Source organism: Vulpes lagopus, chromosome 11 (genome assembly GCF_018345385.1).
Source record: "Vulpes lagopus strain Blue_001 chromosome 11, ASM1834538v1, whole genome shotgun sequence".
NCBI lineage: Eukaryota > Metazoa > Chordata > Mammalia > Carnivora > Canidae > Vulpes > Vulpes lagopus.
In genome coordinates, this window is record NC_054834.1 from 95756734 (window position 1) to 95900366 (window position 143633).

The window sequence follows — 143633 nt, forward strand, 5'->3', positions numbered from 1 at the left end:
TTCCATTGTATGGGTATACTATGAGTTACTTTACCAATCCCCTATGATTTAGGTTGTTTCCAATATTTTCCATTACAAACGGTACTGCAATGCATATTCCTACACATGTGCTATACATACATGTGCAAGTATATCCACACATCGGAGCCCTAGAAATCACATACTTTATTCTGATCTCATTCTTCTAGTGACTATTACATTTACAACAAATTAACATGAACTAACGTTACAGAAGCTTGATACTGTACCAATGTGGAATAAATTATGCAGATAGGAGCATATTGGACTAATCCAACCATCCTCATTCGCAGCTAGAAATATGAATTATCTTAAAGTCAAAATGATTTGAATGCTTAGGCATATGTACCTGACTTTTTGTTTATTCCTTTAGTCTTGCTGAGCTCTTCTCAAACCTTATAATCCAGAAGAACTGCTGTATAGCAGGGTTTCTCAACCTCAGCACTACTGACATTTTGGGCCAGATCATTCTTTGTTGTGTGGGGCTGACCTATGTACTGTGAGCTGGTTAACAGCATCCCTGGCTTCTATCCACTAGATGCCATTAGCACTGCCCTCATCTCCAGTTGTAACAACCAAAAGTGTTTAGACATTGCTATGGGTCCTCTGGGGGACAAAATCACCGTTGGTTGAGAACCACTGCTACATGGGATTGAATGCTCATCCGTGTTAAGCACTATTTTTTATTATGTAACTAACATAGACATTGTACAAAAGTCAAAAATGAATAAGAGTATTTGATGAGAAGCTGCCCTCCCTTCCACTCAGTCACCCAATTCACTTCTCCAAAGGCAAGTACTTTTTTTACCAGTCTCTCTTGTGTCCCTCATAGTCTGCAAATATCTGTAATTTTTTGTTTCATCACAAATGCTGATATACCATATGTAGTACTCAGAATGTTTTCCAGTCAAATTTAGCTCAATTGGGGGCATGTGGATGGCTAAGTCGGTTAAGTGTCTGCCTTTGGTTCAGGCCATGATTTCACAGTTGTGGGGTCAAGCCCTGCAAGGGGCTCCCTGCTCAGCAGGGAGTCTTTGTCTCCCTCTCCCTGCTTGCATTCTCTCTCTCACTCTCTTTCAAATGAATAAAATCTTTTAAAAAATTTAACTCATTTTTATTAGTATATATTAGAATGCATCAGTTTTAAATTTTTAAAAAGATTTTATTTATTTATTTGATAGAGGGGAAGAGAGCACAAGCAGGGGGAGCTGCAGAGGAAAAGGGAGAAGCAGACTCCCTGCTGAACAAGGAGCCCAATGTGGGCTGGGATCATGACCTGAGCTGCAAGGCAGCTGCTTAACTGACTGAGCCACCCAGGTGCCCCAGAACACTTCAATTCTAAACACTGTGATTAAACAGCTGTTTGAGGGACGTCTGGGAGGCTCAGTGGTTGAGCGTCTGCCTTCAGCCCAGGGCCTGATCCTGGAGTCCTAGGATGGAGTCCAGTCAGGCTCCCTGCAGGGAGCCTGCTTCTCCCTCTGCCTGTGTCTCTGCCTCTGTGTCTCTCACAAATAAATAAATAAAATTTCTTAAAAAAAAAAAAAACAACAGCTGTTTGATATTCCATAGTTTGATTTCAATGTGTTTAACCCAATCCTATATTAACAGACATTTAGGTTGTTTCCCAGCCTCTGCTCTTACAGGCAGTGCTGCAGGGAATATTCTTGTGTATACCCCAATTGTACATGTGGGAGTGTGTATACATGATGGTGATGGAATCAGTGAGCAAAAGGGTATAGACATTTTACATCTTGGTAGGTTTATTTTATTTTTTAATTAATTAATTAATTAATTAATTAATTTATTTAATGAGAGAGAGAGAGAGAGAGGCAGAGACATAGGCAGAGGGAGAAGCAGGCTCCATGCACCGGGAGCCCAACGTGGGATTCGATCCCGGGTCTTCTTGGTAGGTTTAATACACAGTTGAGACAACAAAGAAATGTGAATATGGACTCTGTTTTAGGTGATACGGGATTTTGCATTTTTGTGATAATATTGTGATTATGTAGAAAATGTCATTATTCCTACGAGTTACATGCTGAAGTAGGTTTTAAAGATTTTTTTTTTTTTTTGGTTTTAAAGATTTAAAGATTTAAAGATTTACTTATTTGAGAGAGTATGAGAGAGAGAGAGACCGCGCGCAGAGGAAGAGAGAGAAGTAGGCTCCCTGTTGAGCAGGGAGCCTGATGTAGGGCTTAATCCCAAGATCCTGGGATCACCATCTGAGGGGAAGGCAGAAGCTTGACTCACTGAACCACCAGGTGCCCCTAATGTTGAAGTATTTAGGAACAGTCATAGTGTCTGCAACTTACATACACACATGCATACATAGACAAATATGTATATAAACAGAAACAGAAAGCAAATGTGCCAAAAAATTTTAAATTATTGAATCTCGATAGAGGTATATCCTCTAGATGTTACCATATATATATAGTTATATAGAAGTTTACCGTATGATTCTTCAACCTTTCTGTATTAGGTTTTCAAAATAAAAATTGGAAAGGAAAACTTATTGCATTCATGTAAAAAAAAAAAAAAACCCAATACCATGAGAAAGGAACAAATAGTAAGAAGAGCTCTCGGAAATTTAAAATAAATATTCTAATTCAAGCAGCAGAAATGTGGGGCATAAAGTTGAAGAAATTTCCTAGAACACTGAAAAGAGAAAACATGAGAGAAAAGATAAATCAATGTGGGAAATCTGATAGCTTATTTTCATTCCAGAGAGGAAAAGAAAGCAGAACATTATCAAAGAAAGAGGACAGTTCCTAAGAAGCTAAAGAACTGAATCTTCAAATTAGCAGCTCACTGAAGGTTGAATAGGCTTAAACCATCATCACTAACATTTACTGAGCACTTACTATCTGCTAAGCACTCGAATGGGTCCTGTCAGTTCTCACAACAACCCTCAGAGACACATGGTACTCTCCTCAGGTGAGGCCTGGGGAGAGGTATGTTGTCTGAGGTCACACAGAAAGAGGCAGAGCTAGGACTTCAGTGCAGGCAGTCTAATTTACTCAGGTTTTTAACCACTACACCACTTACCTAAAAAGACCCATATAGACTAAATTATTAAATTTCAAAACACTGAGCATAAAAATAAAAATCCTAAATGCTTTTAGAGGGCAAAACAGAGGTCACGTGGGGGAGGTGGGAGCATTTAAATAGCATCAGACTTCTCATCAAGCATACTCCATGCTAAAAAGACAACGGAACAATGTCTTCAAAGCATAGAATCCTATATCCAAACTATCAGTCAAATGATGCTTTTGGAACTCTAAGCAACGAGAAAACTTATGTCACACACTTTCTGATGAAGTTCCTTGTAGGTCTATTTCAGCAGTATGAAAGTGAAATCAAAGAGCATGTTAAGACATGGAATATAAGAAATGGTAAAACTAATCTGATTCCAATAAAAGGAAATCTGAGCATAGCAACTGAATAACATACCTAAGAAAGTGGTCCAAATTATAATAGGAAATTATGAACTCAAGAAAAAAAAAAAAACAATGTATAAGAAAGTCAGAGTCCAAACATCATAAACTGTAGTTGGCATGGCTTTGAGCAGTAACTAGAAACAAATTGCTTGAGTTCAGTTGGATTGGGAAAGGGTAGGATGGGAGACTATCCCTTTTCAGTGTAAACCCTTGTTATAACTGCATGTTTTTAAAAACTATGCGTCATGCTGATAACAAAATTTTATTTAAATACCATCACTATATTGTTCAGCATCTAATGTTGAATGTATATAATTGTCAAATAAACTATAACTGTAAAACATGTAAATTTTATTTTTTTAAAGATTTTATTTATTCAAGATAGAGAATAAGAGCACGAGCTGGGGTGGGGGGCAAAGGGCAAGGGAGAAGCAGGCTCCCCACTGAGCAAGGAATCCAACATAGGGGATTCGATCCCAGGATCCTGGGATCATGACTCGAGCCAAAGGCAGATGCTTAATCAACTGAACCACCCAGGTCCCCCCAAAACATGTAAATTTTAAAAATAAGTTTACGTGAAGCAGACAAATGGCATCTTTAAACAGTGAGACTGTGCTCAGCCTGACTTCCACAACAGGACTTGCCAAAAAAAAAAAAAAGATAACCCCCTTTAGCCTCCTAAAGAGCTTTCTTTAATAAAAAAACAAACAAACAAACAAACAGAAACTACTAAAAAACACAATATGCAATCCTTTTCTTTGGAAACTGATTCTCAAAGGGACCACAGTACTAAAAGCAACTGTCCCTATCCCTGACACCCTGGTGCTATGAATCAACAGACACTACATAGAAAACCAAAGCTTTGAAATTTTTTGTGTCATAATTTGGGGGGTCTTTCCATTAACCCTGTGGAGAAATATAATGCAATAAAAGTGTAATGCCATCTCATGAATATCTGAAGAGTGTAAGATGCTTATTAATATCTTGTAAAAAATATTTTTTTAAGATCTCCCGTGTTATAAAGGACACAGGCTGGAAAAGGGTTGCATCTTCTCTCCTACGACCTCTCTGGGCCTCACTCTCTTGATCTCCAAATTGGAAGGGGTAGAGTTAGAGCTGTTTCAGGTGGTCTTTGCAGCCCTTTCCAGTTCTTCAACTGTATTCTCTCTCTTCAAACTTAATAAAAGGCCAGTTGGAAAGTGTGCTTTGGCTAGACGCTCATGTGGTTCACCTGGACAGTTCTTTAGATTTTTAATTAATAATTTTGGCAGGTGAATCTGTGTGGAAGTCTTGGGCTGTACAGTTTGTTTGCCTGCTCTCTGAATCCCCCTTTGTGCAGGCCGTGGGGCCACCACAGTGAGGCTTGTTTGCTGTCTGTTCCTACAGCAGCTGCTGCTTTTCTTTCTTTATCCTTTATCAAGCAAAAGAAAATGCAGTGATGTTTGTGTGTGCTTCAGAGGAGGGAAATGCTCTCCAGACAGGTTATTCTCTGGGTTAAAGTGGATGGGGTGAGCACAGAGGAGCTAGCTCAATGGGAAGAGAGGTCGAGGCAGCATCTGCCCTCCTGTTTGTTTCGACAGTTTCAGTCTTGTGTATAGAATGTGTTGAGTGAGAGACGAGCAGAAGTTAAGAAATGCACTACTGCTTCGTTCGTCAGCCAGTTTGGGGAGTGGAGGCGGGGAGTAGGAGGGGAGAAGGGGACATACAGCCAGTCTTCTTTTTCTATTATTAAACCCCTTGCAATTCCATCATCTCCACTTCGCAGCTTCTTACTGCTGTGTACCCTGCATAACCGTTAACTGACCAAGAAGTACTGTTTCCCGCTTCTGGTAGGAAACATCAAAATTCCAAATACTTTCCAGCCGTGACATTGATGGTCAAACCGCTCTATGAATTGGTTTCACACAATCCTACAGGACCATATAATTTTTGCTCAAGCACACTAAGCATGAAACAGCAAACAGAACCATAAAGCCAGTAAAAGAATATACAAAGATGGAAAGATCTGAGAAGGTAACCAGGAGTGAACCATCACTTTGGGAGGGAAAGGGAACAAAACAGTAAGTAATCTTAGAGAAGGGTGGAAACAGTGAAAGGGGAACAAGTGTGTGTGTGGGGGTGGGGTGGGGAGCAAAAGGTAGAGAGAATGCACAGTAGACTGCAATAAAGCCACAGGTACCATGTGCGTTCCTGGGCTTCTGCATATGATTTGCCAGGTCTGCTGCCTTGGGCTCCATATAGATGTGTGACTGGTCACGGTAACAAGAGGTTCCTTCCCTCAGAAAGCCCAATGGTACGTGCATAGAAACAACATCTGGATGAATATATATCCACCTGTTAATACTGATCACCTAGAGCGAGTTTTTCTGGGTGACTCCTGCTTTCTATATTATACATCTGAGTCATTCATTCATTCATTCTTTTTTTTTTTTTTAAGATTTATTTATTCACGAAAGACATAGAGAGAGAGGCAGAGCCGCAGGCAGAGGGAGAAGCAGGTTCCCTGCGGGGAGCCTGATCTCAGGAGCCGGGGACCATGACCTGAGCTAAAGGCAGATGATCAACCGCTGAGCCACTCAGGGGCCCCCAACATCTTGGTGTTTCTAAGCATTTTTAAAAAGCACGTATTACATTCTTGTGTAAACAGAAAAGACAAACCAAAACACAGACTTTTAAAAAAGTTCCAACGAGGAGATCAAGAGTGTTTTCCTTTCTCTTTCTTCTTTTACAAGCGTGGATTAGAGATGCTCAAGGAAGAATTATATCCCTCTCTCTCACCTTCATCTTTGCAGTAAGTGAAAGAGATTAAATAGGTTCTAATTTCCTGGAGACTTGTATAATTAGAGGTCAGCGATTTTCTCAGGTCTGGGCAGCCAGGGATAGCCAGAATCTGTAACCCCTTATACCTGGAGTTGTTCTACGGGGCTTATCCTCTTAAAAGTATTTGCTCCTTCTTTATGTGAGCATGTTAGTCTCAGCTTTCTGATTCGTGTTTTTTTATTTTTTTATTTTTTTAAGATTCTAAGTAATCTCCACACCCAATATGGGGCTCGAACTCACAATCCCGAGATCAAGAGTTGCACACGCTACCAACTGAGCTGGCCACACACTCCTCCAATTAGTTTCCTTTTTTTTTTTTTTTTTTTTTTAAGGTCCAATTAGTTTCTTAAGAACAGTAATATTTCATCTCTTTGGAGCCTAGAGTAGGCATTTAAGTATTTCTTCGTTGGCTGGTTGATTGCTAAATTTGAGTGTAAACTTTTTGCCTTTCTTCCTTACTCTGATGGAAATTCTTCATTCTCCCGAAGCATATTTTTCAGGTGCTACTTTTCCAGGGATTACTAATAAGGAATAGATGGCAGTCACTGATGGTACACATTTCTTTTTATTTGGATTTCATGCGGACAAATGCACACTTCTGCTTTTTTTTTTTTTTTCACACTTCTGCTTTAACCCAACTTCCCTCAGAGCCAATTCCAAGACATGAGGTCAAGGATGCCTTCTTTCCTCAAACCTGCACAGGCCCAAAGCCAAATCTGACCAAAAGAAGTATTGTCAGAAAACTCAGATGCATCAGTGACTGAGGTCTCTGACTATCCTCCTCCTCTTCCCTATAGCCTTCCCATGCCCTCCTTCCCTTGGCTCTTGCCACCACTCCATGCTCCAACAATGAATAGGCTATTATGCTGAGGCATTATTTCTGCTTACAATCTTCCATAATATCTTTCAAGCCAAGAGGGTGAACCAACATGAAATTAATACTGGCTAGACTGAGCCTGAAAGCAACAACTCCCTTGGGGCCTTGTTTCAGTCCTACCCTCCAGCTAAGTGAGCCCTGTCAGATTCCATTTTACTCTGCTTATCTTGACAGACTGTTCAGGAAGGTGCAGCAAGCTACTTGCTGAGCCCATCTGGATCAGGCTTATAAATGATATAGATTCCTGAAATGTTCTGAATGTCAGTGTAGGAGGGGCTCAGGTAAGACAATAGCGTTCTTAGAAGATGGTGGACTTAAAGTTTCACTTACATAGTGTCATTAGACAAATAAAAAATGAGAAGGATGGGAGGGTCACATACAACTAAAGCCCCACTCTCTTGTTCCCTGGTTCCTTCTTAGTTGGTACTGCTAGATATATAAAAAAAAAAAAAAAAAAAAAAACAAACAAACAAACAAACAGGGCACAAGTAGCAAGGAGAAATCCTCTTGATTTCTCACAACTGCCTTAGATATGGTATTACTTTTCCTCAAAGCATCTGCACATTTTCTCAAAGGATACCCATAGATAACTCAGTAACATGTCCATTGTCTCAAATGTTGAGATAGGAAATGACCTTCTGCCAGCAAGAGTGCCTTAGAAATTTTCTCCCTGGGAGTGCCCGGTGGCTCAGTCAAATGAGAGTCTGGCTTGAGCTCAGGTCATCATCTCAGGGTCCTGGGTCCTGGGATGGAGCTGCCTCGGGCTCCCTACTCTCCTCCCTCTCCCTCTGTTTGCTCCCCCTGCTTGTGCTCTCTTGCTATCTCTCTGTCAAATAAATAAATAAAACCTTTAAAAAAAAAAAAAAAGGAAAAGAAAGAAATTTTCCGCTTGAATGTATAATCATCTGAAGCTGGACCCTAACTTCACAGGGGTCCAATGAGCTGCTGAGACAGGTCCCTGTTGTATGTGCAGATATGCTTATGCAGGACTCCTAATTCCTGGAAAGAATGTTCATTTGACTTAAAAAAATGTGAGTAAATAAAAGTATTTTCTCATACTAAAATCAGATAAGTCAGAGTGCAAGACTAGAAATACTCTTCTCAAGCCATGGAGTAAAATGCTAAGAAATGATCCTGATATCAAATCAAAGGGCAAATTTTTCTGATTAATATGGCAAAATTGAGAAGCAAGGTCAAGAAGGGTAAACGAATGTGTCACAGGCTAGAAGATGGTCCTGGTGAAGCTGTGCAGGCTATTGGGCACCAGTTTCCCTTGGCAGGCCATAGACTCTGCTTTGTGCCCACTAGGAAATACTGCACTATTTCAGTTAGTTTTACAATGTGTTTGTATATTCTATAGATATGTAAGCATCTTAGCATAGTTTATATTTTTAAGTATCTTGCATTATAGGTAATCCTAATAAGTATTTATAAATCTAAACTCGTAAAACAAGTTTCAGGATGATGGTTTACAAAGCAAAATTTATTTTTAAAGAGATTTACTTCACGTTGCATAATCCCCTAGAGCATTTAAAAAATGTGAATTTGAATTAGGGATTCAAGACATACATTACAGAAACCAATATAATTTAAATTTTATTACAAACTATATGCAACTTTTGAAAAAGTTATATGGTATAAATCTATAATAAAATTTCGTTAAGTAGAAGAAGGAAAAACTGACTTCAAAAATATGAATATCAGAATTTATTTCTGATTTATTTCTTTTACAAAAGAAGATAAAAAGATTTTAAAAAATAGGACATGAACTTAGGTAAAATGTAAAAACCGATGTAAAAGACCTATAAAACAATAATTAATCACAATTAATAAAAATATTTAACCTTAAAGAGTGAATTTTTGGACACAGAAACTGAAGGTATTAAGAACTTATCCTTTATTTCTTGAACCCTGGTTTTGAAAAACTACTCAAACTTTTTATTCAAGAATCCCAAGTACAAAATCTGAACATTGGTGGGAGTTCAAAATAGTAAAGTACCACAATATATAATTAACCTCTATTTCACAGGTGGGAAGATGGGAGTAGAAAAGTGAGTCAGTAGTGGTTACTCATCTAAACAGAAGCATTCTAATGCCCTGACTGTTCAGGATCAGAAAATGTTAGAATTTTAAGAAATCTCAGATGTTGGTGGTCTAGCCTTTTATCTTGTTGGTCAGTATGCATTTATCTCATAAATTGATTTTTTGGAGAACACATACTGTCAACTTTTAATTCTTCTAATGTCAGAGGGATATAGTACGACATAAACCAAATCAGAGGTCAGGATGAGCTACATAACCTGTGCAAGTTCTTATCTTTCTTATCATTTCTAGCTTATCCTAGATAACCACATTCTATGCCAAACTTATTGGGCATTTCCTCACTGGAGTCCACTATGGCAGTGCCACCTGAGTCCACATAGTGTTTCCTTTTCCTTCTAGTTGCAGGGGAACAGAACAGATTTACCAAATTCAAAAACCCTCTACCTGGAACTGATCTGAGTCTGAAAAAGGTGGAGCTTGAAGTAACCTGTGGGGGTTCTCTTCATTCTCATCCTTGCACATCTTCCTTACCTCGTGGAAAACAGTATTTCTCTTTATCTTTCAAGGTGACCCAAAAGCATCCCAAACTGGGCCTCCAAGAAGTATAGCATGTGTCCTCTAATGAACTGCCACAATTCATTCTTTGAAAGTAAAAATACCAAAACTATGTAGTCATTAAAAAGCATGAGTTTGAACTAAGATTTGAGGTTTATAATGAGTGTAAAAAGCGAGTCCTAACAGTAAGTATGTGAGTCCACTTAAAATATTTCCGCATATTTGCCTGTAAAAGGCACGGAGTGATGCACACAGTGGTTGACTGAAGAGTGGGATTACAGTGTGCAGAGAAGGTTAGGAAGGGGATTTGGGCTCTTCCCTTTATTCACTTCTGAACTGTCTGGATGTTTCACCACGTGTGTTCTTAAATGCTTACAAATTGATTAGGAAACGCCCACATCCACCAAGAATCCTTATCAATCTTTACTGCATTAAAAGTCTGGGAAACCGTTAAATTCTTGCTTTGAACCGGGTTCCATGGAGAGTTCAACTCCTTCACCAGACATTCCTAAAATACCTGGTTCTTTGGCACCAGGCTACCGAGATCAATAACACCTGCTCTATTTCGGGATGCAAACCTGCTCCAAAATGCAGCTAAGAGGAAAAGTGAATTTGGTTAAGAATGGGCACCGTCATCACCTGGAATGCAACAGCACCCTCACCGGCTCCTACTTGGCCTTCCCCGGGCTTCATCCCTCGGCAGCGCCACCGGCCGACGTCACCATTTCATTCTTAAAAGTCGAATTTAGGATTAAGACTCCGGTTCACACCGCTGAGCGGGAAGTGTCCTTGGGGGAAAGACAAGCCCCCCCCCCCCAGAACCCCGGGTGGGGGGTGGGGGGTGGGGGGGTGTATCCTCAATGGATTTTGCAGCTGTACACAGATTCCTGGAGTCTCTGCTGAGTAATGTAATTTCTGGGACAGCAAAGGGGCAGCTGATGACTTTGAACCGAATTTTACCTTTCAACTCAATCCAGGGAAATTGCAACAGAGTGGCCGACGACGCAAAGTGCTAGATTGTGCTTTATTTATTTATTTATTTATTTTTAATTTTTTTCCTCCCAACTTCACGTTTCCATGCACCAGAATGTTGATGCTACAAATACGGGACGCCACGCTTACCTGACAGGCTTCTTCCATCCCACCTGGGAGCGGGGGCTCTGGGCGAGCGCGCGAACGGTGGCCGGAGCCCGCCTCTCGCGGCCGGAGCGGGCTCGGCGGGCCGCGCTTCCCCTGCTGGCCCCCGGCGCCGGAGCCGCTACGCTGCCGGGGCTCCCGCAGTCAGCCCCCCGCGCGCACGCGCGCTCCCCCGGGGCGGCCCCGGCGCCTCCAGGTTCCCGCAGGGCTGCGACTGGACAGTTCCAGCGGGCAGGGCGGGGCGGGGCGGGGCGGGGCGGCGGGGGAGGGCTCGGCGGCCACGTGACCCGCGCCAACATGGCGGCGCCCAGCGGCGTCCACCTGCTCGTCCGCAGAGGTAAGCGCCTGGAGAACGGCCCCCGCGGGGCTTTGCACCGTGGCTCCCTCGCTCGCTGAGCGCCCGGGTTCAGAAGGGTTGCACACCCGCGCTCAAACACTTCGGCGCACACACGAATGTACTTTCAGTTCCACCGACACGTGCAGACCCACAGGCTGACAACACTTAGACACGCCGCAGGAAGAGACCCGTTATTCACTCGTCATTCACTCGTCACTGCGGGGCATCTGTTCTCAGTCACTCCTTGCGATGTATGGGACATTGTCTGAGGTTTTTCTTTTTTTGTAAGATTTTATTTATGCATGAGAGACAGAGAGAGAGAGAGAGAGAGGCAGAGACACAGGCAGAGGGAGAAGCAGGCTCCATGCAGGAAGCCCGACGTGGGGCTCGATCCCGGGTCCCCGGGGTCACGCCCTGGGCTAAAGGCGGGCGCTCAACCGCCGAGCCTCGCCCCCCCCCCCCCCCCCCCCGGGCTGCCCTGAGGTTTTTCTTACCCCTGGTCAGTTGTATGATTAGTGTAGCAAACTTGATTATTTTGGCTGCGGAGCGGTGAACCGACGGTAACTCTGAAAGGCGCCCGGATGCCCGGTTGCCTCAGAGAAAGCAGTTGGCGTCGATTGTATGATCGGCTTGAGAATCCCACGTCTTTTGGGAAACTTGCAACATGTGATTATTCTGTTACCGTGACTTGAGAAGGGGAGAAATCATGCCTGGGTAGCCCTCTGTAGGTGTTACACCCTTGCGTGAGGGGTGAGATTTTTAGGAAATGTGCAAACACTTGTGCTGGTAAATTAGGGAAACCGTTCTTGGATTTGAACTAGTTTCTGAATCTTGGTTAGAACGAACTAGGAAGTTATTTCAAGGGTTGGGAAAGAGGGGACTGATAGGTATACATTGGGGGACTGCTTAGGTATCAGGCATGTAGGAACAGCAGTCCTGTGGGGTATATAGTTCATAGTAAACATAGCTACCGTTTATGAAGTGCTTTTTAAGCCCATGATACTGTCAGCACCTTTTCTATGCTAGCTACCTTTTATTTTTTATTTATTTTTAAATTAATTAATTAATTAATTTTGCTAGCTACCTTTAAAAACCCAATGAGTCAATGCCTCCTTGGGCAGCACCTATACTATAATTGGAACTGTACAGAGGTTAGCATGGCTCCTGTGCAAGGATGATATGCAAATCTGTACAGTATTCCATATTTTTTGGAGTTAAATTTTTTAAACTATAAATAAATAAAGGAGCACTGTACTGTGAAGAGTAAATTAAAGAAAGCCAATGAGTTAGGCATTACTCCCTGTTTGCAGACCAGAAAAGTGAGACAGAGAGGTGAAATAATATGATTAAGACCGCACAGATTGTAAGAGGAAGGTGATGTAAGCAGTATTTTGGACTGGTTGGATGTTAGAGTGTAAGTCAACATGAGACTGCAGCCTTGTGAAAAGAGCCCCAATTTACATCTCTTAAGGTCTGGGCTCCAGGCCAAGCTCTGTTTACTAATCAAGTTACTTTTCTGTTTCCTCTTTTGGCAAGAAATAATGGTGTTTAGACTTCTTTGTGTACAGGTAATGGTGAAGAGGATCTGGGGAGATAGTCAAAGTGGAGGAGGAACCAAAACACACATGCGTATTTTGTGTATATACACACACACACATAATCCCCACAGGTTACAAAAATAACATTGATTTTTTTATTTTTTTGGTCACTTAACATTTTGACAAATGTTGATTCAGTCTTCATCTTGGGAAGGACTGCTGTAGGGAAGCCGGATTGGGTTATGGGTTCCTATAACCCTTTCCACTATATCCCACAGTGCTACAACAACCAAAAGAGGAGTTTTCTGATTAGGAAAGGGAGAGAAGGGATCCCTGGGTGGCGCAGCGGTTTGGCGCCTGCCTTTGGCCCATGGCGCGATCCTGGAGACACCGGATGGAGTCCCATGTCGGGCTCCCAGTGCATGGAGCCTGCTTCTCCCTCTGCCTGTGTCTCTGCCTCTCTCTCTCTGTGTGTGTGACTATCATAAATAAATAAAAAAAAAATTTTTAAAAAAGGGAAAGGGAGAGAAAAATGTGAAGATATTTTTTAACCTCCTAAGAAGGGCATGAGGTTTTTCTCATGATTCTCCAGCTTACTGTAGCTTTGGTCACTGTATACCCTACATACAGTAGTTACAAACCTTCTCTTTTTTTAAAAAGAAAGATTTTATTTATTTATTCATTCATGAGACACACACACACAGAGAGAGAGAGAGAGAGAGAGAGAGGCAGAGACACAGGCAGAGGGAGAAGCAGGCTCCATGCAGGGAGCCCGACGTGGAACTCCATCCTGGGACTCCAGGATCACGCCCTGGGCCAAAGGCAGGTGCTAAACCCCTGAGCCACCCAGGTGTCCCACAAACCTTCTCTTAATGTTCCCACTCCTAACTGTTAATTCTTTTTTTTTTTTAATTTTTTAAAAAATTTTTATTTATTTATGATAGTCACACACAGAGAGAGAGAGAGAGAGAGAGGCAGAGACATAGGCAGAGGGAGAAGCAGGCTCCATGCACTGGGAGCCCGACGTGGGATTCGATCCCGGGTCTCCAGGATCGCGCCCTGGGCCAAAGGCAGGCGCCAAACCGCTGCGCCACCCAGGGATTCCCTAACTGTTAATTCTTATTCAGCAGGAACTGTATCTTATCTGTCTGGTTTAACAAGCAAGTAACTGGCTCAAAGTTACACTTATTAAACATACTGAATTGAGAAGCTATGAAGACTTGTTCTCTCCCATCATGGGCTAAGGAATAGGTAGAAACTGTGAGTAGTGACATTGGAAAGGAGAAAGGACAGATCAGTCTCTTGGAAGCAAGAGATAAGGTAACAAGAGTCTTTTAGGGGTGAAAGTATTCCCTGGTATTAGCACTAGCAGGAAATCCCAGATGAAGACACATAATGCCTACTCCCAGGGCCCAGGAAGTCTTTCTTGCTTAGTCTCTCACTACCAACCCAACTTTTTTTTTTTTTTAAGATTTTATTTATTTATTCATGAGAGAAAGAGGCAGAGACACAGGCAGAGGGAGAAGCAGGCTCCATGCAGGGAGCCCGATGTGGGACTCGATCCTGGGTCTCCAGGATCATGCCCTCGGCTGAAGGCAGACGCTAAACCCCTGAGCCACCCAGGGATCCCCACTACCAACCCAACTTAACAGGAATCCTTGTTCCAGCTCCCGAAGCCACCCCACAAGATCCTTTGTATAGGAAGGAATGGGGAAGGCAAGTAAGTGTGGCATACTTTGTCCTTGACATTCTGGCTTTTATGAGCCAATCCCTCATGTCTTCTTGTCTTCTATCTCTCTAATTTTCCCAGACTTTCATTAGGCTTTACTGTTAGGTTTCCAAATATTATTGTTCCCCTAACATTCTGTTCTAAACTCTCATCCCTTGCTTTCTCTCTTTGTTGTCACAAATTAAATTTATCTACCTCAATGACTGTCAAATCTAGATGATTTTTAAAAAAATGAACAAAGTATCTGCTGGTACTGGGTACCAGGCCTCAATGCCAGCTCTCTATTAGGTATCTTTTCCTAGATGTCAGAGGCCCCTTGAACTCAGCAGGTCCAACATGGAAATGAATATTTTTCTCCACATCGTCTTCTGGCCTATAGGCTTTACCTTCATCAATTATATTACCATCCAGTCAGTATCTAAGTGAAAGCATTTGAGTTCTCTTGGTCTTCACCATTTCTTTTAATTTTTCTGTCCAGTGAGTCCGTAAATCCCCCAAGCTATTTACTTACTTTTTTTTTTTTTTTAAGATTTTATTTATTTATTCATGAGAGACAAAGACTGAGAGAGACAGAGGCAGAGACACAGACAGAGGGAGAAGCAGGCTCCATGCAGGGAGCCCGATGTGGAACTCGATCCCGGGACTCCAGGATCATGCCCTGGGCCTAAGGCAAGTGCCAAACCGCTGAGCCACCCAGGGATCCCCTTTACTTAACTTATTTTTAATTCAAGTATGATTAACATGCAGTGTTATGTTACTCTCAGGTATATAAAAAAAATTAGTGTACCTCTGTCTCCCCGCTAGAATGGGAGCTTCTTACAGGCATGTCTGACCTTCTTCATCTGTCTCCCCAAAGCCTGGAGCACAGTGTCTGCACGTGGTAAGGACTTAGTTTTATAACTGAGTGAAAACCGTTTCAAATTGTAGCTTCCTGTAGAAATATTTGTGCACAGAAGTTGTATGGTAGGCCTAAAGAATAATTATCTCAAAATGTCAGTTTTCACATATCAGGCCTAGGCAGTGAATTTTTTTTCCTTCCTCCCTCCCTCCCCTCACCTTCGTTCGTTCCTTCCTTCCCTTCATTCCTTTCTTTCTTTTTCACTTTCTTTTTTATATTCCATCTCTCTCCAAGAATAATTTAAGGCAGTTTTACTTCTGTGTATCTTTTTTGGCAACTATGAGAATTTCACTCCAAGTTATTTTAATTATGAATCAGACTTATAATTAGAAAAAAGAGAGGTTGAAATGGGGGATGGGAAGAAATTCGAAAAAGAAGGGCTTGAAGTTTAAGCAGTGTGGCCATGGGAGAGGTGAAGGAAGCTGAATGGAAGTAAACCCAGCACCTGAGCACTATCCCGCTGTACTTCCACAAGCTATGTGGAAGGAGTTGGAGCTGTGAGAAGAGAGGAGGCTGACTGTTGGCAAGTCTGGCAGAAATTCTAAGAAAGGCGCAGCTCGTGGGTGTGTGAAATAGTCTGGCCTTTGCAGAGAGCTGTGTGGCAATGTCTGTCAAGATGTAAGATATACGTGCTTTTTACCTAGCAATTCTGCTTTTGGGAATTTATCCTAAGAGAACAATAGGATGAGTACCAAAGGTGTTTGAATAAGGTTGTATGTTGGTTATATTGGACAGAAACTGAAATGTCCATTGGTACGAGACATTGGCTACGTAAATTGTGCTTCATCCATGCACTGGAGTGCTATGCAGCCATTAGAAAAAATGATGTCGAGGGGCACCTGGGTGGTGCAGTCCATTAAGCATCTGGCTCTTGGTTTCAGCTCAGGTTGTGATCTCAGGGTCATGAGATTGAGCCCTGTGTAGGGCTCCGTGCTCAGCGCAGAGTCTGCTTGAGATTCTTCCCCTCTCTGTCCCTCCTGCTAGTGCTCTCTTGCTCTCTAATAAATAAATAAATCTTTAAAAAAAATAGATGATGTCGATGTACTGTAGACTTAAATAGTCATTGACACATATTGAGGCAAAAAAGTCAGGGTATAGAACAGTATATCCCCATTTGTGTAAAAGCAAGTATCTTTGTTTCCTTATTTGTATATATGCACAAAGAGGTATCTAGAATGATGTTCACCCAAATGTTCATAGTTATTTCTAGATGGTGAGATTGGACTTATTTTTGTTTTTTTGTACTTTATATGTTTGAATTTTATATATTAAGTATTTTTATTCTCCAAATATTATGTAATATAGCCAAATAGAATATTTGTATTATTATTCATTACTATACTATAAGATATAGTGCTATTGCTATTTCATCATTATTGATTTTTTTAGTTTAACAAATGTAAAAAATATTTACAAGTGCCTCTGTTCATTTGTGACTCGATGGCCATTGATTCTTTCACTGAGAATTCTCTTACCGTAGTGGTTTTTCAAAAAGTTAACCTTGGGACACCTGGGTGGTTCAGAGTTGAGCGTCAGGTCAGGTCGTGATCCCAGCGTCCTGGGATCGAGTTCTGCATTCCCACCAGAGCCTGCTTCTCCCTCTGCCTATGTCTCTGCCTCTCTCTGTGTGTCTTTCATGAATAAATAAATAAAATCATGGAAAAAAATTTAATCTCCAGGTAGGGGAGGGGTTGTTATATATCATGAATTAAGTACTTGAAACTTTTGTCTCCTGACTTGAGATCCTTACTATTCATATGCTTCTGTAGGAAAATGTGTCCTCAATTTTGCCAAACCAAGTTAAAATTAAGTTTTGGGATATGGTCTATGTACAATTTGGAAAATACTAATGTAATAAGGAGCTTCCCGTGACTTAAACTCTATTCATGTTGATAGCCAGTGATGAAATGGATTTTTGCTATCTGATATTTCCTTTTTATTTCTCTTTTTTAAGATTTTATTTATTTGAGAGAGAGGAAGAGAGAGAGAGCACGGATGAGCAGGGTGAGGAGAGAGGGAGAAGCAGGCTCCGTGTTGAGCAGGGACCCTGATGTGGAGCTTGATTCCAGGACCCCGGGACCATGACCCAAGCCAAAGGCAGATGCCTAAACGACTGACACACCCAGGCACCCCACTATCTGATATTTCTTAACAAATACCATTCAACCCTATCGTAATATAGCTTTTTACACATAGATTAAGACATGCTTAATAATCAAATCATGAAAAAAAATAATCAAACCATGGCCCTAAATTCTCTAAAGTCAGACATGTCCCTAAAGCCATATATGTTTTCCTCTGCTTGAAAAAACTTTGTATAACACAGATAGCTCCTGTCTCCCATTGAAATTATAAAATCTCAGTGCACAGTGTAGGACATGTAGACCCTCAGTGATGAATAACAAGTCATTAAAAAAAAAAAAAAACATGATGTTGACCTGTGTTTGTTGACATGGAATGATGTCCACAAAGTATATTGTTTGGAAAAAGCAAGTTATACAACAGTTTAATATAATCCCATTTTGTAAAAGCAAGTACCAGTATCTTCATGTGTGTTTAAGTGTATAACATACAGAGAAAGAAAATATTCTAAATAATCAATTTCTATGAAATGCCCACTTTTCCCAAGCACCGGAAATCTTTGAAGATGTAGAGTGGATGCTGTATATCTCAGGGAATTTGACAAAAATGGAAGGAGATTAATATGTGTGCAGGACTTCACTTGAACATCTTATTTTATAGTTAAAAAAAGCTTTTTCTTGTGGAAGCTGGATTTTCTTTTTTAGCTTTTGAACATGGGGAGTTTCTTTTCTTTTCTTTTCTTTTTTAAGATTTTATTTATTTGAGAGAGAGAGAGCACAGGTGAGGGGAGGGTCAGACTTCCTGCTTCCCACACCCAACCCCAGGACCCTGGGATCATGACCTGAGCTGAAGGCAGACATTTAACCGACTGAGCCACCCAGATGCCCCAGGGAGATATGAATGATTTCAAACATACACAAAATTAGAGTAGTAAAATAAGGTCCCAAATACCTATCACCTAGTTATAATAATCACCAATTTATGGCCTCTCTAGTTTTATCTTTACCCCTGGTCACTCTCTCCCTGAAACTGGATTATTTTGAAGCACACCCCAGATATCATGTAATTTCACCTGTAGATTTTTCATTATGTGTCTCTGAAAGACAGGGAGCCCTTTTTATTTTCTTCATATGCTGTACTTACCAGTTCTAGAATTTTCGATTGGTTTCTTTCTTTCTTTCTTTCTTTCTTTCTTTCTTTCTTTCTTTCTTTCTTTCCTTCTTTCTTTTCTTTTCTTTTTTTCTCTTTTCTTTTCTTTTCTTTTCTTTTCTTTTCTTTTCTTTTCTTTTCTTTTCTTTTCTTTTCTTTTCTTTTCTTTTCTTTCTTTTCTTTTCTTTTCCCAATTTTATTTATTTACTCATGAGAGATACAGAGCTAGGCAGAGGGAGAAGCAGAGAAGCAGGCCCTACGCAGGGAAGCCACTGTGGGACTCCATCCCGGGACTCCAGGATCACATCCTGAGCCAAAGGCAGATGCTTAACCGTTGAGCCACCCAGGTGTCTCATGATTGGTTCTTTTCTTATGGTTTCCATTTCTCTGTTGAGATTTCCCAGCTGTTCACTCATTATGTCTATCTTTTCCTTTTAGTACTTGATCATACATATTTTTACGAGCCATTTAAAAGTCTTCATCAGTTAATTCTGTCATCTGGGTGATTTCAGGGTCTGTTCCTGTTTTACTGACGGCATAGTTTTCTGTTCTCTCAACCATTTTTTTTCCTTTACAGTTTGTGTTCAATACAGATCAGTTCTATAACATGAGAAGTTACTATGAAAGCATAAATACACAAAAGCAATATACAATCTGAAATAGATATACGGCATTCAGATATGAAACAAAAGGGAATGTTCATTCATATACACAGTAGTTTGATATCTGTTGGATATGGTTATTCCAGTCTAGATTCCTCAATATGGGAAAAAATGGCTTTGGTTATCAAGACTACTGTGGTCATATCAGATATCGGAACATCTAAGCATCAAAAGACCTTAGGGCCTATTTTTAAAAAGCTTTCTGTGCATTGAGGCAGTTGTAAAAAGATTTACTTTCCACATGAAGCTTAGGATTAGGTTCTATCTAAAAATATTGACTGAGAACAGAAAGTATTCCAAATATGAGTATTCTGATTAAGATTTTTTTTAAAGATTTATTTATTTATTTTAGAAAGAGAGTGAGCACCCAAAAGCACATGAGCAGGGAGAAGCAGAGAACGAGAGTCCTTGCTGAGCACAGAGCCCAGTGTGGGGCTGAATCCCCCAAACCTAAGGTCATGACCTGAGCTGATGTCAAGAGTCTGATGCTTAACTGACTGAGCCACCTAGTCGCCTGAGTTTTTTTTTTTTTTTTTTAAGATTTTATTTATTTATCCATGAGAGACACAGAGAAGCAGAGACATAGACAGAGGGAGAGGGAGAAGCAGGCTCCCTAGTGGGAGCCCGATGCGGGACTTGATCCCAGGACTCCAGGAGCATGACCTGAGCCAAAGGCAGATGTTCAACCACTGAGCCACCCAAGTACCCCCCTCTCTGAGTTTTTTTTTTTTTAAGTATATTCAGAAAAAGTATAAAAGTCTTTCTGAATTTAAGTAAGTAAGCTTCCAGTTTTCACTTCCAAATACTTGATTTACCATGTTGGCTCTTGCACACATTTGCCTTTTTAATTTCAAAATTTGACAGTTTTACCTTCAAAACATACATTTTTAAATTATAAAAAGTAGTGGCACCTGAGTGGCTCAGTTGATTGAGCATCTGCCTTTAGCCCAGGTCATGATCCGAGGGTCCTGGAATTGAGCCCCGAGTTGGGCTTCCTGCTCAGCAGGGTCTGCTTCTCTCTCTCCCTCTGTCCCTCCACTCTAGTTGTGTGTGCTCTCTCTCTTTCAAATAAATAAATAAAATCTTAAAAAATAATAAAGAGTAAAAAGTATTCAACATATGCAGAAATAAAAAGCATTTTGAAATTAATTGAGGTTAATGTACTTCGACTCTTTGGAATCAGCTAAATGAACCTGGTGCTCTTGTTGAATAGGAATAGGTGATAAGTATATAAACAAAACTCACTCATTATGCTTTCATTTGGGGTAGATTCCAATCCAAATCCAAATCTGCCAGGGCAGATTCATTGCCCTGGCACATGTCAGTTACTGTATAAAAAGTCAAATGTAGTGTCAAACCCAAGACCTCAGAGGGGGAAGAATTCAGTTCTCAAAGAGAACAGTGATAGCTTGACAATATAAAACTTTATCCATAGTACATAAGCGTTACTTTAGTACTGCTGAAACAGTGCATTGAGGATTTGTAGTAATGCCTAGAAGTTTCTTCTAAAGAACTTTCCAAAACTAATGGAAAGTTTTTTGTATTACCTGTTTTATGACTTTAAAGATTTAATGAACCAAATGAAAGTCGAATCTCTGTTCCACATTCTATTCTTTATCTCTAGGTAAGAAAAATTTTATTTTCATTTTCTTTTATTTCTTTTGGAGGGGTAAGGGAGGCAGAGGGAGAGAGAGAGAGTCTTAAGCAGTGTCCACGACCAGCACATGGGTCTGATCTCACAACCCTAAGATCATGACCTGGGCTGAAATCAAGAGTCAGACACTTAACCGACTGAGCCACCCAGGTGCCTGTATTCTCATTTTCAAAGTAGAGTCTCACCTGTCCATATTTCTTATGCCACATTAAAGCAATCATCTCTTAACTAATTTTGGATGTTGTCTCTTCATCTTGTATGTTAAACTCCAGTAGGTTTAATATTGACATTCATCATCTAGTCAAAACTTTCACATGCTCTTCAAACCAATGAAATTTGGGATCCTCAGCAAATATTTTCTGTGTCAAAAAGGTGTGGGGGACACCTGGGTGGCTCAGCGGTTGAGCGTCTGCCTTTAGCTCAGGGCATGATCTCGGAATCCGGGATCCAGTCCCACATCGGGCTCCTTGCATGGAGCCTGCTTCTCCCTCTGCCTGTGTCTCTGTCTCTCTCTCATTGTCTCTCATGAATAAATAAATAAAATCTTTAAAAAAAAAAAAAGGTGTGGAATTGGCAGATTTGATGAAGATCTGTTTTTTCATTGTCGCACTGGATGTCTAAATGCCATTTGAATTGGGTTTAGAAGATGGGGTAGTAGAAGTGTTTCTTGACCTGAATTTCTAAACAGAACAGACATAGATGGGAGAACGAGATTATGAAGAGACTTGGCAGAGCACTGCCAGTTGCCTTGGTGGTGGCATTAGTTAGATTTGGGGCAGCCGAAGTATTCTGGAAGGAGTTACTTGAAAGTGTTTGAATAAATCTGGCCCAGCGCCAGAAATATTAGCCCCAGTCTGAGCCTGGCCACCATCACTTGCCCTTGTCCACTGCATTGTCATCAGTGCGTGGTGCGTCTCTCTGAATCCTGAGAATGTGGGCAACCTCTGGCTTGGGGTGGACACAGGTGAGGTCTACTTTTTTTCCCCTTGACTGGGTCACATTTTTCTGCTTCTTTATGTGTTTTCTAATATGTAATTGTATATGTGACATAAAGAGTAATACTTGTATGGATTATGTTGTTTTTCTTTAAAACATGTTGAGTTTTGTTCTGACAGAAAGGTATATGACTGGCAAATCTTTCTTATTCTACCAACCTTGGTTTTATTCTTTGTTAGAGTGGATCTGTTTTGCCCTAGACCTAAAATGTAGCCCTTACTGTAATGCAGAGATCAGCAAACTTTTTCTTTTCTTTTTTTTAATATAGTATAACCCAATTTTATTTTTTTTAATTTAAATTCAGTTTCTTTTTTTAAAAGATTTTTTTAAGATTTATTTATTTATTTATTTATTTATTTATTTATGATAGGCACACACACAGAGAGAGAGAAGCAGAGACACAGGCAGAGGGAGAAGCAGCCTCCATGCAAGGAGCCCGATGTGGGTCTTGATCCCTGGTCTCCAGGATCACGCCCTGGACAGAAGGCGGGCGCTAAACCGCTGAGCCACCCAGAGATCCCCTAAATTCAGTTTCTTCACACATAATGTATTATTGGTTTCAGAGGTAGAGATCAGTGATACATCAGTCTTCTATAACACTCAGTGTTCATTACATCACCTGCCCTCGTTAATGCCCATTATCCAGTTACCCTACACCCCCCTCCTCTCCAGCAGTTTGTTTCCTATGATTAAGAATCTCTTATGGTTTGTCTCCCTCTCTGATTTTGTCTTGTTTTGTTTTTTCCTCTCTTCCCCTATGATCTTCTGTTTTGTTTTCTTAAATTCCACATATGAGTGAGATCATATAATTGTCTTTCTCTGATTGATTTATTTCGCTTAGCATAATATCCTCTAGTTCCATCCATGTTATTGCAAGTGACAAATTTCTTTCTTTCTTTTTTTAATGGCTGAGTAATATTCCAGCAAACATGTTCTATAGAGGCCCAGGTAGTAAATATCTTAGGCTTTTATGGACCTTATGGTGTCTTTTGCAACTATTCATCTCTGCCAAGGTAATGCAAAAGCTGCATAGAGAGTATCAAACAAATGAGCATACGTGTATTCCAATAAAATTTAATTTATGAAAGCCAGGTCTTAATTTGCCTACCCTTGCTCTGCTAATGCATGGTTCTTACTCCTAAGGTATGGTCTTTCTGAGCTCTTAGTTGAATGACTTTTCAGCTCAATGACGTCCTTCTACTCGGTTTGAGCTGGGACTCCAACATCTCTCAGCCCTGACACCTCTAGAACCTCTGTTCACACTCAGCCTACAGCAGCTACTGTCTGGTAGACCTTGTTGCCTCTTCGTGTGACACACACATTCCAGCTGCTTCAGCAACCAGATCTCTGCTCTCTGCATCCCTAACTAAGCAACGAGGGGCTGTGTGTGGCTCAGATACCACCTCCAAATACCACAGTGGGAATGGTCCCCCCAAGCAGAACACTGGGGACAGCCTGGGTTCACTGTGTGTTTGTTTACCCTCAAAGTTCACCATTTGCATTGTTCAATATCCAGTGCTGGGAAATAGCCCCTTCATGTTTTGTCTAGTTAATTTAGTTGGTTAGGACAAGAAGGAATTCTTTTTTAAAAAAATATTTTATTTATTCATGAGAGACACACACAGAGAGAGAGAGAGAGAGAGAGACAGTGACACAGGCAGAGGGAGAAGCAGGCTCCATGCAGGGAGCCCAATGTGGGACTCGATCCCAGGACTCCAAGATCATGCCCTGGGCCGAAGGTGGCGCTAAACCACTGAGCCATCCAGGGATCCCCGAGAAGGAATTCTAATAACAGTTATGTAAACATGGCCAGAAGAGAAAGTCAAAACAGTTTTTTCAATCTATAGGTAAACTTATATATTGCCTTCCCACTTTTTGGGCTTTTTCTTCTTGAATTTTATTTGTTGAAGCAAGTGGTTAGTATGTGTGCCCTGTGGAGCTTTCCACATTCTGGATTTTGCTGATTGTGTATCTAATGTGGTCATTTAAAGTGTTTCTTTATAAACTCACCATTAGATCTAAGGCCTGACTGATTTAGGTTAGACTTTTTTGGAGCGGGAAGTGGGGGCAAGAATACTTCATAGAGTATTGCTTTTTGCGATGTTATTGGCCACTGGTGATCATTACTTTGCTCCATTAATTCATTGCAGTTTGCAAAATGGGAGTATTTTAATTCAACCATTCCTTCTTGATTTATTGTTGAAAATGTCTATGGAGAGAAACTTTCTCATCAAGTATTTAATTACCCTGATAGACCTCATCCTATAAAGTTAAATGCTTGATTTGTTCTCTTTATTTACCAGTTTTTAAATAACCTTATCCTCCAAAAGTGGAGGATAGTCAGTTGTTGTTTAGAGTAATGTGGATTTATTTCTAATTATGTATCCACTTCTTTAATTTTATGAAAGTATATGAAAGGAATCCAAGATTCAAGGTAGAAGATCAAAAGCTAGGGGATCCCTGGGTGGCCCAGCGGTTTAGCGCCTGCCTTTGGCCCAGGGCAGGATCCTGGAGTCCCAGGATCGAGTCCCGCGTCGGGCTCCCAGCCTGGAGCCTGTTTCTCCCTCTGCCTGGGTCTCTGCCTCTCTCTCTCTCTCTCTTTCTCTCTCTCTGTCTCTCATGAATAAACAAATAAAAATCTTTAAAAAAAAGATCAAGGGCAGCCCGGTGGCTCAGCGGTTTAGCGCCGCCTTCAGCCCAGGGTGTGATCCTGGAGACCCAGGATCAAGTCCCACGTCCGGCTCCCAGCATGGAACCTGCTTCTCCCTCTGCCTGTGTCTCTGCCTCTCTCTCTCTCTGTGTCTAATAAATAAATAAAATCTTTAAAGAATAATAAAAAATAAAAAAGATCAAAAACTATTAACAGAAGTAGCATTTTTAAAAAATGAATTTAGGGGCACCTGGGTGGCTCAGTTAAGCATCTGACTTAAGCTTGGGTCATGATCTCAGGGTCCTGGGATGGAGTTCCACGTCAGGCTCCCTGCTCAGTGTAGAGCCTGTTTTGCCCTCTCCCGCTAGTGCTCTTTCTTTCTTTTCTTTCTTTCTTGATTTTATTTATTTATTCAGAGAGCGAGAGAGGCAGAGGGAGAAGCAAGCTCCATGCAGGGAGCCCAATGTGGGACTTGATCAGCCTGATGTGAGACTTGATCCCGGGTCTCCAGGACCACACCCCAGGCTGCAGGCGGCGCTAAACCACTGCGCCACCGGAGCTGCCCTTTTTTTTTTTCCTTTTTAAGATTTCATTTATTTATTCAGTGTACTTCCTTTCAAATAAATTAATAAAATCTTTAAAAAATGAATTTAAGGGATCCCTGGGTGGTGCAGCGGTTTAGCGCCTGCCTTTGGCCCAGGGCGCGATCCTGGAGACCGGGGATCGAATCCCACGTCGGGCTCCCGGTGCATGGAGCCTGCTTCTCCCTCTGTCTGTGTCTCTGCCTCTCTCTCTCTCTCTGTGACTATCATAAATAAATAAAGAAAAAAATATTTTAAAAAAATGAATTTAGGAAATTCTTACTATAACTTAATATTAGAGTAGAAGATTATACAGTAAGAAAGCATTGAATGTCCCCCAGAGCTTGTTGCAAGTTGAGTGTCCTAGTATTAGTCATTCACATGTTAGGCCCTCACTTTTGTATCTACTGAAATGTCAGATCTTATGCTTATAATAAATATGCTTCTTACTATCCAAAGGGTCATTGTATATAAGATGAAAAGGAGACTGGGTAAAGATATGATTTTGGATCCTGTCTCTACAGCTTATCACATGAATGAAAAAAAATAACTTAATTTTCCACTCAATTTTGCTGTGAATCTAAAACTGCTCTAAAAACTGAGTTTATTAAAAAAATAACTTGAACTTTCTAAATTTCACTTTCTTCATCTGTTAAAAAAAGAGGGGTATAAAGTTTTCTAAGTCAAATGAAAATTAAGTGAGAGAACCTGTGACAACACCTAGCACAAGATCGTCCCCACTGGTTGAAGCAATCACAGAAGGCAGCCCAGAATCAGGGGAGTGGACATAGGCGTCCTTCTTTAATGGAATAGGTGTCCGTTATGATACCCTAAGGCTATCTCCTTGAATGCAATGGGGAGAGAAGGAATGAACTTCTCAGATATCTGCAAAATTTTGTCTAGATGAGAACATTTCTGAAAGAAAATATGCATGGCTTTCATTAATTTCCTAAAATAAGATGTGATTTGGGGGGGGGGGAAGCATTTCCCCTAGATTATCAAAAGTCTTTGATACTCTTCCCGTGAAGAAGTGGGGTCTGTGTCCCCTCCCCTTGAATCCACACTGTCTTGTGACTGCTTCGATCAACAGAGAATGGGGGAGATGATGCTGTGTGACTTTCAAGGCTGTCATAAAAGGGGATGAAAAGGGATGCTTCCTCTCCCTGGTTCACTGGAGCAGTCATGCTTAGAGCCTGAATTGTCTTGTAAGAAACCCAGCTTCCCTGGGGCGGCCGTGCTGTGAGAAAGCCAAGCCACTCAGAGAGGCTACTTGAAGGTGGTCTGGTCAGGAGACCTAGCTTTTGAGTCATCACGTCACAGGCACCAGACATGTGAGTGAGTGAGCCTTCTACAAGGGTTCCAGCCTTGACCATTGAGTCATCCTCAGCCTTCAAGTCTTCTTGACTAAGGGCCTTAGACCACAGGCAACCTCAGACACTCATTTTTGAGTTCCTGACCCAAATAATCCATGAGCATAATAAAATTATTAGAGTGTTTTTTTTTTACACTGTCAAGTTTTTTTTTTTTTAAGATTTTATTTATTTATTCATGAGAGACACAGAGAGAGGCAGAGACATAGGCAGAGGCACAAGTGGGCTCCCTGTGGGGAGCCTGATGTGGCACTTGATCCCAGGACCCCGAGATCACCACTTGAACCGAAGGCAGATGCTGAACCATTGAGCCACCCAGGTGCCCCTACACTATCAAGTTTTGACTAATTTGTCACACAGCAGTGGTAACTGGAACAGTTTATAATATTTGATAGCTAGCAATAACTGATTTTTGGTAGAAAGCCTACAAAGAGCCACTTGGGAGCACATGCAGGCATGTACATGTACATATCTCCTGCAAATCTTAGAGTCACTACACACAGCACAGTATAGGTTCTCCAGATATTTATAATTTATTCATAGCCTTGATGAAGTTTATCAATCTGGAGTAATTTTTTATCATAAGTTATATTACTTAATATAATGGCTGACATTCCATCTTTACCAGGTTTCCAGGAAAACTGAGCTAGAAAATTAACCCAAGATCAAATTTGTCAGTAGAGAAATATTCATTGAGAAAAAGCAAAGTAGTAGTATTACTGTTGGGCAGAATAGAATTTAGGGCAAAAAAGATCAAACAGAACAAAGAGGTTCAAGCACCTTTTCTGTCTGTACACTTACCATTCCCTTAATGATCTCATAAGTCCCATGATCCATTAAGCTGTCAACTCCCATAATTATGCCTTTAGTCAAGACCTTTCTCCTAAATTCTAGGTTCATACATCTATCTGCCTAACTGAACATTTCCACTTGGATGTCTAATAGACATTGCAAAATCAACACATCCAAAACTCCACAACTGGACTTGTGATCTCTTCCCTAAAACTTGCTCCATTCCGAAAAATTCCCTACCTTAGTTGATGGTAATTTTGTCCATCAATTTCTCAGACCATAAACCTTTGAATCACCCCCATTTCCTTTCTTTCTCTCATTCTCTAATCTGCCAAGAAATCCTGTTTAATCTACTTTAAGATAGACCCAGAAAACAAACACTTTTGTCACCCCCACTGTCACTACCCTGAGTTGAATCACTGTTGTATCTTACCAGGATTACTGTAATAATCCACTGTTGGTCTCCCCTCTTCAACTTAATCCTCAACACAATAACAAAAATGAACTTTTAAAAATGTAGTCAGATCATGTCACCCTTCTTTTCAAAACCTGTTTCAGGGCAGCCTGGGTAGCTCAGCGGTTTAGCGCTGCATTCGACCCAGGGTGTCATCCTGGAGACCCGGGATCGAGTCCCACATCGGGCTTCCTGCATGGAGCCTGCTTCTCCCTCTGCCTGTGTCTCTGCCAATCTCTCTCTCTCTTTCTCTCTGTCTCTCATGAATAAATAAATAAAATCTTTAAAAAAAACAAACCTGTTTCAGAGTAAAAGCCAGAGTCCTTAAAATATCCTATAAGACTCTACTCATAGCACTTAACACTTTCTAACACATTGTATGATTTACTTATTGTCATTTTTGTTGCTGTTGCCCATCTCCCCCACCAGAATGCAAGTTCCATAAGGAGAAAGAGTTTTGTTTGTTTTGTTCCTAATGTATCCCAAGTACCTACAACAGTGCCTGACACATAATAAGCATTTCATAAAGATTTTTTGATTGAGTGAATGAATGAAAAGTGGCTAGTTAATACTGTTACAATATGGTTATCAATGAATATGAATCAAATAACATGTGAAAATACATAAAGCAAGAGCTGTTAAAAGCAAAAGGATAAAACCACAATCATAATGGGAAACTTCAGCATGCTTCTAATTTGGCAATTTAAGTAGGTTACTGAAGCTCAGAATGTTATAATTAATCAATGATTTAATATTAAATTTGATACCTTGGATCAAAGATTGTTTTTACAAATACACATGACATTGGGATAAAATTTGATGTTACACCCACTAAAAACCTCAAAAAGTTCTGGAAAAAAAATTGTATGAACCACATTCTCTGATCACAAAGCAGTAGTGTACAAATTAACAGGGAGAGAGAAGAGATTTGATTCACATGTTGTGGAAACACAAAAGGAACCTAGGTAATGAGGAAATGTGACACTAACACTGTAATGGACTTGGAAACCACATTCCTTGTCCTCTAGGAGTTCACAGTCTTTTAGGGGGATCAGACATGTAAGTCAGTTACTGCAATAGAGTAAGATAGATGCACAGATATAGGTAAGTAAATGGTGCAATGGGATCATCCAGTCTAAACTGAGGTGTGTTCAGCTTCATAGAGGAGAAGACTGGGTTGAGTCCTGCTATGCAAGGAGACCTGGTCAGATGAAGGAGTCTAGAGATAGAGAGGGTGTCGAAAGGCACCCTCTTATCCAAAGGCAGAGGGAGAGGTGAGAACCTCTTTAACCTCTGGGAGCTTTGCCAGTTTTAATATGGTAGGCAAGAAGGGTGAGAGCTAAGGAGCAGCCAGAGGGGAGGCTGGAGCCAGCTACTTATAGCAGTAAATATGCAGGAGATGGGGGCCACCTGAATGGGACAGCTGAGGCATATGTGTGAGAAGGGGTAAAGATACTAGACTTCTCCCTTAGGGTTGGAGGAAATGATAGGTATGCATGTAGACAGTTCTTCAAATGGAAGAACAGAAAATTGAAGAAGCTCCTCATTCCACCAGTGACTTCTATTTCGTTCTGTACATTTTTGCAGAGATCGGAGATGAAATGAGGTAGGGGATTGGGAAATAGGAGAAGAAACTTGATAAGGGATAATAGAAGGATTGCCCAGTGATGTTGAGGTCCAAGTGAAATTAGAGATAGCGTATTTGTAATGGCCCCACTCGTTGCCACTGTGTGATTTTCTCCAAATGGGCATCATCTTGTGTGTATGAAAGAGTGAAGGTAGATAGTAGAGTTGGCTGGAGTTTTCCATTTGGATGCCCTGGAAAAACCAGGGAGTAAGAAGAGTGGGTGGGTTGGCAAGAGTGGGATTGATTAAATGAATTCTAGGGTCTAACCCAGGCTGTCAAGTTTCCTAAGGACCTGGACCCTGTCTATTTCATTTATTTCTGGGTCCATTATTATTATTATAATGAATAATATAGAATGTAGAAATAAAAAGAGAAGAGGCTGGTACTTTGCGGGATTGAGGAGTTGTTCTAAGATGAGAATTATTTTTTTTCTTTTTTAAAAATTTTTATTTATTTATGATAGTCACAGAGAGAGAGAGAGAGAGAGAGAGAGAGAGAGAGAGAGGCAGAGACATAGGCAGATGGAGAAGTAGGCTCCATGCACTGGGAGCCCGACATGGGATTCGATCCCGGGTCTCCAGGATCGCGCCCTCGGCCAAAGACAGGTGCTAAACCGCTGTGCCACCCAGGGATCCCTCTAAGATGAGAATTATTAGCAAGGTCAAAGAACAGGTATAGTGGGAATGAAGAGAGAGAACTGGAAAGTTTGGGGATGTCGACAGTTTCATGATAGAGGTGACTTCTGAATGGGTTCATATAGCTCTTAATTTAATTGGAGGAAGCAGCCTAATACATATAACAATGCAAAACATATAATGGGGCTCTGGGAATAAGAGGAAGGAAAGCTTATTTGGAGGGAGAGTGCTCGCTTCACAGAAGAAATGACGGTTGCATTGGGCCTTGACAGAGGAGTCAGGCAGTCAGCAGGGAGCCTGAGGGTGGAGGCATTCCTAACAGGATGAGGCAGGGCAGTGGTGGGAAACCATGGGGCTACAGGAAAAATCAAGACATGGTTAGAAGGCTCTGGAATGGAGTGTTTGGCTAGAGCTTGAGCATTTGTGTAGGGGAGTTATAGGAGATGATTAATAATACAGGTTAGGGCCAGGCTGGGGAGAGCCTGAGGGCCAGCTTAGGGTCTATCTTATGAACAGCAGAGTTTTTTTGACAAATAAGTGAAGTAGGGTCTCTCTTAAATGTGCTGCTGTTGGTGTTCTGGATGTATTCGAGAGGAAAAACCATTGCAGGTCAGTTGGGAGGTAGTAGCAGAAATAGAGAAATGGGGTCCTGAACTAATGCAGTGATTACAGGAAGGAAGGAGAGAGATGGATGCAGGAGGAATGATGAGGGGAGAAATCCCAGGCTCTGGTGGTTGGAAGGGGACTTATGGAACGAGAGGAGTTGCCAAAGCAGAACAGGAATTGGCAGAAACCAAGAGCATAGTCAGGAAAAGAGATTCAGGAGAAAGTTTCTGGGTGGCAGAGTAAAGGTCAGTGATTTGGCCACTAGGAAGTCATGGTGACTTAGACCAAAATTTTTTAGCAATGGAAGGAACCGATGAAAAGTGATGGTGATAGCTGTAGAGAAATATGGAGGTTTTTCGTTCTTTAAAAAAAAAAAAAATCGAAATACAATTCACAAACCAGTTCACCTAAAGTGCACAATTAGGGGCACCAGGGTGGCTCAGTCAGTTAAGCCTCTGGCTGTTGGTTTTGGCTCAGGTCACAATCTCAGAGTCATGAGATCCAGGTCTGTGTCGGGCTCCGAGCTCAGTGCAGAGTCTGCTTAAGATTTTCTCTCCCGGGACACCTGGGTGGCTGAGCGGTTGAGCGTCTGCCTTCAGCTCAGGGTGTGATCCCGTGGTCCCAGGATCGAGTCCCACATCGGGCTCCCTGCAGGGAGCCTGCTTCTCCCTCTGCCTCTGTCTCTGCCTTGCTCTCTCATGAGAGACACATGAATAAATAAATGAAATATTAAAAAAAAAGATTCTCCCTCTCCTTCTGCCCCTCCTGCTCATATTCTCTCTCTCTCTCTCTCTCTCTCTCTCTCTTTCTCTTTCTTTCTTTCTCTCTCTCTCTCAAATAAATAGATAAATCTTTAGGGGGGAAAAAGAATTGGAGGAGACAAAGTTCTGTCCACTGAGAAGGCCCACTCTCATTAATGTTAGAATACTAACAGCAGTGAGTTCACCTGCTCACCTAGCAGATCTTGGCTTTGAAATGCCATTTTCCTCTTAAAACAAAAAACAAAAATAAAAGCAGGGCTCCTTGGAGAGACGACTGATTCCACAGCTGTGGCAGAGATAACACATGGGCCTGGAATATCCTGTTCCAGAAAGTAATCAAAAGATGAAGTAATCAAATAAAGGAGGAGGACATGTAAAAAAGACACAGAAGCCAGCATGAACTGGGCTCCTACTGGCCAAATCAGGTACACTGGAAGGACTAAAATAAGTGATACTAACAGATTATAATCCATTAAATAAAATAGGAACTAAGTGAAAGAATTGGAAGTTTGAGGAAAAACTGACAGGGGCTATGAGATCCGCACGTCACTCCTGTGATACCCCTACCAAAGATCTGTAACTTGAAATAACCCTGAGCAAACATCAGATAAACCCAAACTAAGGGACATTCTACAAAGTAACTGGTCTGCAATCTTCAAAGGTGTCAAGGTCATGAAAGTCAAGAAGAGACTGACAACTGTTCCAGTCTGAAGGGGCCAAAAGAAACAGGCAACCAAATGTAAGCCGTGATCCTAATCAAACGAGATCCCTTTGCTCTAAAGGGCATGTGCGGACAAGTGGGGCAACTTAGAGGCTGAGAATTAAATGGTGATAATGTATTGATATTAGCTTTCTAATTTTGATGATTATATTCTGGCTATGGATAATGATGCTCTCTTCACAGTAAATACACGTTAATAATACACATTAAAGTTATGGGATGACTGTATCTCCAGTCATCCCATAATGTGTGGGGTGTGGTGATGGTTCATCAAGTCAGCAATTTCTTCTCAAATAGTTTAGGGATAAAAGGTCTTTGTATTTATACTTCCAACTTTTCTGTAAGTTTGCAGTTGTTTCAAAGACAAAACAAACAAAGAGGCACGTAAACCACCAGATCTGTTGCATGTCTCAATCTCCCCAAAATTGGGTTTTAAATTCAAACACCCAAAAAGCAGCTATTTTGGGGGGGGGAATCTCCCTCGAACCTCACTGAATCATATACTTAGTGTTTCATTGTTCATGAAGTGGGTATCACTTTTTAAAGAGCAAAAATAAAGTCATCTAACTTTATCCTGTGTTTTTGTCTAGCTGCCCATTGCTCAACTTCACTTTTGAGCAAGATTCTTCATAAACAGCCTATACTCCACTTCTAATTTCTCTCTTCTTGATTTCTCTTAAATTAGTATAAAAAAGTAGATCCTAGGACTCCATCACTTCTCTTGTTTAAGAAAAAGAATCATCAAATCACTAAATCCCCAGAGTCCTTATGTTTTAAGAACTACCAGCAACATTTGACATAGTTGATTACTTCTTCTTCCTTCAAACACTTTTATCATTTGGCTTCTAGACACTTCATCCTCCCAAGCTATCCTCTGTCACAATGGCTTCCTTAATATTCCGTGAACACATCCAGTACATTCTGCACAGGCCATTCTTCTGCATGTTAACAACCTTTGAGATATCTATGCTGCTCACAAATTCTTTTCTTTTTTTAATCTATTCAAATGTCACCTTAGCAGTAGGACCTAATTACCCTGTATTTTCTCCATAATACAGATCACCATTTTTCATGTATTTCTGTTTCTCATAACCAGAATATAAGCTCCATGAAGACAGGGTGGGGAGGGCAGAGGACAAGGAAGAGAGAATCTCAAGCAAACTCCCCACTAAGCACAGGGCTGCCCTGGGGGCTTGATCCCATGACCCTGAGATCATGACCCCAGCCAATACCAAGAGGTGGCCACTCAGCCGACTGAGCCACCCAGGTGTTTCCATCCTTTTTCTTTTTCTTCTAAAGATTTTATTCATTTATTGATAAGAGACACAGAGAGAGGGGCAGAGACACAAGCAGAGGGAGAAGCAGGCTTCCTGCGGGGAGCCTAGTGTGGGACTTGATCCCAGGACCCTGGGATCACACCCTGAGCCAAAGGCAGATGCTCAACCACTGAGCTACTTAGGTGTCCCTCCAGTTCCTTCATTTTTAAAATCAGGATGAGACAAGTAGCAACCTGGGCTGTTGTGAGGATTTAAGAAATAATACCTGCAGAAAACAAAAAGAAAAAAAGAATGCACAGTGGTATTAGTCACCTATTGCTGTGTTAACAAATTAGCTAACAACAAATACCTATGTCACAGTTTCTGAAGGCCAAGAACCTGGATGTGGCTTATTTGGCTGCCCTTGGCTCAGGACCTCTCAGGAGCTTGCAGATGAGCTATTGGCTGGAGATACAGTCATCCCATAACTTGACTGGGGCTGCTGTTTCCAATCTCATTCACATGGCTCATAGCAGGCTTCGGTTACTTGTGGAGACTTCACTTTTTTGCCACCTGTCTTTACACATAGCAGTGCTTACAACATGGCAGCCTGCTTCTTCTAGAACTGGTGATCTAAGAGAGAGAATCGGAGTGCCCATTACAGAATCCAAGTCTTTTATAACCCAACCTTGAAAATGACTTGCATCACTCCTGCTATATGCTATCGGTCACACACAACAGCGTTGTGTGGCAGACCAGGGTATGAATGTCAGGAGGCTGGGTCATTGGGGACCATCTACCATTGGCTCTTAGCACAGTGCGCGACACATAATAAAGCCTAACTACTTGGATAGTGGTAGTGTTAAGATATTATGACGATGGGAAACCTGGGTAGCTCAGTGGTTGAGCATCTGCCTTTAGCTCAGGTCGTGATCACAAGGTCCTAGGATTGAGTCTTGCATCAGGCTCCCTGCATGGAGCCGGCTTCTCCCTCTGCCTCTGCCTCTCTCTCTCTCTCTGCCTCTCATGAATAAATAAATTAAATCTCTAAAAAAAAATTACGAAAATATATAAAGAAGAAAGTGAAAGTCACTTATAATCCTATCATTTTGATAGAGTAGGCATTCCTAAAATGATTTTTTTCCCTAAGAAGGACTACTAGGAATGCAACCATGATTTTTAAAAAATTTCTACCACATCCACAGAAAAAGCTTATAAATTACTGAAATACTAACTTAGGAAAATAAACCTTGAGATCCGTTTATCTTTTCTCTTTGGAGTCTCTATAGCACACCCTTGTGTAGCCTTTCTTGTTTATCCTTCCCTTAGGCACTGTGGCAGTTCTGAATTTGGGGCATCATATACCCTGTCTCTGTCATCAGTAAGTTTATGATTTCCCTATAAGATCAAATAAAAATAGGTCAGGGATGAAAAGAACACTCTTACCATACTCAACTGCCAACTGGCTGATGCTGCTGAAAACCAGCCCCTCCAGGAATTGATATTTCAAAAGACAGCTCCTCTGTCGTCTTATGTCATTTCTCCCCTACTTTATGCTCTGAATAGCAGCTGTTCAGGGCATTGCTGAGCAATCAGAAAAGTGAGTGAGCCACACAGCAGGAGAAGGCTGGGGCGTAGGGAGGTGCCTTTCTCTGCTGATACCGTCAGTAAGTGGGCGACACGACAAACAGCTCTATGATGGCCTGTTGGGAGGCGTGTGAAAGATTATCAATTACCTAGATTTAAAAAAGGAAAGCAGAAAGCCCTTGAACATCTCTTTCAGCAGTCACTTTTCAGCAAAGCCTCTAGCTCAGGGGACGAGGAGACAGGACATGTTTAAAGAAAAATCACAGCTGCCAAGGGGTCTTAGAAAGTCGGCTTAGGTGGATGGGTACTTTGTGCTAGCTTCTTTTATAAGGGTCAGATTAATTTTCTATTACTCTTTTCTACTTTAATGTTATTGCTTTAATCATTAGTCTACCACCAGTTCCTTCAGGCAATAGGAAGCGATTGAAGATTTAATGAGATTCATATTGCTTATGCTTAAACGTTGATGACTTCCTGCATGCATATTAATCACTCCTGACCTTGATCTTAAATTTCTTCCCAGTCCAAATTCTCATCAAACATACCCACTAGATCCCTCAGTGTTCACCAAATACCTGGTTTGTTTCCAAAAGTACATTAACTCTAATGTTCAGTGTGTGTCAGGTTTTTCAGTACACTGGCTTGATTGGTCTTTCAGTCCTTTCTAGGACTGTAAATCTGGAAAATTTATGGGGAGAAAAATCAGCAACTCTTAACAGGGGAGTTAGCCTAGTTTAAAACACTGTTCTGTTCAGCAGACCTTGAACATGCCTTAATTGGTTGTCTAGGTCAGTATGGCCAACTGGCAGCTCTCAGACCCCATCCAGGCAGCAGAGCGTTTCTAGGCTGCTTCTGTGTATGCACTCCGGCTGTCGAGCAGCAGGACTCGGCCTCTGTCTCCTGCTTTGGTGGCCCCATCTTTTAGTTCAGGCCTACCCCCTCCTGCCACAGAGGCCTGGGAAACCCTAGCTGGCCACCTGGTCCCCTCATGCCCAGCATCCACGCATCTGCACCCCGACCCTTGCCCCAATTATTCCCTCAGCCACTTCGGCAGATATTTCCTGACCAACAGTCCTTCCCTGAAGAGGACCCGGGGCAGGAGTTATTCCAGTGTGTGAGAGGAGAGGTGAGAGGGCCAAGGAATCCAAGGGAAGCTGAAAGTGAGGGTGAAGGGATGTGGGAGAAAAAGAGGGAAAGATTCACATCCCAGAAGAGAAAATAAATATGTAAGAACTTGAAGGTGAGGAGGTATGTGTGCTAGAGACAGTGGGAAGAAGGTAAAAAGATGAAAGGAGTCGGTGTTTGGTGATGCCACTTGCTCAGATGAGATTCAAGAGGTAAATTTGCTTGTGAAAGAGGCCACGTGTGAAAGAATAGAAGAGAAAGTGGGGGAGAGCAAAACAACAGCTCTGTTTGGCAGAAGCAGGACCACACATGTCATGGGGAAACATGGTCTGACAAAGCATTTCTTTCAGATTTGTGAGTATATTTTTTAAGAACACCAAAAACCTGTGTTGTTATAAAAAAGTAAAACCACAAATAGATAAACCCTTGGAAGATCACATTACATCCAGACTATTTTAGGATGTCCCAAATATATAGTCATTTGATTCCGAAGCACAGCCTGCTTGCTGTCAGGTTGGTTTTTTAAAATGTGGCTTATCCCAAGCAAGAAGTTGGAAAGTATTGATTTTGATGATGTAAGTGCTTACCATTTTTAAGAAACAAGTAGGTGGGGTATTTTTTACATATAAGTACAAGTTTTTCATCTCTTATTCTTCTGTTGATATCATTAACCTAATAGGTGGAGAGATACCCATTTTGTGAAGTATAGTCTTCTTTTTTTTTTTTTTTTAAGATTTTATTTATTCATGAGAGACACGGAGGGAGAGAGACAGAGAGAGAGAGGCAGAGACACACCCAGAGGGAGAAGCAGGCTCCATGCAGGGAGCCAGACGTGGGACTCCATCCCGGGTCTCCAGGATCACGCCCTGGGCCAAAGGTGGTGCTAAACCGCTGAGCCACCCAGGCTGTCCAATTCTTCATTTTTAATAATCAAAATCTTTATTTTCAAAAAACAATTTTAAAAAATAGCCAGAAAATGTCATGACTTTTAACTCAATTATTTAATTATACTTCTAGAAATCTGTATTCAGAAAAATAACCAGAGATGTTGGCAAAAATTTAGTTTCAAGGATGTCTTTTACAGTATTGCTTATATTAGCAAAGAACTGAAAATACTCTAAATGTCCAATAAAATAGAGGAATGATTAAGAAAATTATGATACATCCATAAAATGAGAGGAACTGTGATAGTCATTCAACTACTTCCACACTGCAGTCAAGGGGCCTGTTACAAAGCACTCCCGGGGTCTCCTGGCCGGCTCAGTTGGTGGAGCATGTGCCTCTTAATTGGGGTTGTAAATTCGAGCCCCACATTGGGTATAGAGATTACTTAAACTGAAAATCTTTAAAAAATAAACACATAAACACACTGGATCATTTCACTCCCCCTTAGAACCTCTTGTTGGCTTCCCATTTCACTACCATGAAAATCCTGACCTCTAATGCCCACTGGCCGGCCCTATCTTATCATCCCAGCTCTCTAGTCCCTCCATTCCTGTCTACTGGCCTGCTTTTCATGTGTTCTAATTTCCTAAACCTAAACCGTTACCTCCTTAGGATCTCTGCATATGCTGTTCACTGCTGAGCTGTTCTTTCCCCACTCTTATCTGGCTAATGCCTGCTCATTCTTGAGGTCTTAGCTTCATCAGAGGGATTTCCTGACCCTCTCTACCACCCCCACACTCTACCCTCTAGTATATTCTCTCAGTGTGGTGGTCCAGGCTTCTCCTTTATAACTTATATCACATTTTAAAATCATATGTTCGTTTGTGCGGTGATTCTTTTAATGCCCAGCTCCTATCTGGACTTTGGCCTTCCAGGAGAGTTGCTGAGGTATATTCTCTGCCCCTTCAACTGAGGTTTTATGGGTTTTGTTGTACTATTTTTAATCTCTAAGAGTCTGTGTGCCTGAGAATTTTTTAAATAGTATTCTAGTATTTTAAAAAAATTATTATTATTATTTTAAAGATTTTCTTTATTATTCATGAGAGAGACACAGAGAGAGAGAGAGGCAGAGACACAGGCAGAGGGAGAAGCAGGCTCCACTCAGGGAGCCCGATGTGGGACTCGATCCTGGGTTTCTAGAATTACACCCTGGGCCGAAGGCAGGCACCAAACCACCCAGCTGCCCAGTATTCTAGTATTTTAAATAGTATTTAAATAGTATTCTGTTCTTGTTTCATGGTTGCCGTATTTTTCTTGAGCATGTTATTAATATTGTTTTCTAGGGGCGCATAGGTGGTTCTGTTGGTTAAGTGTTTGCCTTGGCCATGATCCCAGAGTCCTGGGATCAAGCCCTGCCTCAGGCTCCCTGCTTAGTTGGGGAATCTGCTTCTCCCTCTCCCTTTGCTGCTCCCCCTGCTTGTGCTCTCTCTCTCTCTCATAAATAAAATCTTTTAAAGAAAGAGTTTTCTAGAAATTTTCTTCTCTGTGTATCCTGTTTCCTTTGTTTTTTTCCTTCCTTCCTTCCTTCCTTGTTTCTTTTTGTTTTTGTGGTGTTTATATTCTATAGTAGAGAGTTTCTCAAATATCTAGAAATCCACCATTTTCTTCTATATGAGCAGGGGATTTCAAAAGCTAAGTGGGCTCATAAAAGACAAGGAAAAGCCTTAGAAAGCCTGAGAAACTCTCCAAGATTTAAAAGATTAGAGAGACTTAATAACCAATTACATTGTAGAATACTGAATTGGATCCTAGAAGAGAAAAAAGGGTATTAGTGGAAAAACTGGTGAAATTCAAATAAGATCTATACTTTAGTTAGTTATGTTTAGTATTATATATAATAATTAGTTGTTAACTATCCATATTTTAGGTGCAATGTTAATTTCCTGGTTTTGATGATAAAACTATGGTTAAATAAAATGTTAACATTAAACTAATTAACATTAAACTGGATGAAAGATGTATAGGAACTCTCTCTACTTTTGTTTCCCTTTGAACTATTTTCTGTAAGTCTAAAATTATTTCAAAATAAAAAGTAAAAACAAGACAAATTGAGTGGAAGCTCTTAGCAAGTGGTGGGGGTTGGGTCAGCTCTGAGCTCTGGAGTGATCTGGTTGGCCATTATCCTGGGGAATCAATATCTGGAGTCAGTATCTTCAGGTCATTTTTTCTAGGCTATTCAGAGTCTCCAGAGCAGGTTCTACTAATCTCCTGCCTGCCTGTCAATATTCTGGAAGATAGGTGGGAGGGCTATATGGTAAGGAGGAGTGGGTCTCAGCACCCAAGTATGAATATAGGGGATTAAGTCAACAGTATACTTGAGTATATTATAGCACCCCACCCTTAAATGTTCCTGGTGCTCCCCAGCCAGAGACCTTCTGTTTTACTCTCTCCTGAGAATAATTCTTCTGCCAAAATGGTGGTGTTGGGAGTTGGTCACTCCATGTTGTAGAGTCTGAGATCTGGAGATTAAGCCATGTCTAAATTAAAACAGATTTTTCAGCCACTCTTCCTTATTTTTTTTTTTATTTAAAGATTTTACCTATTCATTCATGAAAGACACAGAGAAAGAGAGAGAGAGACAGAGACACAGGCAGAGGGAGAAGCAGACCCCACGCCGGGAGCACGACGTGGAACCCGACCCCGGGACCCCAGGACCACGCCCCGAGCCCGAGGCAGGCACCAAACCACTAAGCCACCCAGGGATACCCCACTCTTCCTTATTTTAGTTCTGCTTCAACCTTGTATCTAGAGAAACCTAGTGCCATCAGTTGACTCCTGGGAATTCTCACTGCTCTCCACAACCTAAACAGGATTCAGTTTTCTTGCTTCCATTAAGTCTTCTACCTCTCATCATCTGCTTTTCAGCATCCAACCTTCTTACACCACCATCATCTGCTCTCCTATTCCCTCTGGTCTTATAAGTTCATGCATTAATTTATAAGAGAAGCAGTAAATTAGGTGATGCATGTTCAGTTCACCATCTCTATTGACTTTTTTTAAAAAATATTAATTTATTTAGTTAGTTAGTTACTTATTTGAGAGAGGGGATGATTGGGGGGAGGAGAGGGCAAAGGGAGAAGCAGACTCCCCACTGAGCAGGAAACCTGATGTGGGGCTCCATCCCAGAACCCTGAGATCATGACCCGAGCCAAAGGCAGCCATTTAACTGAACCACCCAGGCACCCCTCTTTACTGATTCCTGAAAGGAATTTTGGTGCATTTTGGCCAGAAATATTGCCCTGGTATGTGCCAGACTTTGTTTAATTTTACTTCAGTTTCATCATTTCTCTTGTAGAGGTAACCCTCATCTAATTTGGCATCTTTTTCCTTTACCCAGTGACAAGTATCAGACTCATTAAATGGTTCTCAGGGTCTTACCACCTCTGACATGATGAAAACTAAGGGGTCTCAAGTTTTTCTGCAAATATTTCTATTTTTCTGTTAAATTCTGGGTAGGATAACAGTATTAATCTTTGGGTTTTTGCTTGTTTTCAAAAAATTTATTCATTGATTTGAGAGAGAAAGAGTGCATACAAGTGCATGAGTAGAGGAAGGGGCAGAGGGAGAGGATCTCAAGCAGACTCTGCACCGGGCATGGAGCTGACTTGGGGCTCGATCTCATGACCCATGAGATCAAGACCTGAGCTAAAACCAAGAGTTGGATGCTCAGCTGACTGAGCAGTAGCTCAGGTGCCCCCACCATGTTAATCTTTGAAAACTGATTTACTCATGAATCACATTTTGTCCATATTCCTTATTCTCTATTTCTTTACTTTGTTTTGCCCGAATACTTCATAACTAGTAATTTCATTGGTCAGAAATCTATGAATTACTTAGTGTGCATGGGGCTTCAGTGATAAAGAAGACCTAGTCCCTGCTTTCAGGAAGCTTGTAATCTAATGGAGATTGTAGACAGATGTGAGGGTATTGGCATTATACCTCTTAAGTGCTGTGATAGGGTGAAGCACATAGTCTGTGAAGCACAGCAGAAGGACTGTGGACTGGGGCCTACCCCAGTCTTAGGGGATCAAAGCAGACTTCTTAAAGAAGGTGATATTTAAGAGGAGACCTGAAAGATAAATGATAGTGAAGCAAAAAAGTATTCAAGATAGAGGAACAATGTGTACAAAGACCTAGAAGGGAAAGAGTCTTGCTACAGGGGTCAGGTTTTAAGTGGTAAAGCATAACCCGTAATCAGATCCAGATCTTAAGAAGTTTGTAAAGTGCATTTATAGGGTAGATTACAAAAGGCTACAAATTCTTCCCCTTTCTATATGTATGTTATTTTGTTGTATGACTTCAAAGACCTTCCTATCAAAGGGTCAACTCTGTTTCTCTACCCTTTGAATATGGCTTGGCCATGTAAGTCCTTTGGCCAATGGGATGATGTAAGCAGCAGCTTGAAAAGTACTCATATATTGGAGCTTACTTGGGAACCCTCTGACCACCATATATGAATGACACCAAGTTCACCTGTTGGATGATGAGAGACACATGGTTGATTCTTCACCATTTCCCAGCTAATGCTGAGCCAACCTTCAGACTTGGAAATGAGGCCATCTCAGTCTCAGCATAGCCCCTAGCTGATTGCCACAGAGATCAGCTGAACTTGCTCAGACCAGAAGAACTGCTCGGCCAACCACAGAGTCATGAGAAATTTTAAAAAGTTTGTTGTTTTAAGGCACTAACTTTTGGGGTACTTTGACAAAGCAAAAGCTAACCAACACAAGTATGATGTTTAGGTTTTGTCTATACACCAGTTAGGAAGTCAAGTGAAAAATCATAAACAAGGGAGTGACATGTTCAAATTTGCATAGTATAAAGATCCCACTGGCTTCAGGAAGGAGAATGATTTGCAGGATGATAACTCTAGAAACAGAGAACAGTAGAGACGTAGTTGTAACTGTTTACGGTACAAGATTATAGTGGTCTGGAGCAGGGTAGTGGGAGTGGAGAGAAGTAAATGGTTTTAGCAGATATTTGTGTGGTAGACTCACAAATTGGTTATTGATTGGATTTGGGAACAGTGTTCTATCAACACTGTTGGAAAATTTGTGGGTGACCCCCTGATTTCCAGCTTCAGGTTTGGGCAGTTGAATGGATTATGGTGCCATTCATTGGGAACACTGGAGTAGGGACCAGGTTTGGAGGAGAATATGATCAGTCTAACTTGGGACATGTTGAGTGTGAAGTGCCTGGAGACAGCTAAGTAGAAATTCTAGTAAGCAGAGGATACAATCAGATAAGAGGAGTTCTAGGGAGGCATCTGGTTTATAGATACGGATTTGGAAGTCATGAACATGTGGTGACAATATAAGCTCCCTAGGGGAAGGTGGTAGATTGTCAAGAAGAGGAGTGGACCCCTAAGGAAAACTGATTTATAAGGGATGATCAGGGAAGGGAAGCCTACAAAAGAGGCTGAGGAGTAGCTAGAAGAGTAGGAAGCCTTTATAGTTACTTTTTAGTTAATGCTTTAGTTAAAGTGTCATCAGATGTTGAGGTAAGTTTCCAGATGCAATATGGTTGACTTCTCAGTACTAAACTTGCCTTTTCAAATGCTCTCTAGACACCCTCACATAAGGTCCTGCTGCTGCTTCACATTCAGTAAATCCAAAGCCAAATTAAGTCTTCCCCAGACCAGAACCAACTCATCCCGCCACCCCATGCTCCCTCTTTCTGTTAATGGCACCACGGTCCTCGGAGACATCTTTGACTACTCCTTCCTAATCTGTATATAGTTAATCAGTTGTCAAGTTCTGTGAATTATACCTCTGCAGTCTCTTGTTGTCCATCCCCTTTCTTACATTGCCTCAATTACAGAGGTTTAATCCCTCACTACTTCTCATCCATCCTCTTGTAATAGCCTCCTAATTGTACCATTCCTGATTCCCATTCCAATCTTTGTTACCCTTTTAAATTCCCTAAGAAGTCATTTCTAATATTGGCATTTCCCCTACTCAAGAGCTTTAATAATTTGCTGAATTAAATCTAAACTCTTTACCCTAAGCACTTTAAATCTTTCAGAGTATGGTCTTATTTTACTCTTCCAAATAAACATACCAATATTTTAGCAAAAACCAGACCACCCAACCCTTAATGTACCCTGGGCTTTCATAACTCTATATTTTTGCTCACACTTTACCTTCAGTCTAGTGTGCTGTTCCCTTCCCTTTCATTTTTGTCAAAATACCATCTATATATCAATGACTGTATCAAGCACCACCTCCTCTATAGAGCCTCTCTTGATCTTCCCTAATAGTTGTGATCTTATGTATTTGCCTCCCTTCCACCTTCCCTTCCTTTTTTCCACCAATATTGGCAGAATCTCACCAGTGGAGTTAAGTTGCAGAAAACTGAGGTCACTCTAGCTACTTCAAGTAGAAATGCCTTTAATGTAGTAATTGAATGTTCCTAATTGTTAGGAGATTAAAGAAAGAGCCTATAGGCTGGGCCTGCAGGAACAACTAAGGAAAAGCTCCCCTGAATTGACCCACCAAGGAAGCAGGTGGAACTAGCCTGCCAGGGCAGCTAAGCTGCCACCACTTCCAGCTTCTTCTCAATATTCACAAAGCTAATATGGGACAGGAGAATGCAGTTCAGAAAAAACAAAAATTTCCACAAGTATGGTCCCCAGCAGAAAAAAGAGTAGCCGAAGCAACAGGAATAAGGTCTTCACCACACTTTCTCCTTCAGATTTCCCATGAGTACATCTAATTGGTAGAGCAAAATTCACATGTAGAACTTCTATGAAGAGAAGTCTGGGAAATAGTGTTCAGCCATCCAATCTATGCAGTACAGAAGACCTCTTAGAAAGAGGTTGGAATGGGATGAGAATGGATGGAATGAGATGGGATGAGTCCCATCTTTCCTTCTTTTCTTACTGTGAATCATGAGCTGTTATATTTGTAATGGTTTTCACACTAACCTTGGCATGCTACTGGATTATCGAGACTCCTAGGGCAGGAAACATGTATAATTAATTCCTAACCACATCTCTTCCTCCCCAGTAACTATACAAAAGGGTTAGAATTAAATAACTATTTACTAAATGAGTGAAATTTAGTCATCTTGCCAAGAGTAGCATTAATACTTGGATATTAAAAAAAACTTGGATATAAGGGAGAACCTTTTAATATTAGCCCAAGATAAGATAAGGTATTAATTAGAAGGGAGTATAAAAAACCTCCAGGGGAAAATTCAGAGTTTTTTATGCAAAAAAATAGAAATTTAATTGAGAAGCCACTGTACTTGTGTTGAGCCCCGGGGGATGTATGGAAGTGTCAAATCACAATATCGTACACCTGAAACTAATATCATACTGTATGTTAACTAACTGGAATCTAAATGAAAACTTAAGAAAAAAAAAAAAGAGAACCTTGCTATAAATAACTTTTTCCCAACATTGAAGAGAGCCTGTAAATGGTCCTAGTGTCATTGAATATGAGAAAGTGTCCCGTGGGGGAGATGCACTTGAACATGATGTTTGGAATGAGATGATTCAGGATAGTGGATAGAATTGAGACCTATAAATTTGTGTCTGCTTATTAAGAAAGGAGGCATATGACCTACTGTGATGATTAAGATACCAAAACAGAAAAGCAAAAAGGTTATTAGAAAATATGTGCATGTGGGAAATAAGGACCTTTCATGCCACAGATGACACATTTATGAGAATGCAAGAATTCCAGTAATAAATTGCAGTCAGAGTTTGAAGGATAGCTTGTTTATATTAAGGTACAACAAATAAGATAAATTGTATTAGAAACCTTTAGGAAGCTCACTTATAAGACACTTGCATGTGGTGCAGAGGTAGCAAACAGGAGACTGTATGAGGAATGATAACTTCAGTGGTAACTTTAGCTCTGGTTGTAACTTATCATGTGACCCTAGGCATGTCTCTTAGTTGACTTTAGGCTTTAGACTCCTTCCCTTCCTTCCTTCCTATCTATCTATCTATCTATCTATCTATCTATCATCTATTTATTCCCCAAAGCTAACTGTCCTTTGGAGTTAGAGATTAGGCTATGCCAGTAGTTTTTTTTTTTTTTTTCTTTTTGCTTTGTTTTTCTAGTTTTTTTTTTTTATTAAGATTTTATTTATTTATTCATGAGATACACACACACAGAGGGAGAGATACAGGCAGAGGGAGAAGCAGGCTCCATGCAGGGAGCCCGACATGGGACTCAATCCTGGGACTCCAGGATCATGCCCTGGGCCAAAGGCAGGTGCTAAACTGCTGAGCCACCCAGGGATCCATATGCCAGTGGTTTTAAACTTCAATATATATTAGAATAACCTGGAGGGCTTGTTTAAAGATAGCTGACCTCCACCCAATTCCTGAAATTTGTATTTTTTCTTTCTTCTTTCTTTCCTTTTTTTTTTTTTTTTTTTTAAGAGAGAGGCAAGGGGAGGGCCAGAGGAAGAGGGAGAGAAAACCTTAAGCAGACTCCATGCCCAGTGTGGAGACTGACTCAAGGTTCGATCTCAAGACCTGAGCCAAAATCAAGTGTTGGATGCTTAACTGACGGAACCCCTCAGGTGCCTCTGAACATTTGCAGTTCTGATGATTTCCCAGGTGATGCTAATGGAGCTAGTCGGAAGAAGCACACTTTGAGAACCACTGCAATGTCAGCATGTCCAAAATGGACATTCTCATCTTAGCCCAAAAAGTCTGCTCTTCTTCCTCTCTTCCCTGTTTGTTTGGGTTAGTAACTCCAGCATTTACCCAAGGTCCTAGACCAGAAACCTGGGGGGAGAACAAAGGGAATCAGCAATTTCTAGATTTCTCCATCTTATGCATTTCACACAGCCACTGTGGATGCTGTAGTGACTGTCTCCTGGGTGACTTCCCAGTCAGGGCTACATCACTTGTCCCCTTCTGTACTGCAATAGCCTTTTTATCTCCTTACCCCTAACCCCAGCCCACCCTAATCAATCCATTTTCCAGATATTTCTAAAATCTAAATATGATCATAACTTTTCTTTGTTCAAGGCTTTAATGTCTTTCCCCACTTTTTTTTTTTTTAAGATTTTGTTTATTGAGAGAGAGAGAGAGAGAGTGCATGCACAAGCAGGGGTGGGGCAGAGGGAGAGGGGGAGAGAGAGAATCTCAAGGAGACTCCACAATGAGTGCAGAGTCCAACGTGGAGATTGATCCTATGACCCTGAGATCATGACCTGAGCAGAAATCAAGAGTTAGATGCTTAACTGACTGAGCCATCCAGAAGCCTCTGTCTTCCTACAGTTTTTAAGGTAAAACTTAAACTCCTTATTTTAGAATACAAAGTTCTTTGTATTTTGACCCTCAGCCACTTTCTCTTATCTTGTGATGGACATTCTTCCCTCAAGCCATAGCACCTATAGATTTTACAAAGACTACTTTCTTTCTTTCTTTCTTTCTTTCTTTCTTTCTTTCTTTCTTTCTTTCTTTCTTTTTTTTAAAGATTTTTAATTTATTCATGAGAGACACAGAGAGGGAGAGAGGCAGAGACATAGGCAGAGGGAGAAACAGGCTCCATGCAGGAAGCCTGACGTGGGACTCAATCCGGGGTCCCCAGGATCACGCCCTGGGCCTAAGGCAGCGCTAAACCACGGAGCCACTTGGGCTGCCCCAAAGACTACTTTCTATGTGAAATGTGTATACCACCACTGATGTTCCTCTAATGCATTTCTGCTCATACTTTAGAATTCAGCTCCAGTATACTTTGATTTATATGCACCACCTCCTGTTTCCAACAGCATCCTGATCACAGCCATGGGTTAAGCAGTTTTATCTATTTTTTCCTTCTAGATGGTAAAGTACTTGAACATAGGGACTCCTTGCTAGTAGGTGTGGAGGGGGGTCTGGAAATCTGCATGCTCAACAAACTCCTTGGGGGATTCTGTAGGCTCAGACCTCAATTTTAAGTGGTTTCTAAGGTCTACTTCAACTCTGAAATACCAAACCTTTTTCTCTCTCTCTCTTTTTTTTTTTCCCAAACCTTTTTCTTCTTGCATTTTAACTGGTGTTGTAGAGGGAGGATAAAACTTTTGGGTTGTTGATGAAAAAAAAAAAAAGCATATGTGATCTTCTTTATTTTTTTTAATTTTTTTTATCTTCTTTAGCATAATAAATAAGACAGCTTATTATACTGAAATACAGGGTAAGGTTGTTAAGTAGAAATAAGATAAATACCCTTATTTCAGAGTGTTTCCTTAATCTGTTCAACTTTTTATTCATTAATTCTAAGACTGTTTATTGAGGGCTTGTTATGTACCAGATACTGTTCTAGTCCTTTGGAGTGCATCAATGAACAAAACAGGCAACGATCCCTACCCTCAAGTAGCTTGCATTGGCAAGCAATAAACAAATAAGTAAATTACAGAGTATTTTAGAAGGTGATAAATACTATGGAGAAAATGGAAAGGGGGGGGCTTCTTTTATTTTTGTCGGGACTTAGTAATAAATTACTAGAGATAATAATTTACTTAATTGGAGGTATTTAAATAAGCTATACTTTAAAAGGCAGACTTTAACCTGTACCCAATCAGAAGAGAGCTGAAGATTTGCAATATTCAAGTCTGGTTTCCTTTTATAAAATGGACAATAACTGGCTTTCCCATTATGCCCTTGGAAGAGAAATAATTTAGGAAATCAATGCTAAGGAGTCCTAGGTAAATTATGTGATATGAATTTTTTATTACTATAAAGAAAAAGGGAAAAAGAAACCACAAACCAGTAAAGAGAAGTTTGTTTTATACTAATTTACAAAACTGATTTAATTTTATTATTAAAAAAAAAAACTTTATCCAAAACCTCTTTTCTTATCTCCCCACTTCCCCATTTAAAAATTTTTTTTGGATTTTAATAATTAGGTAAAAAGCATTGGTCCTTTCAGGATTATAGGAAAGCTTCACCCCATGGATGAGGAAGCGCAGGCCTTTAGCTTTACTTACCTCTCAGGGGTGCTCAGAAGAAAAAGAATCAGGCTGATTCTATGGGGGAAAATCTCTTATCCATCTTTACTTTCAAATAACTTAATCAAAAAGAGCTAGCACTTCACTGTAAACAATCTTAAAAGTCAAATTAATGTCACCTGCCGAGTTAGCTAAAAGAGTGATGAGCATTGTTTTGCACAGCAGTTGAAACTGTTTGCAAAGTCCTACCACAATGAAAGACTTCTTGCTCTCCTCAAATACTAGAACTGTGTGGTAATTCTGATGACTGTCAGTTCCTGTGGGGTGTTTACACAAAGGTACTTTTAAATGAAGAGTCATTTTTAGAGCAATTAGAAAAGAGGCTAGACAGAGAAGAGCTGGCTCAGGGGCCTGGCAGGTCGGGGTTAAGGTTTATTGACAGGACAGGGTCAGGCCTCTGCTCTGCCACCATTGCCCCTCGTACCTGCCCTCCGGATACTCCCGAGACCTCTCTGCCGGCCTTGGCTCCCTGCCATAGGCCAAGCCCCCATGCAGAATGTGGAGAAGAGAAAGAAGAAAGGAGGAAGAGAAGGGGAGGTTCTGCAGAAACATGACAGTTTGTTATTAACATGCAAGTTTGGAAATATCTGTGTATATTTTTCTGGCCCAGATGTTGTGTCACATTCGGGAGGCAAAATTTTAAAACATACAAAGAATTGTCTGTTCTTCCAACTTTGTAGTTTGCAGTTATTGCATCCTGAAGAAAGAAATTGCCTGGCCAAAGTAGTCTTTTAATTTCATTTTTCAGTTTTGAGTTACAGGTTCCTGGCAAGCTCCCTGACCACTACTGTTACCTGGTGGCGCCTATAGTTCATCAAATTTAGACATGCAGACTACCTGGATCCAGGCCCAGATGAACTGTTGTGACTGATAAACATGATCCCACCCTGCCCCCATGCAAGCTCCTGCTTTTTCCCTTCAAGGGAATCTAAGACTTTGAGTCCCTGCGTCCCCAAGGGAGCTTAAGAAAAATGTGTTCCGGTATTTGGGTATTCAAGTTTGCTCTGTGGTTTTCTGTGTTACATCTCTGCTTGCCCAGAGGCTGGTGAACATCCCTGCAGTGCCCCACTTCTCCGATGTTGGTAATTAATGCAGGGAAAATTTTTTGTTTTTAATAAAAACAAGCAAAGACATCTATCAGTACCCACAGTCAAGGCAGAATTTGTTTGACATCTTGTGATTGCTGCTTACAAAAAGAGTGACAGCAGTTATTAAACAAATACAAGAAAAGATGCTGTTTATTGGAAGTTTTCACTTATCCTAAGAATATTCTTAGACGTTACTGACTGCTTGCATGAGTAGAAAATTGGAGAATGAACAGAATCATTATTTTTTTAAATCTGGGTTGTATTAGATTTAGAGTAATAATAAAAATTCAAATATTAAGCAAATGGATTATTTTTAGCTGTGCAATATACTAGGGACTTTTCCTTTCACTAGACCATATTTCAAACATTTGTTTTTATGATTGCAGGAGGAATATTAGCATTCAATGTAATTAAACTTAATTGCATTTCCTATGTGAATTATTTTTAGTCTCTTATAAAATGCATTTATGATTTCTTTTTCTCTATACTAGCTATTCCTGTAGGTTTGCCTTGATAGAAAGTCATGGAAAAAGTGTCTGTTTGCTTGGAAACAGTCAGAAGTCATGAATTTGATTTAAATTTAATTTAGAAGTTTTTAAGTAAGATTTTGGAATATAGTCAAATAGGAAAGGCATGGAACTCTTCAGGATCTGAGGTTCTGGTTCTTATGTCATATTCATGTGATATAAGAAAAATAATTAACCTCTCTCTGGCCTAAGTGTTCCTATTTGGGAAGTGTTAAAATAATTTTAGTCCCTGACCTCACCAGATGATGCGGAAGCATCAGATCACAGAATTCCATAGGCAGTAGATGAGGGTGGGGTTTCCCGGGAAGGGAGCTTGTTGCGGTGTTGATAATAGTCTGTAAATTGATAGATCTTTGGTTACACAGCTGTATACATTTGTCAGAACTCATCAAATGATATGCTTAAGATTTGTGCCTGTCATAGTATGTACATTTTACCTCAAAATACAAAAAGAAAAAAAAAGGACTTTTAAACACATACTGACATTCAACTAATAATATGCATGTTGAAGTTTGGGGGAGGGGTTTACTGAGTTTTGAAACTTACTTTGAAATACACTCCCTGCCAAAGAAAGATGAATGGTGAAATGTTTAGAAATGTAATAAAGAGCAAATATAGTAAAATGTTAATTGTGGAATTTAGGTAGTTGATTGTTTACCTTAAAATTCTTCAAGCACTTTTGTATGTTTGAAAATTTTCATAAAATGTTGGGGGGAAGAATGAAGGTACTGGTTTTTGCTCAGTAAATGGTCTGTGTACCTCCATCTTAAATTCTAGTCCCCACCGCCATTCAAAATCAAACCACTTGGATTAATACCAAAAGGAGGAGGGGTGTGAATGTAGCCATTTAGATAAATAGAAAAATATGCCCACCTCATACTTTCTCCAGTTACTTTTTAAAAAGGCCATTACTAACTGTGGAAGCCAAGGGTATCCTTACAAACAAGAAGAGCTCTGAGAAATCCAAACCATGCAGCCCAACCAGTGACCTCTTTGGGGAGATAAGAATTGGCTTCCAGAATCCTAACCATCGGGAAGGACATGGCCTCCTGACACATAATCTTCACCAATGGCAAGCTGGTGACTCTCCTGCTATATACCTTATACTAAGGCCCTATCAAATGAAAATGGGCTTTCAGTTTCAGCCAAATCCCAGGGATTTGGCCAAGAACACCTTCATTTTATCAGAATGTGAGACTATCTTTTACATCCTGATCTAGCCCTGTTTTTAAAGATATCTTATATGGGCCTCTGGCCCATATGTGTATTATGTGTTTTAATCTTGAAGGGTCAAAAGAGTAAGTTGGTTATGGTGGAATTTGCACTAAACTTTTAAAAACCAATGATGATATATTTTTAAATGTGGCTGTGTTGCTCAGTGGGTGTTTGAACAATAGACTGGACAGGCAAGACTTGAGAGGCTCAAAGATCTCAACTCTTTCAGGGTCTCACAGTGAACTCTGGCCAATTAATTTATCTCCATTCTTTGATTTTCTCACGTGGAAAGTGAGAAACGAAACCTGACACAAAATGCCCAGTCAATGATTCTCAGAGTCTGGTATTTATAAGAATCATTTATGTAAGAAACTTCAGTGTGTGTAAAAAATCATTTCGTTTGTTAAAAATGAGATTCCAGCTTCCTCCACACCTGGGTTTTCTGAATCAGTAGGTCTAGGACAGAGCTCAGAAATCTGCATTTTAATAAACACCCAATGTGATACTGGTGCGATTATTGGACCACATGAGGGTGTGTATAGATGTGTTTTGATGGGTCTTAAGTTAACTGATAGAATCTTATGGATTTTTTTAGCTTTTTCTTGGGAAAAATTTTAAACATACACTAAAGTAGAGAGAATAGCATAATGAACTTCCATGTCCCTATCACCCAACTTCAACAATTTTGGTTCATTTCTGTATTCATCTGTACTTCTTCCACAGATTATTTCTGGAAGTTAGTCTTAGATATATCATTACATTAATAAATATTTTAGCAGGCAACTAAAATATTAAAATACAAATACTCTAGAAATATATCATTATTAAATCTTATAAAATTTGAGAATAATTCTTTAGTATCAAATACATCAGGGTCTACATTTCCTAGATTGTCTCATTCTCCTTTTTTTCCCACAATTGATTTGTTGAAATCAGGAACCAAACATAGTCCACACATTGCATTTGATTGATGTGTCTCTTTAATCTTTTAATCTATAGGTTCCCCTCCCTCTTTTTTTCCCCTTCTGTGATTTATTTGTTGAAGAAACCAGGTCATTTGTTCTGTAGATTTTCTCAGTCTAGATTTTCTGATTGGGTTCCCATGATGTCATTTACTATTTTTCTTTCCCTGTATTTCCTATAAACTCCATCACTTCCATCATGGGGTTTGACCAGATTAAAGTTCAATTTTGGGGCAAGTATATATCATAGGTGGTATCATGTGCTTCCATCACAAGGCACACGTTTCATTGTCTCTCTTTCTGTCCTATTATTGGCCCTTACTGAGATCCGTTATTTCCTAGGGAAAGTCCCATATTTTAACTTAGTAAGTAGCTCATGGAAGAATCTTCTCCCTCTCATCATGGATTTTTCATTTTCCAAGTTAGGCTTTTAAAGTGTTCACAGTGAACCCATGGCTGCCTGCTAAGACACTGCTTGTCTTACCAAAACCAGTAAGATTTTATTGCATTCACATTAGTCTCATTTTCACAATATAGTAATCTTGAACATTTGTCCTACTGCCTACAACATTTATTTCAGTTTCTGAGACATGTTCATCTTAATAAACGGAAGACCACACAATTGAACAAAATGTTTGGGGCTTTGTAATGAAACCATAGTTGCTGGCAGGGTGACCTAGTGTAAGTACAAGTGAATCAGAGCCACCAATTCCGTACCTCCATCCCATCCTAAGGCAGAGGAGATGAGTTTTTAATACTTCTATTTATCTATTTTGTCCCTGAAAGCAAGCGTGAGATTTCTGGATCGGGGCAATTTCACTCATAGCAGTAAGTGGTTACTTACATCCCAGTGTTCTCCTTCAGAGTAATGTGAAGAATGCTGAGATCATTCCAGGTTCATTCCTTCAGTCAACAAACGTACTGATTGTCGACTCTGTGCCTGGCACTGAGCCAGCACTGGGGTAGATGATAAATACTGGAGAACTCCCAACGTGACATATAAAACCACATAGCTCTGAGTCAAGAGTTAGCCATCAGATGTCATCTTGTACTTATAGATAAATAGATAATGTATATGTGTGTGTATACATATATGTAGATAATATATCTGTTTATTTGATTTTATGTATATAATTTTATACATATAGAGGCACATATATGTGTATGTATTATTTGATTTTCCCTTCTGACTTCTACATTTCAAAAAATCAGTTTCTTCATTTTTAATTTACTTACAAATGCCATTTGTGGTGAAGTTTGCATGACGTTTTCTCATTCCCAACTTTTCAGGTGGTAAATGAATTAACTGTATTTTATGCCCGCTGTGGATAGTTTGCCTATGTGGATTAAGCCCACACTGGCTTAAGATTCTCTCTCTCCCTCCCTGTGCTCACACATGCTCTCTATCAAAAAAAAAAAAAAAAGAATGAAAGAAAGAAAGAGAGAGAGAAAGAGAGAGAGAGAGAGAAAGAACAAACCCATGGTGGAAAATCAGTTTCTCAGGGGTGAAGAAGGAAGGACAGTGGTTGTCTTTAAATGTCTATTAAAGATACAATTCACTTCAATAACTTAAGAACATTAAAAACATATTCTAACTTGATTATTGATTTTTTATAAACTTATCATGATTAATATTTACTGTAATCATGTATTTATTGTTAAAGGAACTCTATAAGCCATTCTTAGTCTTCTAGATAAAGCACAGCCTGAACAAAGATGGAAAATAGAAGAATAAGATTTGAACAGGAAGTGTGTGATCAAACCATAACAAATTGGGAGAAGCTCAATAAACTCCTCAGAGAATGTGTCACCTTTAAAAGTACAGTTTAGGGGATCCCTGGGTGGCTCAGTGGTTTAGCGCCTGCCTTCAGCCCAGGGCGTGATCCTGGAGTCCCGGAATCGAGTCCCATGTCGGGCTCCCTGCATGAAGCCTGCTTCTCCCTCTGCCTGTGTCTCTGCTTCTCTCTCTCTCCCTCTCTCTCTCTCTCCCTCTCTCTCTCTCTCTCTGTATCTCTCATGAATAAATAAATAAAATCTTTAAAAAAAATAGAAGTACAGTTTAGGGATGCCTGGGTGGCTTAGCCAGGTTAAGTGTCTGTCTGCCTTCAGCTCAGGTCATGATCCCAGGATCCTGGGATGGAGCCCTGCCTCATGCTCCCTGCTCAGTGAGAAGTCTGCTTCTCCTGCTTTTCCCTCTATCACTCCTTTGCTCATTCCCTTTCTCTCAAATAAATAAATAAAATATTTTTTCTAAAAAAGTACAATTTACTGGGGTGCCTGGCTGGCTCAGTTGAAAGAGTATGCAACTTTTTTTTTTTTAATTATTTTAAAGAGAGCACAGTGGGGAGGGGAGATGGAAGGAGCAGAGGGACAGGGAAAGAGAGAATCTTAAGCAGGCTCCACGCCCAGCATGGAGCCTGAGGGGGGCTGGATCTCATGACCTGAGCTGAAGTGAAGGGTCAGACACTTAACGAACTGGGCCACCCAGGTACTCAAGAGTATGCAACTCTTGATCTTAGGGTGGTGAGTGTGAGCCCCACACTGGGTGTAGAGATTATTTAAATAAAAACTTAAAAAAGTACAGTTGACTATTGCCAATAATTGTAAATGTACTCGTCTGTTACTTTTAAACTATATTTAAATTTTGTGAAAGATATAGCTAAAAATCCTTGAACTGTAAAAACTCCAACATCTTTTAGTTTTTGCCTATTTGTAAAATCTAAGCACAAACTTGAGTAGGAGAAACTGTCTATATTACAGTAAAGCAGAGTTGGGAATTATGTTTTCTGGTCTTAAAGTCTGCTACAGTATGGGTATTTATGGCAAACATTTTCCAAAATAGCAGGTGAATGAAAAAAACTATAGCCCACAAAAATAAGCTCTTTAAACTCATGAACCCCAATTTTGTTCATTTTTAGGCCTACATTAAAACACACACACACACACACAAAAAAAAAAAACATTGCAGAGGTGGAAATGAGCTAAGGCAGGCAGGAAGTAAGAGGATCTAAAGATGTGTGACACAACATTGCTGTCACATTATAGGGGGCATATCCTGGACAAAACCCCTGTCAGCATTCTTAACGCATGAACCCTGGCCCCAGCCTTCAACATTCCTAGTTCAAATCCTTGATATCCTTCTGGTTTTGTGATAAAGTCATGAGGAATAGTAATGTGCTCATCAATTACCCTTCTGCCTTTTATCTGAAATTGGAGATACTGGAGTAACATCAATTAAAATTAACATCATTTAAGATTTCTTCTGCATTTAGAAATGAAAATATCCCTATATTTTCCAGCTGGCTCAGTTAGCAGAGCATATGACTCTTGATCCGGAGGTTGTGAGTTTGAGCCCCAGGTTGGATGTTGAGATTACTTAAAAATATATAAAATCTTTTAAAAAAATAGAAATGAAAATATGTTTAGTCTCCCCAAATATTTAATTGTATGTGATCTATTTGTTAAAAGATGTCTTCATTCCACAATTAATCACACACCCACGTATATGTATGTATGCACATATATGTCATACATCAAAAAGAATCTTCCTTTTGCTTAGTTTCAAGAAGTTGTTTTGAGGAGAAAATACTGAATGACAATTTAGAAATATTTTCTTTTAAGGGCTCCATTTTCAAAAATTTGTAATTTAGAAGTATTTCACTGGAAGGGGAGACTAAAGACATTGATAGTCATCTCTTCCTTTCCTAGAGGTTCATATTTATGAACCTCTAGGAAAGGATGAACCTAGATTATTAACAAAGGTGAATCTAGATGAACCTAGATTATTAGCAAAGGTGTAACTAAAATCACCGGAAAGGTCCACTGGCCCCAAAATCTCTCCCCTATCCACTGTTTGTAACCTAAAATTTCCAACTATTAGAATCATTCCTTTGGGTTAAGGGAGTTTCCCCCATAAACTGGGTTATAAGGAATGAGTTGGTATGTTTTTAGTAGTTTTGGTGAAGAGGCAGAGGGGAGGTTAGGGATTCTTGGTGGGAGATGAGGGAAACACTCACCCACCAAGAGGACTTTAGGCTGTGCGAAAGGCAAAGCCCCTTCATAATTATGAAATGTCTGCTTAGGCAGGAGCCTTATTTAAAACTGATAGTACTGTATTCATCCAAGTTGTAGGATGGATATGATAAGATAGACTATGTCACTCATGAATGCTTCTCTTTTGTGAGCATAATGCCAGTGTATGTGCAGAATAACTTGGCACCTTCAGTTCCTCCACAGTCTGGAAGTAGAGTCCAGAAAACAGTCTAGTTGAATTCTCAGATGGGTTTTTGGCAAGAACACAAGGTGGCTTTATACAGTTTGTCTCCGATGTTTTTCACTGAGTGGCTGAAAGAAAAGGGAGGATTTGTGGACTCCATTAAAACAAGGAAGTAACCCAGTGACTTAAAGAGGCAAGTTGTGGTATTTGAATCCTAAAATGAAAGCCCTCCCTCGTTGACTTTTCAGCCATGGGAATAACCAGTTGCTTCATTGTGTGTTTTGTCAAAGCGCCTCAGCCATTTGGCTGGCCTGATGGTTACCTGCTGCCTCTTTTTCTAGCCTGTGTGTCCTTTGTTGTTGCCCGGCTGGTCAAACATGTGTACTGGGGCCCTAGGGCACCAAGCATGCCCTCGGGGAGCTAAGTGCTGCCAGATGTGGGGAGCAAGGGTTGATTCACATGGCCATAATTTCCAATAGCTAATTTTACCTGTTTTCTTTCGGTTTTGGGTTTCTTTCCTAAAGAAAAATCCATTTGGAGTTGGGTTTTACCTCCCTTTCAATTGCAGTCTTGTTAACTCTAATCTTCCAGCCCCACCCAGCCCCAAAGTGAAAGTGTGGGAGAGATGGAGAAGATATGTGATATTAAATCTGAGTGATTAATGTTTTTACTTTATGATAAAAATAAGTAATGTGTTTCTGTTCTACTGGACTCTGACTAGGATTTTGATTTCAAAGTGAAGTTAAGTTTCATTGCCTCAGTCTTTCATATAGAAATCATTTACATAGGAATATATCAATTTTAGGTCAATATTTTAGATAGAAATTTTAGTCTCTGATTAAGAACACGGAATTTGGTTGTTCAGAGCTCTAGGTTTTTACTAGTTAATTCTGAAAACTGGTTAAGTAGAGGGAAAGAATCAAGTCTTTAGCCTGATTTTCATGTATGGACTGAACCTCAGGTTGACCAACTACTTTGATGAAAGAAAAGTTTCTGTGCAGTAGAGGTATTCTTACCAATGAATGAAGGACTGATAAGATATCACCACTTAGCAAACCCCTAATGAACTAATACATCTAGGCACTGACCACCAGTGCCTGCCAACATCACAAAAAGAGAGAGAGCTGTCAGAGCACACCACGACCCATTAAATACTCTTGCCAGAAAACCTGAACTTGAATCAAAATGAGCCCTAGTTTTAATATCAGTCTATAGGAAATATAAGGGACAGGGAAACATGTTAAATGACACCAATGAAATACAACTAGTGAATTCCAGAATGTGGGAGATGCTAGGAACAAAGAAATTCATCTTTAACAAATAAATCACATGGAAGGAAAAAAAAAGAGAGAGAGGAATTGATTAAAATACACATAAGAGACACGTCAATCAAATATATGGGTGGACCATATTTGGATTCTATTTGTATATGTATATATGTATGTATGTATGTATTTATAGATTTAGTTATTAAAGAGTGTGTGAGTGACCGTGAGCAAGTGCACAGAGAGGTAGAGAGAGAGGGAGAGAGAAACTCAAGCAGACTCCTTGCTGAGCTCAGGGCCCAACATGGGGCTCCATCCCAAGACCCCAAGATCATGACCTGAGTGGAAACTGAGAGTCAGATGCTTAACAACTGAGCCATCCAGGGGGCCCTTGGATCCTATTGTAACAAGCTATTTGTTTAATCTAAAAAAATTATATATATATAATTTTACATATACTTTTTTTTAAATTTTTATTTATTTATGATAGTCACAGAGAGAGAGAGAGAGAGAGGCAGAGACACAGGTAGAGGGAGAAGCAGGCTCCATGCACCGGGAGCCCGATGCGGGACTCGATCCCGGGTCTCCAGGATCACGCCCTGGGCCAAAGGCAGGCGCCAAACCGCTGCGCCACCCAGGGATCCCTATATACTTATATATTATATATATTTATCATATAAATATGCCAAAAGGAGACTATCTGAAGACTATCCAAATATTTGATAATATTAGGAATTACTGTTAATTTTTTTAGTTGTGATAAGATTATATTCTTAAATCATTAAAGAGAGTTTTCATCTTTTAAATACACATTCTGAAGTATTTAGAGAGAAATGATATAATGTCTGGGATTGGCTTCCAAATAATTCAATGGGAAGAAAGGATGGTTATAGATGAAACAAGATCAGCATGAGTGGATAATTGTTAAAGCTGGATAATGGGTATATGGGAGTTTATTATAGTAATGTCTACTTTTGTGTATGTTTGAAATTTTACATAAATAAGAACTTTAAAAAAGATAGGCTTAGGTTTGAAACCCACATCTGCCACTTATAATTTTTGTGATCTTAGGCAAATCCCTTAAGCTCCTTCAGTCTCACGGGGTTTTGCCTGTAAAATAAGTATATCTTCCTGGTTTGCCTTACGCAGGTTGTTGGAGCAAATTAAATATGTATGAAGTTACTTTGTAAATTGCTACAACATGTCAGCTGTGTTATTATTGTTGTTATTATACAGCTTGTGAAAGGATAGTTTTCTTGCTAAAAAAATGTATAGCTTTTTCCGCTTCAGCAAAACAGTATAGTTGTCCTATGTGTGTTACATCAATTAAAAAGCTCTGGAATAGGAATATAATTTCATGGTCATCAAGGGTATTTATTAATTAGTTTGAAATAATAGAGTGATTACAAGAATTATAAAATTTTTCAAATATGAATTTCTCATAGCCTAGTCAGTTAAATGTAATATAGACAACTATGCTATTAATTTTTTCACTGTATAGTAAGAATTACTCAATTTTTTATTTTCCTTGATTAAAAAATTGCTTCCATTTCACAAATTAGTAAGTATTTCAAATAACTTGCATTATAATATACAGAAATCTGATCGTTACAATGCTTTTCTTTCCTTTTGTTTTCTAACTTTTTCTCTCCCTTCCTTTCTTCTTTCTTCTTTTTTTCCTTGCTTCTTTTTCTGCCTTCTTCCCTCTGTCCTTCTAGCACTTTATTGTGAAGTGTAATGCATAGGGGAGAAACATGTAAAACGAATGTATAATTTTAAAAGTGGTTATAAAGCAAACACTAAATAAATAAATAAATAAATAAATAAATAAATAAAGCAAGCACCTATATAACTACTTGCCAGTTTAAAAAAAAATCAAACATTGCCTGCACCCCAGAAGAACTTGGCATGCCTTTTCTAGCTCAACTCTTCTATGTCTTAGGTAATCACACTCTTGACCTTAAATTGTATTCACTTCCTGGCTTTCATCTATAGTTTTACCCCCACATATAATTCCTTAACGATATGATTCAGTTTTGCCTGATTTTGAACTTTATGTAAATAGAATCATACAGTAGGTATTCTTTTTGTGTGTGTCTGACTTCTTTGACTTACTTTACATGTTAAAGATCCATCCATATTGTTCTCTGTAACTATAGTTCATTCATTTTGGTTATTGTATAATCTTTCATTTTAGGAAATTATTGTAATTTTTTCTATTGTTGATAGACATTTGAGTTATTTGCACTTTTTTCTATTACAGTCTTACACATGTCTTTTGGTACACCTCTATATGTATTTCTATTGTGCATATACCTAGGAGTGAGCCAGCAACTTCATAGGCAAACAGTTTTCCAAAGTGGTTATACCAATCAACACTTTCTCCAGTAGAATATGAGTGATTTTGTTGCTCCACATTTTCATCTGTACTTGCATTAAGTTTTAAAATGCTTTTTTCTATAAATAAATAAACAAACAAACAAATAAAATTCTTTCTTCTGGGGTACCCATGTGGCTCAGTTAGTTAAGTGTCTGCCTTTGGCTTGGGTCATGATCCCAGGGTTCAGGGTTTTGGAGCCCTGAGTCAGGTTCCCTCAGCGGGGAGCCTGTTTTTCCCTCTCCCTCTGCCTGCTGATCCCCCTGCTTGTGCTTTCTGTTAAATAAATAAATAAAATCTTTAAAAATAATAATAATAAGGGCAGCCCCGGTGGCTCAGCAGTTTAGCACTGCCTTCGGCTCAGAGCATGATCCTGGGATCCTGGATCGAGTCCCACATGGGCTCCTGGAGCCTGCTTCTCCCTCTGCCTGTGTCTCTGCCTCTCTCTCTCTCTGTCTCCCATGAATAATAATAATAATAATAATAATAAAGCTTTAAAAAAAAAAAAACCTTCAGAACAGACTTGTTTCCTTTCACTTGCTCTAGAAGTTAGAAGAAACTGATGCAAGATGAGAATCCTGGCTCTGGGGCAGGTATAGGTTTTATGGGACGGGATGAAACTTGGCCTTCTCTTTTCTCTAGCGTTTTCAGGGCCACTCAGCCTCCATTCCCTTTCTAGTTGGGGCTTGAGAGGAAAATGCTGAGAATGGGAGGTAGGAGGCAATCGAGGAGACTTTTCACCTTCCCTAATTGTCCACCAACGTGCAACACATCGTTCTTTAGAAAAACTACATTATAAATGGCAGCAACATTGCCAGACTAGCTCGAAAACCCATAATGTAGCTAAAATAGTAGGTGCTTGTAGCTGAATTGTCTCTAGCTTTTTGCTTTCATTGCAAATGTGTAGTATTTCAGTTATTTTATAGGCAGAGGGGCAGCCTGAGAACTTAGCCACTTTGTTTATGTAGGGAAAACGCTTTCCAAACAGCCAAGACCATAATATTATCTTGTTGTAGAACTAACTTATCTGTAGTATATACACTGACTATCTGAATACTGTTCTTCAAGAAAACTGTATAATATGCATTTTTTATAGTAAAGTGAAAATCATCTCTAATAAGATAGGGAATCATTTTCTATAGACACACTGCCACTGGGACCAAGTTTTAATGAGCTAAGATAGCTTAACATTTTTAGCAATACAAAAAATTAATCTGTTTTTTGTTTGTCATACATGGACTTTTATTTACCAACCTACTTAAAACATTGAGAAATATTTATGTAGCTTCCTGAACCACTTGTAGATCTTCAGACTTGCGTGGCAAAAGGAATGATAATTAATAATCTGCTTCAGGCTACAGGCTAGAATAATTCAAAAGGAAATGTGCATTACTAATACAGCAGAGCTCATAAATTCTCAGTGTCAGTTTGCCACTTGTGGCTGAAAATTGCAGTCAGGCTGGTTGGCTAGAGGCAAAAAGACTAGAGTTACATAATATTTATGAGGTCTGAAGTTAGCAATCACCAAACCCAAATATTGCTAGTCTTTTCAGATTACTCAATGAGGTAAGCATCATCTGGTCATGGCAGTGGAGTTGAGAGCAGAATGGATTTGGTAATGATGAAACATTAGTCATAAGTATAAATTCTGTCCATGTCAGTCCACTGCTACCCCCTTCACAGGATATATAACCTTCTAATTTTATGTATTATCTCCAAAATATCTATGCCATGCCATTGTGCAAAAATCTACTTGCTGCCTAAGGTTTTATAAGGCAAAGGGGAATAGAACTCTGCAGTGTTTCTCCAGCATTTCCAGTGCTGAACTTCCATGAAGACCTCCTGCCTGTCTGTACGTCATCACTATGACCAAGCCCCAAGAACTTTACAGGTCCCAGCCAGCACTTACCGTCACACAGAAGGAAGTGTCCAGCCCTGTGCTCTCATGTGCTCTCGTGTACTTTTAGGAGTTTGACTTGCACAGTATGTGAGCAGCTTAAAGTCTGGACCACAGGATCACATGTGCTTCCCAAGCACATGTGGTCGTGAAGTGCAAATGAGACATGTGTGAATAACTGTATGACTCCACCATCAAGAAGCAGTAGTCCCGGGGCTGTTCCTAGCTTACAGCCAGGAGCAACTGCAGGTCAGTGCTCATTTTAAATACTTGGTTTTTTCACGTGTAAACAGCATCTAGATTTAAAATAACCCTTCCATTTCCTACACTTCTTAGAATTCCTTAGGAAAGATACTTTTTTTAAAAGTGCTGGATCAAATACTTTTTAAACTTTTTATCATTGAAAGTTTCAAATATGGGAAAAAGCATATAATGAACTCCTTGCTATTACCTGTGGATCAGATATTTTTAATGGAAAAAATTCGTCATTTTTTTTCCTGTCATCTGTAAAGCATAATGATTTTCCAAACTCATAGGTGGAGTTGGAAGTAGTTTTCTTCTGAAACTCAAGAAGGAAAATACATCAGGAAAACGTTTGCTTTAAGGGAGTGATAGAGGAGTCTCTCGTTCTCGCAACCTCTTCTACAACTTTAAGATATAATTGCTCTTCTCAGGGGGAAGTCAAACTAAATATAAGAGGATCTTAGGAACTAGAGCTATACAGAATCCTTGTTCAGAAGGCTGGATTAGTTTTAAATTTATTTTTATTTAAAGTTCCTGGTCTCTTTCACTGTGATAAAACCAGGGGGAAGTTTTGTAATTGTGCCATTTGCTTGATGCATTCAGGTACTTATGTACTTGTGGGCACAGCTATACTTACATAAGGGCTGAATAGAGACAGGACCTCAGCACTAAAAAGATTTACAGTGGCTCCAAGCCAACCCAGACATGTAATCCAAAACAAAAGCAAGACTAAGCTATAAAATTAGATAAATAAGTTTAGATAAATAAGTCTGAAAAGCTCTATTTTTCCCCTCTCCTCCCTGCAATGATTAGGTCATTGCTTTTGGGGGGAAGTATTTTTAATATCAAACCCTTCCTCCCAAAAATCTGTCCCTTTTTTTTGATGTCTTTAGTTTAATGGCACTTCTAGCACCTGTTAGCCTACCCAGTCCAGTGCTTCATATTTGGAAAGAGGGAGAGTAATTTTGGGGAGAGACAAAGTAAGAGAGGTGACTTGGCAATGATTAAAAGAAAAGTCTAGTTGACACATCAGGTCCAACTTACTTCTTTCCAATGGAATAAGTATGTGAGTCTTTAAGTATGACTTTTTTTTAATGCTAAGGAGCCTAAAAATTTGACACTGTAGTATTTCAACTTTTTAAACTTAACTTTTTAAAAATATAAATATATATTTTAGATTTTTAAAATTTTATTCATGAGAGAGATTGAGAGAGAGAGAGAGGCAGACACACAGGCAGAGGGAAAAGCAGGCTCCATGCAGGGAACCCAATGTGGGACCTTCTCCTGGGAATCCAGGATAATGCCCTGGGCCAAAGGTGGTGCTAAAACGCTGAGCCACCCGGGCTGCCCCCCCAAAATATATTTTATTTGTTTGAGAGAGAGTGGGAGAGAGAGAGCACAAGCAGGGGCACAGGGAGAGGGAGAAGCGGACTCCCCACTGAACAGAAGCCAAGGCGGGGCTTGGGGCTTGATCCCAGGCCTCTGGGATCATGACCTGAGCTGAAAGCAGACACTTAGCTGACTGAGCCACCCAGATGACCTAAACTTAGTTTTTGAAAAGAAAAATAAATTTAATTATTATACAAAAATAAATTACTATCCTATATTTAGGCAGAAAATAGAATGGAAAAAATTCAATTTATAACAGAACCAAGAATATAAAATACCTAGGAATAAACAAATAGTAACAAATATATAGGACCTATGTGAAAAAAAGAAAAACATTAGATATCTACTGAGGGATGTTTATTTTTTTTTTAAAGATTTTGTTTATTTATTCATGAGATACACAGAGAGAGGGAGAGAGCGGCAGTGACACAGGCAGAGGGAGAAGCAGGCTCCATGCAGGGAGCCCGATGTGGGACTTGATCCCGGGACTCCAGGATCACGCCCTGGGCCAGAGGCAGACGCTCAACCGCTGAGCCACCCAGGGATCCCCCTTGAGGGATGTTTAAAAAGACGTATTTCAAAAGTACCTATGAAGACATTTCTTTTTTTTTTTTTTTAAGATTTTTAAAATTTATTTATTTGTTTGAGAGAGAGTGAGCGACAGCATGAGCAGAGGGGAGGAAGAAGCTGACTCCCTGCTGAGCAGGGAGCCTGACACAGGCTTAATTTCCAGGACCCTGGGATCATGACCTGAGCTGAAGGCAGATGCCTAGCTGACTGAGCCACCCAGGCGCCTCTGAAGACATACCTTAAATAAGGCAACTAAGTATTTTAAAGAGTCATATTCTCCCTAAATTACTCCATATATTCAAGGTAAGACCATTGTATGGCTAAAAACACTTTAAACAAGGTTGAAATGCATGGGCAGCCCCGGTGGCTTAGTGGTTTGGCACCACCTTCGGCCTGGGGTGTGATCCTGGGGACCTGGGATCAAGTCCCACATCGGGCTCCCTGCATGGAGCCTGCTTCTCCCTCTGCCTGTGTCTCTGCCTCTCTCTGTGTGTGTCTCTCACGAGTAAATAAAAACTTAAAAAATAAAGACTTAATTAAAAAAAAAAGTTGAAATGCAAATGGAAAACTGAAAATTTTGAAACAATAGAGTACACAAATGTCTAATGTTTCTAATTCACAGAACACTCTTAAAAATAAGTCAAATAAAAAACCAGAGCCCTAAATAGATTTCAGAAAAGAACATAAATGCATAGGTTTATGTATTTAGAGATCTTCAATTTAGTAGTATCTGAAGAAAAATAAGTAAAAACATGATAATAATTTTTTGTTTATCAAACTGACAAAGATTTTAACATTAATATTGGTGAAGGTGTATGGAAATTGGCACCATTGGGAATATAAATCGCTATTATGAGCAGAACAGTTTTGCAAATGGAAGAATTCTGAATATTTCTTAACCCAAGAATTCTACTACTAGAAACTTAAGCTGAAAAGAATAATTGGTCAAATGTGCAATTGTATTTATAAAAAGTATATTATTCAAGGCAAAAACAAAAAATTTAAAAAAGGAGCTTATCTAAACCTTATCATTGGTTAAATAAAGTTCTATGTTACCCATCCATACAAAGGAACACTGTGAAACCAATAAAACAATCTAAGAGGCCTAAAAAGAATCATGTAGACCTGTATTTTTTTGGTAAAGATGGGTATCTTCCATATATTTTGGAGAGACATTAATTGGTTTCCAAACAGCAACTTTGGAGCACCTGGGCGGCTCAGTTGGTTAAGTGGCCGACTCTTGATTTCAGCTCAGGTCATGCTCTTGGGGTCATGAGATCAAGCCCCACATTGGGCTCTGCCCTAGGCATGGAGTTTGCCTAAGATTCTCTCTCAACTCTTCCTTTGCCCCTCTCCCAGCTTGTGCACATGCTCGCTCGCTCTCAAAAAAACCCAGCCTAACAAAACTACATACACAAACTGGATATTTATAAAATATGATAAATTAATATAAAATATAATAACTATATTAGAAGAAGATACTTAGAGAAATGTTCTAAAGTGTGTTGGCTGAGTGTTAACAGCAGTCATTTGAGGAAGCTTTTTACTGTTTATGCTTTTTTAGTGTTATAAAAATATTTGATACTATACATGTAGCATTTTCGTAATGAAAAAACAAGATATGGGCTTTCCAGGGCATTGGGTGCCTCAGTGGTCAAGTGTCTGCCTTTGGCTCAAGTCATGATCCCAGGGTCCTGGGGTTGAGTCTCGCATCAGGCTCCCTGCCAGGAGCCTGCTTCTCCCTCTGCCTATGTCTCGGCCTCTCTGTATCTCTCATGAATAAATAAATAAAATCTTTAAAAAAAAAAAAAAAGATATGGGCTTTCCATGAACTGTGGCCCGTCCTGTGTGGTTTCAGGAGAGGACAGAGCACTCAAGAGAATGACCTATGAGAAGTGAGTTCAGAATAAAAAAGTTAATGGTAGACACTTTCTTCACAGCTGCCAAAGACCCACTAACAAGCTTCCTTTGCAAAGATTGTATGTTATTTCCATACTTGTTATTAGAAAGCACCTGATTCATATGGAACAAAGTGGTAGGATGATTGTCCAGAATAGTATCCTGGCACACTGAATAATTCAACCAAGTAGACCAGATCATCCGTCGGTCAGACACAATGTAAAGGTCGGTCATGACAACGAAAGAGAAAGGGGGCTGTGGAGATGCTGTTGGTGAGCTCACACCTGTTCTTTCCATGTTCCTTACGAGGTTCTTTTGGCTCCTGGCTGGAACAAAATGGATTTGCAGCTATTTCTAAAAGCTGGTTCTGCTTTTCTTTTTTCTCCTCTTCATTTCCTAGGAGCCACCAGCAGGTGAAAACAGATTGTTGTCCACAGGGAGGGAGGGCTGTGCACTCAATTGTGCTGCTGTATATTTTTATATAGACACCATACTCCTGGTCCTACCTTAGGCCCAGGCTCATTTACAGCTAGGCTCCCCAAATTTTATTCTTTCTTCTCAAATGAAAAAGTTTTCACAGTTTTCCATCTAATGCTTAAAAAAAAAAAAATTACAGTTTGGTATCTCAGAAATCTGTCCCTGTGGGTGTTCACTTGGATTCTGAAAATAGAGCTAGGTCTTGAAGTGGTTTCCGAATAAATAATGAAACATGTGTTCAAAGTCTGTAACTCTTCCTTCTGCTTAACCACATCCTAGATAACCCACCAATGGTGTCATTTGTGTGAATAGATTCTCTAGTTTTAGTTTTCAAGGCCCTTTTTTTCTTAATTCCAGCTGTCTGAATGATTAATGTGACTAGGAAAATACTGTTGACCCATTTAAATCATGTCAAACAACATCCATTGCTCATCTACATAATGAAATACACACTGAACATTACATCTTGAGTGTGGGAGCAGTGAACTACAAAATAATGTTTTACTCATGTAGCTTATAAAATAAAATATAAGACATTATGACTAACTATAGCATTAAATATTAAACTATTCAAATGGTAGCTGTCAGTGAAAATCACCTGTAAACCGAAACAGCTAATAACACTTCTGCTTTAGTAGTTAATTAGAGGAAGTGGGGTGGTTGCGTGCAACAGTGTGAGTTTAAGGAAAGTCTTTATGTCAAAGCATGCTTTGATATTATTTAACTATTATGAGATTTGTTGTATATAGTTGAATTTTTTCAATTGTTAATCAGTGGTTGTGAAAATAACAGTTTGCTGAAAAATTAGAAAAAATTGACATTTTTATCATAGTTTCATTAAATTGGTCCCTGGATAATTTTAAAGGCAGCTAATTTATAGTTGAAACTATTTTGATCAATGATCAGATAACAAAGGTAAGCTTTGACTGCTTTTGAAATATTTAAACTTTGTAAGGACATCGTTTGCACAGTGTTTAAATAAATGCAAATTTTAAAGGCACTGAATTTAGGCTATCAGGTTTCCATGGTTACACCTTTCCAAGTTATTTTGTGTACTGTGTAAATAGGTCTGTGAGTCACTGATAATTATTTGTTTTTTTGTTTGTTTGGTTAGTAATTCTGTGTTTAGCTGAATTTAATACAGTTCACATGGCTTGCTTTGGTTTATGTATATTTTGGTGTTTGTGATTGACAGTGATTGAGCATTTCTTATGGAGTGCTTGCCTTTTTTGTCATAAATGATGTATGTTGGTGGTGCTTGACATGTAAATAAGTTCTTCCTGTATCCCTGTTTAATAAACAGGGATTTTTATGCAAAGAAGACTTCTTGGTTCATTTAAAGAATAAGGTTTGGTGAGCTCTAGAATATCTCTATTAAATAGATGCAACAAATATATTTAAATTCTTATAAACTTTAAGTTACTGAGTTTACCAAGGACAACATAACTATGGATAAGAATTATGACTGACACTATTTAGTAACAAAGATAGCATTCTGCTTTTTTTTTTTTTTTTAGATTTATTTGAGAATGAGAGAGCACCTGTGTGTGCACATGTACAAGTTGGGGGAGGGGCAGAAGGGGAAAGAAACTGAAGCTGACTCCCCACTGAGTGAGGAGACTGACACAGGGCTGATCTCACAACCCTGAGATCATGACCTGAGCCAAAAATCAAGTCATCCACTTAACCCTACTGAGCCACCAGGCACCCTCATTCTGCTCTACCTCTTAAAATTGTTTGTGATAATGAGCTTTACAGGGGATGTCTTTACTGCTAAGTGGAATCTTTCTACAATGTGATGTGATTTCTCCTATCTTATCTTTTGCACAGATATAAAAACTGTTCCATATACTAATGTGTTTGGAAGGATATAAAAGCTGGGTCTTTTATGCCTCTGAACGGAAGAAGAGATTTTCCTTAGACTTCACCTTTAGGCATCAGCATTCTGTCAAGGCCTCACCAAGAACTCTGAGAAAAATGTCAAAATTATGGGCTGCCTGGGTGGCTCAGTGGTTTAGCACCTGCCTTCGGCCCAGGGTGTGTCCTGGAGTTCCAGGATCGAGTCCCACATTGGGCTCTCTCCCACCTGCTTCTCCCTCTGCCTGTGTCTCTGGCTCTCTCTGTGTCTCTCATGAATAAATAAATAAAATCTTTGGGAAAAAATGTCAAAATTAGGCTCTGCATAATTCATCCTACTGAGTTTGAGTCTTCTCTCAATACACTACAATCATGACATGCTGTCCAGTTTGTAAAGTATTAATACATCTGCAGTCTCACTTGATGGTCAAGGTTGTCTTGTGATGAAGGCAGGAGAGGTCCAGTGTTTTGGATAGTGTGGTTTTTAAATAGCAGCTCTGGGACCCAACCTAGGATCTCACTAAGTATTCTCACTAAGAATACTTAGTGAATTAGCCAAAGTACATTTTAAAATTCAGGCTGGTTTCTACCTACTGATTAGTCCATTTTAGAGTGACCTCCCTTCCTCACACAACCAGTGATCGTAATTATAATTTATCAAGTGCTTCCCCAGTGTCACTTCCATACTTCATGTCATACAATTATCCTAGCAACCATGTGAGGAAGGTATTCTTATTATTCCTCTTAACAGATGAGGAAACTAAGGCTCAGAGTGTTTAACTAACTTGTCCAAGTGAACCAACTATTGCTTAGAGAAGGAAAACCAATTTAAGCAAGAACTCAAGTATATAAATATAATCCCACTGTGCATTCACAAGCTAAATATAAAATATTTGAAATGCCACACTATTTCCTTCTTTTTACCTCCAAATTGGCTATGTTTTATTTAGAGTTGCTTTTCTTTTTGTAACACTCTACTAACAGTATAGTTCAAGAAATGTTCAGTATACTTGACATTAGACAATAAACATGTTTCAAATATTGTACACGTCAAACATTTTAGTATTGTGGTTATATTGAAGACTTTAGGCTTAAAATGAGATGATGAAAAAACAAATAAAAAAGATGATGGATTTATCATTCTACCAAGTGTGGCTGATCTTGTTCTGCTAGTTTTCAAGTAATACTGCATTTTCAGATATGAAAAGCAGTATGCTTTATAAAGTATGCAGATGGAGTACACGTTCTGTTGGGGTGATGTGATCGTTTTAATTTTTTGTAATATTTACTTATTTGAAACAGAGAGAGAGAGAGAACATAAGTGGAGGGGGAGAGGGGAAGGCAGAGGGAAAGGGAGAAGGAGACTCCCCACTTATCAGACAGCCCAATGTGGGGCTCGATCCCAGGACCCTAGGATCATGACCTGAGCTAGAAGCAAATGCTTAACCTACTGAGCTACCCAGGCATCTCAATTTTCAATCTTTAGTACAAAAATAATGGTTTTATAGTTGACCATCCGTTAAAAAAAAAAAAAAAGACTAAGGGTCAGTGTGTAAGTAAACTTTTATGGTATTCCTCTTTTAAGCCTGCACCATTTTAATACATCACACTTTTTGCATTAACACCTGAAGCTATGGAGTGATTATTCACATGGTTAACTAAGTTTGTAGGTTTAATTGAATATAAAATTATTTGTGGCCACATAACTACATCAGTCCAAAAAGCTGCTTTTAAATAATTTGGAACTTTTTCCTTTACTAAAGAAGCTACTGTTTATTTTCTTTCTTTTTCTTGTGAAAATAACCCCTTGATGAGTGATCTTGGCTTCTATTGTCTTAAATCTATGTAATCTCAACTGCAGAAGGTTAGAAATATATTGTTTTTCTGGAGCTTTAGCCCCCTCATTTTGGGTTGTGATTACTGACCTCCCTCTCTCCCTACCATTCCTATTGCCTGGTTAGAGAGCAGAAACAAAACTCCCACAATTGTCAAGATACCACTGGTAGAATTTATATTTAAAGGTTTTCTTTTTATTTATTTTTATTTTTTTTAAGGTTTTCTTTTTATTTCATGGCTTTCACTTGCAATTATACAATGAAAACATTCTCAGAAAAATATTATGATGTAGTTTTTTTTTGTTTTGTTTTGTTTTTGGTATCAATACTGCAGTTTTGGTCAAAGCTCTGAGCTGTTTTATACCAATTCTTTGCATAAATGATTTTAAATGGTTCATTAAAAAAGAAGAAATACATCCAACAGTATAGCTAGTGCATGTTGAATATAGAATTCAGGTGACACTGTTGTGAGATGAAAACTAAAATTACACTCTTAAATGCTTTAATATAATTGAAAAATATTCATGTTAGAGCCGTGCCTTTGATCGTAACCCAAAAGTCCCACTGTCTTCTATCACAGGGTATTTTTATCCAAATAACTAATATTTTGAGTAGTGTTTTACATGACAGTAGTATTTATGAAGGGTTTTTTAATTAAAGAAAGACTTTCTTACTGTATCATTTTTTGAAAACTCATGATTTTTTATATGAACTTTCTCTAAAGTTGAATTCCATGTATGACTTCTGTGTAATTGCTCTTTCTGATTCTTATTTATGTGCTTTAATATAAAATTTTTCTATGTTCCTCTTCTTTAACCAAAGTGTGTGATAACAGGAATGCTTCTTTTGAGAAATTTTGGAAGGTTGAAGTTTGCCAGATGTTCTGTGCTAACCTAAAAGTGCATTTTCTGGGTATCAAGACTGTGTTTCTTTCTTGTTCCTTTGATGGAATGAATATTTGCTTTGGTTCTTTTTGATGGTGGTAGGATACTTCTACTCTAATCAGTTTGCCTTTTATTCAGTATTTTTTTTTCTTTTATTCAGTATTTAAACGATATCACGGCATCCAGAAAATCTGGCAAAGAAAATGATATTTTGATGACATTTTCCACAGGGCTCAACTAGAATGAATTATTACATTTTAACCGCAGCCCTAATAAACAGCTCCTTTATTTCCCGTGGAAAGGCACAATATTTCTTTGTCCAAGAAGTTGCCTGAGTATATGTATTGTTGAAGTGCTAAAAGCTGCTTTTCTCTAAACTTTAGCTGAGAGACAATGGGATTTTCTAAGCATATACTATTGCAGCGTGACTCACTATTTTGTGATTATAAAAATGAACTTAGATTTAAATTTTGAAGTGAACATTTTTTACCCTAAATGGAGAAATCTCATACAACAGCCCTATTTCCTTTTACACATCAATCATTTCTATGTAACTTCCACTTTTCCACCAAATGATCTGCTTTCAGTTTTAGATTTTGAGTTCTTACTGTAATCTTTGACTCCCCTCCCCCACCTGTGGTTGGGCCACCCTAAAGGAATTTTTTTTCTAAGCCCACAAACCTCTATTTTATTAACTAGGTTTTGTTTATTGATATGTGTTCCTAGAAATAGGTGGAGGTGTTTGTGCCTCCCAAGAAGAGGGGAATGCTTTTTGTTTAAATCACAGATCCCTGGGTGTTGGTAGTATATCTTAATGAGCAATCACATACAATCCAATTGGCTTTAAAAAAACAAACAAACAAAAACGCCGTATTTTCCTAAACCCATTTCTGAGCTTGTCATTGTCATTATACTCTATCATTTGCTATTACTAAATTTTTAAAAAGGAGGAGGGATGTAGCATGGAGCCAACTTCCTGATGGAGCCTTGGGGAAGGTCATGTTTTGCCATGACCTGGGCATCATTCTTGAATGTTGTTATTATTGGAAGAGGGTGCCCTCAGGCCACCGCCCTTCCTTTCCCCAGAAGTGCTCTAACTATGGCAGACTTTCCAGCTCATCTTCTCTAGAATCAGAACTTCCAGGCTTTGGCTTATGGCTTGATGGGGAGTTCTGACAGCCACAGGCCAGTATCAGAGAAGACTACTATCTTATCTACGTTCGACTACTTCGTTTCATTGGCAGTAGTGGCCTGATTCTATTTTAATCCGAGTATGGTGAAGTCTTAGAGCAATTGCAAATTTAGAGCTTTAAGCAACTAGGACAAACGTTTATGTTGCAGCTTAAAGTGACTTGTGATTTTTTTTTTCACTTAAACTATTTTACACATTTCTTTTTTATTTCTCTGGAATCTCTGTTACTGTTTTAGCAGTCTTAAGCTGTGAATAACTTCAAGGACAACACTATTGGATGTCAAGTAGAATCTTTATTTCAGACCAGTGTTTATGCCAATATATTTTAGACTTGACTTTATGCTTTATTTTGAGCATTAAAGAAAAGAATCTGTTTTCCAACACCTACATAACTGGACCTGCATCCTCTTTAGAAATGTTTAATAAACATTGTTGCTTTATCATCCAGAGGCTATTGCCAAACGCTGTTAACTAGGCAAAAAAGAAAAAGGGGGAAAAGTTTTTTTTACGGGTTTGTATAACATCCACTCTTCTTCTTGTCGTGGTATCTTAGCTTGAAATCCAGGAAGCAATGGTGTATGGTGTCCATATCCATGATTTCCTGAATTGGAGAAAAAGTGTGGAAAGCATCTGGGGAAAAGGAGGCTCTTTACCAGCTTGTTTCCTGTAAGCTCAATTGGAAGACCTTGTCTGTGCAAATAGATTTCAAAATAGAGCCTGCCCTTTGACTGTCTCCATAATTACATGGCTCACTCTGTATTTTATTTGGCAGCCAGAGCAGTTAACCCCTGGAAGGAAGGGGCTGATGGCATGGCCAGCTTGGCTTCCCTGACATGTCCATGGGAATGAATAAACCACTGTTTGGAGAAGCCCATAGCTCAAAACACACCAGAACAGTCTTCAACTGAACTGAAACTTAAAAAAAAAAAAAAAAAAAAAGTTTAATAATGTTTATTGTGATTGGTTTAGAAACTTACTTTATCCTTATTCTGTAAATTGTAGAGAGGTATTAATTGTTTAAAAAAAAATTGGGAGTTGGGGGAGTTCCTGTTGCTTTGATGTAATCAACATCTGTCAACAGAATGAATTTGCTTTTGTTTAGTTTCAAGGGCTCTTGTCCTTTAGCCTTGCCCAATCAGTATCTGCTGCAGCCCGGGGCATTCCCCTAGCTGATTTTCTTTTTTCTTCAACAAATGCACAGGTTATTTCTTGTGAAATGTGAGCTTCTCTTCTGCTTTATAGTCTCCTTGAAATGGGAAGGAACCCTCAATCTTTCTCATTTACTTTTGAAACAGGTACATCTTAGTACTAGATTATAAAAATCAATGAGAGTAATATCAAGTGATGCAGACTATTTAATTTTCCTTTCACAACATTTGTGCAAGTTATCAAACCTATCAAGTAGACAGTCGGTGTTTTAGGTCAAGAAATAGAAGGCACGGATGCATTTGCAGTGTTCCCTTTTGGACTTGAAGCACACAGTGCTATAAAAGCCTGTGCTCCTACTCTAGGTAATTGGTTGGAGTTCATGAAGTGTGATCTTTCTGTGGCTCTAAATCAGCACCTCGAAAATCTATTTCTATGGTACAGTCCCTTTTGAGCCTACTGTAGGAAGCAATATTTCTAAACAGTTAAAAATAATCTGTTTGCTGTCACAAAGTTACTTTTTTTAAGTTAATGTATTATTTAAGCAAATAATTTGGTTTAAAATTAAAATTATCAATGACTGTAAGAGCCATATTTGAAAATGAATTAGCAAAACATTGTTTTCTCTCTTAGTAATCATAAATCATTTAAATCTGGCACACATTCCCCCCTTCATCCAAAATAATTGCCTCCATTTGTAAAATCAATTAGATGTTGATATGCTATAAATAATAGTTTTGTTACTAGACTTTGGCATTTGATCATTATGAAAAAATATATTCAGTAAGACATTTTACAGAGTATCTTTTAAATTACATATTATCTCTGGTTGACATTGTTTAGGTACTACAGGCTATTTTATTGTGTTGTTTTCTACCCAGATGTTTAATACCTCTGAAATGCAACATAACTGAGGATTGATGGTACTCTGTAGGGTGGAAGTGCTTCTTTGGAAACATACAATGAAAAATATAGGTGTTGGTAGCCCACACTTGAGTACAAATATACTTTGTTCAGTTTTACACTGCTTAAAATAATAAGCATCTTAAATGTCTCTTTGAAAGTTGATTCCGGCCTCTTCTGTAAAAAATACTTGTTGGCCAAAAGAAAACTCACATTTTCAAGGATAAAATCGACTTAATTAAGGGTCATTAGTAGAGGTGCACGGAAAAACCCGGGGCTCAGTGAGTGAAATGGAAGCGTTTCATTATGTGGTATAGAATGCATGAGCAGATAACAATTAAAATAGACCCTGAGTAAGAGGGCATGTTGTGTGCATTCCTCCCTCCATCATACTTGAATTTTGTAATCCCACCTTTCAGACTTAATCTGGAAAGGGAAATAAAATACAGTTTTTAGAAATTGATGTTTTTCACAAATATTTTCATATTTAAAACCGTAACTTAGATTTCCACTGCAAATACAGATTTAAAATATGAAAAATGTGTTGCAGGATCCAGAGGACATATACCAATTTCAAAAGACATTCAGGCCTCACAGTGTGCGAAAGAAGCAGTTGCCTATAATTTTCGACATTCAGCTGAAACTAGACACTGATAGAATTTTTGTGACACTGAAAATAATTCTTACTATTACCTTTGATAACAGTAAATATTCTAGTATTTATAACAAATAACATATAGATGTACTGCCTAAGGAAACCCTATAGAGAGTTTCTGTTACATAATCAATACTAACAACACTCACTATGATCAGTCTTTTAAGATTAAATTAGTCCAAAGCAGCTCCTTGCTGATCTGGGGCTCTCCTCTTCTGAGGTTTCTGATGATTTTCAACCTGTGTCTCCTTAACTTCAGATGGTCAGGTTGTCCCTTGCAATAATTAGTACACACCTGAAACTTGTTTCCTGAAGATAGCTTTAACAAAAGGAAATACGGGACACCTGGCTGGCTCAGTCAGTGCAACATGTGACTCTTGATCTTGGGGTTGTGAGTTCAAGCCTACGTTGGGTATAGAGATTACTTAAAACCTTAAAAAAAAAAAAAAAGAGGGTGTGCTGTGTGCCCTAGGTATACGATGGTGTCCAGGAGGCAGAGAGGCCAGTCTTGTGACTAATGGAAGCCTGGCCGGTGTCCCTGCCTCTGATGATGGATGCTGTACATCAGATTAGCTGTAACATTGACCGTGGCAAGTTGGAAGTTAGATATAGTTGTGATAAGGTATCCTCAGTACTTTTATTTATTTATTTAATCAGGATATAATTGACATATAATATTTGTATTGTATCAGCTTTCGGTGTACAATGCAGTGCTTTTATAAAGAAAGGAAATACAAAGGAAACCCAACAAACCTTTTCTAGAATGGTCTCTTAGCAGTAACTGTAGTTTGGTTATCCTGTGACCCTGAATATAATTGGTACTGGAGGTTTTAATTTTACCCACTCTGCATTTAGAAAAGTTGTTAACTACTATTTATTAATTACAATATGATAAACAAAATTGAGGATTTTGCCCCACCTCCACATTAGTTGGAGGACCATTATCTTCTAAAGACATGTATTTCTTAAGCCCATTTCTTCATTTCACCTGTGAAAACACTAGATTTTTTTTTCTGGTTTGTAATGAATAGTTAGTGGAATAAACACGGTATGGTACCTTATTATCCTGTTACCTTGTGACAGCGTTTATAGGGTGTCTTTTATCAGATTGAAAGAAAAGATTTTGCTTCAAATAAAAAAAGTATCATATGAAAGTGGAATTTCTGAGTACACAGCAGAACCGTAATTGTCAACAGATTGGATATGTTCAGGCTGTGTTCCCGATGTTTAAGTCATGTGTGGGTGTGCCTGCATCTTTTCAGCAGTGAGCCTATCATTTGGCAGGACAGGTACATTGGCAACACTGTTCATTCTACAAGAGAATGTCTTAAAAGCCTCAACCAGATATCCAAGTAAAGGCCTGGTGACTTCATGCCTCAGGTTTTAAGTACGTAGAAAAGATTCCCCCTATAATGACTGTCTACTTGAACTTGATAATGCTGATAAAGACGGTCTCTCTTTCATGTAATCAGCTGCATTGAAAAAAAAATCTTCATGAGTCCTAAAATTGATCGGCATCCACATCATCCCATTGCCTGGGAGGTAGCATGACAATCAGATGCTGCTGAATGAAGGCACAAATGTCAGAGCTAAAAGAGACCCCTTCAAAGTTTATAAAGTCCAACTCCCTCATTTTTCTAAGCCTTCTGTATCAGTGGGCAGTATCCGAAGTTCTCAGCATAGAGCTTGGCCCCAGGAAGTTCTCAGCCAGTGTTCACTGTTACTGTTACCACTTGAAGTCACATAGTTAGCTCTTGGCGGGACCAGGAGCAGAACCATGGTTCCAAGGTGCCGTCCACGGCTGTCACTCTTGCCCATTTTTCATCATGCACGCATGTCGCCATCTGATGTAATCTAATGTATTTGTTGGTTTGCTTCTTGTCTGTGTCCCACCATAGAATATATGCTCCAGGAAAGCAGGGACTTTGTCACCTGGTTCACCCTGCATCCAGAGTATGGCATATGGGAGGAGCTCAGTAAGTAGTTGTTGAATTAAAGAATAAATATATTTAGAGGCCTGCAGGTAAACATGTTGAAGAGTTGAGAAGCAAAAGGGACAAAATTAATGTTTACGGAGGACCTGCTTTTAGGATGGTTTATTTATGTATGTCATCTCAACTAATGCTCACAACAGCAGAGTGATGAGGAAAGCACTATTGTTCCCATGTAATGGTGGAGAATGTGGGCCTCAGATCTACCTGCCTCAAAGCTCATGCTATTTTCACTACTATAGTGCCTCTCAATTAGATCAGATCTACAAATTTTCATGAAAAGTACCTTCATTCTAAATGTTAGATGGTCCTATGATGTTTATTTTTTTCATTATCCTTTAAAAAAACCTTTCCTGGGATCCCTGGGTGGCGCAGCGGTTTGGCGCCTGCCTTTGGCCCAGGGCGCGATCCTGGAGACCCGGGATCGAATCCCACGTCAGGCTCCCGGTGCATGGAGCCTGCTTCTCCCTCTGTCTCTGCCTCTCTCTCTCTCTCTCTCTCTCTCTCTCTCTGATGACTATCATGAATAAATAAAAATTAAAAAAAATATAAAAATAAATAAAAATAAAAAAACCTTTCCTTTAGGGCATCTGGTTGGCTCAGTCAGTCAAGCATCTGCCTTCAGCTCAGGTCATGATCAGAGGTCCTGGAATCAAATCCTACATTGGGCTCTCTGCTCAGCAGGGAGTCTGCTTCTTTCCCTCTCCATCTGCCCCTCCTCCTGCTCATGCACTCTCTCTCTCTCTCTCAAATAAATAAAATCTTTAAAACAACAACAACAACAACAACACAACTTTAGGGGCACCTGGGTGGCTCAGTCAGTTGAGCAGCTCTTGATTTTGGCTCAGGTCATGATCTCAGGGTCTTGGGATCATGCCCCGCGTTGGGCTCCATGCTCAGGGAGGAGTCTGCTTGAGGATTCTCTCTCTCCCTCTGCCCCTCCCCCTGTTTGCATGCTCTCTCTCTTTAAAATTAAGTAAATATGTCTTTTTTAAAAAAAGTTTCCTTTAATCCCTGGGGCACCTGGGTGGCTCAGTCCATAGAGCATCCAACTCTTGGTTTCAGCTCAGGTTGAGATCTCATGAGTAGTGGGACTGAGCCCCATGTAGGGCTTCGTGCCCAGGGAGGGTCTGCTTGAAGACTCTTTCCTTCTGCCCCTCCCCCTTGAATAAATAAATAAATCTTTTAAAAAAATCTAATTCCTGAAAAAAACACATTCTCTAGCAAAGCATGCTATCTACGAGAGCCCCTGCACACTGTAGAAAGGCAGCTTGCAGTGGCAGGCATGGTCCTTGATTTGGTTTTAAGGGATGTGAAGCCCAGGCCCTAGACTACCAGAGGTGTGAGTCTTAGTTCCTCATCCGTAAAATAGTGATGATAATAGCTGCCTGCTTACCAGACAGAGTCGGTAAGAGTTAAGGTATGTAAAGCACCTAGCACTGTGCTTCATCAAAGAAAGTGGCCATTAAATGTTAACCACTATTATTGTTACTAATTCTATTGAGTGTTATCATTATTAATAGTAATCATAATACATACTTTCCTCAGAAGGGAAATACTTGGGAGCTTGTGTCTTGTCTGTGATCCTACCTAGGGATGCATTGTAGGAGCCTTGACCTAGATTGATTCCACCTAAGTCTTTGCTTTAGTTGGGCCCCGTAATTGCCAACCAACTTCATTCAATCACCTCACTGAAGCATGTGTTTGGTCAGAGAATGGAGCTTGGCTTGAGAGAGTGGATGGATGAGGTCAACCCATCACCACTTTTGGAAAAATAACCTAATGGTAGTAACATTTAATAGTTTTATGATGCCTTTTACATTTGCTGGGCATTTCCATGTGCGTTAGGTCATTTTTTCTCACGTGTATGAGAAAAATAATATACTTTGTGGAAGCAACTTGACCTGCTTTCCCACAGCTTTGGCTCACTGCATGTTTTGGGGGAAGCTACCTACCTTTGGGCGCCTCAAGATCTTCAGCTGTGGAGTGGAGTGGAAGGTTGTCGTTAAGACTAAGGAGCTAATGTATATAAACTGCTTAGTACGGTAATTGACAGTGAACGCTCAGTATTAGAAGCTATAATGGAATGTACAATTTCTTTCTCATTAAAACCTTTTTATGTATTCTTTTTTTTTCTTTTTATGTATTCCTGAAGGAACTATCAGTTATTAGACATCTACTGAATGCAAAGTGTTTTCACATAGTTTTTCATGTATTCCAATTCTCACCAGAGACTCAAGAAACGTGATCAGGGGACACCTGGGTGGCTCAGCAGTTCGGCGTCTGCCTTCAGCCCAGGGTGTGATCCTGGAGTCCCGGGATTGAGTCCCACATCGGGTATCCTGCATGGGACCTGCTTCTCCCTCTGCCTATGTCTCTGCCTCTCTCTCTGTGTGCCTCTCATGAATAAATAAAGAAATATTTTAAAAAAATAAGAAACTTGATCAGGGTCACACAGCTAACAAGTGGTGAAGCTGAAATGAATGTTCAGCCTTCTGCTTTCCAACCATCTGCTTTTCCTAGGATACTACCCTGCCCCATACACCAGTTGACAATCCTAGAATTGGTGGTGGTGTCATCAGGGAAATGTGCAAGCTTCAGGGAATATGTACTTGCCTCTATCGAGCAACTTTTGATTTTTTTTAAAGATTTATTTATTTATTCATGAGAGAGAGAAAGAGGCAGAGACACAGGTAGAGGGAGAAGTAGGCTCCCTACAAGGAGCCCGATGTAGGACTCGATCCAGGTTCCCAGGATCACACCCTGAGCCAAAGACAGACACTCAACCACTGAGCCGCCCAGGGGCCCCCTAACTTTTGATTTTTATTTATTTTTTAATTTTTTAGATTTTATTTATTCATGAGAGACACATACACAGAGAGGCAGAGACATAGGCAGAAGGAGAAGCAGGCTCCATGCAGGGAGCTTGATGTGGGACTCGATTCCGGGCCCCCAGGGTCATGCCCTGGAGGATGCTAAACCACCAAGCCACCCAGGCTGCCCTAACTTTTGATTTTTAAAAGAAATGATATTGCTGCATTTTATCTAGTTCTTGTAATTTTTTTAAAATAACACCTGAATACCTCTGTAAGTTTGATTCAACACTATTACATTCAACTATATATAAGAATTTAAAAATCAAGTGAAACTTAGGACTTTGAATCATTGATCATGGCGGTTGGTTTGTGTCTGTGCCTTTTTCCAGTTCATTTGGAGATCTTGACCTTGGAGGCCAGTACTCACCTGCAGTTTGTGTTTCTGTTATGTTCCATAGCTGAAATCTTACTCTAGGCCAGTAATGCTCAAACTTTAGCGGGCATCAGAATCACCCTGAGGGCTTGTTAAAACACAGATTGTTGGCCTCATCCCAGAGTTTGAGTCAGTGAATTGAGGGGCCCCATAATTTGCATTTTCCCCCATATGGTGCTAATATCCTGGTCTGGGTACCACATCTTGGGAACCAGTGCTCTAGACCAGGAGTCAACGAACTTTTGTAAAGGACCAGATAGTAAATATTCTAGGTTTTGTGGGTTGTTCAGTCTCTGTCACAAATACTCAACTCTGCTACTATGGCTCGAAGCAGCCACAGAGCATTGTAAGCAAATGAGTGTGGCTGTGTTCCAATTAACCTCTACTTATAGGCATTGAAATTTGAATTTCATATAATTTCATGTGTTATAAAATACTATCTTTTTTATTTCTTTTTGGCACATTTATAAATGTACAAATCATTTTTAGGTTGTGGACTGCACAAAAACAGGCAGCAGGCCAGATTTGGCCTTCAGGCAGTAGTTTGCTAACCCCTGGCATGCAATTGTGGCATGTTGGGGAATTTTCAAACTATCATTAATTATAAAAGTAATGCAAGTGGAAGGTTTAAAATATCTAACAGTATAGAAGAAAACAAAGTGAATCAGCAAGTCTTCCTCTCACCCCAGGCCTAGTCACATGCCCCAGAAATAACCACTATTGATAAATATCAATTTTTAGAAATTTTAGAGGGATATACAAACTTAGATAAATGTATAAATTCTTTTTTACATCAGTGGGCTTTTTATATGTCTAGTTCAGCATTTGTCTTTTCCCTAACTTAAAATATTGCGGCTTGTTTACATATCAACAACATAGAAATGATTTAGCTTACTCTCTTTATCGTTTTCTTTTGTGTAGATATACCATACTATATTTCACCAGTCCCTCATTGATGGACATTTGCACTATTCCCCGTTTTTTTCTACCATGAAAGTGAGGGTACATCTTCTTACATCGATTATTGCATAGTATCTGGAAGATAAAGCCCTAGGAGATGAGTTGCTGAGTCAGAGGATATGTGCATTTAAAATTTTGATAGATATTTCTAAATTCCTGTTGTGGGCACTTTAGAACCCTGCGTTCATTTTTGTTTCAGGGTCACACCCTACGTTTCTGTTTTGTAGTCTTTATCTGTCTTGAGCATTCATCATAGTGAATTTTGGTATAATGCCTCGCTGCACGTGAACTTAACACAGAGTAGTAATCCTGTCAAGGGCAAAATGTGCAGCTGGCAATTTGTCCATGATTCTTGAAAGGAAAACAGCTTTAAAGAATAGAAAGCCACCCAAACAGTGCGCCGAATCTGGGGTCATCCTGGACATGGCTGCATAAGGTACCACAGCAGAAATTGTTCTGTTTGCAGACCTGGTACTTAGCAGATGCTTCTATATGTTTGTTTCCTGTTAGAGTAGAGTTTTCCATTGTCAAACATTTTTTTGTAAACATAGTATTAGCTAATAAATATGCTGTGCTATTCTTGTACTAGAACTCAGAATATCACTGCTTTCCTTTCTATTTGGGGCTTTTTTCTTTTTAAGCCAATAAAGGATTAGGATAATGATTTAATAGACAACAATGCAACATCTTAAAATGTAGCACTATGTTAGGTTTTTTAACTTAAAATATGCCGATTTCTGCTCATAGGTTGTCACAGAATTTTCTCTTCACCATTCAATCATATCTACTTACACAAGCAGCCAAGCGGTCAACAAAGAAGAAATTTCTTTTTCCGGAGACAAAGAGAGATTTCCCACAGTATAGTTTTGCCGGCTGCAGTTTCTTCAGCTCACCCAGTCCCTGAGGTACCGTATTGCCTATTATCTGCTGCTTTTTCCAGCCAAGATGAAGCTTAACCGCAGAAGCGATCAAATGTCTTTGCACCTTTGATTTCTGAGCCATCCAAATCATAATTTTTAAACTTGGTTTGTGATTTAAAATTGTGATTTGAGAAGTTGTAACATCTGCAGTTCCCTAATATTAATTTTTTTCAAATAAAGCTCTGAGCTTACAGCCACTTAGCTTATTCAGACTTAGTTCCTACCATGAAATTTTCTATATTAAATTTCTAACATGAAGGCAAAAGTATATGTCTATAGTTTCTTAACTTTTTTAGAGAAGAATAATTGAGTATAAAATGGTCATTCAAGAGCGATTACGTGAAACTAGTACACTAGATGTTTTTCCTAAGTCTACTCTTATACCTTCTGTAGTATTAATTCTGTTGTTTCCAAATTCTCCTTTAGAGTCATTAAATAAAACCTCTTGCCTCAGAGCATTCTTCTTTTTTTTTTTTTCAGAGATTACAATTCTGTGGAAAGACGATCTATCCATTTTTTGAAATGCAATGTAAAGGAGGTGTGGGGGTCATGTAGAAAGAACAAGAATAGGTAAAAGAAGTATAGATTTGTCACAAAAGTCACCTGCTTTCCCCCCTTTTATGCATTTTTTTGGACAGGAAACCCACATTAAGTATACTGACACACTCCCTGAAGGTGAGTGGCCCTTTTTTTGTGTGTGTGGAAAGGGGCCAATGAGACAGGCTGCCAGAGCCCAGAGTATATTCCTGGTCTTAACTTAGTGGGAAAGAAAAGGAGGTCTCCGGAGAGATGAATGTATTGTTTTATAATGTCCGTGACAACCCAGTAGCCCTTCTGCCTGTAATTGTAATCTGGCCCAATCACAAAGCAGAGGGGAGTCAAGAGCACAGTCAGTGGGGGAGGCTGGGTGAGCTTTCGTGGGCACTGGTGGCAAAGCTGTAGGAGTAGACACTCGCCCAGGGCCTGGCCGTGGCTGGCTACCCAAGCAGTGGCTTTACCTGTAGCAGAAAGGTAAAGCACTTATTCTTGAATACAAGAATAAGTGAAGGTCTTCAGCCCTGTGTGATGAGCTTTACAAAGCGCAGACCCCTAACCTCAGCCCTTCCAGAGTTGCTGTGATGTCAAGTTGAAGAGTGTTGTCTCCCTCAGCTTCCTGTCCCCAACTGCTGTGTACCCTTAGTGGGTACTGTTCAACAATGCTTATGTGGCAGTTGCCATAAATAGATTGTAAAGAGCTGAGCAAAACCTTGGGACTGAAAGAAGCTCTGTGTGTAAAATAGTATTTATTTTCTGAATACTGCCCATAGGTTTAAGTAAGCAGTGGAGAATGTTCTACAAGGGTGATCAGAGTTGAATGTTTTGAGTTGGGGGGGGGGTTCTTTGTTTGTTTTTGACAAGTGATGGAAATGTTCTAGGTATTTTTTAGGTACTTAAAAAAAAGAGAGAAAGAAAGAAAAAGAAAAGAAAGCTGTTGGGTTTTGTTCTCTAGTCCCTTCTTAGTTTGGGTACAGTTGCCGAGTGTAAGAAAAGTGTATACGTAATAGGCTTCAGTGGACTTGACAGTCAGCCTTTTACATATATTCATTCGGAGAGGGTGTTGTGAACTATCCTTTGCATAAATTTTATCTTTGTGTTAAGAAGATGAAAGTGCTCTTAATTAGCCATTTGGCAATTTGGAAGCTTGGTGCTCTTTTTCCATCAATGGCAAGAATGCTCCTTACAGGGTTGGGAGGAGGAAGAAAAGAAAACTACTGTTTGTTTTGACCAGAAGTCTACTTCAGACCAGTTTGACTCAAAGCACAGTAAGGTTAACAGACCATCCAGAGGCAGCACTCACAGGCAATGTTAAGTTCAAAAGGGCAGGGGAAGGAACCGGGGGCAGCCTGGAGGGTCTGTCCTGCTGGCTTCGGAGGTCGGTGCTCCGGCAGGAAGGGCAGAGCTCCATGAAGCAGGAGGCTGTGTCCGACAAAATGATCCCATTGTCGTGTGCTGGGTTCTGATCTTCATTTTCAATCCTTTTTCCTCAAGCACATAAAGAAGCCAGACTATGTGACGACAGGCATTGTACCCGACTGGGGAGACAGCATAGAAGTTAAGAATGAAGATCAGATTCAAGGGCTTCGTCAGGCTTGTCAGCTGGCCCGTCATGTCCTCCTCCTGGCTGGGAAGAGTTTAAAGGTGGCGTCTCACCAAGCCTCAGGACTTCCATAAGGGCAACAAGCCCTCCTCTCTTCCTTCTCCCCCTTTAACTCTTCTTTTGTACACATCCACTTTGTTAAAAATCAAGTAAAGCCTTGGGGTGGGGGGAAAGGGATTTTATTATTTTATATGTTCATTCTAGAGGTAACTTAAAATCCAAATGCAGTTTTAAGTAGCAGGATTCAGGAGAGGCTTTGGGCCCAGTCAGCCTGTCCGGCGTGATCAATGGCAGACAGCTCTGACTTCCGCCCCTTCATTCCTGCCTGTAGTTTCTGCTTTTATTCCCCACGTTATTTCTGTGCCTGAAAAGTTGTTCGGCCTCATCCTTTGTCTCCTATTTTCTTGCATTAGCTCTGCAAAGAAGGATTAGAGCACATACACAAAGCTGTGCATAATATAGAAACGTAATTACAGACAACTGTCTTACTACAAGATTTAGTTCTTTCAGAATAATCTGAAGCCCCCTGCTTTATGAGAATCATTTATTAAAAAAAAAAAAAAAAAAAGTACGGGCCTGAAGTTTCCAGAAGGTGGGCAGAATTTAGGAAGTGAATCTCCATGATGAAATCACTTAGGGTATCATCTGTGTAATGAACTTGTTATAGCAACATAACTAAGCATGATGTGAATAACAAATAACACAATATTTAATAAAAGATTTTGGTTTAGAATTTTATTTAGGACTCAGGAGTTTACGGAACACTTGTAAACTCATGCTCTCGTAAAACTCAATTTTAGGGTTGTTTTTTTTTTTTTTTTTTGGTTTGAGAGCAATCGGATGCCTTCTGATAAGGGAGACATATTTTTTAAAAAACACAATGGGTTTATTTAGGCATGAAAGAAATCGAGATTTGTGAAAACCAAATTTCTACAATATGTATCAGACTGAGTTTTTAAAATAATGATCTATAATCTTCACATCATTGTTGCTAAGCCCGTGTGAGCTTTCGCTGAGATAAAACAGTGTGGGCCGACTTACTTCTTCAAGCCCTGTCATCTAAACTGAAGACACTTTTGAGAATTTATTTATAAGCTTCAGTTAGCCTGAGGCACTAACCCTTGAGGAAGAGGAAGGAATTGCCTAAGAACATATTTGTGAAGTGTTCAGGCTCAAAGGGAGTCATGTCATTTAATGACTCACAGATAATTTAAAGCATCTTAGGGTTTACAGTTTCCATTTCCTAACAGCCCATAATACCATCGTATACCCAAAGAATTGTCCAAAAGGCATAATTTAAATATTTAATGTTAATCACCATTAATTAAAATGTTGTATCACACGTTTATCCCAGTAAATCTATACAGCCTCATCTAAAAGCGCTGTAGCTATAGACATGGTCAGTGAGTGCAGGAAATGTCTTCAACTGTTGCTACACAATTTCTTTATTTAATATTTTAGGTTGACATGACAACTGAAGAGATAGATGCTCTTGTCCATCAGGAAATCATCCGTCATGATGCTTATCCCTCACCTCTAGGCTATGGAGGTTTTCCAAAATCTGTTTGTACCTCTGTAAACAACGTGCTATGTCATGGTATTCCTGACAGGTATTCATTGCTTAATAACATATTCTTCCTTTGGAAACTAAAACATGAAACTAAGATCTATAACATATGTTGAAAGACACTAGTTTAATTGAAACCCACCTGCAAACTTTTGAAACTGATTATGGTAAAACAAAGATTTTGAAGTATTTTGCTTCTAAGTGGACATAATTTAATGTTTGTTGAAGCAGTGTGTAATCCAAAAAGGTCCTGGTTCATGAAATATTTCTTTTGCCTTCTTAGATTTCAACCATATAAATGGTAAAACCCCAAATGTAGGCAAATATAGGTTATCAACTACTGTTTCAGCTCTTTGCAAAATTAAAGTAACTGATAAGTACATTTTTTAAAGAATTTTTAAAAGATTTTTAAACAATGGCAATATGTTCATATTCTGTATTTCTTGGAAAATTTGACGTGACTAACATAACTTAAAGATTAGATATAGTTATTCTATTTATTCCTCTTCTACTCCAAATTATTGAAACTCACCGGGTCTGTGATAGTCTTAGGTACTTATTTTTTACATTTCCTTTTATTGAGATCTGTCTATCACCATTTCTATTCTGTTTACGTTTCAGTCGACCTCTTCAGGATGGAGATATTATCAACATTGATGTCACGGTGAGTAAATAATATAAAAAACAGTCTTTGATCAACTTCAGAATTGCTGGTAGCAACAGGAAGAATTGTGGATTGAAAATGTGAACTGCACCAAGGGAAGTGCTGTTTACTTCTAGACCCAGACGCAAGCAGCTGGTTTCCTTTTTTGTCTTTAACTCCGTGTTTATTCCAAGTAAACCCAGGCCTGACTTGAATTTAGGGCTGGAATCAGATGCACTGAGATCAATGTTGGCCTAAGTGAAATGTCAACCCAATCCTGCTATGTGTCATGTTTTTGAGAAGGTGTAATTGTTATTGATCCACTGTGTAGTTAATGCAGAGCACCACAGCACTGGGCAGCTGCTGAAGCTAGATATGTATGAGATGAGCTAACGCGAAGAAAGCCAGCATTTTTCCTTCACTCTGCCAAGATTGATCTTCCTCTTCCTGCTGATTTTGAGTGGGGCCTGTCATTATCTTACTCTGTCATTAGGGGCTACATTGGCCTGTGTGTGTCAGTCTATTTGGACAGCAACTCTTTTGCTAGCAGTGTTCCTTAGATTTATTAAAATCCCTGAAGGGTAACGTCGTGTTCCATTGGTGGTATGGAGGGTAGAGAGAGTCTTGAACTCGGAGCTTGCAAGCAGAGTGGTTTTCTCTCTGAACCTGACTTTTTACCAACTGATTTAACAACCGTGCTTTTAAATAACAACCCAAAGTAATTTGACATGGGAACTTCAAATTGTACAACCTCTATCTTTTTCTTGGATTATTTGTGCTTTGGCAGTTGATTTTACTAAAAAACTTTGTAACGGTCCCTCTGGATTATGTAGGTTATAAATAAATTCTCTGCATCTGATTAATAAATAAGTTTTAAATATATAAATAAAATTTAATCATCTGGTGAGAACTAGTTGAGATGGACAACTGAGGAAATATTTTCCATAGTAGTTATTTTGTATCCAGACCATGAATTTAGGTAGCATGGGAATGAAGTAGAAATTGGCGTCCAGTAGTTGAGTTTGGTCAAATTTTTACTTGCTTAAATTAACTCACCCTCTTTTCTGCGTATCAGTTTGTATGATGATAGAGCCAAAGATTCTTTTATTGCTGCTACTCTTTCATATGTCATTTTGTCCTACTTAGAATACTTGAACATTTGCTTCACATATATTCTGTTGGTTTATCTTTCCAACTCAGAATCATATAGAAGGAGATATTTTATGAAGTATACCTGAAATAAAATATTTTTATGACATACTTTTCATTCAATTGTAACTGATTTGGGGGTTTTACATTTATTATCTCACCTAATCACCCTCTAATAAAATATTGCTACTTTGAAGGAAATCAGAACACTTTCCTACTGCTTCCAGTGCATACAAAGAGACTATCTCATGCCTTTTCTGTTTCCTGAAGACTTTTAATACATTTTTAACATTCAAATATTTCACAGTTGCAAAACTCATAAAGCAACATATAATATTTCAAGTGTCTAGAAATACGAAAGAGTCAAGAAAACATATAGGTCACTATCTTAATAAATCATATTTCTTTTTTTTTTTACTCCTCCCCACAAATTCTGCTTCTTTTGAGATATGTTGTTAAGTGAAAGATTCCATTATCAGATCCTATACTTGTATCAGAAAATATTCCTCATGCATTTTATAATTGTTTACATCTAGTATATCACAAAAAAACAGACCGCTTTCCCCCTAGAAAGTCAAATGTTAAAAAACAAACTGTGAGATGCCTAGAGTAGTTGCTCAATAAATATTTGTTTAATAAATGAAGTACAAAACAAAAATAGTTTGTAAGCACAAACCCTAATTTTAGATAACTGCCATAGACTTTCACAAGTATTGTTATTTTCACATATATTGAATCTTTCACATAGTCATTTTGAAAGCTAGCAAAAGTAATATAAAAAACAAAGATTTTTAAGAATATTTTTAACTTAAATAACAGTTACGTAAACACTGGATTAGACATCTTTTAAAAACAATTACTCATATTAGTGACTATAATGTATTTGTGTATAAAATCAAACTTGTACTTTCTTGGTTTGCAAATGGGAACGAATGTATAAAACACTACTCTATTGGAGGTAATTAAGGTCATTTGACATAGTAGAGAAAACATTTGATTCGAAGCCAATAATCCATCATGTTAATCTGGATCTACCTCTGTGTTCTGCCGCTAACCTTAGACAAGTTACCTGTTTATGCCCAGGCTTCTGACTTATAAAGTGGAGACCGAATAAAGATGTTTCCTGCTTCCCTTACAGAGTGTAGTAGAGTATTTTTTTTTTTAGCACAGAAAAATATACAGGTTTAAGACATTGACTCAGTATTAAAATAGAAAGCTCAGATAAATATCTTTTTTATAAGTTTCTGCATTCTGCTGCATGAGAAAGAGAAATGTGAAAAATAATCACGTAGATCAAATGAATGCAAAATGACAAATACCATGCTATATCTAAGGATCAGTATTCAACCAGTGTCTTCCACCTTCTATATTTATTATCATGTTTTGTTGACTATTGATGTTTATAACGAATCTGATATTTTTCAAGATCCTATAGTGCCTACTGAATCATTAATGACTGATAAAATTATATTTTCTGTAATTTTATTCTTAAGCTTATTTTGTTATATCTTAATTCTTTAAACCCCCATGTGTAGTGTTTCCTGTTAACATTCTGCTATCTGGAACATTTGACTAAAGTTTCACTTCCAGACAGGATCTTTCTATAACATATTTCATTCCCATATTGAATTACTTCAGTTCTTGGAACTAAATTCTCCCACTGTCTAATACTGACGTGTCTATTTCATTTCTTATTATCTATCACTTCCAAGTGCAGAATTAGTAAATAAAAGATCAAGTATCTTCATGACACTGAAGAAACTTTTCACTGTGTTAAATACTTCTAGGCCCTCTAGACCTATTGTAGTAATTGTGGGTCAGTGTCTTTAGTCACTAATTTATGAATATGTAGTTTTGTCTTCCCAGAAACGAAGTGAGGAATCAAAATATTATACCAGCATTGCTAATCATAATGTTGAAATAGCCATTCTAGTTACGTTTTTATTTTTAAATTTTGTGACATCATTGTATGGCTTCATCTTTTTAATTTCTGAAGGCAAATTCAGAAGCATATCTTTCTTTTGTAGGGAAACTTGAAAGTAATTCTGGAAGAGTGAAACCTATGAATCTACTAAATACATAAATGAACACAATATATACTTTGGGAGAGTACATTTTTAAAAACAAGGCCATATTTTAAAATGTTTGCCTGTGTTTAGGTCTATTACAATGGCTACCATGGAGACACCTCCGAAACATTTTTGGTGGGCAATGTGGATGAATGTGGTAAAAAGTTAGTGGAGGTTGCCAGGAGGTGTAGAGATGAAGCGATTGCAGCTTGCAGAGCGGGGGCTCCCTTCTCTGTAATTGGAAACACAATCAGGTAAGCCTGACACTGACAAGTAAAGGGAGGGTTGGCAAATGGTACAAAGGTTATTGGTGGCTTGGTACAAAGTTGATGACATGTTTTATGATTCAGAACCATCATTTCAGTCTAATATCAGTATGTGAACTGCCACGCTGCAATGCTGTTCCCTGGGTTTAAAAAAAAAAAAGATTTTAAAACAGTGAATTATACTAGGGTCAGCAGGAAACTTACAGGAGCAGCAAGCAATATTTATATGACTCCTTTAGTTTTAGCTCAACATATAGGTCTGGAGCGTTGCTTTCCTCAAAATCACACCAAACATGGAAGAAAGTACGTAGGAAGGGGATAAGCATCCCAAACTCTTGGATAATGAAACAGGAGGAAAGCTAAATTTTATAAAGGAATGAAGTGAAATCTATTCCTGTGATACAAAGATAAAAAACATTGGCTCAAGGAAGCCTTACCTTTCAAATCAGTGGATTAGCAAACAGGCTGAAAGGGTGAGCCTACATCCTTCTCTGCATTTTTCCTGTAAACCATTGTTTATTTTCCAAACAGTATATACTAGGTTTGCTTTTTGAGTGTATGTGTATTTTCTGAATTCCAGCCTTTCCCCATAATCTGTTACCTACTTTGAGATCTTTTTTTTCTTACCCCCATAATTGTTTTGGAGTAGACATACAGAATATGTGTTTTTATTTAAAAGTAATGCATTTTGTTAAAGATGATCACATCAGTACCTTCAAAAGTACTGTTCTCATTAATAAGAACCATTGAATACTTCGCGTTTGTCTAAAGGATGGAAGGCTTAGTCACCTTGAAAAGATGCTGCCTTTTTTCTTCGTAAGCCCTCAAATACTTTAAGAAAAAAGGCAGTAAAATATCAGTTAAATGTATTTATGGCTTTAAAAATATTGTAACAATGTCTGAATCAAACTTTAGTAAAATCTCTTTGGGTTATATCTGAGAAGCTTTTATTGAAGACTTTGAACAAAATTGTGTTTTTGACAGTTTTAAATTATAGGCTAACTAGCCTGGGAAAAAAGGATAGTGTCTCTCTGTTCTTTCATAGGAAATGTTGAATCAGACCCCTACTGGGAAAAGAAATTTAATGCATATCTCACTATCTTACTGTCCATGAATATAATAGAAATGAATTCAAAATGCAGTTTTATTTTTGCAAATGGGATGAGTCGATAGATGTATCTCATATTTTTGAACACCTAGGGTTCAACAAATTTACTGGTGGTGCTCTTGCATTTTAACAAAATTTATTCTTCAGTCGAAGGGGGCAGAGAACACTAGATTCTTATTCAAGCATTCTATCGAGCTCTGCATTCATGGCTGTGTCTAAAGGGCATGTCAGCCTTTGATTCTCTCTGAGAGGTAATTATCCTTTTCCTGTCACGGAACAACAAATGATAGCTAACTACAGAGGCACATTTGCAGTAGTCACATTCATCAACTGCAGAAAAAAAAATTCAATTTAATTGTGCAACACAGCTGCACATGGGCTTTTGAGCATTTCTGTTGTTCTCCCTGTCTCGCTATTCCTCCCTCCAGATCTATTTTTTAAACTTTTTTTCTGGTTATTTTTTCCCCTTTTTGTCTCTTCTTCCATTTTTACTCTCTGTACTTTCTTGTTAAAGTAATTTTCCTTTGTGGCTCTCATTCTTTTTTCCCCATTGAAGGCTATGAATGTAGAAAATTATCACAATTACTCATATAATTGAGCCTCTTTGTAGCAAGTGCAACTCCAGTAGCCTTTCTCCATCATGAAAATGGTTTCATTATAGGGTTTTTCATATTCTCTGACACCATCTACACAGAGGAACAGGCGTGCAGATGAGATGTGCTAGGAACAGGCTAGATCAGTAAGGTCACAGTAGGAATAATTAGCTCTGCTATGGAAAGAGCATCTAGGCCTTTTACTGCTACATAAATGTACTGTCCGTGGCTTTTAGTCACAAAAAAACTTACTAACAAATGGAGCTCCCGCCTACTACTTTGAAAAAAAGATTTGTATCAACACTACAATTTTCCATCATTAAGACTAATAACACAGAGCCTAGTATACATCAAGGGGAATAAAAAGAAAAATCTCACATTCAAGTGGCGGCTGGGTGCTGACCTTTGTTCCCTTTTTTTGTGTACGACTTAACTCTTTACAAAAAAGAGCCACACGCCACACCAACATGCAGGTGAACTCCAGCTAGTACTAGCAAAGCATAGCATTCAGTCGGAAAATCTGATAAATCTCCATGCAGGATAATGCATTTCATTACATATTCACTACATTAATTCTAGCTACATAAAAAAAAAAAAAAGAAAAGAAAAGGAAGAAGCAGAAGAGTAGAATTGAAAGTGACATTGGATTTTAGCTATCTGGGTGCAAAGGTCAGTTTTTGCAGAGTATGAATTTGCATGTATAAGCTCCTTTGAAAATCAGATCAGTCCCAACAACTACACTTACAAAACTATGTGAAAAATAATAGACAATGAACTTTTTACTTTTACCCTGATACATTTCATTATTTAGATGGCTTACGTCTGCCACCAGGGACTAACGAATGTTGAGCCAGTGTTTCTGGACATGTATTATTTTGCCTTTTCTCATTCAGGCAAAATCTCAACGGAGTAAATAAACAAACAATCTCCACCTTTAAGCCAAAAGTACTTGGAATCATTACAGATGAAGGTTTACAAACATCTTTCAACCCAGTCTCATTTATTTTAAGATATTCACCGTCTTTTGCATAGCCTCCCTCTACTGATACACCATGAAAAGAACATTCAAGCTTCTTTTATTAGTAGTGTGTTACCAAACCCCAGTGATCTTTATAGGAAATTTTGAAATTCTCTGAAGCCTGTAAAGGTAGGAGGATGTCTCTGAAGGCGTACTGGCTAAAATAGTTTAATGAAAAGGGCTCCCTGTGTGCCCTTTTGCTTCATGAGGATGGCTCGTGATCTTTAGGTTACAGTGTTATTACATGCACTGCACTTCCATTTGCTTTAAATTATTTCTAAAGCTGTATATTCACATGTTCTCTAGATGATATGATCTATACATATGAGAATATTGTGAATATGTAGATTCATGCATCCCAAATATGTGACAGTTCAATCAAAAATAATTTAAACTTATAGTTGTAAATGTCATGATGAAAGTATCAATAAATGGTTTTTAATGTTTAATTCATAAGTATATGTTTTGATATTAATTTAGAAGAATATAAAGCAGATTTTTAAAAATAATCTCTTTCTATTAGATTATGCACATTTAAACAATAAGTGGCTCAGGCAAAATAAGTCATTTTAATGTCATCTGTGATGGATTTTTCTTGACAGCTACTGTAAATTACAATTACACTGCTTCTCTCTGCACATGAAAGTAAGCACTGCAATAAATTATCTTTTATTTCAATCCATCATGTCTGCTTTTCGGAAACAGAAAACCTCAAATAAAAGTTCAGCGCTATTGTAAGAAAAATACAGTAATTTGTGATCCAGCTTGAAACAAAAAAACGTACCACTCATTTGGAAAACGGTCGTTGGCTTTTAAAAATATTACTAATTGTACTTAAACATTCCTCGTCATTAGAGGGAATCCTTGGACTCCTACATTCCTTCATCCAAAGACTGCTGTTTAAGATAAAAATCTGGAAAGACCGAACTTGGAAAATCAGGTGCCATTTAATTAGAGATGTGACCGTTTGGAAATTAATGCTGTTTATAGGATTCAGGTAAAAATAGTGATCAAACTGTTTCCACGTGAATTTTTATTTCTTGAGAAGAGTGTGCACTTAACCACAGTCCTCCTCTGCCCTCTTGGGGTATGTATTCTTAGTCACAAAATGTAGCTGAAGCATATTAAGAATTTTAATTTATCTAGACAGTCTTTCCAATTGAGGAAAACAACCTCAGAAAGGGAATTAAATGGAAGAAAATGGTCACAAGATGAAATTCCTGAAGAGGGGAACCATAACTGCAACATGAACTGTAATGATAGTACGATTTAAAAGTAAGTTCGGAAACTACACTTGTACAAGGTCTTCTTCGCTCCCCTCCTCTCCCTCCCCAAATAGTCCCTGTGAAGGACTTCAAATCATAAATGCGCTCAGGCTCATGGGTAAGTGTCATGCTGTCTGAGAGGATTTTTACTTAGAGGAAATCAGAACAGAACAGCTAATACCAGGAGAATTCTGTGCAGTAGGTTTCAGCAGAAAGAAGGCAGATCCTCCTGAGTGGAATGTCCAGGGCAGCAAGACCCTCTGCTCAGAGGCGGGCATGGCCCTGTGACGGCTGGTGCTGGGGGAGCAGCCTCCGCATCTCTTGGGCACCCCTACTCGCCCCCCTCAACACACCAGTTAGGAGAAGCACACATGCTCCACCTTCCCGTGGGCTACAGTCAGGGTTACCACTACTTGCTTTCATGGTAAAGTGGAATTTGCTACTACAGGTCATTCGGGTTGGCTCTAGGAAGTTGGGTTTCTAGCCTAGAGTCAGGGTACATAATCTCGTGCTTCCCCTATATGCCAAAATAGTAGAAGGGGCATGATTTTAAATAGTAATTCAAAACATTAGTGAGGTCTTATCCCATTTAGTCCCAGTAAGTATGTGTTAAAAAGCTCACTACAAATCCAAAAGGGAAATACCCTGAAAAGCAGACCAGAAATATATACTTAGCTCCTGGGAATCAAGCATTGAGATGGGTGCTCAGCCAAGGCACTGAGCGAAATTTGTCCGGTTCTTTTCCTCTTTCCACCCGGCTGTGAAATCCTGACCTTGGCATTCATGACACATCCATTCTATGATACTCCTGTAACCATAAGTTCCAGCAGGATCCAGGCAGTAAATTGTTGTAGGAGAATGCACTCAAATATCTTTAGCCACTTGTAATTGCACAGCTTCTTTTATGAAGAGGAATGAGAGGTGTGATGGCGGAGGGACCCCAAGTGTTTTTTCAGAGTGGGCTTTCTTCCTTTCCTCTCATCAGAAATTAAAATGAAGATTGCCATTGTAACACACATTTAAGATGTAGCCGTGATGCCTGCCAATCAGTTAGATCCTAGGTGGGTTTTTTTTTTTCTTTTAAGGAAAGAAAATAGGAGAACGGTTTATATTGAATCTTCTTTAGAATCGTTGAGGTGTGTTGGGTCTGAAGTCACATAATTTATAGGTTTAGGTAGAACCCATTCTTGTAAAAAAAAAAAGTCTAGATGATTATTGTCTTTATCTAATAATCTCTCTCTACCCTCTATCCACTTTCCGTTCTCTGTTTTTATTCAGAAATTGTGTGATACAAATAGAAACACCTTGAAAAGTTTTTATACCACCTGCCCCATGTGCAAAGAGACACAGAAATAACTATAACCATAAAGTACAACTTTAAGAGATATAAATGTTGACTTATTCCTGTCATCGACACATGCATGGCTTACCTATTTCTGCACTATCGGTTACATGGAAATTAAATCTGAATGAGAGGCTGTCCATCTGCTTTTTATAGTGACATCCTGGTCTATGGGAAGGTATCTTGCAGGTCTGGAGATGAAAGTTAAACATGTTCAGAAATAAACGTACTGACACAAATGCTTACAGAGATGCTGCCTTTGAGTTCATGTTCAACTAAACCTAGGGTCTATTGGAAACTCTAGTTTGGGGTCTAAGAACTTGGACTTTGATAAGAATTTAAATAATAGTCCTATAAATCCTGATCCATTGTTATGGTTAAGGTTAAGGTGCTATGCCCCTCATCCGCATGAAAATATAAATTGTTAATGGTTTATATGCTCTTATCTTTCTCGTGCTCCTAGAAATGAATGTGTTCACCTATTTCAAAAACAACTTCTTAACTTTGTAGGTGAAGATTTTAGGGTTGGATTCTATATGCCAGACTTCATTTATATGAAATAGATGGAACCCAGTACATTTGCATGTAGAAAGAACTAATAAAGCATTAAGAATTAGGAATCACAATACTGGCTTCTCTGAGGCATCACGGTGCTTATAAGCACTCGGTGTGAATTTTGTTAATGACCTAGGTCTTGAGTGGAAATCCCAAATGATCACAAAGTTTTGGAGTATTTCAAGAATAGTGACAACAAGATTTGACCTTTTGTGTGAGTATGTCTGTTTCTAAAATGTATAATGTTTTGAAATAGGCCAGAATAAGGAAACTGTAAAAGCAGGAGGTCACATTTCTAGGTTGCATTTTTGTTTCTCCCTTCAGTTCCCAAATCACTAGTAATTTGCACAGTCTTTTGTGAAACCTTATACAAACCAGGCAAGTTTTTATGACCTGCATTCTATGCACAGGTATCTTGGTTATGCATACCAATCTGTGTATGTGTGCGCGCACACTCATTTGTTGTCTAAAAGGCCTTGTTCGAATGCTGTACTAAGGTAAATGAAGCAAACTACTATGTTAAGTTACATACCTTTTATCTTCCTTTATCCAAAGGGAGTCATTGCATGCAATGGCAAAAATTTTAATTATTCCAGAATAATGAATATATTAATGTTATCATCTGACTCTAAATATAACTGATTTTTTCTCTTTTAGAGACTATTTTAAAGTGACTTTATCTAAATATGCGTTAAAAACGTACCTAATTTAAGCATTTTGTTTGATCCCTTTTAAAGCCACATAACTCATCAGAATGGTTTGCAAGTCTGTCCACATTTTGTGGGGCATGGAATAGGATCTTACTTTCATGGACATCCAGAAATTTGGCATCATGGTAAGAAAGTTGATTTGGGAGCTATCTATTGAATGGAATCAGAATAAGGCAGTTTGGCTCCTGGTGTTCCTCTAACTTTGAATTCATATGATCATCCTTTTGTGTGTATTCGTGTGTGTGTGTGTGTGTGTGTGTGTGTGTGTGTGTGTGTGGCGGGGGTTGGCGTGGGGGGGGGGTGGTTACTTAATTGTAACCAGCACATTACTATGTTACTGGATTAGAGCCCAGCAGTTTCAATCTCAGAATAGGGTTTATTTTGCTTTTTGTCTTCCCCTGAAGGGTGATGGCTGGAAGGCATAAGGGATATTTGTCTAGAAAAAGTTGCTGAAAACAAAATGCCACTGCATCAGTGTCCCAGCAGCATGCACATATGACTGTTTTCCATTTTTCTTTTTCTACCCCCGTCTCTAACCGCTGACTGTTGTGGTTAAACTTCATTACATCCTACACAGCGTTGACAGCTGATGTATTTAGCAGCATGTACTCTTTAGTGCTTTCTAGATGATACCCACCCTTGTATTCCTTCCTCAGAACCTCCTGCTTGTCACTGCCTGGGTGTGCACCCTACAATGAGAAGGCAGGGGTGGGCCAGAAGCAGTGGGAGGATTTGGGTTAGGGTAGGAGGCAGTCCTATAGAGTGCCCCCCAACAAGGGACTGCACACCTGGACAGGGACTGAAGGAAAGTTGGGCCTTGACCTGTGGGCTTGGGCTGAAAGCAGTCCCTAGAGGAAATACTGCCCAGAACCCATTCCCTGGAAGATCCCCATGGACCCAGCAGGTCCATACTCCTTTTACACCAACGAGCACTCCTTGAGACAGCCCTGAAGGGAATCCAGGCAGGAGCGCAGAAAGAGTGTCTCAGGCCTGTGCCCCGCCCTGCACTAACACCTGACCTTATTTCAACCCCCACCCCCCCACCCCGCTTTAACCTGCACCCTAAGTGGCTGCCTTCCCTTTGTATCAGTTCCCCAGGGTATTTTACTCTTTGGGGTGGCAGGGAGGGCCTAGGACCCAGTGAAGCCTGGAGACCTGGAAGCAAGTGGCCAGGGGTTTGTGAAGGTTGTCTAAAACACCCAACAGGTGTCTAAAACACGCAGGCTGCCTCTTCGAGGCTTTGGTGCACCCTTCCCAGGGTCCTTAATCCCAAGCAAAGAAAATGTAAAGGCTAAGGCTCAGAACCCGTGTGTTTAAACCCTTGGTGATAGCCACTACCAGGATTCTAGAAATCTCCACCCTTCCTTCTACCCTAAAAGGAAAAAGTAAATAAAATGACCAAGTTTTGTTTTGTTTTGTTTTGTTTTGTTTTGTTTTAGGTAATCCTGCCCCTCTAATTCTGCTTCTCTCTTTCTCTCATTTCTCACTCCCCCTTTTCCATATTTTTTTTGTTTTGCAGCAAATGACTGTGACCTACTCATGGAGGAGGGAATGGCGTTCACCATAGGTCAGTGCCCAGGCTCCCCTTCAGAGAGCCGTGGCTCCCTGGGTGGAAGCTGCAGCGCTGGCCTAGGCCAGGCAGTCCCATAAAGGAATAATAAAGCCAATCAGCGTAATGAAATAATTCAGATGCATAGCAAATCTGATTAAATAATATCCTTGAGCCCCATCTTCCTAAATCAGATACTTACCGACACATTTAGGAGACGGCAGCCATCCAACCTCTAATTCTGTTACCAGCATAATGTAGTGTTTGGTTTTTTTTTGTTTGTTTGTTTGGTTTGGTTTGGTTTTGGTTTTTTTGTTTTGTTTTGTTTTGTTTTTTCCGTAACACCCAGTAACTAGAAGTGATCGTGTCCCTTGCTCCCTGTCCGCAGCAAGTGATATGTACTGTCTGGCGGGGCCCATTCCTGGCTGATCATGTGATCGGTGTCACCACCAAATTCCAATCATCCAAGACCCTAAAGGCATCATATTTCTGACTGTGATACTTAATGGAGAAGCAATTAGAGTGAAATAAGAAAATTGTTATTTGCTGATTAATGAACATTTTAAGCATGTTTTAAAAATTCAAATATTTTTTAAAACTGACTGGTATTTATAAGAGGGACTGGTGTTTGGGTGGTTATTATCCACGGGGTCCTAATTAAGGCTTGATTAAAATGCCCTTTTTTCTCAAAAAAAATACGAACTAGGCGACTTCATACATTTTTTGAATGCGGTAGCGTTTCCTCTTCCTACTGTTTAGTTTGTAGTATACTATGTAAGCAACGTCAATTATCAGCCCCTGTGAGATGACAACATGAACCCACGGGGGAAGCACTTGGGGGGAGGGGAGGAGAACCTTCTTATTCTCCCCCCCCCCTTTTTTTTTCATAATCAGCCAAAACCATATTTGACAAGAACATGATTAGATCATTGCAGTAAATATTTTCCCTCTTACAGAGCCAATCATAACCGAAGGATCCCCTGAATTTCAAGTCCTGGAAGATGCCTGGACTGTGGTCTCCCTGGACAATCAAAGGTGTTTGCTCTCGGTGCTATTGCCTTGAAATTATATGGGAAGGGAATGTGGGTCCGACGGCTCCGGCTGCTGTTCCCCGCCCCGCGGGCGCTTTCTGGCGGCCTGACCGCGCGTGTGTTTCAGGTCCGCCCAGTTCGAGCACACGGTGCTCATCACGTCGGAGGGCGTGCAGGTCCTGACCAAGCTGCCCCACGAGGCCTGAGGAGCCGCCCGGAGGTCGCAGAGGCCCGGCGCTTTTTATCCTAAATTGCTGAAATCCAGCTGGAGAACTTGTAGAAGACACAGGCGACCGGGAGGTCACGTAGTAACCAAACTAGCATCTAGTTTTGGAAAAACCCGGGGGGGGGGGGGGGGGATTGGGGGCAGCTGGCAAGTCAGAGCTCCAGCCCGGATCCTGGCTGGGGCTTGGCTTCCCAGCGGGGAGGGGACCTGGGGGGCACGGGGACGCCCTCGCTTCGGGATGAGGGGCTTCTCCAGATGCATGCTTTTCTCTTTCCCGTGTCTTGACCGCCCAAGTAAAACGCTTTCCCCTCCTAAGCCCATTGTGTCTGTGGTCCTTGCGCCTCTGACAGTTAGAGGGAGGAGGTAAGTGGTTAATTTTTGAGTCTCTGAACTTTTTACAAGGGCACGTGGGGGGGGGGGGGATGAGCCTAGACGTTAGCTGGGGATTTTTTTTTTATTTATTTTTTAAAAGATTGTATTTATTTATTCATGACAGACAGAGAGAGGCAGAGACACAGGCAGAGGGTTTTTTAAACAGGCTCCATGCAGGGAGCCCGACGTGGGACTTGATCCCGGGTCTCCAGGATCACACCCCAGGCTGAAAGGGGACACTAAACTACTGGGCCACTGGGGCTGCCCTAGGAATTTTTTTAAAAGTCTTTGCTTTCCCCCTTGGGGTCCCACATTGGCTCTCCCAGGGACCAGCTGCCCCCCAGCCCTTCCAGTTCTCTTCCCTTCATAGCTTCTTTGTGATGAAAAGATTAGCCCGCAAACCGAGGGAGGGGTTGGTTACAAACATTTCCTTGCCTGTGAACCCTGGGTCTGGCCTCTGCAGTGCTTTATCAATCCACAAACCTGACTTTCCCAGTCCCCCATGGCTCCTCCTCACGTCCCTCATCCTGCCTCAAGCGGCCATCCCTAAGGTTATTTTTGAGAAACCCTCTCCTCCCCTCCATCTCTCTCTCTCTCTCTCTCTCTCTCTCTCTCTCTCTCACACACACACACACACACACACACACACACACAGTGACCATTTATTGCACTAGAAATTAGAACATCGGCCCCACCAGTCCAGATGTGAACAGTGGTTGGTCTAGCTCCTAAGCTGACCTCTCCCCATATCGTCGTCCCCCTTCAGACTGCGCTGTCCTTCTGGAGACCCAAAGGATCCCAGCAGGGGACGATATGGAAACTTTTGAGGGCAAGAGCCAAGTTAGCTGGGATTGGAGCTGGCAAGCCTGCAGCTCCACCTGCTTCAGAAGCAGGAAATCCAAAGGCCCACATTCTGCATTTCCCAAAGGCCCATTTCTGATCAGAATATCCTGCCTTCTTCAGCACGCAAGCCCTCCCCGCCCCCCCGCACCTGTTCACACCTGGGTTCAGGTGAAGAGGTGTTTGGAGTTTAGTAGACCACCTAGAAAGTAGCCCCCCTCTGATCACGGTTTTAGGAGCAAGTTCAGTGAGGGTGTCTGGGCAGTCAGGGATTGTGCAAACTTCTATTTCTACTGAAGCTGCTTTTGCAAAGTTGTCACCCACTAAAAATAGCTTGGGCCGGACAGCACCAAGGAAATGCAAGCACCTGTAGTTGCCCTGACAGGTGGTCTCTGTGACGCTCAGAGTGGTGGGAAAAGAGATAGGAAACTGAGGCCAATAAGAGCACTTGGAGAAGTGGCTAGTTCAAGCTTTCCCCTGAACTCAGATTCTCTTGGGCATCCTCCAACCCTTCCAGTACCCCTTCTCTGTGCCTGGGGATGTAGAATTTGGACAGAGGTGATTCCAATTCAAGTGGATCCGAGAGCTGGAAAAAGCGAGGGAGGAGTTGAAGATATACCAGGACCATAGAAAAACTTTTCAGGGCGGGGGGGGGGGGGGGCTTGTTGAAACATTCACCAAGCAAAGGCCTAGAGACTCCAGGACAATTCGATTCTGTAGTAAGGAACCTGGCCCAGATGGCCTTGGAAGAGAGCCGTTTGCCAGATAATGATTTCACTTCTCTCCTAGGGCAATCAGAGAGTGCAACGGGTAGCCGCTTATCTTATCTACAGATCAGTTTACTCTAAGTTCCCCAAGAATAATTTTATTAGGACCACAGGATTTTACCAACCACTGGGAAAGCATGCTGTTTGTGCAGCAATTATTCTGAGGTGGAAGTATTTATGGGACAGGTTTATAATCCTATTTATTCAAGTAACTAGTTTAAGCCTAGTTTAAACATTATACACACATCTAGGTGTCTATGTGTGTATATATACACCAGCCAATACCAGCAGCTCCGTAGGAAACACTTGATTTAGAACGAACTCCGTTTAACAGGCTTTGAAGTTGGAGTTAGAAAGCAGATTTAAAAATACTTTGTGCATCACCACCACCGCCACCACCACCTTCCAGCCCTGCGGGCCCCAGACCTCACCCGGGGTCGCCGGGACACCAGCCCACGCGTGGCCACAGCCACCACCCCTGGACGCGGGTCCTGCGGTGGCTCCCACGGGTTCTACTCGGAACCCGGGATAAACCTGAGAGTTGTGCTGCCTGTCAGAGTTGGGACAGGCAATGACCTAAGCACACCAACGCTTCAGAACAGGTGTCGTCCCAGCAGTGGGGGGTGGGGGGATCCACTGGGCGCTGACGGAGTGGAGATAAGACCGCGCGCTGCGAAGCTGCTGGAGGCCCCGCGGCTCAGCGCCCCAGGGCCCGGCTCAGCCGCCCCTACCGGGACCTGCGTCTCTGGGGCTCCGAAATCATTCCCCAGTGTAGACACTCCCTCGCCCACATATAACTCATTTCTATAATAAACAAGGCTCTGAAAAACCTTTCCCGAGGAGGCGCGTGCGGGTCCTTTGTTGCACGGAGCCAGCCCGGTCCCCCCGCGCTGGAGAAACGTGGATTCCCCCTTTCGGATGCGGACAGGGAGCCCTGTAGACGGGCCGCGTCTCCACCACCCCCCTTCCCCCACCTCGCAGTCCTCCGGCGCCCGGCCGTCGGGTTTCCTCACGCCCAGCCCTGCGCCCCCGAAGTCAGCAGCCGCTTGCCCGGTGCCCACCCCGACCGCGCCGGCCAGCCGCGGCGATCACTTACGTGGGCAGGGCCCGCTCGAGGCGCGCGCAAAGACCAGCGGCCCGGGCGGCGTCCGAGCTGCAGTGCAGGGCGCACCGCCCCGCGCCGCACACCCCGAGACAGGCGCTGGGAAGGAGCAATTAAAACCACAAGTGCAACACGGAAATCAAGAGGAGTCCGGGAGTAGGCTGGTGGTGGCGGAGTGATTAGCTGGTTGTTGCTACAAAGCATCACCCTGTGGTTCGGTGATTAAGGGGGGGAAAAAAATCTTTTTAAACGTCGGCAAACCAGTTATTGGTTTGAAGGATTTTTTTTTTTTTTGCTTTTGTTTTTCTTTTTGCTCCAACCACGCTGCCTGAAATATTGCTACCCCCAAAAATCATGCCCTTCAACCAAAGGAGAGGAATTCCGCGGGCAGCAGCTGCGGCTACAGGAGTTGAAAAAGAGAGAAGCCCCTTCCACTAATATCTGTAACGACAGCACCGATGTAATTTGTTTTGAATGTTCATTTTTATTGGTGTTCCCTCTGCCAAAATGTGCTTGATTACAGAGGTTTGTCCTGTGATCACTGCGCACTCCAGACAGGGGAAGGTGCATCGCCGAAGGTTCAGCTCAGGCCAGATCAGATCTCGGGCTGTTTAACGCTGAAAGGCTGCATGTTGCTATTAGTGTTAAATATATGGCTAATTATGCGTATGAAAATTAAACATCAGTGTTATGCTAATGGGGCGCCTTCAGCTGCGGATCCGAGCACTTGAGACTACCATTTAATCAAATGAATCAGTAACTAATACATCTGCACGTGTGAACTTTCACGAGATCATTTCCCCGTTCCCCGTCACACCGCTAAATTATGAAAGAAATAATTATCAACACTTTCTAATTACCTAACAAAGTAATTTGGGATTCACCGTGGGGCTGGCGGGATGGGGAACCAACAGCCCCTCGCAGGCAGCGTGGTGCGCGCCACGCCTCGTGGGGGTGGCTGCGTGGGGGCGGCGGCGGGGGGCTCTTGTGCGCCTTCCCCTACCTAGCGCCCCAGAAGATAGAAGGCGCCGCGGCGGCTTTTGCCAGCCCTGCCCCCAGGCCCAGGGGCGCCCCGCGTTGACCACTGGAGATGAGGAGCACCCTGGGCGACCACGAGAGACGTGTCCGTCACCTGCTCCGCGAGCCCCCCGCGGGCCCCGGTGGCCCGCAGGCCGCCCAAGCCCCGGGCCCTCCCGCCAGGCCCCGGGAGGCCGGAGGATGACCACCCGGGGCCCGGGGCTCGAGCCGAACTGAGCCCGCCGGCTCCTCGGCTCCACTCTGCGCCGCGCCCTTGGGGCGAGTGAGTCCAGGGCCCCGGGCGCAGAGGGAGTGGAGGGGAGGGGGAGGCGGAGGAAGGCTGGGAGGGAGAGAGGGGGTGTGTGCTGGGGGAGGGGGCGGTGCGGCCGCCTTTCCTGGGAGGAGAAGCGCGGGTTCCTGGCTCTCCGCGCGCTCTGCTCTCCTCAGACCCGTGCAGCCTCGAGCTGGAGCGGCCAGCTGGGCCTGGAGCAATGCGAGCGGGCCCCAGGGAGCGGCGGCGGCGGCGCGGCGGCCGAGTGAGTGAGTTCGCCCGGGGGCCCCAAAGCCGACCCCGGGGATGTGGCTGAGCGGACCCAGGCCTGGGAGGCGCCGCCGCGCAGGGCGCTGCGCTGGGCACACGGCGCTCGGGAGCACGGCGCCCCGCCGGCCTCCGCGGAGCCCGAGGTGGCCCCCGCCCCCGGCCGCAGCGCGCGGCGTGGCGCTCCGAGGCCGCCGCGGCCGGGCTCCCGGGCCGCCCTGGCGGAGCGCCGGGCCCGGGCACGGCGGCTGCTGGGAGCAGCGGCGCCCCGGTCCGGGCGCTGGGGGCGGGCGGAGGGTGGGGACAGTCGCGGGGGGAGGCGGCTGCGCCGAGCCGCTGGCGGGTTTCTGGGAAGTGAGGCGCGCCGGGGAGGCGGGAGGCTCGAGAGCCGCGGGCCGCGGAGGTCCCGGCGCGGGCGCCGCAGCCCATTGTGCGCTCCACGCGGCGCGCTCTGTTGCAGGGGAGCCCCGGCCGGGACGTGCGGACGCGGCTCTCCCCAGGCCCGGCCGCCTCGCCCGCTCTAGTCCAGCGGAGCCGGAGCGCCTCGGACCAATCCCCGGTGATTATGCAAGACAGCGGACCAATCAGCTCCGCCAGCTCATGAATATTTATGACCTTGGCTGAGTCAAAGCTTTGAAGCGAGTTTGGGGAGCTCGGCAGCATCATGCTTAGACTTTTCAAAGAGACAAACTCCATTTTCTTATGAATGGAAAGTGAAAACCCCTGTTCCGCTTAAATTGGGTTCCTTCCTGTCCTGAGAAACACAGAGACCCCCAAAAGGGAAGCAGAGGAGAGAGAGAGACCCACACCCAGACCCCGCGAGAAGAGATGACCATGACCACCATGCCAGAAAGTCTCAACAGCCCCGTGTCGGGCAAGGCGGTGTTTATGGAGTTTGGGCCACCCAACCAGCAAATGTCTCCTTCTCCCATGTCCCACGGGCACTACTCCATGCACTGTTTACACTCGGCGGGCCATTCGCAGCCCGACGGCGCCTACAGCTCGGCCTCGTCTTTCTCCCGACCGCTGGGCTACCCCTACGTCAACTCGGTCAGCAGCCACGCGTCCAGCCCCTACATCAGTTCGGTGCAGTCCTACCCGGGCAGCGCTAGCCTCGCCCAGAGCCGCCTGGAGGACCCAGGTACGTGCGCCTGCCAGGGAGAGGGAGAGGACAGGGTGCAGGGGAGAGAGGGACGGAAGGAGGGAGGCAGGGAGGGAGGAAAGGGGGGGAGGAAGAGAGAGAGAGAGAGAGAGAGAGGAGGGAGAGGGGGAGAGCGAGGTGGGGGTGGGGGTGGGGAGGGCGCCGGAGCAATGGAGGTTTCGGGTATCAATCTATGTATGGATCCTTGTCAGAGCAAAGAAAAAAAAATTTTTTTTTTTTAAAATTCCACCCAACTCGCAACTATCCAGCAAAGGATAAATCTGAGAGCGTCCCCTGGCACTCTCTGGGCCTCTGGGCGGCTCTGTGCGCCGAGCACACAATGCCCCTTTGGAAAACAGAAACCCACATGTGCACGTATTAGTCTCAGTAATTATTTATTGCGTAGCGCTATAAACAATGTATGCAATTAAGGGTAATTAAACCTCAACTACCGCCTGCAAAAAATAGCAAACTTTCTCTGCAAAGGCAGGAACTGCACGCCTGGGAACTGCCCCAGTCCGCCTGCTGCGGCCCGGGGCCGGCCCTCGGACTTTGCGGGACCCTTCCCTGGCTTTCGGAGTTTTCTTGAGCGTTCTCTCTCGGCCCAGCCTCTGCCACCCCTCGGTTGCCACTCGCCCTCGGCTCCCCGCACTAAAGGCTGTCCCCGCATTAACAGCGCCCCCCCCCCCCCCCCCGCTTCTGCTGTCCCTCCAGGGGCTGACTCGGAGAAGAGCACGGTGGTGGAAGGCGGCGAAGTGCGCTTCAATGGCAAGGGGAAAAAGATCCGCAAACCCAGGACGATTTATTCCAGTTTGCAGTTGCAGGCTTTGAACCGGAGGTTCCAGCAAACTCAGTACCTAGCTCTGCCCGAGAGGGCGGAGCTCGCGGCCTCCTTGGGACTCACGCAGACGCAGGTACCTCGCCGCGGCCCCTCTGCCAAGCGGGCCTCCCGCGGCCGACCTGCGCCCGGAGCTTCATTTCTTGCTCTCTGGGCCTCAGGGTCGGAGACTGTGTGCGTGTGTGCGCGCGTGCTTGTGTGTGTGTGCGTGTGCGTGTGCGTGTGTGTGTGTGTGTGTGTGTCCCACCCATGGCTCTCCTTCCTCCCTCGTCCTCTCTGCTCCGGCTCTGTCGCTGCACTCTGTACTCCGCGCTGCCTGCCGCCCGGCCCTCAGTCCCTGGACAATCTGATTAGGGCGCGGAAGGATTTCCCTAGACGTTTTGTTTGGGGACTCTGAGGTCACACGTGCCCGAACAACTGGAACAATAGACGCTGGGCTTAATCCCTTCTTTGCCTTTAAAGTGTGTGGCTAATCACTCAGGGCCTGGGCCAGAGCCTCTGTTTCCCTCCTCCTCCTCCTCCTCCTCCTCCTCCTCCTCCTCCTCCTCCTCCTCCTCCTCCTCCTCCTCCTCCTCACCGGGTTGGGGTGTGGGGAAATCCTTTCCTCCGCGTAGTCACCTCCCAAGTCCCAGACCCTGGAGGAGGAACGTGGGACCTTCCTTCCCGGATTGCTCTAAGACTCTGGGGAGCCCATGGGGCTTTCTGACCACGACTGGCGCAGGTTTCCAACGTCTGGGCCGGGATTTGGAGCAGAGCTGGGGAGAGCAAACAGACACTAAGGAAAGGTTGATGTAAGTCCAAATGAAAAAGTTTAACAAAAACCTTTTGGCCTCAGTCAGCCCCCAACTCACTCAGGGGCAGAAAGGCTGGAGCAAAGAGAAAGCAGGTGGCATTGCAAATAAATTTCCTCCACTCCTTTCCTCCGCTCGATTCTTTTTTATTGATGATCATATTGGACTTGAAGACTCGAGGTCGTGCAGGCGCTGCTTTGCTTCTTCCCCCCAGACGATTGCCAGGGTCGGGCTGAGCCCCTGACAAGCGAAGGCCTGGATACCCCCCTAACTCCTCACCACCACGCCCCCTTGGCTCCCTGCGAGCTGCCCTTGCGGACCACCTGCGGCCGGCGGCCTGGCCTCCGAGGCTTTGGTTCCCATAGGTGCGGGGGGGCTCTGCTCCCCCAGCAGGCGCTGCCCAGTCGCGCAGGGGCATCCTGTCTCCACTGTCCCCCCCATCTCCCCACCACCACGGTAGGCACAATGGGCCTAGCCGAGTCACATTATTGTCCGCTCTTGCAGGTCAAGATCTGGTTCCAGAACAAGCGGTCCAAGTTCAAGAAACTGATGAAGCAGGGCGGGGCGGCTCTGGAGGGTAGCGCGCTGGCCAACGGCCGGGCGCTGTCGGCCGGCTCCCCGCCCGTGCCGCCCGGCTGGAACCCCAACTCCTCATCTGGGAAGGGCTCGGGCGGCAGCGCGGGTTCCTACATCCCCAGCTACACGTCGTGGTACCCCTCGGCGCACCAAGAAGCTATGCAGCAGCCCCAGCTCATGTGAGGTTGCGCGCCCGCACCCTCCCGCCTCCTTCCCGTCTCCCCCGGCCCGGGCCCCTCCCGCCTCCCGGTCCATCCACCCCGTCCGCAAGCCCCGGGCGCCCCCCCTCCCCCGGAAGGGCCCAGGGGCAAAGAAGAAGGAACCGCGAAGGCCGGACGCCCGCCACCTCCTTGGAGTCCCGCGCGGTCCGCAACGCACCGGCGACTCCCCGGCGCCCACGCGCTCGCCCGCCCTCGCCCCGCCTGGGCCGCGCGGTGACAGCGGCCTCCGAACGCAGGCGCGACCGCCCGAGACACGGCCAGAGCAGCGCGACCGGCCAGCTGGCCCCGACTCGCCGACCCTCAGCTGCGTGGAACCATCAGGAAAAAAAAAAAAAAAAAAAAAAGGAAAAAAAAAAAAAGAAAACCCACAAAAAAAAAATGTAGAAAAAGCAAAAGCTTTTTTTTTTCTGTTCTGTCTGTCTCTTGTCTCCTTTCGCTCTGTATCTGTGCGCCGACGAAGTCGAGGTCCTCGTCTGTCCGCTGTCCTCGTTCTGCGGCCTCTGAAAAAAGTCACCAGGTCGGAAGAGGCCCGGGCCGCCGGCCGCCCAGCTCCGCAGGCTGGGACGTCTTGTCCTTTCGGACCTTCTCCTGGGCCTGCCTAGCCATCTGTGTAGCTCGTTCGGGAATCGGGGGAAACTGGAGGGAGGGGGTTTTATTTATTGAGGAATGGACTTCGCCTGAGGGTGGATGTTGGCCAATTCTGTGGAGCACAGGGTCCCATAGTACCGATGACTTCAAACGCACCCCCGGGGAAAACGACTAAGGAGGACCTGGTGATTTTTAACTTATACAGTAACTTTTGTACTTCGCTGGTATGGAGAGGTTGGAACCTAATGCTTTGCATTTTTACATGTCCCGTATTATTTTTAAAAGAAAAAAAAAAGGAGAAACGAAGCCAACACAATTTTCTCATCTCGGGAAAAACACTTGGTCGCTTTGCCTGGACAAGAAGGAAAATTCTAATTCCCTCCTTGGGGAGCAAGAAAGAGTGGCCCGATGGGCAGTGAAAAAAACAAACAAACAGGCAGGCATAAACGAGTGCCCTAAAGCCAGTGAGCTTTAAAGAAAGACAAAAGCAGCACTAATCCCCAGAGGCTCGGACCACAGAATAACACCAGGCGGCACCCTGGACGCCCAGTCTCCAGTGCAGGGTCTAATCGCTGTACATATTATTATTGTTGTTAATTATTATTGTTATTATTATTGTTCCGTAAACATGTTGCACAAGCTTAGCTCTTTTCCGTTCTGTTGTGTGTGGCTGTAAAACCTGATGCTTTGTGAAATGAGAATCTTGACATTTTACTTGTGAAATTTGGAAAATGTGATCAATTGAAATCAACCGTGTTTTGTGTTCTCTATGTCAAAGTTTAGTTTTATATTGAGAATGTTAACTTATTGCTTTGTATCTGGGGAAAAAAGAACTTTGTAAATAAGTTATAAAGTTTCTTTGAGACAGTAAAATTATGGTTTCGAGAAAGAACTGCTGTCTGGTGTGCTGTGTGAGGGGGTGCTGTGGGCTGGGCCAGGCCTCCCCCTCTGGGGACAGATAGTGCAGGGGTAAGGGACTCCTGGCTCCAGACTACAGGAATAACCCCCAAGGCCCTCCCAAACGGCTGGGACCGTTCATCTTCTTCGTTCTTCCGTTCATCTGCCCTGCTTCTGAGCCCCAAGGGGTCTGATCCCTACCTGGGTTAGGAGGGTGGGCAGCGACTGTCTGGCAAGGGTCCTTGGAAGGGGGGATCGGGAACAGGTGCTGTGTGACAGAGCCAGGTCTCAGGAACCAAAGGGACTGTGCAGGCTGGCTGAGAGGAGGTGAAAGCAGAGCTCAAAGGTAGCCGGCATGGGAGACGTGAGTGCCACCCCACACCCAGTCACCGACCGAAGCCAAGAGGACTGAAAGCGGATACACAGGGCTTTGCCCCCTCGCCAGCGCGGAGATCTGGCCTTCCGGCTTCTGCTTGCCCGCAGGGCGCTCGAACCCGACGCGGAAAAGACGCAGCCAGACACCGGAAAGGGGCCGGAAGGACTCGTCTGTCGGGCTACACCCAGTCAATCAGCGAGCTCGAGGGACAGTCCCCAGGCGCCACCTGGGCCCCTCCACAGTCACTCCCACCCGTCGGGCCCATCCACGACGAGAAGCCCCTTCCCGCCTAATGATCCTCAGCTGCTCTCTGAGCCTCAGATGGAAATGCCAAGGGAGGGGCAGGAGGGCTCGGAGGGCTCCTGGAACCACGGGGCTGGCGGAGGCCAGACCCCTCCGTCTAGCCCCAGGGTCGGGAGGCCAGGCCGGGGAGGGAGCTCCTCCAGGGGAACACTCAGATGAATCCCCTCCAGGACAGAGTGGACTCCGAGCAACTAGAACCAGCCTGGCTCCCTCCACCCGGTGGCCTGGCGTTTCACCCCAACCTCAACCCCAGACCCTACAGCCAAGCGGAGGAAGCTCTGGGAAGCTGCGGGCCCCGACGGGCTGCTTTGAGCGATTCCTGCATCCCTTGCACTCGCCTTGCGACACTGCTTCCAGCGGGCTGGCCCTCCGCCTTTGGGGGGCCGTTGCAGCGCGCGGTGGGGAGCAAAGCGGGGAAGGCAGTGATCTGTGTTGTGACAAGCACCCATTTTTCAATTGGTGCTGGTGAAAGAGCAGATGCTCCAGGCTCTTCTGACGCCCTTTGGGAAGGGGAGGGGAAGTGGTGGAGGGGCGGTGATGCAGGGAGCAGGGGAAATAGTGGGGGATGGAGCCGGGGACCTCAGGGCCCCTCCGGGCCCTGGGACTGTGGCTTTACCGCTCCCGCAGGTCTCCAGAACCCGGGGCGCAAACTGGGGAGATCAAATCTCTGAGGCAGGGAGTGGATTGGCCTCAGGGCTGAGAGGGAACACGGTTTCCCAGGTGGGGTTCCGCCGCCGGGGGTAGGGACCTTCCCCGATTTGGTTTTCCTTGGAGATGTGACTTTGCTATAGGGGAGGTTTTGGTGGGTTGCTCTCGCACATCCAACTCCGGTGCAGCAGCCAGGGCCCAGTGCCTGAAGCCACAGGCAAAATCTGTTTGGTCAAGCGGATTTTAATATTATGAGATATTAGCTTATACTAATTTAATAATCTCTTGCTAACAGTTCAAATAGAGAAATTATTAGTTTTAGCTCAACGAAGGCGGTCTTTAGTTAGGCTCTATTATAATTATAAGCGGTTGCACTTTTAAAAAATGTTAATCTCAATATAGGCCTAATTAATGCTGCCTTGTTACTGACAAGTAGTTCATCAAATATCTGATTCAAAGATTTTCATAATGAGTATATTAATTAAACTATGAATAATCTAAAGGTGGTTATATTTAAACAATACCTCATTATAATGATTAAATACTGATTTCGAATATTATGTCTTAACAATTGTCACTTAGAAAACACAACCTTTCCTTATGTATGAGTCTGTAATGGCAAAATGCAATTTTGGGATTTTTTTCCCCTTGTTCAAAAAATGTGAACCTCATTTTAAAACACTTCTGAAATAGGTTACACACAGCTTAATGATTATCAAAATGACTCTTTTCTGCAAAAAAAGACCCCAAAGTGCGCGTACAGCTGCAAACCCAAGAGGGTCAGCATCATTTCACTGTATTCTCTTCTTGATTACAAGCCGGGCCCATCAAACACAACATAATTACAGTAATTTCAGGTTTATTTATTCTAATGCAGTTTCCCCATCTCTCTGGTAATTATGAGCAATTTTTTCGCCCAGGGAATCTTTTTGCATTAACAAAAGAGATAACGCACTGAAAGCCAAATTTGCTGTGCATTGAGAAAAGGGAAAAAAAAAATCAAATAGGTGCGAGCTGCCATCTCTGCAATTCTCCGGTACCGGAGCCGGCAAATTGCTTGCAGGTGTATGGAGCAAGCTTGTCAATGGCCAGGCCTCCAAATTAGCAAATGCACAGCGTCGAAGTAGTGAAGACAGACTTAGCAAAATTGCCAAACAACAGATACCTCTTTAATGTCTTCTCTCACACACACTAGCTCTAAAAGGGGCAAGGGTGGGGGGTTTAGGGCACAAGCAACAATCCCTAGCCCCCTTCTCGCTGGTCTTGGCTTTCATAAGCCTGGGACTGAGTGGTCCTGCAAGTAGTAGTATAGTTGTCCAAGAATCCAGCTTCCAAATCTAGGCAATATTTGAAAAATATGAAATGGAAACATGTTTATAGTTCACAGCTTTCCTTCATTGATTATTAGGTTTTATTTTCTTTCTTTTCGGGATCTGAACCTGGGCTGGGTCAGATGGCTCTTCAGCCTTTCCTGTTCTGCGTTGGCTTTAAGAGCTACAACAAGTTTAAAAATTCCTCTATCTATATGCATAGAAATATAATTTCATTCCTAGAATCATTTGATGGGAAAATTAATTAAATCTCTCCTCTTGAAGAAATTGCCCACTTCTGTCATCTATGGAAAGGTAGGTCTGTGTGCTGGATATAGAACCTGAGATACCTGACCTCAAGAAAAATTGAGAGGAAAGAAGCAACCCAGGTCCCCAGCTATCTTTTAAAAAAAAATTCTGCTATCCATCTCTTTCATTCTGTATCTTTAAAAAACCGATTTCAGAATTATCTGGGTTTTGTCAAGCCACCGCCTGCGTTAAACATCCTGAAATCACAGGCTAAAGCAAACTTTCCCCGCTCCTCATCCTGCACAAGCCATAGGCACCTCCATCGAAGGCAGTACGGAGGGTAAGGGTCTCTCCCTCCCATGACTCAAAGAAACCCTCCTTCGGTCCCCAGCTCCACAGCAGACCCCAACTCCAGTGTAGACAGGCAAACGGCTCTAAAGGGTGCCTTCCCCAGGCTCAAGAAACCTGTCACCCACACCCACTCCTTTGCTACCCCCGCCCTCATCCCCCAACCTTCAGGGATTAACACTTCCTGAAACATCAAGTGTTTTTATAAAAAGGAAAAAAATAATCCTGACATCGCTGACAAGAAGTTTTGATGGAAGAATTAGCTGGTGCATACATAATCACTCCCCCACCCTCCTACTCCCGGAGCGGGAGCCACCGCGGCGGGCGCAGCGCAGCCTTCCAACCCTCTGAAAAATGAAACCAGTTTCCACCCTTACCTTCTTCAGTGTCAATTTCAGATAATCTGGACACAATCTTTGCTAGATCAAATCAAAAGGGTCGAAGGCGGCATTTGGCTGGGAGAATGACAGGAAAGAAAAGGAAAAAAGGAAAAAAAAAAAGGAAAAAAAGAAAAATAGGAAATACAAAACCGACCAAACCAGATCAAAACAAAACCAGAAAACCAAAAAGAAACCCCCAGCCCCATCCTCCTATCCTGAGAGTAAAGAGTGGAAAGAGGTCTCCAGGACCAGGCGCCTCCGAGCGCCGCAGGCTTTTTGCAGCGCTGCGCTTGCAGAATAGGACTGAAATTTTCGGCTATATAGCCTCTGTCTTTATAGCTGATGAAAAAAATTGCAGATTATTAGCATAAATGTTTACTCTTCATTACGCTGATGACATTGTGCACTCGAGATCTTGGTAATCTTTGGGAAAATTATGAGTAATTTTTAAAAATTTTAAAGCAGCAGCAGTTACCATGCAATTCAGGCTAATTCTGCGTAGGCTCCGAACGGATATAATTATCGAGGAGTCAAGATGTTATGCTAAAAACTATGCATTGATATTCCCATTTATTATGTACATACAACTTTGACAATGTTGATGCTTGAAATAGCAGGAAATTGTCTTGCGCAAAAATTACAGTCCATATTAGGACATCTGAAATTGCGAAGAATTATATAGTAATTGCAGGCTTTCAGATGGGAGAGCCAGAATGCTCAAACTAGTGCAAATGTGGATAAAATTACAGATCAGAGCAAAAATTAGGGAAAAAGGGGGTCTGGGATTTTTCAGGTTGGCTATAGGATTCCGGAAGTGTCTAATGCCACATGATTGCTGCAGCTTTAGGGGAGACATTCATGCCTCAAATAGCGCCTTGGCCAGGGTGGCTTTAATTGAATTTCTTGGGCTTTTTCTTTTAATAGGGGCAAATGAGAAAATTGGCCACCTAAGGCAAATTTTCACTGTTCTCCTGGTGAACACGTCGAGAAGAGAATCCTTTTCCCCCGGGTGCCTGCTTTTCCCGGCTTGGATGCCACGGAAGCCCCGAGCCCCCACCCTCAGTGCAGGCAACTATTAAGAAAGTGACTGAGCCCGACCTCCCGCACCCCCATCCCGACACTCCTTCCTCTTTAATGTCCAATTCTCCCCTATTTCCCTCGGCCCCTTTCCCGGATTCCCCAAAACCTCCCTCGCTTTGCAGCCTGGTTGGGCCCAGGAATTTGCAGGTCAGGGGGCGGGAGGCGGGGAGCGGGGTGCGGGAGCCCGCGTCAGATCGAGGACTTGGTGTGAACGCGAGGCTGCTGCTCTTTGGAGGCTTTGGGACGAGGAGGGAAGAAGCTGAGGGTCGTCGGGGCCCGCCCCGCCGTCGCCTAGGCCCTTCCTGGGTCTCCACCGTCCCGGGATGGCGCCCCCCGCCCCAGAAGCACTCCCCACTTGGGCGGCGCTTCTCTCCTGCGCCGAGACACCCTGCGACTTTAAGAAGCCGAGGCCAGGGCCGCGGAGGGGTGGGGCGGGGCGGGGGCTGCCCCGGGGGAGGGGGCAGCGCGGCGCTGCGGGCGGGGGACTCCACCCGGTGCGCGGCCACCTCTCGGAGCAGCCGGGCCCGCTCGGGCTCCAGGGCCACAGGTCCCCATTGTTCAATGAGCGACGACTTCATTTCTAGGGTGTCTGAGAGTCGCGCACCACCAGGAGGGCAGGACCGCGAGTGTGGGGAGCCCGCCCCTGGGATGACCCCGGCGCCCGCCGAGTCCTGTGCACCCCTCCCCGTCGCCGCTTCTCCGTCCCCTAAGCTCTAACCCTCCGTCCTGCAGCTGTCCTCCACCTCCCCGGGCTCCCACCTGGTCCGCGCCCCCCCCCCCGCTCCCCAACTCCCCGTGCCGGCGGGACGCGACCCGGGGCGCAGCGGGTGGCACCGGGGCTCCCGAGGATCCCCCCAAACGGGCCTCTGGACAGTCGCGGGGGCGCTGCCCCTCTGCCCGCAAATGCCAGGATCCGCGGCGTTTGCGGTCGGGCGCGACCCTGAGGCCCCGCGCGCAGTGGGAGCCCGAGCCCGGGGCGGAGGCGGAGGCGGAGGCGGAGGCGGCCCCGGGAGGAAGGTCTCCGGGGACCGTGCCCGGCTCGCACGTGGAGCCTCCGAGTGGCGGCTCTTCCAGGACCTGCCCGCTCTTTCTTTTCACGAAACACATTGTCTCCCCCGCCCGGCCCGGCCCCAGGCCCCAGGGCGGAATGTAACATCTTGTAATGTGGCAATCACTGCCAAAGCCGTCCCCGCGAGGGGAAGTCCCGCCAGGGGGGCCTCGGAGCGCGGGGGGGGGGGGGGGCGGGGGCGGAGCGGCACCGGGAGCGAGCGGGGCCGATCCCAGGTGCAGAGGGAGGTCCCGGCCCAGCGAAGCATCCCTCGGGGCTATTTCGGGTGTCGTGACCCTGCCAGAGCCCACGCGCGTCCGCAAAGCCTGGTCGGACCCGGCCGGGGGCGCGCGGGCAACTGGAACCGCAGGATCGCGCCCCATCCCGTGGCTTCTGGGGACCCCAAAATCGAATGCAAGAGAGGTATTTTAGGAGGAAGGGAGGATCTGCAGCTTCCTTCTCAAGGAGGTCTCTGATCCTAAACAGGTTTAGGGCACTGCTGGGCGCTGTTCCTTGGCGGCTTTTGACTCTTGAGCTGGTGCTTGGGACGCGGTCGCGGGGGTGGGCGGAGAGGGAGTGGGGGAGTTGCTCCCGGCTTCTACCGTCAGTGAGCACGACTTTTTGTTTTTGGAAGGCAAGAGGGCCTTCTGATCCCCAGCAGCGTCCTCCTTCACCGGGGCTTCCAGCCCGGGAGGGGACCATCCCCCCGCGTCTTCACCCCTCCCTTTACCCCTCTGTCCCTCCTCCTCGCTTCCACCGCTGCACTGTTTGTAAACAAAGCTCCAGTTTTCTAGGAGCACTCTCCGCCCCCATCAAACCTGATACTTTCCCCAAACTCGCCCCACCAGGCTCGGAAATTCTTACACAGGACGGATATTCACAATTTTCACAAGTAATCCTGAAAGCAAGCCGAGGGGGAAGCCTCCTAAACGGTCCCACATTGCGAGCCGCGCTGATTAGGCCCCGGGATCCGTCCCCTTTCTTCTCTGCTCGCCCCAGCCCGGGAGCCGCGGGGCCGGGCGGCGGGAATTCGGGGCAGCGGGAGGGGGGGGGTGTCTACGCCCAGTGGAGCACCCGGGGCCCGGTGGCCTGCACCCCGCGCGCTCTGGAGGGTTGGGGGGGGTCCCGGGGGGGGCGGGAATGGGAGGGGAAGTGGAAGAGGGCGCGCCCAGGCTGCCTGCCCCTGGAACGGGAGCTCTCTCCCCGCGCTGTGCCAGAGTCCCCAGCAACCCTGCCAGGGGGTGGAGCAGAGAGGGCCGCGCACCCCTCACTCCTCGGCTTCCCTCCCCCTGCTTCCCAGCGCCTGTCATATCCTGTCTCTGGCCTGATATTTCACGCGAGCGAATGGAAGGGGATTACAATGAAGATTTATGTGTGTTCGAGCGCGACCGGTTTCCCAGTGCAGGGAGCCCAGATCGCGGCTTCCCATTTCCATTTTTCATTCGCGCTTTGGGGAGCGCAGTGCCGCGCGGGGGGAGCGTGTCTGCGCGGCGGCGGGCTGATCACAGGGCTCCGCGTCTCCCGGCGGGCCCCCAGACTGTGAGAAAGGCTTGCCAGCGCGTTGCCCCCGGCGGGGCTGGAGCCGGCCCCGGCCTCCCCCAGCCGGGCTTTGTCTGTCCCCTGGCTCGCCCCTCCCCCTCCCCGCCCCCTCACTTCGGGGACCTGGGCGCATCCTCGCTCCGCCGTCTGCGTGCCCCGCTCTCCGTCTGCGGAAACGCCCCCTTCCTCTGGCCCCTGCACCCTCCCGCTCTCTGCTTCGCGGGCTTCCCGGGGAAAGACGCGCCGTGGCCTGGCGCGACCCCGCCGCCGCCGGGTGCCAGGTTCGGTGACTCCAGCGAGTCTGTGGGGCCTCGGCCCACCCCGGAGCTGGGGCCGCCCGCCCTCCCGGCTCCCAGGCTCGCTCATGCCAAGGCCTGTTGCGTGATTCCAACTTGGGCTGACATTCCCTGCCCCGGGCGCTCCGGCGTAGGCCTCTTAATCATCTTGTCTGCTGCAGATCCTCGACACCAGCCAATTTACTGCCCCGTCTCTCCTCGCTGGTTTCAGGAGGGGGAGGGGAGTCCGCGCAAAGGAGGGGAGGGCACATTCAACCGCAGGAGGAAGGCTGGCACCAGCTACTGGCACTCAAAGAAAACCACGGAATTTGGAGCTGGGGGGAGGGAGGGAAGGAATGGGGGTCTGCTAGGCAGCCGCTGCTCAGAGAAGCTCGAATCACGGGGTCAATGAGCTTCAGCTCAGGCCTTCCTAGCCTGGGAAAACAATGCAGGAATGGAAATGGACACTGGATTTGTAGCCTCCCTTGTCTTTCCCAGAGCCTTGCCCACACTCTGGTGGAAGCTAGACTCCAAACAGACCCGGAAACTGGTCAGAAAAGACAGGATTTGTCTAAGGATGGTGCCACTGAACCCAGAAAGTCACCCCCATCTCACGTCTGTTTTTTTGGCAGAGGTGAGTTGAAGACACACGGGATGGCCTGAATCGCCATCCTGGAGGAGAGGAAGGAAGCCTGGGTGTCCCCCTAGCAGGGCTCTCAGGCCTGCCCCTAGTTTCCTCTCTCCTAAAGGCTGGTCCCTTCAGAGGGGAGGGCTGAGATTGAGGTTCTCCTGTAAGAAGGGGCCAGGGCTGAGCTCTCTCAGCCCTGGAGTGCTGCTCTTCCACAGGAGGTGAAGTGGGAAAGTGCCCTCCGTAAGGGGGGGGGGGGGCTCAGAATCGCAGGCAGAAGTAAAGCCTCCCTGTTTGGGGGGCATTGGGATAAAACAATCTACTACTAACAGCAAACATGAACGCTTCCCATGTGCCAGGCACTGTGTTACATCATCGTCTCGTCCTATGCTTACAAAAACTCAGAGATCGCTGTTATTATTTCTCCTATCTCCTAGATCTGCGAACTGCAGCAGACAGGGTAAGGGGGAGGAGGGGAGCCCAAAGTCACCGGGTCCGTGATGCAAACTAAGATGCTTTGCTGTAGGCCTCAACGCTTTGAAGGAAAGGGAGTTTTAGTTCAGGCCTGACTTACCCACCTAGCCCTGGCCTTCTCAGATCATGACAGAAAGTAGGGCCACTTCCAAAGCTGGAAGCTAGCTGGGTGGGACCCAAGGTGGAAGGCAGAGGTGAATGGCCTGTGGACCTGTCCCCTCAGAGAATATCACGCGTGAGGATGCCACTCGCACAGCAACGTGCCTCAGTCTCTGCGCGAAGGTGCCTGTATGCACGAGTGTGCTTATGTGGGTTTGGGCACCAGTGTCTGCGAATATGCGTGTCCGTGAATTTCTATCAGTGATCTGTGTGTGTGACTCAGGGGGAGTGTGACTGTGAGTGTGTGTACGAATGAGCATATGTGATAGCCTAGATGGGACTCTAAGCGTCAGTCACAGTGTGGGATTGTATGTGTCTTAGCGTGGCCTTGTGTGCCGGGGTCGCCCTGCATTCCAGAGCAGCCAACCGAGTTTCCCCCAGAGGGCCGAGGTGACTCACCGAGCTCTCCGGCTTAGCCAGCCCCAGGAGGGCCACGGGGGGCAAACGGAGGGGAGGGCCCAAGGCAGGGGTCCCCCTCCGGCCCGGCTTCTTCGGGCCGCGCTCGGGCTGCGACTGCAGGGCCCCCGCGGCGGCTCGGAAGCCCTGCCCGGCGGGCCCCACCGGCGCGGGGGCGGCCGAGACCGCCCAGGCGCGGGGCAGTGGCGCCGGCGCTGGAGGGGCCCGGCGGGCGGAGGCTGCAGCCGCCCCGGCGCTGGGTGACTCACCGCGGGGCGAGCCGCGAACCCCGCGCCAGGACTCGGGCGCCCGCGCGGCCTGAGCGTTTCGGGGAGGCCCGCGCGGGGCGCGCCTGTTCTCGCCTCGCCTCCCCGCTGTCACAGCCTCTGAACCACGGAGATGTCACTCCCGGCTGGCCAGGTCCCCCGCCCGGGCCGCGGCTCCAGGTCCCAGGTCGTGACACCAAGGAACGAGCGCACACATCCAATGGAAACAATAATTTATTTAAATAATCTCTTCATATTGTAAAATCAACATTAAGAGCATGTTGTTTTCATAATAAATAACCCCAAAATACCTTTCATTTCAAGAACAAAGACTTTAGGATAAGATAAAACAAAACCAAATCAGTAGCTTAGTGTAACTGAGAAAATTTTCAAAGGGAAAAATAAAAATGGAGAGGTTGCTGAGGTCACTGCTAAACCGCAGTTTTCACAAGTGGGGGGTTTACAAAAAGTCTGAAAAGACGAGTATTTTTATACAAATAAATCAGTGGGAAAATCTGCACAGACACCTTTATTTACAAACTCTATGTCGAAGTCCAGCCTAATAATCCTGAATAGGTCTTAAAAAAGATAATTTAAACACATTTTTTTTTGCAGTGTCCACATATTAAAAAATCATTTTTCCCCAACATCAAAATGAGGTCATCCGCAAAGGCACCTAAACTTTTAAAAAAATAAAAATAAAAAAACTCCACTGGTGATGGATGAGGAGAGAGCTAAGGGAGCGCGTTCCTGGGGGAGACCTAAGGCGGGGCCCGGAGGGGGGCTCCGAGGGCTGGAGACAGCGGGGCTGCAAGGAGGCGGCGGGCAGCCCGGGTCACGGGGGCGCAGGGGGAGGGCGCGCGGGCCGCGGAGGTCGGTCAGCCCCGGGGACTGGAGCTGGGCTGGGGGCGGGCAGGGAGAAAGGAGCCTCAGAGCACCCTGGAAGCCTCCCGCGGACTCAGCTCGTGGCCCGCGGCGAGGACGGCGCCCGACCGCCGCGCGGGGCGGGAAGGGGAGGGGAGCCATGTCCCAGGCGGGGGCTCGGTCGGAAGGCGGCCGAGGCGCGCGGCGCGGCCGCAGGGCCTCCAGGAACCTCCCAGTCCCCCGCCGCTCCGAGGCCGCGCGAGGGAGCAGGGCCCGCGGCGGGCCGTCCCGGCCGCTCCTCCCGAGGGTGGGAGGCGTCCGCGGCCCAGCTGGAGGGATGCTCTGGCTTTGGGGGCGAGCCCCGAGGATCGCCGGTCTCTGCTCTCTCAGTCTCTGGCGCAGTCTCCCTCGGGTTAGAAAATCGTCCCCGCGCTCACCGGGGCGCCCCCGCCGCCGTGGTGGTGGTGGTGGTGGTGGTGGTGCGGCTGCGGCGTCTGCGTCGGGTGCAGCAGCGGCGCGGCGGCCTGCAGGTGCGAGGCCGGGCCCGAGGCCTGGTGGTACCACGGGTAGTTGCCCAGGAAAGCCGAGGCCGCGCTGCTGGGGCTGGAGCCCGAGCTGCCCGCGCCGCTGCCGCCGCTGCCCGGGCCGCCGCCGCTCCCCATGCGCGGGGGCGCGCTGAAGTCCCAGGAGGCCGGCGCCGACACGGGCGGCGAGGCGCAAGGGGGCGAGGCGCTGGCCCCGGGGTGCTGTTCCGACGGGATCTCACCGCTCTTCCACATCTTCTTGAACTTGGACCGGCGGTTCTGGAACCAGATTTTGACCTTGGTGGAAAAGGCACACCCGAGCGTTAGTGGAAGAACCGGGATGCGGGCGGGGAGGGGCGGCGGCGGGGAAGCACGCGCGGCAGGCGAGGGATGCGCGCCGCGGCCTCCAGCTGGGAGGGCTCACCCCGGGGAGTCGGAGGGGCAGCGGGGCGCGCGCTGCGGCGATGCAGCCAGCGGGACCGGGCCTGGAGGCCCAGTGATTTCACCCGCTTAATCAGGATCGCGCGGAAGAACTCCGGGGACGCGGGTCTCCGCCCGCCCGGCCCTGTCGTTTTCTCCCCCGGCGCCCCCCGCCCCCCCCCCCCCCCCCGCGGGATTGCAGTTTCAGGCGCAGAAGTTTAGGCCACCCAAGGCGCCAGCTTCGTAATCCTTAAAATTACTTTAAAAACACTTTTCCAAAAACGCCGCCCTGACTCCGCCTGCTTCTCAGCCATCCCAGGCCAGCGCCCTCCCCGCAGCGCCCCCCCCCCCCCCCCGGGCCCCGAGCCCTCACCTGAGTCTGGGTGAGGCCCAGAGACGCCGCCAGCTCCGCTCGCTCGGGGAGCGCCAGGTATTGAGTCTTTTGGAAACGCCTCTGAAGAGCGGCCAGCTGGAAACTGGAGTAGATGGTTCGGGGCTTCCGGACTTTCTTTGGCTTCCCGTTCACTATCCGGATTTCAGGCTCGAGGTCCTCTTTCTCTGCAACGCAAGGCAATCGTGAGCACAGCGCAACCGGGGGCAGGGGCAGGGGGCGCGGGGAGGGGGGGCACCGCGGGGGGGGGGCTTGGCCCGAGCCGGGGAGCGGGTTGGCGGGGGCGCTGCGGGGCGCCCGGGCTCCACTTCGCTAAGTGCGGACTCGCGCCGCAGGGGACCCGGGGAGCCGGGCTCTCCGGGAAGGCGGCGGAGGAGTAAAGCGGCGAGAAAGAGAGCAGGTGGGGAAGAAATGAGGTTGCCACGAAGCATGCACCGCGCGCCCACACTCGGCCCCCCAGGGCCCCCGGTCCCCCCGGCTGAGCCCCCAGACACCGTCCCCAGCGGCCCTCTGCAGACTGGTGCTCGAGAAGGGAGAAAGGCGCAGGGCGGGCAGCGAGCGGGCCAGCGTAGGCCGGGGTTCTGGATGGAGCCCGCCCCACACAGTTTAGCCCACCCGTCCCGACCGCTAGCTGGGGTGACCTGGCCCCCTTGGTGCCGGCGCGGTGCATACCAGGTTCGTTGGTGGCCGGGGAAGAGCTGGTCCCGTAGGGTGCGTAGGAGGTGTAGGCGGCCGTGTAGCCCAGGTCGTAGCCGCTCTTGGCGGAGTAGGGGACGTTGCTGAGGCCGCCGGCGTGGTACTGGTACGAGCCCATGTGCGCGTAGGGCGAGCCCCCGCCGCCGCCGCCGCCGCCGCCGCCCGCCGGGTGCTGCTGGTTGGTGTAGTAGCTGCTGTCGGTCGCTGTGGACACCGGGAGCGTGGGCGACTCCTGCGGCTTGTGGAGGCTGCTGCCGTTGCTGCCGCCGGGGCCAGCGCCGCCGCCGCTGGGGGGCTGCTGGTGCTGGTGGTACGTGCTGGAGGCCGCGATCTGGGTCGAGTGCATGTCCGCCACCAGACTGTCAAAGACTCCGGTCATCCTGGCCCGGGACGGGGCAGAGCAGCGGCGGGCGCGAGGCGGGCAGCGAGGCGCCTCCTCCGTCGCTCCCCGTCCCCTCCGGCGGCCAATGCGATTGCGGGGGCGCGAGGGAGGGTGGGGAGGAAGACCAGAGACGGGGCGACGGTCTGGGCGACTCCTCCTCCGGGGGAGGCGATCACCGTGCCCTGCTCGGGACCGCTGCCGCCGGCCGCATCCTCTCTCCGCCGCTCCGCCCGCTCGGCTTCGTGCCCGGGGCCGGCTCGCGCTCGCGCTCGCGCTCGGGCTCGGGCGGGGGGCGGGCCGCGCAGGGGGCAGGGGCGGCGGGGCCAGGCCGGGGCTCCGGGAGGCGGGAGCAGGTGAGCAGCCCCGAGCGGCCTTACGGTTGTCTGCGGGGCGGGCTCCGGCAGGGAGGGCATTTAACTCGCGTCACGTGAGCGCCGGCGACGTCACCCAGCAACAGCCAATCCGCAGCGCCGGGCCGCGGGGCTCGGGGAGCCGGGGCCGCCCGGCCGGGGGGCTCGAGCGCCGCGCGGCGAGGGATGGGCGGGGAGGGGCGCGGGCCGCAGGGCGTGCGGCGGGGCACGGGCAGGACAGTGGGGTGTCCCACCCCGTCCTGGCTACCAGCGCCTCCCGGCCCCGGCGACTCGACCCTCCCGCCCCAGGGCTCTGCCTCCACGCATCCGTCAAAATACAGCGGTGCCGGGAGGCGGGCCAAGGCCTCGCTCCGCTTTTCCTCGAAGCGTCTGGCAGTTGCTCTTGCCGGTCACTCGCACTTGACAAAGTCCATTGATTTAAATGATCCACAAGCCACGTATAATGATACCTGCTTCCACGCACTTGCTAACCAACCCACAGGAATATTAGGCGACTAATTAGATGATGTTTAAATGATTTTCCCCCCTTGTTGCTTGCGAGAAAAGCTATATAAATTCGAAAGTGTTATTACCAATGGCATATCTGAAACCTTTCTTTCTTTCTTTTTTTTTTTTTTTTTTACTTTGTGCTTTCCTGGTAGGACGAGACTTCAAGCAATTATGTATATTTGATGGTTAACTGACAGGCGAAAAGCGATCCCGGGGATTTCCTCTCTGGGTTGGAATGCTAGAACCAGATTGACCAGATGGCCTTCAAAGTTCGCTCTGATTCTAAATTCTACGTTTTTACAGCCAAGAAGTGGCATAATACTTAGGTGAGACAGTCGTCGCGATACTACAAGTGAACTTACAGAAACAAATAGAGAAAAAAAAGTTTTATCTCAAGCACTTAACCCTATTTTACGGTTTTTTGAATTTAAGGACCCTGTTTCGCTCTGGCATTGCAATGTCTTCTTTTCTTCTCTTTTATTTATTTATTTTGTCTTCTTCTTTTAAATCTGAAGTGGCGACTTTCTCCATATCAGTATTTCCTAGGGGCTGGGGGCCTGGCACCGGGTTGAGGGCCCCGCGCCTTTCCGGGACCCCCCAAGTCCTCGGGTCCCGCGGCAGTGCTTGCCTTGTGGCGCCACCTGCTGGAGGTGTGTGCGGTTGCAGCGGACCCAGGAGACGGTCTAATCACGCTGAGGCGCCAGTCTCTGAAACCCCCCAAAAGAACAAAATAGTAATTAAAAGCCACAAAATTGTGCTAGTGCGAGCCATCTGAAGCACCCCTTCCTAAAGACATAACATGTCGCTGAAAGAACTTGTTTCAACAACTGCCTAATGGAAAACAAGTTGATACTTTGAAAAATATGATCTGGGTCTTCTTCCCCAGAAAAAGCAAGTGTGTAATTAAAACTCCAGCATCCACACAGCTCCCTTTCTGCGGAATAATGAGGAAGGTAATCCACCCTCAAATCTGCCTGGATTTAGTTCCCAGCCTTCCTTTTGGTTAAGGAAGCCCCCTTGGTGGAGGCTGGTGCACTAGTTGGAATGGCTTGGGGAGGTGGGGCTCAACACCAAGCGCTGCGCTCAGCCTGCTGCTTTGTGGGCCCCAGCTACAAAACTAACCTCTAGGTAGTTCATCAGTATTGCCTTTTGGTGTCTTGACTCCAAATTCCAAGTCTTTCTGTCACCACAGTGGTAGCTGCTTTGGCCTGATACAGACACGACCACCACCACCACCACCCCACGTGAAAATCAAATATAAAAGAGACAGTTGGTCCAGTTTTGCCTTCTTTCTGCTCCTTTGTTCCTACTTCAAGCATGTCCTCTAGGCTTTTTCATGGTGGGAAGTTTGTTGTATTCTGTTATCTATGAGAACCTCCATTAATAGCTTAAAGTCTAGGTCAACTGAGATCTGGAAAATAGCATCTTTCTGGAAGGAAATATGACTCCAAGTTTCCCTTTAACTGAAAAACAAGAGACTGTATGGGGGCGGGGGGGAGAAAAGACCAGAGGCAATGAACAAGGAGAGACAGCAAGAGCAAGGGAACCAGAGATGCAGAACTTACAGGGGCACTTGGAGAATCAAGTAAAGACTTGAAATATTAATTCTGATAATCCAGACACAAAGCTGGATTTGCCCAAATGATCTGGTCACATCACAATATCTTGATGATTTCCTCATTTTGGTCTAAAGTCAAGGAGACAGTGCCCTAGAGAATCGACACATTCGTCCACGGTTCAGAGCAGAGGGATGCCCTTGCTCCACAGTAACCTGAGAGGGGTGAAGGGGGGCTCTCGGCCGGCTTGGGGGAACGCTTCTGTGTGGCCACACTCCCTCCTCCGCCTCAGGGGCATTCTTTCACTCTGCAGAGAAGAATGGGGAGCTCAGGGTTTCCGCACTGGCCTTGGACGTCCCAGTACCACCGCGAAGGCATGCCCGCTGGGAATCCCGTGCCCCTCGGGTTGTTGCTGCGGCACTTTATCTGGTCTCGGGGTCCCACCGTGTCCTCCCTGAGAGCCACTGCAAGCCTTGCCAGATGTGGGCTGAATCCTCGTTCCCATTGTACAGAGGGACACTGAAGGGCCAGGGTGGAACCGACTTTCTTTGAATCAGGCGCCCCTCCTTTCTCTGTTGCTGTTGTGCAAATCACAGGCTATTGGAGCCTTGGTTGAACAGCTGGAGAACAGGTCTTCTGCGCCCTGTTTGCTGCCCCTGACCTACGGCCGGCCTGGGCTTCGCCTGGCTCAGTGCCCCCCATCGGCTCTACCATTGGAGGGACACTGAGGGGTCCCCTGGGGGAGCAGATGTCTCCTGCCTGGAGGGAGCGCGTTGGGCGCCCTTCAGGTGCAGAGGGCTCAGTCTCACTCGCATACTATTCTGGGGGGTGGAGGGTGTCATGCACTGTTGCTGGACTGCTTGCCCTTTGTCCCCACTTTGCACTTCCCCATAGAGTGTGCTGGGGATGCAGGTTTCTGGGCCATTGGTCCTAGAGGGATTCTTTTCTTTTCTTTTCCTTTCCTTTCTTTTCTTTTTTTTAAGATTTTATTTATTTATTCATGAGAGACACACGGAGAGAGGCAGAGACACGGGCAGAGGGAGAGACAGACTCCTCGCAGGGAGCCGGATGTGGGACTCCATCCTGGGACTCCGGGATCACACCCTGAGACGAAGGCAGACACTCAACTGCTGAGCCACCCAGGTGTCCCCCTTTCTTGTTTTGAATCTCTTTTGGGTTCGTTCTAGATCTCAAAGACGTTGAGAGAGGTTGAGAATTTATGGGAGCCTCCCATCTCCACTTTTCCAGGACCATACTGGCCTGCTCTCATGACCCTTTTTCACTGGCCATTGCATCTTGTTGGGGACAACTCTTGCCCAATCTTTTCGCATTGCTAGTGTCTTCAACTTGCTTTTCTCCTCTCATCTCTAACAGAGCCTCTAGGGTTTGGGTGTCGGAGCGGTCAGCTCCTCCCAGCCCCTTTGGCCCTTAGGCAGATGGGATTCTGACTCCCGGCCTGCGCATACTTGGACCGCACTTTTCTTCTTGCATAAACTCAGCAAGACGGCATAATGACTGCTGACCCTGAGAAAACCAAACCTTCGGGGACACCAGCAGAGTCACCATTCGAACTCAGGTCTGGGCCACAGAGGCAAGAGCTGGGTTTTTGGCCTGGGGCTCACGGGGAAAGGCCGCACTACCCCCACCTTTCCAGGTCAGGTGCTTCGACCACCACGGAGCAGGTGGCAAGGGAGCACGGACAGTCCCGAACACACCCCTCTGGTCCCAGGAGCAGACTGAGGGAGAGTTTTCTCCCCGAGACTAGCAGGCACGTGGGCACCGAGTGGGAGGGATCCCAGGGCGACCCCGGGGTGACCCCAGGGCAGATCCGGAGGCAGGCGCCGCCTCGCCGCTGGACACCCCGCTGTTTCCACCAAGGATCACCTTTCTATCTGCTAGTGTGAGAGTAAACGGGAACGGAACAAGCCGCCACTCGACATCCACAGCCACGAGCTTCCCCAGGGAAGTTGCAGCGCAGTTTTCAGTTCAGCAGGCTTCGGGAGTTTTCAGACCCAATTTAGCCTTCTAGGTCTTACTGACACTCCCTCCGCGCCCTCCTCCACCCAATTCAGGCCATTTCACTCCCTAGACTACTCAGTGGTTAAGAGAACAAAAGCTAGGGTTCGGGCCCTCGAGGGCCCCCAGCCTGGGCCGACCTGGGGGGGGCTAGGGCGGGGGCGGGGGGGCTCACCGTTGAGTGGGAGGCGGGGGAAACGCACTCTGCTTCCGCGGCTGAAAGCTGCCAGAGCTCGAGGACCAGGTGGGGGGAGCCGGAACGCGGACGGAATCAGCTCCACCCCCGCCCCACGCCAGGACCGACACCGAACCGAGGCCGCGGGGGCCGCACTTTGCGGAACGCGGGGCAGGCCAAGGGCTCTCCACGAGGTCGGTCCTGCGCCCGGGAAGAAAACGCCCCCCGCGCCCCCCACCGCAACCCCGGATTCCCCCCTCCCCGCCGCCCCCCCCCCCGGGCGCAGCTCCAGCTCCCCCCTCCCTGCACCCCCCAGCCCCGGCTCCCCGCGCCCCCCGCGCCCCTCCCCGCAGCCCCGGCTCCCCCTGCAGTCTCCGATCCCCCCCCCTCCCCGCCGCTCCCCCCCTGTGCAGCTCCAGCTCCCCCCTCCCTGCCCCCCAGCCCCGGCTCCCCGCGCCCCCTGCGCCCCTCCCCGCAGCCCCGGCTCCCCCTGCAGTCTCCGATCCCCCCCCCTCCCCGCCCCCCCCCCCCCTCGGCGCAGCTCCAGCTCCCCCCTCCCTGCACCCCCAGCCCCGGCTCCCCGCGCCCCCTGCGCCCCTCCCCGCAGCCCCGGCTCCCCCTGCAGTCTCCGATCCCCCCCCTCCCCGCTGCTCCCCCCCTGCGCAGCTCCAGCTCCCCCCTCCCTGCCCCCCAGCCCGGCCCGACGCCTCCGGGAGCGGCCGAGGGGCGGGGCGCCCGGGGAGGGGGTGCTGCAGGCCGAGCCTCGAGGAGCGCCTTTCGCGGCACCTGCAGGCCTCGGCGTGCGGCTCCGGGGTCAGGTGCGGGCGGCAGCTGCTCTTCCAAGGGGAGCGGGAGAGGGGACAGCCCCCCCCAGGCTCCCGCGACCAGCCTTGCCCTCCGCCCGCCGGGTCTCCGAAGCCAGTCGGGTCCCTGGGACTCTGCGTCCGGTGGCCGAGCGCGTGCACAGCCCGGGACCCGCCGACGGGGGGGGGGCTTGCGGGGCCGCCGGAGCCCGAATATCCTTTCGGGGACGCGGATCCCTTTCTCCCCCTCGGCCCCGCTTCTGCTCCAGCCGCTGGCGAGCCGTGGCTGCGCGGGGCCGCGCTCACGCGTGCCGGGGGTCAAGCCCCTGTGTCCGCATGGCCCTTGGGAAACGACTTCCTTTTTCTGCGCTTCGTTGTTCGCATCTGTAAATGCTGGTGATAATCCCAGCACCTCCCTCGTGGGGTTCCTGCCCGGGGCACACCGTTCCGTGTTTTCCTGTGCGGCCCTGCTCGCGTGCCGGGCTCCGCTTCTCCGACCCGGGCTCCGCAGGTGGAAGGGGCCAAGGCAAGAGGTTCGCGCTGTCTTCCCAGCGAGGCGACGCCTTCTCCAGGCGCTGACAGCAGACGAGGCCTCCAGGGCCCGGGGACCGAGCAGGCCGGGCCCTGGGCGCGGGGCGGCGGGGCGGGGTGCAGGTGCTTTGGCGGGGGGGCGGGGGGCGGTTCTGCTGCGGGGGGCGGGGGCGGCGCAGCACCCAGGAGGCGGTCCCGGGCCGCCTCTAGCCCGTGCGCCCTTGCAGTCCGCTGGGCAGGGTACGACTGTGTGAAGTCTTAGCTAGTTTCCGTGTGTGGCAGGCCCAGGCTGCTTCTGCTCACCTGAAAATGCAGAGGGAGAGGGGGTGGGGCTGGGGGTGCCCCTGCAAATTATTCATAAGAAATTGTCCCTCTGGTTAGCTGTCCCTGGTTCCTTGCAGCCTTTTAAAATTAAAAAACCAAACAAACAACTGTTGAGGCTTGGGGGGCTCAGCTGGTTGAGTGTCTGCTTTTGGCTGGAGTCATGGTCCCAAGGTCCTGGGATCCAGCCCAGCAGCAGAGTCCCTGCTCATCCCAGAGCCTGCTTTTTCCCTCTCCCTCTGCCACTTCCCCTGCTTGTGCTCTCTGGCTCTCTCTCAAATAAATAAATGAAATCTTAAAAAAAAATAAGAATATTGTTTAAAAATGCAAAGTAATACATAGTGGTTGTTAGAGAATCAAACAGTATTAGAAATATAGTAGAGTGGTTAAAAGTAGAGACTCTGGCTTGAATCCCAACTTGGCCATTTGCTAGCTGTATGACCGGGAAAATTAACTGCTCTGTGCCTCAATTTAATGTTTAATCAGGATAAAACTTCATGATTTGGATTAGTAATGGATAATTGTGGACCAACTGCTATCTCCCCAAATCTGGTTTTTGGGAGAACACAGCTAGACCACTATTTCCCAGCTTCCCTTGCGGTTAGGTGTAATGATGTAATTCAATTCTAGGCAATGAATGGAACTTGAGGGGCAAGTCACATGTGCCATTCCTAGGATGGAACCTTTAACACAGCATTGAGACTCCTCCCTGCTCTTTCCCCCCATCTACTGGCTGGAACCAGCTTCAACTATGCAGATGATGTGGCCCTAGGGGTGTCGCTTAGGGGGATGTCCAACACTTGTCTTAGAAGGTCACCTAACCAAGAAATAAACTTCTGATATTTTAAGCTACTGAATTTAAAAAATCTGTTTGTTAAAAAACATTTTCTTTGGAGTCACCTAGTAGATTGCATAAAACTTTTGGGCTCCAGCAAATTCTATGATGGCCTTGAATAATCACATTGGCGATATATAAGCTTAACTACTATAACTAATATGACCTTGGAGTCAGAGGGGTGATGACTTTTTAGCAAAATACAGAAAAAAAATCTAGAATATCTTTTGTCTGTGAAAACCAGACTTTGTATTGGGAGCTGAGCGTAGAACTCAAACGATTTGATTCCTAGGTGCATTCAGTCCATGGATAGAAATAGGTTAGTACAGGGACGCCTGGGTGGCTTAGCAGTTGGGGGTGGGTCTGCCTTTGGCTCAGGGACGGACCCCAATCAGGGGGTTAGGCTCCCTGCGGAGAGCCTGCTTCTCTCTGTGCAGGTGTCTCTCTGCCTTTCTCTCTGTGTCTCTCATGAATAAATAAATAAAATTTAAGAAATAGGTTAGCACAGCTGGTGGTTATCATTAGGAACACAAGTCTTAAAATGATCGTTAGTGAGGATCTGGCAGGTCTAAGCCCAAATCATATGTATTTCCTTTAAAAAGTGACAAGTTGCAGAGGTTTGTCATCCTGCCCTGTGGGGCCCTCCCTTCCATGTCAGTACCAGTCTTGCCTTGGGGCCCACGCTTATTATGCTTAGAGTTGAGGTCATAAGCTTACTACCTACTATAGTCTATACCAGTACCTAAACTGGGGTTTAGGGGACACCTGGGTGGCTCAGCAGTTGAGCTGAGGGGCTGCCTTCGGCTCAAGGCGTGACCCCGAGTTCCGGAATTGAGTCCCGCATCCGGCTCCTGTATGGAGCCTGCTTCTCCCTGTGGGTGTCTCTGCCTCTCTCTGTGTCTCTCATGAATAAATAGAATCTTTAAATATAAATAAATAAACAAACTGGTGTTTAGGATGAGCCAGGTAAATGCAGTACAAAGGCTAGAAGTACTGATAATGAACTATTTTATTTTTTATTTTATTTAATTAATTAATTTATTTATGATAGTCACACACACACAGAGAGAGAGAGAGGCAGAGACACAGGCAGAGGGAGAAGCAGGCTTCATGCACCGGGAGCGCGAGGTGGGACTCGATCCCGGGTCTCCAGGATCGCGCCCTGGGCCAAAGGCAGGCGCTAAACCGCTGCGCCACCCACGGATCCAGAACTATTTTATTTTTTTAAAAAATATTTTATTTATTTATTTGACAGAGAGAGCACAAGCAGGGGGAGCAGCAGGCAGAGAGAGAGGGAGAAGTAGAGGGAGAAGCAGACAGCTTGCTGAGCAGGGAGCTCGATGCAGAGCTCAGTCCCAGGATCCTGGGACCGTGCCCTGAGCCCCATAATGAACTGTTTTAAAATAGAAACACAAAACAAGAGACTTCCCACTCACAGGGCCCAAATAGTTGTCCTCATACTTTGAAGAAAGTATACAAATACTTTGTATCTGTGAAAGGACTTGGAGGTGCTACTTTGGATGATTTCAAGACATTAGTTTTTGCTTATTTTCCAACCCTCAGCTGCATTCTCCTGGCCCGTGTTATCACATAGTTCTAGATTGATAATGTACTCTGGTTCCATTTAGAACCCAGTACAATTTATCTCCACCTTCCGGAGAGGGTAGACCACCAAGAAGCCAAGCCAAGACTGTTGCCTTGTGTAAGACATCGATGACACCCAGTGGTCATTTACGGTCTTCATCTACACCATCCCAGTTCAGAGTACAACCAACACATTGTATATATTAGTATAAGGAAAGTGCTGTTTGCTTATTAAATAAAACAAAACAGAGCTTCATTATAACATAAATACCCAAACCCTGACACTCTCCACAGAGGGACACATCTTGTGAAGGGTGAACGAAGTGGCAGCTAGACTTCACAGCCTCCACTGTTCTGTCTTAACCATGTTACCTTGAGCATTTCTCCCTCGGTAATTTCCTGCCCCAGTTGAGCTCAGTGAAGGATTCCAGTACACTCTTTCCCGTGACACTTTTGATATTCTGACTGTCTGACCTTGTTAGGATCATAACCCAAAGAACAGCTAGGGGAGTTCTGAGATGTTTAAACAAGCTTTTACTAAAGTTTTGGGATAGCAAAAGGGAAAATAAACATCAAAATCAACCTGGATCCGGAAAGCCAAATGCCCTAAACTCTCTGTCAGTATGGACCATATGTATCCCTTATGTGGGTCCCCATCACCTAGTGAGAGACTGAATGAAAAAAAGTAGCAACTTAAGAGACTTAAGAGACTGAAGGATCAGTTAGAGTTAGCTGGGGAAAAAGTAGAGAGAAGGGGGCGCCTAAGTGGCTCAGTAGGTGGAGCATCTGCTTTCGGCTCAGGTCATGATGGAGCCCCCCATCGGGCTCCCTGCTTGGTGGGGAACCTGCTTCTACCTTTCCCACTCCCCTGCTTGTTCTCTCTCTCTCTGTGTCAAATAAAGTAAAATTTTTAAAATTTTTAAAATTATTTTTAAAATATTTTATTTATTTACTCCTGAGACACACAGAGAGAGGCAGAGACACAGGAAGAGGGAGAAGCAGGCTACCCCTGGAACTCGGTCTCAGAACCCGAGGATCCCTGGATCATGCTCTGAGCTGAAGGCAGACGCTCAACCACTGAATCACTCAGGCGTCCCAATGAAATCTTTAAAAAAAAAAAAAAAGTAGAGAGGGATGCCTGGGTGGCTCAGCAGTTGAGCGTCTGCCTTCAGCTCAGGGCATGATCCCAGTATCTGGGATTGAGTCCTACATCCAGCTCCCTGCAGGGAGCCTGCTTCTCTCTCTGCCTGTGTCTCTGCCTCTCTCTCTATGTGTCTCTCATGAATAAATAAATGAATCTTTAAAAAAAAAAGTAGAAGAGCATGACAGGAAGATGGAATAGCATGCGCAGAGTTCAGAGTCTGAAATGGACACTTGAAGACTTGGAAGAAGCCCAGTTGGGTTGGCCCACAGTGAGTGTGAAGAGTCTACAAGTTAGGGCAGCAAGGTAGGCAGGTGCTAGATCATGTAGGTGTTTGGCCTAAGAGCCATGCTACAATCTAAAGGTTTAAGATATTAAAAAAATTAAACTTCTTATATTGAGATAATTACAAATTGACATGCAGGTGTAAGAAATAGTGAAAAGGCATCTTTTATACTCTTTACTCAGTTTTCCCAATGGCAGTGTCTTACAAAGTCATAGTATTAAATCACAGCTAGGAGATTGACATTGATACAGTCAAGATGCTGAATATTTCTATTACCATAGATTGTTCATGTTGTGCTTAAAAGCCAGCTGCACTTAGCTCTCACCCCACCTTCTCCTTGACCCGGCAACCACTAATCTGTTTTCCATTCCTATAATTTTTGTCATTTCAGTAATGTTATATAAATGGAGTCACATGAAACATTTTGGGATTGGCATTTTTCACTCAGCATAATTCTCTGGAGATTCATCTAGATTATTGTGTGTATCAGTAGTTTATTCTTTGTTTTTATTGCTGAGTAGTAGTCCAGTGTATATACCACAGTTTGTTTAACCATTCACCTGCTGAAGGACATCTGGGTTGTCAGATTTTGGTTATTGTGAGTGAAGTTGCTATGAACATCTATGTGTGTTCATATTGTGTGTTATCACAAGTCTCTGTTTCTCTGGAATATATGAGTGTTGGGTCTCATGGTAGTTGGGTCATATGATGGGTTGATGGGTCATATGGTAGTTTTATGTTGAGTTTTATTTATTTATTTTTGAGATTTTATTTATTTATTCATGAGAGACACACAGAGAGAGGCAGAGACACAGGCAGAGGGAGAAGCAGGCTCCATGCAGGGAGCCTGACATCGGACTGGATCCTGGGTCTCCAGGATCTCACCCTGGGCTGAAGGCGGCGCTAAACCGCCGAGCCACCCGGGTTGCCCCTATGTTGAATTTTAAAAATAACTTTCTAGGTATGAGCTGAATTCTGCCCCCAACCCAAATTCATATGCTGAAGTCCTAACTCCCAGTACCACACAATGTTCACATTGTACTAGGAAATTGAGCATTTGAAGTGGTAATTAAGTTAAAATGAGGTCATCATGGTGGGCCCTAATCCAATATAACTGTATCCCTATAAAAGGAAATTAGGACACAGGCACACACACAGAGGGGAGATCATGTGAAGATACAGGGAAAAGATGGCCATTTGTAGGCGACGAGAGGCCCTAGAAGAACCAACTCTGTGATGGAGATGTTGGCTTACACTGGGAGGTGGGGGGTAGTCATTTTGCAATATGTTCCAAATCAACACAGTGTACACCTAAAATTTACACAGTGTTATATGTCAAATATATCTCCATAAAGCTGTGAAAAAGAAACCCAATTTTACCCTTACTTTGATCTCAGACTTCTAGCCTCTGGAATTAAAAAAAAATTTTTATTTATTCATGAGAGACACACACACAAAGAGAAGCAGAGACACAGGCAGAGGGAGAAGCAAGCTCCATGCCGGGAGCCCAACGTGGGACTCGATCCGGGTGCTCTGGGATCACGCCCTGAGCCAAAGGCAGATGCTCAACTGCTGAACCACCCAGGCGTCCCTAGCCTCTGGAATTGTATGAAAATAAATTTCTGTTGTTTAAGCCATCCAGTCTGTGATGCTTTGTGATGGCAGCCCTAGCAAACTAGTATACTTTCAAACTGTTTGCCAGACGGCTGTACCATTTCATATTCTCACCAGCAAGGTATGAATCCAGTTTCTTGGCATCCTCATCAACATTTCTGTTGCTACTGTTTTATTTTAGCCACTCTGATAGGTGTATAGTGGTATCTCTTTGTGGTTTCAATTCACATTTTCCTAACAGTGAATGATGTTGGACATCATTTCATGTGTTTATTTGCCACATGTACATCTTATTTGGTGAAATGTCTCTTCATCTCTCTCTTTTTTAAAAAAATAGTCTTATTTATTTATTCATGAGAGACACAGAGAAGGTGGCAGAGACATAGGCAGAGGGAGAAGCAGTCTCCTTGCCAGGAGCCCGATGTGGGACTCGATGCTGGACCCTGGGATCAGGTCCTGAGCTGAAAGCAGATGCTCAACCGCTGAGCCACCCAGGCGTCCCTATCTCTTCATATCTTTTGCCCATATTCTAACCAGATTGTTTTTATTTTTACCATTGAATTTTGAGAGTCTTTGTTGGATATGTTATTTGCAAATATTTTCTCTCACCTTAGGTTGTCTTTTCTTCTTTTTAACAGGGTCTTTCCCGGAGTTTTTCTTCTCTTCTTTTTCAAAAAGAATACTTTGTTGTCTGGAGAATGGACTGTAGAGGGATAAGAACGGATGTGAAGAGATAAGGTAGGTAATTTTTCCCTTGTAGTATAGGTGCTATGTGATGGTGGCTTAATCTAGGTGGAGAGAGGGAACATGTTAAGAAGTAAGTGGATTCTGGAAATATTTAGGCAGTAGAATAAATAGAATTTGGTGAGGGTGAAGAAGAAGGAGGCTTTAAGGTTGACTTCTAGGTCTTTGGCATAAAGAACTGGATTGATGATGGTGCTCTTTATCAAGACAGAGGATCTTGTAGGATGCACAAATTGGGGAGAACATTATGAATTTAATATTTTATTTTATTTTTTTAAGATTTTATTTATTTACTCATGAGACACACACACACACACAGAGGGAGAGAGAGAGAGAGAGAGAGAGAGAGAGAGAGGCAGAGACACAGGCAAAGGGGGAAGCAGGCTCCATGCAGGGAGCCCGATGTGGGACTCCATTCACGGTCTCCAGGATCATGCCCTGGACTGAGGGTGGCTCTAAACCGCTGAGCCACCCAAAGCTTTTTATTTTTTTTCTGAAATTTTTAAATATTTATTGGAATACAGTCACACTTTGTTGAAATATATTTGACATATAATGTGTAAATTTAAGATGTGTAACATATTTTGATAACATTATTTATTATAATTTGATTATCATTTTAGCAATAGTTAGCACCTCTTCCATGTCACATAATGATCAACTCTGAATTTAGTTTTAAACATGCTGAGTTTGAGGTATCTCTATCAGTTAGCTATAACAAACTATCCTAAAGGTTGTTAGCCTCAAACAATAAGCATTTATTATTGCTCATAAGTCTAGGAGTCAGATGATTGGTTCCAGGTTCATCTGATCATTCATAAGCATGTATCTTTGGAGGACTGGGTGGTCAATTGGAAGTTGGCTTATCTGGAATGGCCTCACTCACATGGCTGGCAGTTGGCTGGCTGGTAGCTGGGGCAAGTAGGGTGACTGGGCCACATGTCTCTCATCATCCAGTGGGCTGACCTGTGTTTGTTCATATAACAGTGGCGGAGTTCTGAGAAAGAGGAAAAATGTACTATGCTTTTTGAGATCTAAGCTTAGTATTTGCAGTTATTTCCACTGCATTCTGTTGGCCAAAGCAAGTCACAAGACCAGCCCAGATTCTAAAGGGGAAGTAGAATTAGCATGACCAATTCATCCTGGTTTGCTTATGACTTTTCTGGTTTTAGTACTCTAAGTCCTGTGTCCCAGGAAATTCCTCAGTTCTGGGCAAATTGGAATGGCTGGTCACCCTAAGTAGACTCCAGTCTTTGGTGGGAAGAACTACAAAGTCACATTGCAAAGGACATGATTATAGGAAGGGATAAAAAATTGGGACACTTTTGTAATCAGTCTACCACAATGCCTATGAGAGATCCAAGCAGAAGTATCAGGTATCATTTGGCTCTTAGAAGAGAGATCTGGTCTGGAGATAAATTTGGCATATAATTGTGTGTGTGTAGGTGTGTTTGTGTGTATGTGTATGATTATCTGGTATTTATTGAACAATTGAATGACAGATATTAATGCAATAAATTATTTACTTTTAATCCTTACAAATTACTAGGAAAATATATATTATGTTCATTTTCACTTTACAAAAAGAAATAGGAGTTCAAAGTTTCTCAAGATAAAAGGAAAGCAAAGTAAAAGGAAACTGATGGTCAGGGTTAGAGATAGAAAAACTACCCAAAGCTGACAGATACCCTTAAAAATGGCTAATGAACATAGGGGGAATGTCCTGACACACTTTGATTAGGTTCTGATGGATCTGGTAAATTGTTAATATTCAGAATAATGAGTCCTGAGTAACTCAGAGAAAGTTGAAATATGTTCAGCATGCATTTCTAATTTAATTTCATTGTGGTCAGAAAACATACTCTGTAGGATTCTAATCTTTTGAAGTTTATTGAGACTTATTTTATGGCCCATATATGGTCTGTTTCTGTGAGGGGAATATATGTACTCAAAAAGAACACATATTCTGTAGTTGTTGGTAAATGTTCTAAAATGTCCATTAAAGTGGGTGATAGTATTATTGAAAATTTCTATATTTTTACTGTTTTTGGTCTAATTATAGTAATTATTGAGACAAGGGTGTGAAAATCTTTAGTAATGATTGTGTTGTTTTCCCCTTTAATTTTATTGATTTTTTCTTTATGTATCTTGACATTTTATTAGGCACATGCATATTTATGACTAATGTCTTCCTAAGTAAATCTTTTAGTACTATGAAATGTCCCACTATGTCTCTGTTAATACTGTATCCTAAAGACTACCAAATAGGATAATAATATAGCCAGTTCAGTTCTTTCTATGATTATTGTCTGTAGGGTATTTTTTTTTACATTAAAAAATCTGTCTTTTTTTAAAGAGGGAGAGTGCACACATGTGTACTAGCAGGGTAGATCGAGGGGAAGAGAGGGGGAGAATTCCAAGTAGGGTCCATGCCCAGCACAGAGCCCATTGCAGGGCTTGATCCCACAACCTCAAGATCATGACTCAGTGGAAATCAAGAGTCTGTCCAATGCCCAGCTGACTGAGCCACCCAAGTGTCCCCAAACCTATCTGTCTTTAAAGTGCCATATCTGTGAGAGTCCAACCAGGAGACAAGCTATATAGTAATTTCAACCAGGAAGGATTAATATAAAGAATTTTTAAAAATTTTTAAAAAATATTTTATTTATTTATTCGTGAGAGACACACAGAGAGAAAGGCAGAGACACAGGCAGAGGGAGACACAGGCAGCGGGTCCATGCAGGGAGCCTGATGCGGGACTTGATCCGGGGACTCCAGGATCACGCCCTCAGCTAAAGGCAGGCACTAAACTGCTGAGCCACCCAGGGATCCCAATATAAAGAATTTTTAAGTAAAATTTGGAAATGGAATAATGAGGAATCAGCTAGTAAGAAGTGAACAAAATTCTAAATAGCAGGTATTAAATGTCAGCCACTATCCCTAAGGCTAAGATACGGTGACCAAGGAAGAGTTTCTCCCTCCTAATACTTCCCACCTGCTTACAAAAGGTGAGAGATAGACTTTGTTGGAGATTGTGGGGCCATGGCCTACAGAATGGCAAAGAGATCAATGTGATCCTGCATTGACAGAACTTGATGAAAATCTACTCTCTGGATATTGCCAGAAACTTGCCCTCTGGGGTGTTGAGGAAAGTTGTTCATGCAGAGGGTGTCTTGCTAGGGGTAATTTCTGCTATGAAACTGCCCAAGAGGTGCTGGAAAAGCTGCTGTGTGTTGCTGACCACTGTGCACTGCAAAAACTGGGCACTAGAGAACTTGATAGTGCTAGGTATCTGCTGAGAGAGCACTCTGTAACCAGGAAATAAAATTCTCTCTTCCTGCACTGTTTTTTCAATGCTCACCATTGGCAAAGCTTAATATTGTGCCAGGTGGTAAAGAGAAGATTTTTTTAAAAGATTTTATTTATTTATTCATAAGACACACACACACACACACACACACAGAGAAAGAGAGAGAGAGAGAGAGAGAGAGAGAGGATGAGAGAGGCAGAGACATAGGAAGAGAGAGAGAGAGAAGATTTTTAGAGGGCCTGACTCCATTTGTACAGAGCCTGCAATAAAATATGAATTTTGGGCTGGGAAGCAATATATTGATAATTGGTACAAGTGTGTCTCTTGTAGGAAGTATATAGTTGGGTCTTACATTTTTGTTTGAGTCTGATGATCTCTGCCTTCTAATTGAAGTATTTGGTTCATTTATGTTTAATATAAATTATTGATAGATTTGGATTTAAGTCTATCCTTTTATAATTTGTTTTCTATTGGTTTTATGAGTTTTTCAAAGTTTTTTTGTTCTCTGTTTCTATTTTTTCACTTTTAAAAAGTAAGTTCTACACACATTGTGGGGTTTGAACTCATGACCTTGAAATCAAGAGTTGCGTACTCTACTGACTGAGCCAGCCAGGCTTCCCTCACTGTTTTCTTGTAAGTCAATTGGGTATTTTTTAGAATTCCCTTTTATTTTATTAATTAAAAAATTTTTTTAAAGATAAAACTCACTGGGCAAGTGAGTCATTTAACTTTCTCTTTCTTTTTTTTTTAAATTTTTATTTATTTATGATAGTCACAGAGAGAGAGAGAGAGAGGCAGAGACACAGGCGGAGGAAGAAGCAGGCCCCATGCACCGGGAGCCCGATGTGGGATTCGATCCCGGGTCTCCAGGATCGCGCCCTGGGCCGAAGGCAGGCGCCAAACCGCTGCGCCACCCAGGGATCCCTAACTTTCTCTTTCTTTTTAAATTTTATTTATTTATTAATTCATTTATTTATTCATAAGAGACACAGAAAGGCAGAGGGAGAAGTAGGTTCCCTGCAGGGAGCCTGATACAGGACTTGATCCTGGGATCCTGTGATCATGACCTGAGCTAAAGGCAGATGCTCAACCACTGAGCCATCCAGGCATCCCCATTTTATTTTTTATATTGGCTTTTAGTTATTTTTGTTTGCAATTTTGTTTCAAATGGTTGCTGTGGGAATTACAATATACATCCTTAAGTTTTTAGAGTCTACTTAGAGTTATGGTACCACTTCACATAAAATATAAACATTTTGCAACCATACGGTTTCATTGACCCCAATCTTTTATGCCAGAGGTTGATGAAGTGTGGCTTTTAGGCCAAACCTTGCTCTGATTGCTTTTGTTTAATTTTTATACAACTACAGCCATTCTTTTATATATTGTCTATGCCTGCTTTCATATTATGATGGCAGAGTTGAATAGTTGCAAGAGAGACCATATGGTTTTTAGAATTTAAAATATTTCCCATCTGGACCCCTAATAGGGAAAGTTTGTTGATTCCTGCTTTATGCTACAGTTGTCATGTCTATTAATATAAATACGCTATAAATACCACAGTACTGGGCAGCATGGGTGGCTCAGCAGTTTAGCGCTGCCTTCAGAGCAGGGTGTGATCCTGGAGACCTGGGATCGAGTCCCATGCCAGGCTCCCTGCATGGAGCCTGCTTCTCCCTCTGCCTGCGTCTCTGCCTCTCTCTCTTTCTCTCTGTGTCTCTCATTAATAAATAACTAAAATCTTAAAAAAATAAATACCATAATACTTCATTATGCTTTTTATTTAAATAGTCAGAAGTACTTAGGTAAATTAAGAGAAAAAATAAGTCTTTTATATTTATCCATATATTTACTCTTTCTGATGCTCTTTATTTCTCCCCAAAGATCTAAATTTCCATCTGGTATTATTTCTCTTTAGCCTGAATTTTCTTTGTTAGCATTTCTTGTGGTATTGTTCTGTTGGTGAGTTCTTTTAGTTGTCATTTATATGAAGAATTCCTATTCCCTTTCATTCTTAAAGGATATTTATGCTGGATATAGAATTTTGATTTGGAAGGTTTTTTTTTTTTTTTAAAGATTTTATTTATTTGAGAGAGAGAGAGAGCAGGAAGAGGCAGATGGGAGAGGGAGAAAGAATCTGAAGCAGACTCCACACTGGGTGCAGAGGTCCATGTGAGTGAGACTTTCCATCCCACTACTATGAGATCATGACCTGAGCTGAAACCAAGAATTAGCCACTTAATCAACTGAGCCACTCATGCCCCTTGAGTTGGAATTTTATTTTTAGACTCTTTAAAGATGTTGTATCACTATCTTCTAGCCTCCATTGTTTCAGATGAGAATTTAGCTATTAAATATGTCCTTGTAATAGTGAGTCATTTTTTTTCTGGGTGCTGTAAAGATTCTTATCTTTATCTTTGATTTTCAGCAGTTTGACTGATATGCTGAGGTGTATCTTTTATTTCTTCTGCTTGGGTTTTGCTGAATCTTCCTAAATCTTCTTGAATTTATGTCTTCACCAAATTATGAAACTTTGGAGACATTATTTATGACACTTTTTTGGCTTCTTTCTCTCTTTTTGGTCATTCTCAGGTTCTAATTATATGTATTGAGATTGCTTGATATTATTTTACAGGTTTCTGAAACTCTTTTCAATTTTTTTTCTCTGTGTTTTCAAACTAATAATTTGTAGTTTGCTGACTCTTCTGCCATTTCAATCTGTCCATTAAGTGCAGTTTTTATTTTGTATATGTATTTTTTTCAGTGCTTTGATTTCTATTTGGCACCTTTTTATAGTTTTGTTTCTTTGCTTAGATTTTCTATTTACTCATCTAGTGTTGGTCTTTACTGATTGCAGCTCATTTATTGGTTGCAACTTATTATTGTGAAATGAAATTAGAAGTTGTAATGCCTAGCATTAAAATATTATTTTTTTAAAAAGAAAATGTAATATGCATCGTGAATACCTTCTTTTGTGGAAAATTTGTGTGTGTGTTTAGTTGTTTTGTAACATGTGTTTCTTACTGTGATTATGGTCTAAATGTTTGAAAGACACCAGCTAGAAGGTAGATATAGAGTGGGATCTATTTCAGTAGAAAGACCTTGAGTTCTTAGAGCCAGAGTTTCCCTTAGAGAAACAAATCTATGTACAGATGTGTATGGGGGCTAGAAGCACTTGATTGCTATTTGCTGAAGCTTGGCTCTCTGCCTGTTGTTAAAACATTAAAAACATTAAAGTGGTGTTTCTTGGACTTGGTTCAGCAGTTCCCAGGGCAGATTAAAAGCAGATTTCTTTTCCAAACAGGTGCCCCCAGGTCATCTCTAGGCAAAGAAAAGTTTGGGAACAGAGGCCCACACTAGAGATTATCTTCTGAGAAAGAAATGGTAATGGCTACCATTCTTTGAGCTTTGTCTTCGAGAACTGAAACCAGAGAGATTTAATAATCCACAGCTTGGAAGTGATAGACCAGAGACACCAGTGAGGACTGTCTGACCCTAGGCCCTAGCTCTGAACCACTGAGTGGGGCAGTCTAAAACACCAAGTCTGCAAAGAGCAGGAAGTGGGTTACCAAGCACTGGCTTGGCTGGATTCCACTGTTAGCTGTGTGACCTCAAGCAATTTTACAAGTTGTCTGGGTTTTGATTTTCTTCTCTGTAAATGAAGGTCTTATGACACTTCCCTGTCAGGTTTTTGAGGGGTGTGGACTGTGTTACATGCTGGGCAAGTGTTAATTAATATCTGTGTTCTGTCCTTTTATCATGCTCTGTCCTTTTCTCAAACTGGGACTGTAATGAGAGGTGCTGGGGAGATGAGAGGCCCTTTTGCAGCCAAACATGGGGAGAGAGGAGCTTAAGAGGTAAGAGGAGCATGCTCTGAGACTGCAGGCCAACTCCAGAGGCTGGCAGACAAGGAGAGGAGAATGTGGAGGGCCTGTTTGCCTGGGAAGGCTGTTGCAATGGGCTGCAGAGGGCCTTAATGAGGCTTCCCTGAGCCAGTGATCTTCATGGGTTCAAGGCAGTTGGCTTTTGACTTGGTTGAATTGCATTACCAAAGTCAAGGTGTTCCGTTTCCTCACTGGGGTGTTCTGAGGGTTTTTATTTTGAAGTATATCAATAGTTTCAAGTGAAATTGTTGCAGAAGGAGGGCAAAGAATCATTTGATTACTTAATTTTCATGTTTACATAGCATTTGTTTTAAAGTAGTAAGAATCTAAATTCCAAATGTGGTTACAAAATCAGCCTCCACTTAAATTCGTAAGTGCATTTTAATGAAGCTTAATTTTAAGGCATGCATTTGCATATTGGAATTTGCTTGAGCCAACTTTTAGAGTATGATCTCCAGAGCACTAGTTTTCTAGTGTTTTGAGAATGTCGCAGTTCTTTCTAATTGCTTTTTATGGCCTGGAAACCTTAGCTCAATTGGTATAAATCCTAGCAAAATGGAGAGGATCCAAATTAAACATTAGTTATAATACAGCACTTTTATAAGTCGTTCTTAGAATGTTCTTAGGATACCTTCGAACCCAAATGTCACCATTTTAGAATAGTGTGTTAAACATACTTATTCTACAGCTCATCTGTATTTAAATCAATAGGCATGATATCTTAAAATAGCATATGATAATTTGCCAAGTGAGAAATAGATGGCTTCCATTTTCTATTAATACCTTCATGCAAAAATTAAGCTATATTAATACACTTATTACAAGTCTAACAATTTCAGAGGGGCTTCTATAGTTATATACATATATATATATTTTTAAAGATTTTATTTATTCATGAGAGACACAGAGAGAGAGGCAGAGACACAGGCAGAGGGAGAAGCAGGCTCCATGCAGGAAGCTCGATATGGGACTTGATCCCAGGACTGCAGGATCACGCCTCGGGCCAAAGGCAGATACTCAACCGCTGAGCCACCCAGGCGTCCCGCTTCTATAATTATATAAAATGAGGTTGATTTATTTTATTTTATTTTTAAAAAGATTTTATTTATTTATTTATTTGAGAGAGAGAGAGAGAGAGAGAATGAGCGGGGGGACAGGCAAAGGGAACCCAGCATGGGGCTCAATCTCCAGACCCTGAGATCATGACCTGAATGGAAGGCAGATGCTAAACCAGCTAAGCCACCCAGGAACCCTGATTTGTTTATTTTAAACCTTTATTAATCGTGAACTATAACACACAGAGAAAAGTGCGTGGAACACAAAGTATGAATAATTATAAAGTAATGCAATTATAAAAAGCCATGAAAACGCCACGAAAATGCCATGAAATAGAACTCTGCTCTTACCCTGAGTACCTTTTCTATGTGTCCTATCCTGATCACCTCCTTCTCAATCTTCCCCTTCCACCTAGGTAACAATTACCCTGATTTTTATGATGATCACATCCTTGATTTTTTTAAAAAGATTTTATTTATTTGAGAGACAGAGAGCATAAGCAGGTGAGTGGGGCAGAGGGAGAGGGAGAAGCAAGCTCCCTGCTGAGCAGGAAGCCCACCACAGGCTCGATCCTAGGACTGCAGGATCATGACTTGTGCTGAAGGCAGACACTTAACTGACTGAGCCACTCAGATGCCCTCACTTCCTTGATTTTTAAAGTTTTGCCTGTTTTTGAATTCTATACACAAATAAAAAAATACTAACAAATACTGACTTCACTACCTAGCTTGCTGACACCAGTGCAGTCCCCAGGGAGGCACATCATATATGCAACTGAGGCATCCAAACCATAATCTTGAAGTTGGAGCTGTAACCAACTCCATAGTTGATAGCAGACCCCATATACATGGGGACCTCCCCTAGCCAGCCCAGGCCTTTTACTTAGCTCACAATTCTGCATATCCATGGCCCATCAGCAACACTCTGAGGCTTTGTTTTCCTAATATCAGTCTGACAAAAATCTTAGTCTCTTGATTTTTAAGTGACTCACCCCATTTCTTATCCCCTTAGTGTCATCTATCAGAGCCTAGACTCCATGCTAGATAATGTTCCCCAGCATGGTAGTAATTTTTTTTCTCATTCTGTACTCAATCTTTTGTCTTAGAACATACCAAGGTATTAAAATATTACTTAATGCTACAGAATGTATTCTTTTATATGTCTCTTTTGCTCAATTCCTTGTTTATAAGATTCATCCATGTTGTATGTATAGCTGTAGTTTGCTCATGTTCGCTGCTATGTAATATTCCAGTATGTAAATATATCATTATTTATCCATTGTATTACTGAGGGACAGAGGATTGTCTTCATTTCTGGTTAAGAATATTCTTTGGCATGTCTCCTGGTACACACATGTATACATTTGTGTTGGATATGTACTGAGAATTGGAATTGATATATCATAGGATATATGTGTTTTACGCTTTAGTAAATAATTCTAAACTGTTTTCCAAAGTTGTTGTAGTGTGCATCTGTGCAACAGATTTTATTATTTATTTTTTTAAAGAGACTTATTTATTTATTTGA

At 43.4% G+C, this 143633-nt stretch overlaps 3 protein-coding genes and 1 non-coding gene across 7 annotated transcripts; 3 read left to right on the plus strand and 1 right to left on the minus strand.

Annotated features, from left to right (window-relative positions):
• The first annotated feature begins 11167 nt into the window (after positions 1-11167).
• Positions 11168-99261, plus strand: METAP1D (methionyl aminopeptidase type 1D, mitochondrial). 4 transcript variants are annotated; one of them, XM_041723526.1, is made up of 11 exons: positions 11183-11227; positions 61619-61797; positions 81546-81703; positions 83747-83896; positions 85317-85465; positions 86044-86086; positions 89374-89537; positions 96168-96265; positions 97660-97707; positions 98646-98724; positions 98848-99261. In XM_041723526.1, exons 2-11 carry the CDS (start codon positions 61731-61733, stop codon positions 98924-98926), a joined length of 1035 nt encoding a protein of 344 aa, XP_041579460.1. In that variant the 5' UTR covers positions 11183-11227; positions 61619-61730; the 3' UTR covers positions 98927-99261. The 4 variants fall into 4 exon arrangements, with proteins under 4 accessions (XP_041579461.1, XP_041579460.1, XP_041579462.1 ...); XM_041723527.1 differs by lacking the exon at positions 61619-61797 and having other exon boundaries at positions 11168-11227; XM_041723528.1 differs by lacking the exon at positions 83747-83896 and having other exon boundaries at positions 11190-11227.
• On the plus strand, positions 12333-12436 carry LOC121472382. Its single transcript, XR_005982868.1, has one exon. It is a non-coding gene; the product is annotated as a U6 spliceosomal RNA (small nuclear RNA).
• Positions 99262-103503: 4242 nt separating the features above from the next.
• On the plus strand, positions 103504-107420 carry DLX1 (distal-less homeobox 1). Its single transcript, XM_041722870.1, has 4 exons — positions 103504-103584; positions 104043-104723; positions 105438-105637; positions 106857-107420. The coding sequence occupies exons 2-4, from the start codon at positions 104411-104413 to the stop codon at positions 107109-107111; spliced, it is 768 nt and encodes a 255-aa protein (XP_041578804.1). The 5' UTR covers positions 103504-103584; positions 104043-104410; the 3' UTR covers positions 107112-107420.
• Positions 107421-118505: 11085 nt separating this feature from the next.
• Positions 118506-121582, minus strand: DLX2 (distal-less homeobox 2). Its single transcript, XM_041723069.1, has 3 exons — positions 120985-121582; positions 120295-120479; positions 118506-119798 (listed from the first exon to the last, which is right to left on the minus strand). The coding sequence occupies exons 1-3, from the start codon at positions 121385-121387 to the stop codon at positions 119391-119393; spliced, it is 996 nt and encodes a 331-aa protein (XP_041579003.1). The 5' UTR covers positions 121388-121582; the 3' UTR covers positions 118506-119390.
• Positions 121583-143633: the final 22051 nt, after the last annotated feature.

Coding starts and splice junctions, on each gene's coding strand:
- METAP1D (XM_041723526.1), top strand. CDS start 61,731: ATGACTCCACCATCAAGAAGCAGTAGTCCCGGGGCTGTTCCTAGCTTA. Junction 61,798..81,545: donor ACAGCCAGGAGCAACTGCAG/GTCAGTGCTCAT, acceptor TTCTGCTCATAG/GTTGTCACAGAATTTTCTCT. Junction 98,725..98,847: donor GTCTCCCTGGACAATCAAAG/GTGTTTGCTCTC, acceptor CGTGTGTTTCAG/GTCCGCCCAGTTCGAGCACA.
- DLX1 (XM_041722870.1), top strand. CDS start 104,411: ATGACCATGACCACCATGCCAGAAAGTCTCAACAGCCCCGTGTCGGGC. Junction 104,724..105,437: donor GAGCCGCCTGGAGGACCCAG/GTACGTGCGCCT, acceptor CTGTCCCTCCAG/GGGCTGACTCGGAGAAGAGC. Junction 105,638..106,856: donor TGGGACTCACGCAGACGCAG/GTACCTCGCCGC, acceptor CCGCTCTTGCAG/GTCAAGATCTGGTTCCAGAA.
- DLX2 (XM_041723069.1), bottom strand. CDS start 121,387: ATGACCGGAGTCTTTGACAGTCTGGTGGCGGACATGCACTCGACCCAG. Junction 120,480..120,984: donor CCCGGCCACCAACGAACCTG/GTATGCACCGCG, acceptor CTTGCGTTGCAG/AGAAAGAGGACCTCGAGCCT. Junction 119,799..120,294: donor TGGGCCTCACCCAGACTCAG/GTGAGGGCTCGG, acceptor TTTTCCACCAAG/GTCAAAATCTGGTTCCAGAA.